This window comes from Antechinus flavipes, chromosome 3 (assembly GCF_016432865.1).
Source record: "Antechinus flavipes isolate AdamAnt ecotype Samford, QLD, Australia chromosome 3, AdamAnt_v2, whole genome shotgun sequence".
NCBI lineage: Eukaryota > Metazoa > Chordata > Mammalia > Dasyuromorphia > Dasyuridae > Antechinus > Antechinus flavipes.
The window spans coordinates 373040569-373184747 of NC_067400.1; the positions used below are offsets into that span (position 1 = coordinate 373040569).

A 144179-nucleotide genomic window follows, 5' to 3' on the forward strand; every position below is an offset into this window, starting at 1 on the left:
ATTATGAGTATAATTTATAGATGTCACATATTACTATCAGAATTATTAAGAAATAACCTCCATAAAATCCATATTCAATCTTAACGTATTATTAATGTTAATGATACTATTATTTTTATTCAAAGCCTTTGAATAATAGCTTATATTATGGTATTCTAGAACTTTAGAGAAGAAATAATGTTTGTTTAATAAGACAATGTATATGAATATTTGGCTAAGTCAGCTGGCTTGCTGGCTAGGATTCCATGTTTGATGCTTTTGTGTGATTATGGCACATTAAAAAAATAAAACAAACTACTTACCATTTGGGTAAAGTCCAGTGTTTCAAAATGCATATTTATTAATGATTTTTGAAAGTGTTTTAATTAGAATTTCAGCATAAATCTATGTATCTGTCAACTCATCTGTGTGATTTTACTGAATCATGAGCTAATCTGTGACAAAGTTCTAGTATGGTGAAAAGCCTAAATAAAGAAAAAACTACTGAGTAATGTTTTGGCCAGGAAAAAGGTATTTCCTTAACCATATGGGAAGACAGTGGGCATTTTAAAACAATTTCCACTTTTCAACGATTTCCATTTTAATCTATTTGCAAACCAAAATAAAAGCATTTCGGTTTGGGTCATATTTCACTCACTATTTCTGAAAAGAATACAAGGTGGGGGGAGTGAAGAGAGGATACCCCTTTTAAAGCTGTTATTGTCTAATAGGAGTTATTCTAAAGAAAAACTTTGGAAAATTGCCCTCGTTGAATTTATATTCCCTTTGTGATCTATGTAAGAAAGATTCATCTCCTGTTCAAATGACTAGTCAATATGTTAGTCAGATCAAATGCCACTAATAAGATGCTAAAAAGTGCTTCTGAGGAACAAGGGGATTTCTTTAACAAGGCATAAAGTGCTTTTTAATCCATTTCTTACTTGTTAAAGGCCTTATGATTCTCACAGACTGTTCTATCATGATGTGGTTTTAATCCTTCATGAGAAGGAAAAACACACTGTAGAATTCAGAAGTATAAATTAAGGGCAGAGTTGGGATATTGCTGCTTTGTAGATCCTTCCTTGAGACTTTCCCCCAAATCTCCACTATTAACATGGAGCTAATGAGGTGATAGGACCAAAAGCAAAGGAAATGATTTGCACAATGAGGAAGATGTTGCTGCTTCTGTTTTCAGTTTCTTTCTTACATAGTCCATCTTCTACATGTCTGACAAATTGATATTCCTGATATGTGGAATCAGACCATGTCATTCCTCTACTGAAAAATCTTGAATGGTTCCCTACTTCTTCTAGAATAAAAAAAAAAAAACAGACTTCACAGCCTGGCAATTAAAATCAGCTACCACTTGGGTCTCACCTTTATTTCTAGTTTTATTTCATATGATTTTCCCTTGACTCTTTCTATTCCAGTCATATTGGTTTCCTACCTTTTTCCCTTCTGGAATTTTCTACCATCATGCCCATTGATGATTGGGCACATTGAGAATTCATTTTTACTTCTGCCACCAACAATCCTAAGCTTTCTTCAAGGCTTAATTTTGCTGCTCCATTCTACATATTGCCTTTGATGACTCCCTTCTCCCAAATCTTCATCTTTTATGCCCATTATTTGAGTTTACCTCTTGAAATAATTTTGAATGTGGTCTTTGTACTTACAAATTTTTTAATAAACATGATGTTTATACATATATTGAATTTCTTTCTTTCTTCATATCAGAGAGACAATGTTCTCTTCACTGGCTTAAAGGATTCTTTGGTCCCTGACATTTGGTTTTTTTAATCAGTAGTTTTCTAATCAACAACTCAGAAAATTGCTCCTTTTTGTCTTAATCAATTATTAAGTAACTCTCAAATATCTGCTGGCCTAGAAAATGGAAATACAAAGACCAAAGGCCCTCAATAAGCTTACATTCTGCTGGGGGTGGGATATTCATAGACAAATACAAGAGATATGCTAATAATACAAAGCAATTGCTAAGGGGGAAAGGGTGGACATCTTTAACCTTTTCTGGGACCTAGGGAAGCCTCCAAAAAGAAACCTAAGTGATATTCTGAAAGGAATTAGCAATTTTTTAAGAGGCAAAGATGAAAAGGGAGAACATTTCTAACCCAGAGATCCTCATCTTTATGTGCAAAACAATAGAAATGGAGATAAAATATGATGAAGAGTAAACAGAACCAGAGGGTAGAGGACATGAAGAAGGGTAACATATAATAGAACTAAAAAGGTAGTATAATCCAAGCTCTGGGCCCTCATTGGAATGAGACTCTTCTCTTTGGTGGACATCTCATCCTGCATCTGTGTAAGGGATGAGGGAGCTGGCAAAAGCCAAAGAGAGCAGAGATCCAGGTTTCTCAGGTCTGTTCAGGATATTCTGACTTCCAACTTTGAGAAGGAAGACGGATGAGAATGAAGATGAATGACCCTCACTTTGGGGTCATGAATAAAGCAACATGGGAGGAGGACTTTATCCCCAACCATAATCATGCACTAGAGGGATTCTCTTCTAAGGTGAATTTTGAGATGATCCTGATTGAATAGTGCTGATTTGTGATGAGAGAAGTCCTTCACTTTGTATCATCTGATATTTTTTTCTCATATGTATGCTTTCTCTGATTTCTGTTTTGCTCTTGATTGGGTCAGTAGTATTCTTTGACATGTGTATCCATTATAGAAATAGCATTTAATAAGAAGGAAGTCAAACTTTAGATATGAAACTTTCCCCATTAAGAAATAGTTTTACTTAAATCTAAAAATTATTTTTCTTAGACTAATAAAATATAATTCTAACCTGTTACCTTCATCTCTCTGTCTGCTTGTCTGCCTATCTGTTTCTCTCTCTCTCTCTCTCTCTCTCTCTCTCTCTCTCTCTCTCTCTCTCTGTTTTTTTGGCTCTGTGTCTCTCAGTCTCTGTCTCTCTTTGTGTTTCTGCCTCTGCTCCTGTCTCTGTTTCTCTCTGTGTCTCTTTCTCTGTCTCTTTCCCTCTCTCCTTCTCTCCCTCCTTCTCACTGTTTCTGTCTGTCTCTGTGTCTCATTTTCTACTTCCCTTCCTACAAGAATTAAATTGGAAAAAATTAGGGCAGAAAAAAATGCTAGAGATATATCCATTCTGGCTTCTCTGGGAGTGTAATGGAGACATCTTCATTACACTCTTGATTTTTGATTCAAAAAAGCAGAGCTTGTATTTTATCACATTTGGCAATAGGGAACCATAGAAATTCCTTGAGCAAAGGAGTGATGTTGGATTTATTCTTTAGGAATATTATTTTGGTAGCTGTATCGAGGATCTGTGCAGGAAGTTGAGAATGGGGTAGTAGAAACTGGAAGCTATTTTGATGATATTATTTTGATAATTATATGAAGGCTAGATTAGAGGTCTAGAAGCTAGAGAATGGGAAAAACAATCAGCAAGCTATTACAATAGACTCAAAGTCCAGGTGAATGGTGATGGCAACATGAATTAGAGTAGTGATCATATGAATCTATAAATTTGGAAGTGAAGGAAGAATCAGGGAAAAATAATTAGTTTAATTTCAGATGTTTTGAATTCAAGATGCTTATGGGATGTTTAGGTGGAGATGATATTGTAGCTATAGAATTAAAGTTCTGGAAAGAGTTGAGGGTTGAATGTATATTTTTGGGATTTGTGGCAATAATCTCACCCTTTCTCCCAGCAAGTTAAATTAGATTTAAAAAAATTATTAAAAGGCACTAAAATCTTCCTCTAGAATTAGTTAATTCAGGATGTTGAAGGCTCAAATGTGTCAGGTATAGAGTAGAGCTCTAGGGTTACAAAGAAAGGCTAAAAAAATTCTCACTTTCAAGGAGCTCACCATCTAATGGGGAAGATAATGTGCAAATGACTATGTTCAACAATATATATTATATATGTGATAAAATGGGGGTGGGGGTTCTCAGATGGAAGGAACTAACATTAAAGGGAAATCAGGAAAGGGATATAAGTATGTCACTTTTATATTGCCCGAGTACAAAGCAACCCCAAGAGCTCTAGAGAAGCCATGATCCTTTGCTGAGCATAGTAAAAGAGCAGTAGAAGCTCTCTTTTATTGAGTTAGAATAAGGTAGTAATTGGCATCTAAAACCTGGAATCATGAAGCTCTGAGTTTGAATCATGTTTGAGACATGTATTAGGTAAACCACTTTACTTTATAGATTCAATGTCTTTTCTGTAAAATGGGAATAATCATATCCATATCATTTACCTGAGTGGGTTGTTGCAAAAAGCAAATCAGGTAATGTATGTAAAATGCTTTTAAATATTGAAATGAATATTAGTTTATATTTATGACACACTGATTCTCAGATTTCCCATAAAAACAAGATATAAAAGATAGCATCAAAGACATAGAAATTATCTAAATAATTTAAGCAAAATTGCATATAGTTTAAAGAAAAATTTTTTTTCTAATTTTGCCATGCCCAGAATAATTGCCTATGTTTATCTAAAACATTACATATTTGTTCATATCATTGTATCGTTATGTTTGTGTGCTGATAAAGGTATTGTCCAAGACTTATCCTAAAATCCATGCTAAAAAAATTCCATATGATAATGTGTTAGCTCAAATGTGTAGTAATTTCATTATAGGAAGGTGGTTTATCCTCAAAATGAATTTCTAAAATAAAATAATTGTTATAGTTCAAATAACAACTGCACTGGAGGGAAAGATGAATTTTATTGACTGGATAAATTTGAAATTGGTTAAACTTTGTCCAAATAAAGTCTGAATATCAAGCCTTACTCAATCTTACTTAAAAGCTGATAAAAGATCAGCAAGTTAATCCTTTAGTCTGAGAAAAACATTTAACACAGATATAACCTAGTCATTTTTTCAATAACCCTTCACAACCAAATTCATACATGAATAAATCTTGTTTCTCTTCATCACATTGATGTTTCCAAAATATTGATTTTAGAATATTTGATTATAAGGTTTTTATGTTCATTGGAGTTATCAAAAAAGTAGAAAAAGTCTAGTTTTATCCCCCAAAGCAACAGAAATACCTAGGAAATCTCAGAAAAATCATTCTTCCAAGATTTACAAGACTGGAAAATTCAGATAAACTAAATGCTTATTTTTGTTAGTCATTGACTATGATTATTATAGATTTGACTTAAGCTGAGAATGCATTTTTTAAAAAATCTTTATTAGAAAGGCCTGTCTGACCATACATACTAGGTTATACAATATTTGATAATTGACCATCTTATTTTTACATGTCTAGGCAGTGTTACACTGTAAAAATGGCCCTGTGTCAGTATTATGGAAAAAAAATGTAAAAAGTGCATTATGGGTAAGAAGTTTATTTTTTGTTATTCTTTTGAAATATTTAACTGGTATTAAAAACAGATCCTTTGTGCTGGAACAACACAAGTACAGGTAGACTTCCTACTTTTGGAAAAGGATCTGGTATTTAGTTTATGGGACCCGAGCCGAAGCAGATGTGAAAAGTTCAAATAAAGGAAGAACAGATTAAACACACTTTGGGGGTTGAAAAATAAAAACAGATGTTATTATTAAACCACAGAACCTGTGTACATTTAAGTAACATAAGGTGTCTGCCTTTAAAATTCATATTTTAAACAATCAAACATTTAAAATTATACAGACTATATAGTATATGTTTAATATATAAATCTCAGATGAGAAAATGAATATATAACAAACCTGAGAAATTTTATTTTGTGTGGGACCTGAACCAGAAAAAAAAGGAAGATAAAAATTAAAAATGCTGATGACCTCTTAATTTTCAAGTACCCTGTATGAAACAATGATTCTTAGTCATAATTTCTATTGCTAACACTATAGAAGAATCCTATGTAGAAATCACTCTTAGAATCTGAAAGTGAGAGGGAGGGAAATTTACTCAAGTCACCCAGAAATTAAGAGACAATGATACCATTTGAATTATTTATTCAACTGAGATATTTCCCTCTTCATTCACAAATTCAGCCATTGGGGGTAAAAAAAAAAAAAAAAACGACAAGAATTAAATATTAAGAAACTACTTACAAGATAAATACAGGGTAAATGGGGTGATATTCACAGAGGACTTACATAAAGGGTAAATAGAAGAGATTTCTTGCAGGTGAGACTTTAGTTGAGACTTAAAGGAAGATAGAGAAATTAGGAAAATGGAGTGAGAATATTAGAATGGGGGTAGGAAAATTATATAAAAAACTAAGACAAGTATTTCCTCCTTGATATTTAATGTTAGCCTCCTAAACATTTTCAAATTCTGAAATTCTGTCTTAACTTTGGAAAAGTTTGGAATTTAGGTCAAAAGGGCAGCCAAAGGAAATGGTGTTACAAGTGAGAAATCTTGTCCAAGGAAAATTGACTCTAAGAAGTAGTAGAGTGAACAGAAATAAATGAAGTTTGTATTGAATAAACATATTTCTATTAAATTACATTAAATCAATAATTATTTGCTATGTATATGCCTTAGCACTAAAGGTACAAATACAAATAAAATGCCAGTTCCTGACCTCAAAAAACTTATGGAAGAAGAAGCACATGAAAAGAAATAGGAAGGAAAACTGGCAATGTTAGGGAGGAGGGTCAGGGTAATATCTGAAGAGTCAAAGCATAATCAGAAGAGAAATAAAGGATGGTTGCCCTAGGTTTTTCCACAAAAAAGGAGGCTCTGGAAGGAGGTCTCTAATAGGAGAAGGGGGCCAACAGGGTAAATTGATGTCCCATAATTGGAAGGGCATAGACACTGAGAAAAATTTTCACAGTGAGAAGGCAGCTAAAGCATGACTATTAAGTACACGGATTAAGAAGCACAGTTAGAAAAGAAGAGTTAGCCATGCTTTACTCCTGTACCAGCCCTGGGCTGCTCCCATTACTAGGATAATGATTCTACTCATCTTACCCTCCTGGCTTCCCTGATCTGATTATGGGTATTTAGTGGATAGAGCATTGGGTCTAAAGTAAGGACTATCTGAGTTCAAATCTGGCTGTGGACACCTACTAGCTCTGTGATCCTGGGAAAATCACTTAACATTGTTTGCCTCAGTTTCCTCATCTGTAAAATGAGCTGGAGAAAGAAATGGTAAACCACTCCAGTAGCTACCAAGAAAAACCTCAGGAGTCACAAATTCAGACATTAGTGAAAAATAATTAAATAATACAACTTTTAATATATGGTTTATATGGATCAATATTTTATTCATATAATTTTAGGCAACAATTCACTCTTTAATAATAATCAGGTTTGATGCAGTTTATTGGTTGAGTTCTCCAGGATATTTTGAGTTCTGTTTTCACAGTATGGGCATTTGTCATTTTTTTGGTTTGTGAAAGATACTAAGTTTCTACTATATAATTATAGCCACTGGGAAACTTATGTCTTGCTAAGTATTTGGTAGAGTATACATTTTTGTGTTCTACTGTGATATGTTGCCCATTGTTTCCTATGTGGGCGATTATAACATTATTTGGCACCTACATATGTTTTCTCATTCTTAAAGTGGCTAACTGACCTGAACTTTAGCTGTTAGGTCTAGGTAGTTTTCCCAGATGATTGGGGAGAGAAAGGCATCATGACCATCACATTGCTACAAGTAACTCAGTGGGACCTAGTAGGAGTGATGTCAGTTTAAGAAACTACATTGCCACATTAACTGAGGCTCCTGAGCCTCTCATTTATACAAATCAGCTAAGATAATACAATTAACTCTCAAGTATGAAACATATGATCAATGAGATAACAAGAGCAATAATACTTAAAACAAAACTCACTAAATAAAAGACAAAAATAGAAATAATAAAATAATAAAAATTCACTCATAAATCCATAAACTGTTCATCGATAAACTGGTTTTTCTCCCAGTGTGTGTAGATCTAGACATGATATAGAGAAAGGTACATAAATTCAGAGAAGCCAGGAATTGTTTTTGAGCTATATTATTCTATATTAACTATATTATTCTATAATAACATAGTCTATATTATTCTCTCTATATATATATTCTATACTTCTTTATTATATATGTATATATATGTATTCTATATTAACTCTTTGATTGTGACTGAATTGTGAATTGAAATTTTTTTATCCTGAGTTAGAGATACTTCATCACTAATAAAAAGGCCTTAAGGTATAGTAGGAGAGGTCAGATCAGAAACCACTTGAAAAACCAACTTGAGATCCACAGAAATGTTGTTTACATAAGCCAAGACATCAGAAGATAGAACATAGAAACTAACTAAGCTAAGGAGCAGATAAAAACTTGAGGAGCTCCCAGAATCTGGGAGCAGCTGACTAGAGACAAACTGACTCAATAGTTGATTCAGGGAGCTGATCTGATTGGAGGAAAGCTTTAATCCTGGGAGCTGATTAGGGAAAACAGAATCCTAAATTATGAAAAGAGCTAGTTAGGGAAAGGCTGCCTTTCATGCTTTCTAGCATGATCTAAAGCTTGAGGCAGGGGAAACAACTCAAAGCATTGCCTATGTTGCCCTTTACTGTCCCCTGTCACTCAAGACCATTCAAAGCCCATATAGAGCAGACCTGAATAGCTTTGAAGAATCTAGGCTTAAAGGGAACTGCCTTTGACTGAAAGAGTCTCGTGTTACTTCAGTGCTCAGTCAAGGAATTAGACCTGAATAACTTTGCATATCCCATGATTAAAGGGAACTGCTTTTCAATGAAAGATTGTCACATTACTCCAGTGCCTAGCAAAGGGAATAAACCTAGAAAGCTCTGAAGATCCCAGGATTAAGTTTGCTATTAGCTATAAGTGCTTAACACTGCCCTACGAGCTTGGCAATAGTAGAGAAATGGCTTCATCCATTAGGAAAGCAAAGAGACTAAGAAAAGAAGAGTTCCAGATGTTTAAGTGTAGAGAATTCTCTAAAGAGTCCATAGACTTCAAGTCTGTAGTTCAGAGTCATAAGTTGCTCTAGGTTCCTTATGCATGGGTAGTCATCAGTCTTTACTAAGTTTGGAATCCCTAGAGATAACAATTCTGCAGTTTCTGGTGTCAATGAATTGATCCTGAATTGCCATCATAAACCCTTCCATTTCCACAAATAAACCTGACTAAGTTAGATACTTGTTACTTTTTTTGTTGACATATTGTTGGCTGAATTCATGTGCTATCATTTGTGGAGGGATTTTCGATTCCACTCTTTTATGTTAAATGTCATAGGTTCCATCTGGATCTCAATTATTTTTTAATTAGACAAACTCCATATAACATATCTATAATGAGTGTTAACTATTAACTGGTAAGGTGATTTCTATTTATTAAAAATTATTTTTGAAGAATTTTGACCCGTTTATCAAGTGCTGTGCTAAGAATGTCTATCAATTCTTTCCCTCCTTCTACATGAAAAAAGTGTTAATAATTCTCATGTTTCATTACTATTGTACCAAGTTTTGTTATAATAATTTCCAAATTTTTTATTTTCAAAACTGTGGATTATTACTAGTATTGTTTAGATATTATTTGCTCTCAATGCCTTCTTCCTATTAAGCTTTGACTTCAGAGTACTAGTAAGACATTTAACATATTTAAGCCTCAGTTTTCTTATTTTTTATGTTTAATGTGTCTTTCCTGAAAGAGAATAAGGATTTAAAAGTGTTCTCTTTATCCATTGTTTTAATTTGATTTCTAGAATCAACTATAAAGTGTTTGGTCTTTACCTTTCTTTGGCATAAGTAAAAAAATAACCATTTATTGTGATTTTTATAATATTAGAGAAAGATTCACTGAGATGAAGGAGCTATTTAATTTGTGTTTTGTTGTTGAAGTTTTATAGTTATCCATATAAGAAAAGCAATTAATAAGATATTTTGAGTCAAATCCTTATTTACATTGTTATGTTTATGGCATGTTTGAAATAAAAGATAATTTTCTATGTGGATATAAAATGCTTTAATTGGCATATATTTTTATTACAAATATAAGTTATGAATGTGAAGTATAGTAAAAAGTTTTGTGACAATAATGGCAAGCATAAATATTATGATACTTAAGTGTCTTGTTCAATACTTATTTAATCAGTAATTACTTCCTTTTAAAACCTTGGGTTTTAAACCTTAAACCTTTTTGTTCTTTACTTTATATATTTGTTTCTTGTGAATATTTATCCTTTTTGTGTTTGTGTGTGATATACATGTGAAAGCTTTGTATAAAGTAAATATATATGTAATTTTTCTATTTGGTGGAGATGCTGCTATTCTTTTCTTGTGTAAGTAGCTATATAAGAATGTTTTTTTTTTTTTGTAAGAATGATGTTATGAATTAAATGCCCATTGATTGGGTTATAGCTAAACAAATTGTGTTATATAAATGTTGTAGACCATTATTGAATTGTAAGAAATAATGGATATGGACAAGCATGGAAAAATATCTATGAACTGACTCAAGAGTGAAGCTAACAGAAACAAGATCATAATATATACACAATGACTACAACAATTTAAATGGAAAGTACAATCACAGAACAATTAAAAGTGAATGGTAAAGAATGAAAAAGAGTAAGTATGGCACCAGAGAAGACATGTGAGAAAACATCTTTCCCCTCTAACCTTTACAGATGTAGGAAATGCATGTGGAACATTGCAAAAACTTTCAGATTTTTTTTTTTTTAGATGTATTAGTTTTACTGATTCTTTTGTTTTTCCTTAAAAAATTATTAGATAAAATGGTTCACTGAGATAGGGAGAAGAGTATACTGAGGTACTTTTAATTGTTATATTAACAAAATATACCAATAACATTTATTAAACATAATAATAAGATCAAACTTGAATCTGAGAGTAAGTTATTAAAGTCTTTTTTTTTTTTTTTCATGTGCCACAAGAAAGCTTTGGGAGCTAGTGACTACATCTTGTCTGTTTTATTTTCTATTTCTAACATTGCAGAAAAGCTGGAGTTTCAGTCACTTTCCTTAACTTTTTTTTAATCCATTAGTTGCATAAACTTTGTTTGTCATTGAATCTAACTTGGAGTTTTATTGTTTAGATTTTTTTGTAAGTATATAAATAACCAATAATTTTATAGTTCTTGCTTCTTCAGCTGATCTTGCTGTCCTTATTTTATTAGTTCTCAAGTTTCTTTAATAAAGTTTTAGATTGATGTTTTGTTTTGACAATTTTTTTTCTCTTTACAGTTTTGCTTTCAATTGATGATCTTTATTTTTCTGATATACTAATGTGATATCATATGATAATGACATATGAAAAATCATTATCCACATTTTGGTTGTACTTAATTGGGTAAATAGTTTTGAAGTTTTCAACAATATGTACTTGCTGGATACTAATATAATATAATATAATATAATATAATATAATATAATATATAATATAATATGGTTGCCTTACCATAGGTCTACAATAACTTTTTCAAAATGACTTTGATCATGTTTTTTAATGTCTGTCTTTTAGGTATATTCTTTGATAGCATATATTTATTCTTTTGCTTCATAATATGGCAGTGGTTATCATATATACTGTTTTTACATTTTCTGCCAAATATTATAGTAGAATATCTTTAATTCCAGATGATCATAGCAGATGCTAGCTTTTAAAAGTTACTCTGCTTTGATATAATTGGTTTCAAAGTTAGTTTCCTGTAATCAATCTTAAAAAGGTCTTTTACAATTCCAAGATAAGTTTGCCCATCTCCTTTTCAAAATGAATTGTCATCAATTATTTTTGTCATCAATTTTTTAATACAATCTTTTGAATTTAAATTAGGTAAATATTGGTGGCTTCAAGTCATTCAAACCTGACCTGCTCAGATTTTCCTAATGCCTTCATAGCTTTCACATCTGATTTCCTCTAAACAAAGCTCACACATGAAGTTATTTCTTATAGGTATCTGAATTTGTCAACAGCACCTTGCTATATGGCTCAAAGCTGAGATCACCATTGACCAAAGCAAAGAATGATTTTAGCTGTCACATCTGTTTCCAGCTTTATTATGATACACTGTGCATAGTAAAAGTAATATGTTCAGTCCATTTCATGAACTTTTATGGTTTGCTTTTTGTAATGGTCAATAACATTTACACAGAGGAATTTCCAGCAGGTGAGATATCGATATTTCTGTTTTGTGAATAAATCTTTCCTTTTATTATACTAGAACATGAAGGAGTGACATTTGCTAAGTTATTCTTTGTGGTAATGACGGTTTTGAGTAAGCCTTGTCTATAACTCCATGTTACCTCTTTCTATTTCCTAGACTTTTGGGAATAGTTCTATGATGTTAACTAGAAAGCTTTCTGAGTTAGTAGTGTCTTCAGAACCCAATTCACATGTAATTTCAGTTTCTGCTAAGCCTCCAAAGCTATAAAAGCAATCATAGATCACAAAGTCTCTGGTACTTTTTACTCTGGATAGAATTCTTCAACTTTCTAGTCCTGTTATCTCATAGCATGAACAGTGAATTTGACTTTGAATGATTGATCCTTGGTTGTTAATATTATTGTTATTTTATCATTATTGCCATTGTCATCATCTTCATCATTGCTATTAGTAGTTGAGGTTCAATTTGTAGTCAGAAAATCTGAAGTTCAAATTCTGCCTTGAATACTTAATTACTCTTTTGACTGCATACATGACTTAACCTCCCTTTGACTTAGTTTGCTCATCAGTAAAGTGAGGATAATTACAGCACTTATTTTTAAGAATTTTTTTGTGAGAATAAAATAAGAAGGTATATTTAAAATACTCTGCAAACTTTAAGAAGTGTTTATATAAATAATATCTATGAAGTTGTTGATGATAATGTTGCTCTTGTTGTATAGTTTTAAAAGCATAGCATTCTATTGATAACAACAGCTTTAGTGATAACCCTCAATTTAAGTATTTTTCAAGTAATTAGAAAATAGATTACAATGTCAACACAATTTGAAAGATGCTTGATAAAATACCATGTTAAACTTATCAGAGATGACCTTAAATAAAGCACTGTTAAGGAATTATTTTAGCTGGAAGGAAAAATAAAATCTTTCCTAAAAACTTCATATCAGTAGAAAAACAGAAAGTTGCAGGAATTCATGAAGAAAAGACATAAAAACTGGCATTTGAATTATGATAAACTGGAAGATAATCTGAACAGTAGCAACTCTGCCACAATTGGAAAATATTCCTAAAATAATCACGTTAAGAAGGGTAAAGACCAAAAAAAGTAAATACGAATTTCTATGAATCCTTTGGAGAAAAAAATTCTCTTTTTAAAAAAAGCTTTTTATTTTCAAATCTGATGCACAGATAATTTTTCAGCATTGACCCTTGCATAGCCTTGTGTTTCAGATTCTCCCCTCTTTTCCCCAGCTCCCTCCCCTAGATGGCAAGCAATCCAATAAAGTTATACTTGCTAAAAAAATGTAAAATCCAATTTGTATAAACATTTATATTTATAACAATTTTCTTGCTGCACAAGACAAATCAAATCAAAAAGAAAGGTAAATGAGTAAGAAAACAAAATGTAAGTGAACAACAATAAAAAGAGTGAGAATGTTATGTTGTGATCCACATTCAGTTCTCACAGTCTATCTCTGGGTGAAGATGGCTCTCTTTGTCATAAGATCATGGAAACTGACATCAATCATCTCATTGTTGCAAAGTCATGCTCATTAAAACTGATTATCGTATAATATTGATGTTGCTGTGTACAAAGATCTCTTGGTTCTGCTCATTTCATTCAGCATCAGTTCATGTAAGTCTCTTCAGGCCTCTCTAAAATTATCCTCCAGATTATTTCTTATAGAACAATAATATTCCATAGCATTCATATACCATAACTTATTCAGCCATTCTCCAATTGATGGGCATTCATTCAGTTTCCAGTTTCTTGCCACTACAAAAAAGGGCTGCCATAAAAACTTTTTGCACATGTGAGTCTCTTTCCCTCCTTTAAGATCTCTTAAGAAAAAAGCTCAAATAGATACTGACTCAATGGTTCCTCTTAGAACAAAACTAAAAAAGTCTGAGATCTCCAAAATCATCAGAGAGGCTTGAGAAAGGGGTTACAATTTATTCCTTATTCTCTGTCTTCCCCTCTCTTTATCTCATTACTTCCACTGAGTTCTTTTTCTTGTCTACGTTTTAAGTCATGTCAAAAAGGATTTTTTTAAACATCTCTTATTTTCCAGCTAAGCACTGGGAATATATTTAAAGTCAAAAATCAACCTAGACCTATGGTTATTATAATCTAAAGGAGGAAACAAATGATGAACAAACCAGATGTAAATAGGAAAATTTGGAGCAAAACTCAGAGGAAGGACATTGGTAGTAAGAGGGATCAAGAACCATTTTTTGAAGACTATGAAATGGAAACCATATTTCAATTCTCTATTCATAGAAGGGCATAACCTTATTCAAAAGGAGCAGATTGGATAAATGGAGCCATGGGAGAGCATTTTGTTTAAAGGAATTATTCTCATATAGAGAATATATGAACTCTCACATAGAGAGTACATGACCTCAAATGGTAAAGAATAGAGGAGACCATTTTGATAATACAGCTAATCTGATGGGTGTGAAGTTTGTACCTCACAGTTGTTTTAATTTGCATATCTCTAATCAATAATGATTTTTTAAATTTTTAAATTTTTATTTTTGAAGTATTTTTTCTTTGTATATTTTTATTCAAAAAAAGTAAGGAAAAAAAAGGAAGACAGAAAAGAAATGCAAAACAAAGGAGAACATTATCATGCGCCCAGCAGAATATCAGGGAGGATTCAAAATATATAACAACAAATTACCAGATCAAGAAAATATATATATTATTAGAAGAAATTATATTGAATGACCATTTTTTTTCTCTACTTCCTTGTAAATTGTTCTTTGGCTCGCTGCAGCTCACCTTGTTTACATTATTTTCCTCCCTCTTTAATCCCCCTCACCCCTCCCAAGCAAACTAGATTTAAGAAAAGCTATATATATATATATATATATATATATATATATATATATATATATATATGCATACATATGTAGTTATATGTATACATACATACACACACACACATACACACCCATACACACCCACATACACCCACAACACACACACACACATCTTTCCTATCCTTGTTGCCCATAACTTGCCTTGCTATTACTTAACCTCCCTAAACCCAAGGATCCCTCCCTGTCTTCTTCCCTCACCTTTTGCTTCCTCATCCATCCATTCCTCCTCCTGTATTTCTTTATAGATTTTGGAAGGTGCTATACCTTTCATGGTATTTATGAAGTGTTACTTCTTGAACTCATTCCCAATGTAAGCAGGTTTTCAGAACTATAAGCCCTCCTCCCTCCTCATTCCTGTGTCTGTTCTTCCTCTGCACCTCATTTGTATTACATGATTGTTATTTTTACCCTCTGCCAATCTTTCTTTAGAGCTACCCTGTTGTTGATGTGAATCTTATATACATACATGTATATATATATATGCATATATATATATATATGCATATATATACACATATATTAAAAAAGCATAGATACTTTGTCCATGTTTACTTTGTCCACATTAAGTTTCTTAAAATTTGTCTTTATATTGGCTCTTATATGTTAAATTTTCTGTTACTCGGGTTTGGTTAATAGAAAGTCCTGAAAGTCTGCCAAGTTCGTTGAATGTCCATTTTTTTCTCATTCAGTATTGTAGATAATTTTGCTAGATATGATATTTTTCACCACAGGCCTAGTTATTTTGATTGTTGGTAGATATTATTCCAGGACCTGCACTCTTTTATTGTAGCTGCAGATTAATCTTGTACAATTCTAATTGTAGCTTCAACATATTTGAATTATTTTATTCTTGTTTCTTACAAAATTTTCTCTTTGATTTGGGGGGTTAGAAATTTGGCAGTAAAGTTTTCCCACACTTAAACTTTGACTCCATAAACAGTCCGGGTAGTGAAAATCTCTGTGGTTTTTGTCGAGGCTTCAGCCACAGGTAGCTACCCTAAGGAGTTCCAGTTTGATGTTTCTGCTGAGCTAGCCAAGAGGTGTTGTACTTTAGACAGGTTAATCCCCAGCACAGGGCTTTTCTTCAGATCTTTTCAGGTTGTATCAGAAAGACACCTGTTCTGACCAAAGTTTTCTTGATTTTTCACAAGGCTATGTTGCCTTGAGATGCAAATATGTTCTATTTGTGGGGGAAATTGAGAAAGCTTAAAATTTAGCAATCTATTCCACCATTTTCCCAAAATCCTTTCCCATCAATAATGATTAATTTTTTTTTCAGATGATTAGCTTTAATTTCTTCATCTGAAAACTGCTTGTTGATGTTCTTTGACCATTTATCTATTAAGGAATGATTTGTAAAAGTTACAAATTTGTTTCAATTTTGTATATATTTTAGAAATGAGTACTTTATTAGAAACACTGTAAAATTATTTTGCAGCTATCTACTTTCTCATCTTGGTTGCACTGGTTTTGTTTGTGCAAACTCTTTTTAATTTAAAGTAATAAAAATTAAAACTATAATAGTGGGAGATCTTAACCTTGCACTCTCAGAATTAGATAAATCAAACCACAAAATAAATAAGAAAGAAGTCAAAGAGGTAAATAGAATACTAGAAAAGTTAGATATGATAGCTCTCTGGAGAAAATGTAATGGAGACAGAAAGGAATACACTTTCTTTTCAGCAGTTCATGGAACCTAAACAAAAATTGACCATATATTAGGACATAAAAACCTCAAACTCAAATGCAGTAAGGCAGAAATAGTAAATGCATCCTTTTCAGACCACGATGCAATGAAAATTACATTCAACAAAAAACCAGGGGGAAGTAGACCAAAAAATAATTGGAAACTAAATAATCTCATACTAAAGAATGATTGGGTGAAACAGCAAATCATAGACATAATTAATAACTTCACCCAAGAAAACAATAATAATGAGACATCATACCAAAATGTATGGGATGCAGCCAAAGCGGTAATAAGGGGAAATTTCATATCTCTAGAGGCCTATTTGTATAAAATAGAGAAAGAGAAGGTCAATGAATTGGGTTTGCAACTAAAAATGCTAGAAAAGGAACAAATTAAAAACCCCCAGTCAAACACTAAACTTGAAATTCTAAAATTAAAAGGAGAGATCAATAAAATTGAAAGTAAAAAAAAAAAACTATTGAATTAATTAATAAAACTAAGAGTTGGTTCTATGAAAAAAACCAACAAAATAGACAAACCCTTAGTAAATCTGATTAAAAAAAGGAAAGAGGAAAAATCAAATTGTTAGTCTTAAAAATGAAAAGGGAGAACTCGCCACTAACGAAGAGGAAATTAGAGCAATAATTAGGAGTTACTTTGCCCAACTTTATGCCAATAAATTCGACAACTTAAATGAAATAGAAAAATACCTCCAAAAATATAGCCTGCCCAAACTAACAGAGGAAGAAGTAAATATCCTAAACAGTCCCATCTCAGAAAAAGAAATAGAACAAACTATCAATCAACTCCCTAAGAAAAAATCCCCAGGACCAGATGGATTTACATGTGAATTCTACCAAACATTTAAAGAACAATTAACCCCAATGCTAAATAAACTATTTGAAAAAATAGGGATTAAAGGAGTCCTACCAAACTCCTTTTATGACACAGACATGGTACTGATACCTAAACCAGGTAGGCTGAAAACAGAGAAAGAAAATTATAGACCAATCTCCCTAATGAATATTGATGCTAAAATTTTAAATAAAGTATTAGCAAAAAGATTACAGAAAATCGTCACCAGGATAATACACTATGACCAAGTAGGATTTATACCAGGAATGCAGGGCTGGTTCAATATTAGGAAAACTATTAGCATAATTGACTATATCAATAACCAAACAAACAAAAACCATATGATCATCTCAATAGATGCAGAAAAAGCATTTGATAAAATCCAACATCCATTCCTAATAAAAACACTTGAGAGCATAGGAATAAATGGACTTTTCCTTAAAATAGTCAGGAGCATATATTTAAAACCATCAGTAAGCATCATATGCAATGGGGAAAAACTGGAACCTTTCCCAGTAAGATCTGGAGTGAAGCAAGGTTGCCCATTATCACCATTATTATTTAATATCGTATTAGAAACACTAGCCTCGGCAATAAGAGTCGAGAAAGATATTAAAGGAATTAGAGTAGGCAATGAGGAAACCAAACTATCACTCTTTGCAGATGATATGATGGTATACCTAGAGAACCCCAGAGATTCTACTAAAAAGCTATTAGAAATAATTCATAATTTTAGCAAAGTAGCTGGCTACAAAATAAATCCCCATAAATCCTCAGCATTTTTATACATCACCAACAAAACCCAACAGCAAGAGATACAAAGAGAAATTCCATTCAGAATAACTGTTGATAGCATAAAATATTTGGGAATCTATCTACCAAAGGAAAGTCAGGAATTATATGAGCAAAATTATAAAAAAGTCTCCACACAAATAAAGTCAGACTTAAATAATTGGAAAAATATTAAGTGCTCTTGGATTGGCCGAGCGAACATAATAAAGATGACAATACTCCCTAAACTAATCTATTTATTTAGTGCTATACCAATCAGACTTCCAAGAAAATATTTTAATGATCTAGAAAAAATAACAACAAAATTCATATGGAACAATAAAAAGTCGAGAATCTCAAGGGAATTAATGAAAAAAAAAATCAAATGAAGATGGCCTAGCTGTACCTGATCTAAAATTATATTATAAAGCAGCAGTCACCAAAACCATTTGGTATTGGCTAAGAAATAGATTAGTGGATCAGTGGAAAAGGTTAGGTTCACAAGACAGAATAGTCAACTATAGCAATCTAGTGTTTGACAAACCCAAAGCCCCTAACTTCTGGGAAAAGAATTCATTATTTGATAAAAACTGCTGGAATAATTGGAAATTAGTATGGCAGAAATTAGGCATGGACCCACACTTAACACCATATACCAAGATAAGATCAAAATGGGTCCATGACCTAGGTATAAAGAACGAGATTATAAATAAATTAGAGGAACATAGAATAGTTTATCTCTCAGACTTGTGGAGGAGAAAGAAATTTGTGACCAAAGATGAACTAGAGACCATTACTGATCACAAAATAGAAAATTTTGATTACATCAAATTAAAAAGCCTTTGTACAAACAAAACTAATGCAAACAAGATTAGAAGGGAAGCAACAAACTGGGAAAACATCTTCACAGTTAAAGGTTCTGATAAAGGCCTCATTTCCAAAATATATAGAGAACTGACTCAAATTTATAAGAAATCAAGCCATTCTCCAATTGATAAATGGTAAAAGGATATGAACAGACAATTTTCAGAGGATGAAATTGAAACTATTACCACCCATATGAAAGAGTGTTCCAAATCATTATTGATCAGAGAAATGCAAATTAAAACAACTCTGAGATACCACTACACACCTGTCAGATTGGCTAAGATGACAGGAAAAAATAATGATGAATGTTGGAGGGGATGCAGGAAAACTGGGACACTAATGCATTGTTGGTGGAATTGTGAACGAATCCAACCATTCTGGAGAGCAATCTAGAATTATGCCCAAAAAATTATCAAATTGTGCATACCCTTTGATCCAGCAGTGTTTCTATTGGGCTTATATCCCAAAGAAATACAAAAGAAGGGAAAGGGACCTGTATGTGCCAAAATGTTTGTAGCAGCCCTATTTGTAGTGTCTAGAAACTGGAAAATGAATGGATGCCCATCAATTGGAGAATGGCTGGGTAAATTGTGGTATATGAATGTTATGGAATATTATTGTTCTGTAAGAAATGACCAGCAGGATGAATACAGAGAGGACTGGCGAGACTTACATGAACTGATGCTAAGTGAAATGAGCAGAACCAGGAGATCATTATATACTTCGACAATGATATTGTATGAGGACATATTTTGATGGAAGTGGATTTCTTTGACAAAGAGACCTAACTGAGTTTCAATTGATAAATGACGGACAAAAGCAGCTACACCCAGAGAAAGAACACTGGGAAACGAATGTGAACTATCTGCATTTTTGTTTTTCTTCCCGGGTTATTTATACCTTCTGAATCCAATTCTCCCTATGCAACAAGAGAACTGTTCGGTTCTGCAAACATATATTGTATCTAGGATATACTGCAACATATCCAACATATTAAAGGACTGCTTGCCATCTAGGGGAGGGAGGGAGGGAGGGGAAAAAAATTGAAACAGAAACGAGTACAAAGGATAATGTTGTAAAAAAAAAATTACCCTGGCATGGATTCTGTCAATATAAAGTAATTATTAAATAAAAATTAAAAAAAAAAGAAACATAAAAAATAAAATAAAGTAATAAAAATTATTCAGTTTGCATTTTACAGTATTCTTTATCTCTTATTTGGTAATAAATTCTTTCCTCCATAGATCTGGTAGGTAAACTATTACTTTCCCTCCTTAAATTTGCTAATGGTGTCACCCTTTATGTCTAAATAATGAACCTATGTATTTCTCTCTATCCCATTTTTACCCCATTTAAATTTTTTCTTTTTCATTTTGCCCTCAAACTTCTCACCTATGTTTTGCTTTTGACCATCATCTCCCTCAATTTTCCCTTCCTTCTGCCAGCTCTTCCCCACTTTTCTTTCCCCTTTCATCTCCCTATAAAGTAAGATAAATTTCTGCACCCAGCAGACTGTATATGTTATTCCCTCTTTGAGGGAATTCAGATGAGAGTAAGGTTCGAACAGTGCCCCTTCCCTTCTTTCCCCCTACTGTAATATGTCTTTCATGCCTCTTCAAGTAATATAATTTGTCCTTATCTGCCTCATCCTTTCCTTTTTCCCTAGTGCAATCTTTTTTTTTTAACCTCTTAGTTTTTTTTTTTTTTTTTTTTAATGTCTGTATGCTCTGTCTGTGTATATTCCTTTTAACTTCCCTTGTTCTGATAATTCTAGAAGTCAACTACACTATTTCTTGGAGTTTTTATGTTGTTTTTTTTAGGAGGTAATAGGTAGATTTTTTTTTTCTTGACAATTTGATCCTCTGGTTCTAGTATATCTGGGTAATTTTCCTTGATAATTTATTGAGAGAATGATGTCCAGGCTCTTTTTTTAAAATCATGGTTTTCAGGTACTCCAGTGACACTGATATTGTCTTAGATCTGTTTTCCAGACCAGTTGTTTTCTAATGAGTTATTTTATATTTTCTTCTATTTTTCCCATTGTTTTGATTTTGTTTGATTAGATTCTTGATGTGTCATGGAATCAATCATTAACTTCTACTTGCCTGATTCTAATTTTTAAGGAATTATTTTCTTTAGTTATTTTTTATACCTTCTTGTTCATTTGATCAATTATCTTTTTTAAGGAGTTGTTTTCTTTAGTGTTTGTTTTTCTCCCATTTAACCAATTATCTTTTTTAAGGAATTGTTTTCTTCAATCCATTTTTGTCCTTCTTTTCCAAGCTATTGACTCTCTCTTGCATTAATCTCATTTTTTGGCCATTTTTTCTTCTACTTCTCTCATATTACATATACAATCTTTTTTGAATTCTTTCAAGAAGAATTTTGGGACATGAGATCAATTCATATTCCCCTTTAAAGTTTCACATGTAGATATTTTGACTTGGTTATTCTCTCCTGAGTTTGTGTTTTGGTTTTCTCTTTCTCCATGGTAGCTTTCTATGGTCAGGGGTGCTTATTTTTTTTTCTCATTTTAAGCCTATTTTTTGACTTTTAACATTGAGCTATGCTACTGTGGCACAGGATACTGCTCCAAGCTTCTTGTGCTAAGGGCCTGGTTGGACTTTCTGCACTAAGACCTCAAATACTGGTTATTTACCCAGCATGATCTAATCTTGCCTGCTTTGCTGGGGTTTCTGTGGTTGGTAGTTTGGTTTCTGCATTCAGATTGGAGACATCACAGCTACCCTGCTATGCCCCTGGCATACTGAGCCAGGACCACAGAGTTTTGGTTACTTATCTGTGCTATAGCTAAGAGTCTTCCGCTGACTTAGCCAGACCCTCTCTGCGCTGATCTGTGTTCTCCTTTTACTAAGAGAGATAGATAGATGTTTCCTGAAGTCCTTCTAAATTATCTTAAATAGAAAATTATTTCATTGACTCTTTTTATAGGTTCTCTCACTTTAGAATTTGTTTCAAGGCTTGATTTAATATTGTCTTTAAGGGAAACTGGGGAGAACTCAGGAGCCTTAATAGTTTTTCTTCAATATCTTGGCTTCACTCTCCCTTATCTCTTCTTTCAAAACATAATTATTATTTGTAATTTTACAACATTAATATTTGAATTTCTGTGACTTTTTTTTCCCCATTTAAATGACTGTAATCATCTTATATAGTGTTTCTAGTTCTACTTACTGCATTCTGCATTGTGGGTATTTATGTTCATCACTTCTCACATGGTAATATTCCATTACATGATGATGATGTATCATAATTTTGTAAGTCATTTCCTAATTGATAGGTATTTACTTTGTTTTCAATTCTTTGATATTACAAAATGAGCTGTGATAAATAAATTGCTATGCACACACACACACACACAAAACCTCAGAATTGTTTTGTTTTATGTTATTTAATGTTGTTTTGAAGCAATCTTTCATTTTATTGTTAATTGTTCACAATACTTCTTTGAAAACTGTTTATTCACACATTTTGAATAATTGCTAATATTTTAAATATTTTGGATACTAAGTCCTTATCACATAAATTTCATGTGAAGAATTTTCCCTTTTGGCTGACTTATTGATTAACTTTTTATCTGTGTGCATTAATTTATTTATGCAGAAACTCAAATCAAATCAGTTACATATGTTGTCTGTTACTATCTCTATTGCTTGTTTGCTTGAGAATATATCTTCTATCTATGCCTGGAAATATGTATTGTCTGCTTTTATTCCAACTTTTTTATAGTATGAGATTTAATATTAAGGTCAAGCATTTATCTAGAATGTGCTGTGAAATATGGTGTAAGGTGTTGGTTGAAACCTAATTTCTACGAAACTGCTTTCCAATTTTCCCATCAACTTTTATCTAGTAGGAATTTCCTTCTTATGTAATTTGTATTTTCTGGTTATTTAAGATTGAGCATTTAGTTCCTTTGTTTTTTATTCTCCCTTGGCTTGTTTATTCTATATTGATATAACTCTATTTTTTAGCCAGTATCAGATGATTTTGCTTACTGCTGCTTTATAATAGAGTTTGAGGTCTGAAAATGCAATCCTTCAACTATAACTTTGTTGTTATTTTCCTTTATAATCTAGATTTTTTTTCAATGGATTTTATTATTTAAAAAATAAGTTTGTCAATCATTTGACAATTTGATTGGTATACCCTTAAAAATGTAAATTAAATTTTATTATACTGGCACAGTTCTTCCAGCTATTTCCATTATTTCTTATTTCTTTAAGGAAAACCTTGTAGTTGAGTATCTATAGGTAATTTATGAACTTTCATTTGTTTCTCTCCAGAATTTAAAAATGTGTATTTTTAGTAATTGGAATGAGATTTCCTTTTCTAGTATTGCCTCTTGGATTTCATTGGAATTATATAGAAAAGCAGTCGATTTTTGAGAGGCTTTTATAATCTGAAAATTTGCTGAAGCTATTAATTATCTCAATCATTGCTGATTTCCTAGTATTTTCTAAGTAAGCTATCATATCATCAGTAAAGAATGATAGTTTTATTTCCTCTTGACCTATAAGTATACCTTTCATTTTTTCCTCTTGTCTTGGTGATATTCTTAGACTTTCTAGAACTATATCAAGAGCATGGATGGGCATTTTCTTTGCTTCATTCCATTATTTATCTGAAAAATATCTAGTCTCTTCATATTGCATACAATATCTCTTTGCTTGAACCAATTTTCAAAAAAAGGTGGAAAATGTGAGATTCTACATTATTATTATTATTATTATTTTACAGGTTGCATTCCTTTGGTAGTATGCAAGCTATGTGAGGCAAAGGACCATTTTCTTTTGAGGAAATAAGGTGATGCAATTAATAAGAATTCCTTTTCTTATGTAAGAAACTTCTGAATTGAAATGTGAACTCAAATACTTAGTAGTTGTATAACTTTGGATAAGTCATTTAACTTCTGTTTGCCTGTTATTTCCTCATCTTTGAAATGGAAGTTATAATAGCATTTACCTTTCATAGTTTTTGTAAGAATCAAATGTGATGATATTTGTAAAGTACTTATCCAGGACTTGGAACATAATAGGTCTATTTAAATAATAATATTTTTTGTATCTTTACTTCTAAGAAAGTGCTTTTAATATAGACAATTTTAAATAAGAGCTGAGAAGAAGGCATAAAGGCAGGAACTCACCAATTTGTCCCCTTCAAATTCCTTTAAATAATGACTCTAAACAAAATTTAGAGCATTGGAACACACAAAAAGATGGAGAACAATTGACAGTCAAAGATAATTTAGAAAGTCATCAGGAAATGTCTGTGGCAACAGAATGAAAGCCCAGAGTACAGTCCTGCTTGCTGTAGGTCACGCCAGCAGAGCCCTGGTCTCTATCCTGACCCAGCTCTAACCCCAGCACCAGCACAGTAGGAACCTACTGAGAAATTTTGAATCAGCAACAGTCCTGGTAGTATCTCAGACCAGAGACACCAAAGACAACTTAGAAGGTTGACAGGGAAGCTTTGTCAGTAGGGTGAGAGGGCCTTAGGAAACAAGCACACCAGGAATGAGTATTGGCAGGGGGGGTAGGGACAGGTTTAGGAGACCTGGGCTCCCAGAAACACTGAGAAAATTAATGAACTTGTTCAAGCACATTAGGTCTTTTAACAATTCTAGGGCAGAAAAGAGTGCTTATGGTCACATCCCTAGAAGGATTTCTAAAAACAATGATACAAAATCCCTGCAACTTGGGACAGTATGCACTCCACCCTGGAAAAAGTGTTCTACTTTAACAAAGAGTTAAAACCCAAGAAATAGGCCAGGAAAATGAGCAGACAATAGAAAAAGATTCTGACTATAGAAAATTACTGTGATGACAAGGAAGATCAAAACACACTCATAATAAAATGACAAAGTCAAAGATCCTACATCCAAATCCTCCAAAGTAAAGTAAAAATTTATTTCAGGCTGTGAAAGAGCTCAAAGGGGATTTTGAAAATCAAATAAGGGAGATAAAGGAAAAACAAGGAAGATAAATGAGAGCAGAATAAAAGAAAATCTTTAAATATTTGCATATTTGAATTTAATTCATGAAAAATTACAGACCAGATTAGGTTTAATTGAGACAAATTTAGTGTCTAAATTTAAGGAGCCCTATTGTAGTCTGCCTTTTTCCATCCATAGTGGGACTGCTGGTGTTCAGTTTTTAGGTGAAATACTTTAGGTAGAACATTCTATTTACCATGTTACGAACTCTAGCCTCAATTAACGATACTACCTTCAGCCTTCTCTCCCTTCTGATTGAAAGGCTTAAGAGTAGAGTAACAGTCTTCTCAATGCCTTCCTGTAGAGAGACTGGATACTGAAATTTTCAGTTCATTCTAGTCTTTTATCTGTTGCCCTTCCAAGTTTTACCTCTGTGGAACAAAATATCCTTTGTTCTTCTCCCTTTCTTCCTAACTCCTTTTGTGTGTTGTCTTCCCATATTCCATTGAAAACAAAAGCTGTTTTGTTTGTTTGTTTGTTTGTTTATTTTGTTTTTTTTAAATTATATCTCCAGTTCTTGCCATGGTGCCTGGCACATAGTAGACACTTATTGGATTGGATAACCTGAGGAGTGAATGGCAGTTAGTATGGAGAAATAATTAACTCAAGATCATGCCATATGAAGATTATTTAAAAGAGTTTGGAAGTTTTAGACTGGAAAAGAGGAGACTTAGAAAGATATGATAGATGTTTTTATTTTTGGAGATCTGTAATATCACTGAAACGTTAGACTTAGTTTACATATTTACTTTATTTACTATTTATTTAAAAGTAGAATTGACTACTCCAAGCTATGGTGGATTCCCTCTTCCTTGATATCAGGAAGAAAAATATCGATTACAAATTATTAGAATTATTAAATCTGGAATTCCAGCTCAGGGATGGATGGGACTAGATAGCCTTTAAAGTCCATTTTAGCTTTGAGATTCTGTCATTATTGGATCATAGCAATGCTTTGTAAGTAATCAAGGGGAGTGATGACCACAGGAGCCAACATTGTTTCATCAATGATAGCAGGACATTACATATTAGTCATATTTCTTTTTCTGACAAGTATCATTCTAGTCAAACAAGCAAAATTCTATAAGCATATTTTCTTTGGTTTTCAGAAGAGATAAATGAACAGTTCTGAAAAAGATTCAGCAAGCCTTCAGAACAGAGGTTCTGATCTTCTTTGTACACTTTTTGTGTCTACCTTTACCCAACTCTCACCTGTGGCTCCAAGAAGCTATAGCATGTGTAGCAGCCATATCCTGGTAGAACAGTGTTAGCAGACAAACCAAACCAGGCTGAGGGCAACTGAGGCTTCAAACCCATTGATGAGTTAGGGGGATGTCTACCTTAACTTTCACCAGAGAAATGGGTATTTGAGAGCAATTTATTTCAATTGCCATGAAGGCAGCTGAAATAAGTGTTATAAAGTACTTAAATTTTGTTCAGACATCAAAAACTTCAAGACCTTCCACTGGATCTTGAATTGGCAGTTATTCTGATTTTTTTTTTTGCTACTAAACTTTGATGACTAAAGAAGAAAGAGTGAGGCTGATAACTTTGTGTAGCTCTGCCTCATTTACATGCAGTTCCTATGTGAATCAAAACATCATGCTATGATGTCATTGGTTCTCTTTGAAATAAATAATAAACATCTTGAATTTCAGCAAGATATTTGATGGAGATTTAAGTTTTATACTTGTGGGCAAGTTGAAGAGGCTGTTGTAGATTGGGTAATGATGAATTTAGTGAATTTGGAACTGGTTCAAGGACAAGACCCCAAGAGTCATAATTGTCATTTTTTGAGGGAGATTTCTAAAGGAAGGCTATAGTTACCTAACCTTTGTCCTGTTCTGTGCAACAATATCAGTAATAAAGTATAGATGGCAGGCTCATTGTATTTTTCAAATACTCAAGCAGGATTGAAAATATCTTGCATTCTAGAATTAGATTCCAGAAAATATTGATAGAATATATAAGAAGATGAATAAAGATAAATGTAAAAAATTAACATACTATTTCTAAAAGTTAAGCACATAAATATAATATATATGACTGGGCAATATTTTTTAAAAAAAAAAACACTAGTAGTCTTACTGGCTTACAATGTCATTTGAGTCAAAACTCTGCCCAGCGAAAATTGAAAGCTACATTAATAGAGCATAGTGACTAAAACAGGGGACAGGGATGAGTGAGTAGGATAGAGAAAGTTATATTCCTGATATCATGATACAGTTTTTTTTCTGATTAGACTACATTTGAATTATGGTATTGAGTTCTGGAAGGCATTGTATTGGTAAACTTGAGTAGGTATAGAGGAGGAAACTGGTGACAATACTGGAAATTATGCATATGAAAATAATTTTTAATAACTTGAAATTTTTCAATTGATAAATGGTCAAAGAATATGAACAGATAATTTTCAGATGAAGAAATTGAAACTATCTCTAGTCATATGAAAAGATGCTCTAAATCACTATTGATCAAAGAAATGCAAATTAAGACAACTGAGGTACCACTACACACCTCTCAGATTGGCTAAGATGACAGGAAAAGATAATGATCAATATTGGAGAGGATGTGGGAAAACTGGGACACTAATACATTGTCGGTGGAATTGTGAACTGATCCAACCATTCAGGAGAGAAATCTCCAGAATGAACCATGCCCAAAGGGTTATCAAACTGGGCATACCCTTTGATTTAGCAGTGTTTCTACTGGGCTTATGTCCCAAAGAGATCATAAAGGAGGGAAAGGGACCCACATTTGCAAAACTATTTGTGGCAGCCCTTTTTGTACTGGCAAGAAACTAGAAACTGAGTGGCTGAATAAGTTACGGTGTATGAACATTATGGAATATTATTGTTCTATAAGAAATAATCAACAGGATGATTTCAGAGAGACCTGGAGAGATTCACATGAACTGAAGCTAAGTGAAATGAGCAGAACCAGGAGATCATTGTACATGGCATCAAGAAGATTATGCAATGATCAGTCCTGATGGACTTTTCAACAATGAGGTGATTCAGGCCATTTCCCATGGTCTTGTGATGGAGAGAGCCATCTGCACCCAGGGAGAGGACTATGAGAACTGAGTGTGTATTACAACATAGTATTTTCACTCTTTTTGTTGTTTGCTTGCATTTTGTTTTCCTTCTCAATTTTTTTTCCTTTTTCATCTGATTTTTCTTGCACAGCATATACATTGTATATGTATAGAAAAATTACACGTATTTAACATATATTGTATCACTTACTGTCTAGGGGAGGAGGTGGAAAAGGGAAGGAAAAATTTGGAATGCAAGGTTTTGCAAGAGTGAATGTTAAAAATTATTTATGCATGTGTTTTTAAAATAAAAAACTTTAATAATAAAAAAGATAAAAAATAACTTGGAATGTTTTATGAGGAAAAACAAAATAGAGACATAGGAGACATGATAGCTGTCTTCAAATATCTGAAAAAAGGACATGTGGAAGAGGAGAAAAAGCATGAAATAGATTATATTCTCAGTGTCAGAAGGCAGAACTAATAACAATGGTTTAAAATGTCAAATTGGCATTTTTTTCTTGATGTAAGGAAAAATTTCCTCAAGATGTCAATGATTCAAAATAATTATGAGTTTCCACAAGAGACAGTGGCTAGATTCCTCTGCATTGGAATTTGTAGGAGAAGACTAGATGACTATGTCGGAATTTTTGTAGGGAGCATTTCTATTCACTGATGTGTTATACTAGAACTAGATTACCTCTGAAATCTTTTTGCATTTTGAGATTCTTCTTGATTCTACTCTTATTCCAAGAAATGCTTTCTAGTTGTCTCAGGATCATCTACATGTGGTAGATGGTAACCGGTGTTATATGTGAGCTTCATAGGCTATAAACAGAATAATCAGTATTTACTCATCTGCATTAACATTGCCTTTTCTCCCTTCACAGAATACAAGATCCTTCTAGAGGCAGCTAGGTAGTATAATGGTTAGAGAACTATGCCTGGAGTCAGAAATCTAATTTGAATTTAAATCTAATCTCAGATACTTGGAAAATGTATGACTGAGCAAGTCACTTGGCTTTTGTATACTTCAGTTTTTTCATCTGTAAAATGGAGATGATAATAGTAATAGCTATGTCACAGGACATACCAAATACCAAATACCAAATGCAATAATATATCCAAAACTCTTTGAAAACCTTAAAATGTTAAATACCAACTATTATATTTTTGTTGTTCCTTCTCATTCTATGAAATTATGCCTGACTTTGCATAATAAGTCTTCCACAGAAGACTTACCTAACCTGTTTTTTTTTTTTAATATTGTGTTTTTGTAGTAGCATCCTATGTTGAGAACTTGAAAGATCCCAGAGATCATTACTTTAACCCCCTTCATTTATAGATAAAAAGACTGGGACCAGGAAAGTTAAACAATTTGCCCAAGACCATAAAATTATTAAGTGGAAAGCTGGGATTTGAATTCCAATTCTAGTGTGCTTTCTACCATATAATATCATTAAAATTCATATACTGATTTAAGGTTTACAAAGCTCAGAACAGCTTCATGAGTTTGATAATGAAAGAATGAGCAACATCAATGCCCTGAGAATGCAAGTCTTACTCTTCTCATCCGACACATGAGGACACAAAGATCCAAGGCCATATTCACACGGTTAGGGCTTGAGCCAGGCTTTTAACTTAGGCTTCTTGATTGTAATACTCTTTCCCTATACAGCCTGATTCACAGATCACATCCCTCCCAACTCAAATCCAACTCACTTGCACGTCACCACATCATTCTATGAGAACCAAGGACAAATGACAACTATTACTGCCACTGTGATGGTTCCTGTTCACCTGATAGTCATTTCATGACTGATACACCTATTACCAAAACAAAACAAACCCCCAAAACAACAAACATCCTTGAGGAGACCTCCTTTCTACTGCTTGATACAAACATGTCACTCACTGTGCTATTGTGAGATTTATTTATATTATTATATATTTTTTCCATTACTTTGTCATTCATCTAAATTTTTTTTATGCTGACATGATTTTCCATGAATTATAGTTATATAAAATAACTAGGAAGATATTGCATATAAAGGTTGATTTTTGTATCAAAGGGCAGCTTGGGATCATTGAAATGCTATTTAATTTCCCCCAAAGAGGCAAACTAATTTTCTTTAGCTCTTCAACTTTCTAGTTTGTGACCTAAGAATCTACTTTACTTGTCTAACATATATGTGCTGCTAGGCTTCTTTCAAAAATCTCTTACTTCCTTTGTATTCATATCTTCCCTACTTCCTTTGCTGTATATATCTATTACCCAATACCTTAATAGATGACCTATATGAAATTTTTCAATGTCTTCTAAAAATGGTCTCCAGAAGTAAACACAGTATTTCCTAAGCATTCAGACCAATGCAGAATTCAGTATAATTATCATCCCTTTTAATCAAGATTTGGGGCTGTTACTGTTAAGTCATTTTGATTGTGCCAACTCTTGATGAAACCATTTAGGATTTTCTTGGTAAAGATACTGGAATGATTTGCTATTTTCTTCTCCAGCTCATTTTATAGGAAATTGAGGTAAACAGAGTTTAAGTGACTTATATATTGTTAACACTGTAGACTGAAATTGCATTAGCTTTTGGCAGCCATATCATATTGCCAGCCAATATTGAGACTATGGTCAAATACCTTAGTATTTAATATTTTGCAGAAAATTTTGTTATTTGTATTACTTTTCTCATTAATGCCTATTTCCATGATGTTGGACACCATGACTGAAAATGACGATTTGGGACATGTTGCTCTATATATGGGTTCTAATGTCTGTTAGTGTGACAATATCCTCCATTAATGTATAAAAAACCATCTATAAAACATATTATTAGATAATTGTCCGATAACAATTACAGTTTTTTGAAAGAGAACATCAGGAGAGTTCAGTTAAATGATTCATCCATGATCTCATTGTTAGTATATGTCAGAAGCTGGATTTGAATCCAGATTATTCTACCTCCAGGACCAATCATTTATTCTATATTCTGTACTACCTTTCTATATGCTTAGCAATATTTTAAAATAGGAATTAAAAGCCAGTTTAAGAAATAGACAAATATTTCTCTACTCTTCTGTTTTGTTGCTTGCATATCTGAAAGCAGATCTGTTTGTCTTCCATCAATTATCTGGCATTTACTATGTGCCAGGCACTGGGGAAGAAAATATTAAAAAATGAAGTAAAATCTCCTTTCAAGGAGATGATATGCTAAAGAAGAAAAAAAAAGGAATTGCACACACATATGTATATGTATATATGTAACTCCTAGAGATACATGTGATAGAATAAATACAAATAACTAGAAGATATTTAAATAAAAAGTAATAAGGAGGGAGTGGTCATTAGCAATTTGGGAAGGGCGACAATAGGAGCTTCTTTTAGAGTTGGTTCATGAGTGCCGTGAGCAGAATTTTATGGTTCATGTGCCAAGTGTGCCATTATTAGCTTAGAATTCCATAGGTATATTCTGAGCTTATTACTGAGTAATAGCTGTGAAGAGTTAACCTACCAGAGGACTGTCAGATGCCCCTTTGGCAGGCAGTCAGGGACTTCTTTGACCACTACTTTTCATGAAAGGATAGTAACTGTTAAATAGTTTTAGGAAGACTCAGCTTTGTATTTGACATGCATTTTCCTGTGAGATCCTTGGTGCTACTGTTAAGTAACTGATAAACCTATGGAATCACTGTGAACGATCTGCTATGTAATCATTCCTGTTCTGCTGCCAATGAGTGTGTGGTCTCAGGAATTTTTAGCCTCTAGAACTTGTTTAAATAAATTGAGGATCAAGCATCAGTCATCCTCAGCCTGCTAGAAAAATGAATCACATCCTTTTTGTTCCTTTCAGCCAGAACCTTTTCTTTAATCACTTTTTCAAGCTCTTTTCTTGTTTTAAAGATGATTTCCTGTGTTAGGACATGGAAAAACTGTTTCACCCAGGAAGGTGAGCAAATTAACGTGGTACTGGAAAAGACAAATTGCAGAGTGTTTTGACCAGATAATGGGGAGAATTGCAACAGATAGAGAAAATCAGACCAAAAGTTCTTTTTTTTTTTTCTTTTTGAAATACCAAGGCAATCTTGACAATTAAGTAGTGGTTTTGTTTGCTTGTTTGTTTACACATTGCTTCTTTAAAAAAAAAAAAAATTAAAAAAAGGTATAAATGTTTCATTCTTTTGAAATAAACACTTCCCCAGAAGTAAAAGAGTTAGGGGCTGTGTTTTGTATAACTTAATAGGTTAAAAGCTCCAGAAGATAGTAGTTCACCGGAGGTGAGACATTATGGTACAAAATGCCATAAAAGATAATAGGTTTATATGAATTGGCATGTGTTAGTGATTATGCAATCACTCATTTCCCACAGATTTCTTTTTATAGGAAACTTTGGAAAATCCCAAAAGAACTGACCGAGTCATTTAAACCACAACAGGTTTCTTTCAACATCAAAACCATGGCTAGGAGTGGGCGAGAAATATTTTTATATTCTTTTTTTTTTTTTTCCCTGGGCATGGATGGTCTGTTTCTGACTGTGGCTTGTTCCCTTGTGGAAGCTCCCGAATAGCAGAGGAATAAGAATCTGACTTCCTCCAAAAACCAAGGCATCCTGCAAACATCCAGGCAGAGGAAGCATTTTTTTTACTATGACATGGGAACGGGCCACTGAGATCCAAATGCAAACGGACGTTTCATGTAAGTGAGTGCTTCTTCCCCCAGCTTGGCTCTTTGCCTAATTCAACAAGCACTTAGGTGGCTGGAGAGGGAAATTTTTGTTAAAGTGAATACAGCTCTGAGTTGGACACGGAACCTTCTGACTGGCAGTGGAGTTCCTTTCCCTAGCTGGCAAAATTAGCAAGTTTTTTTGTTGTTGTTAGGTTTTGGGGGAAAAAATAGCCTCTTTCTTGGCAATAGCTTTGCCATCCTCTATTCCCTCCAGTGCACCCCCCTCACCCTATTAAATAAAGGGAGAGATCTACACTGCTCTACACGGCTCCTTCTTAAAACTCTTTTCTCTAAAGGCCAGTTTCCCTTTCAGACTCTCCACAGCCTCTTGACAGCTGGCTTGCTACCAGGTGGCCCCTGAAAGTTCTTCCTTCTCCGATTGTGGATGTCAGTAGGAGTCTGTTTGCTGTCATCAGAGAGGCTCCTCTTACATGGATGGTCATAAATTGGGGGTGGAGGGGGAAAGGTAGTTTTAAGGCTCCAGATACATTTGAAAGCTCTGTAGGCGAAAGGTGAATTTTGACATGGTAAAACTTGCACAGCTGTCCCTTGGGGAAGCCACTAATATGGACAAATACTATCACCTCTATAACATTTGTTATACACCAAAATACTATTTTATTTCCCAAATTTTATAAATATATATGACATGTGATAGACCAAAATGCTGCTCTCCCAAATTTGTATGTATATATATATATATATATAAAATATAAATATATACACAACATATATATGCATGTATGTCAAAATAATGCATGTGATATATCAAAATGTACTTTACCAAATTTTATAAATATATATATGACATATGATAGACCAAAATGCTACTTTATTGACCAAATTTATATGCTTGCATATTTATATATGCATTTTATATATACATATCTAAATAAGACATGGTAGGCCAAAATGCTACTCTCTCAAAGTTATATATATATCAAAATAATACATATGATATATAAAATTGCTACTTTACCAAAATTTATAAATATATGCATATATATCAAAATAAAACATGTGATAGACCAAAATACTACTTTATCTAGAAAATATATATATATGCATATATATCAAAATAATATAAGATACATCAAAATGATACTTTACCAAATTTTATAAAATATATATATATAAAATATATATATGTAAGACATGTGATAGATCAAAATGGTATTTTAACTACCAAATTCATATGTATATATAAATATAGAAACACATATATTTATATATAAGTATGTCAAAATAATTATTTAACAAATTCTTTCTATTGATGTGTGTACAATCAATGCTTCACATATATAAGGAAGCATTGTTTGCAGTTTTGCAAGTACAAGTGAAACTAAATATATGGAAATGCTTCTCTATTTCTATACCTGTTAAAATGATATGATGAAAAGGAGTAATAGAGTTGAAAGAAATCTCAGGGTTAATAGAATCACAGGATACTAAATGTAGAGATGGAAGGGATCCCAGAGGCAATATAGTTCAAATTCTTCCTTTTAAAGATGAGGTCACAAAGGCCCAGGGAATTATGAGGATCTTAGGTCTCCAGCTGGAAGGATCCTCAAAGGCTATCTAATCTTCTCAATCATTTTTCATTTGTATTCAACTCTTTGTGCCTCCATTTGGGGTTTTCTTGACAAAGATACCAGAGTAGTCCACCATTTTCTTCTTCTCCAGGTCATTTTACAGATGAGGAACTGAATAAATAAGATTAAATGGCTTTCCCAGGGTTTCACAGCTAGTGAGAGTTTGAGGATGGATTTGAACTCAGGAAAATGTTTCTTCCCAACTCCAAACTTAGCTGTCTAAACACTATGGCATCATTTTGCTGCAGGCATATAATCTATCCCCCCCCCCTCATTTTTCAGAAAAAGAAACTGAGGCACATGGAGTTTAAATGACTTCCCAGTAATCAGGCAGAGTTAAATATGGTCTTTTAAAAGCCGTATTTTCCAAGCAAATTAGTACAGACTTGGGGCTTGAACTGAGGTGTCTTGTCCCTGCTTTAGAAATCAATTTCCTTTATGTGAACATTAGTAATTTATACTTTCTGATTTATATATTTTTTGGTTTAATGATTCACTTCTAAGATGATCATTTTCCATTTGATGGTGCTACCGATAGTATGTGATTCTGTTGTGAATAATGTCTAAAAAGGCCAATCTGTGATAGCAGTTAGTTTGTACATTTTTTAGGTATCTCCTACCTGGAGTTAATTATAGCAATGTCTATCTTTAAACCCACTGCAATTTGTGCATCTGCCTTTTGGCTTAAAAATATTAATAAAGAATTTTCTTCCTGGAAGGATATGGGGAATGCACCAAAATGAATAAAAATGTTCATTAAAAACAAAAACACGAGAGGTAAATATATCATTTAATGTCTAGCACCTGGTAGGTACTCAATAAGTATTTGTTGAATGAACTATATAATTAAAAATACTACTCTATAACTATAGAACAATAAATGAAAATGAGCAATAAGAATTTAAATAATTCAATTTAGATCTATGTAAGCATCCTAGAAACATATAGAAGACCTGTTTTTGTTTAAATTCTTCTTTTTCCCCTGTTGTATGATCCATATATTATAAATATACAATATAAAGACTTTACATAATGTCTAGGAAGATATTATAACCCTCTAATAATTTAGGCAATGGGTATCTGATATTTCTAAGTATGGCACATTTAAGGCAATGGGTTCTAAATAATATGTATTAAGTATATTTTAATGACCTGACAGTTTTATTTAAAACATTACAGTATTTTAAAAATTACTTAGTAAATGTAGTTTTAGTTCATTTACCAGATTCATGTTCTACTGCTTACTTAAGGGAAGAGATTAGAAGGTTAAGATTTAGAGAAACAAATTGCTCTACTAATCTTCAGGTATTTCTCTTCTTGATATGGCCACTAATGTCTAATCAAAGCAATACAAGCCCAGTCACTGTGCTTTTAGCTTCAGAGAACCACCACAAAATGTATGGCCAAGGATATGAAATAGAGTGTCTCGGCAGCCCTCTTAGAATGCTGGGTCTGAGTATATACGGTAATGGAATAGAGATGTAGAATTCTGGAACAATTCACAACAATGGCACCATGTTGACAAATATTATCAAATTTCTAACCAAGTACTTTGTAGACACAAAGGATACAAGGACAAACAGAAAGCCTCTGCCCTTAAACGGCTAATATTCTACTGGGGAAATGCAAAATATCTACATTGATACTAATTTCAAGAAGAAGGGAGGATAGATAATTAGGAATATCATATAAATTGTACTTTGAAGGAAACTAGGAATGCTTTATGACATAAACAAAAAGTAGTTTTCATACATATGAAGTCATAAAGATAAGAGAAAAGATGCATGGGAAAACATTTGGCTATGGTGGGACAGTAGAAAATTGAAAGGACTGATTGTGAATCTTCTAGCACCATTGGAAAGCCTTTCAGGTGATCTAAAAAAAAATAAGCCCAACTTCTATTCTTTTATAGTTTAAACACATTTAAATTCTTTCTACCATTGTAAAGAAATGATGAATGCAACTCTTGCCTCTTCCATGTTGTCCTGACCATCCCATCCTTTATTTTTCTCTTTCTTAACTTCTTTTTATAAGTACTTTACCTTATGTCAGACAATTTAGAATTTTATTACATACTGCCTTGTATGTAACTATATAGCATCTGACTTTCCCTCATATAAGTACATAAAGATGGCATCACTGGAATGAACCAATTTATAGGTTATCAGCTGCTCAAAAATACATTTCAGAAGCCTCCACTAATGTTTTTACTTTTACTAGTCCAATCAGAAGATACATGAAAATAAAAGACATTTAATTAGATAGGATAGGAAAGTAAATTAAAAAAAAAATTCTCCTGTTCAGAATTACACTGATTATACCATTACTAGTGAGAAAGGAGAAACTCACAAAGAGCACACATTACCAGAGAATATGCTTGCAAAGCCATAAAAGCAGAGAATACTAATTCCAGGGGTAGCTCATATCTCCTACATTGTAAAGCCAACAATGTCCTTTGGTGATATCACCCTCTTCTCATTTGTTCATTGCTGAGTTTTTCTTTTTTAGGTTTTTCAGTTCTCCTCTAAATGTCTTTGCTGAGCTGCTATTCTGCAGGTGAGATATGAGTTTTTATCTAAATGGGTAAATGTCTGCCTATTCTAAGTTATAATTCTAAAATCTGGCTTTATCTTTTATGTGACATATATCCCAACCACCCAGACTCAGCCAGTCTGAAGAGAACTTACATATTTTAAGTCTTTTGAAATGCTTTCTTTCCTATGATACCATTTAGACTCTCTCAGTCCAAAAGTTTTATGTAAGTTATAATCTAAAATTATTTTAAATAATCTCAGAGTTGTTCACCTGAGTATTTCAAATCATGCCAGCAAAACTAAAAAAGAGCTGGGGGGAGTTAGGATAAACTCCCATGATGCTCTCGATTGCTATGATTATCAGCCCAGTACTGAAAATGGTCATAGAGTTGCCAATTCTGGTGACTTTTGTACTATTTCATTCCTTCTCCCAACTTAGTTGATTCACACTTTCATGATTCTTTAATTTCTTCAAGTCTGCATTCCTTTAGTTTCTCCAACTAAATGTAAATTTCTCCAGGCCAGTGACAGTATCACAAAATTTTTCTGTGTCTTCTTAAATCCTAAGTGAGTACTGATTGGCAATCAATAAACTCTTATCCACTGAATGAATATTCACAAGTCTTATTGTTTGCTTTGAGCACATCATTTCCTTAATTTCATTTTTATTTTTCCCCTAATTAATTTTAGAACTACAATATCATACAGGATGTACAAGCCACTTACTCCCAGTTCCTTTGCCTCTTCCTTCCATCCTTCCATATCAAAAAGGAGCTATTGCTAGCAAGATCCAAAACACACACACACACACACACACACACACACACACACACACACACACACACACACATATCCCTCTCAACCCCCTGCCCAAGCAAGTTGCTTTTGCCCTGAATTTCTATCTCCTTAAACATTTTTTTTCCCTTGCTGCTACTGTTCCAATGTTTCCCACTTTTAATTTCTCTATTAACTTTAATTAGGCTCCTGAGCTTACTGGCCAGGTGGTTTTTCCCTAAGCACACACAGCTCCATTTTCCAGGCTTACAGTCGAATTTAGCTAAGCCATGGATTTGAGACAGAAGACTAACATTATACACCATGCAAAAAGTCAGAGCCACCACAACTCATTTCATCCACTGAGAATTTCAGCAGGCAGACCTTTTAATAAGCTAGGCTGTGCATTTCTCAAAAAATACTTTGGGATCCATTTATGAAAACAATATTGGTTATGATTCTGCAGCTGGAAAATTGCAGAGGAAATAATGTTTGTCCTCCTGAAAACATGTTAGATCCATATAGCTTAGATGACATAAATCATTGTGTGTGCAACTGTTTCTCAGTTTCTCTGAAGCCCACTGTAATATTTATTTTCCTAACATGATTGTAAAAGGCATATAATAGAAGATGCTGGAGTGAGTTCCCCATATCTTCACTTGCTGGTCTTTTGGAATCAGTAGACTTCCAAATGTAATTTACTGGAGGAAACATATTTACTCTCCACGTATTAAAGCAGAGCTTATTTGACTTTTTCTTGCTAAAAATCTTAAAGAAGGAACCCAGCAGAGTAGCAGACCTTCAACGGTGCTCCTATAGGGCATTTGAACATCTCAGGTACTGGCTGCTGGTTTAATAAAAGGATAGGATTTCCATTTACTTCAGGCAGGCTTAATGCATTGTTCTTGTAGTGAGACAGTCAGAATGAGTCAGGAGCCAAAGAATACACTTTATAGACACAAATAATCGTAAATTCAGAATGTCACCTTTAGGCAGAGGCATTTTTATTATTGTTAGTGGAGCTGCTGAGTAGGTTTGATGTTTTATTCTCTTGGGGACTAAATGTTCCAGAGTACCGGAGCCCTATCTTTATCAGGCTCCCAAGGAGGGAGCCCAGCCAAACTTGCTTCCTATACTTCTCTATGATTGATAGCAGATGGCATGCTTTAAAATAAACCTATCCATTAGCAGTCCTCAGTGTTTTTACTCAAGGCATTTACAACTGTCTCAACCAGAAAACACATTCACTCCATGAGCTAGTTTCAGTCCTCAGCAGCTGTACAGGTGCAAATCTTTCATTAACTCTTAAATAGTGGTGAAATAAACAATGTATTTTATTTTACTTTGGTTCAGGGAGTTTACTTCAAAGCAGCAGTGGAATTGGAATACTCCAAAACAGAGCTTAAAAGGATGGAGTTTTATTAAAACCAAGCAATGTTAAGCAATGATATGCTTTCTCTGAGTAACATATAGATCACGTGGGTGTTATATTCACAAAGTTTGTTTCTATGAACATAGTTTAAATGGTAAATTACCAATCTCGCAGGAGCATTTCTGAAGAGGCATTTCTGGAGGAAGAGAGCAGAGTTAGAGTCCCTGGCATAGTTTGTATTTTTTTCCAGAGCAGAAGAAGGGGCATGTATATTTCCTTTTTTCCCCCCTCCATTACTTCTTTTTCCTCAAACCTCAGTGGGATGAAGAAGAATGTCTAGCCATTGTTATATCATAATAGTCTATCAGACAGCCCATTTGTTGAACTTAACAATAAGTTTATTAATCTTTAGTTGTTATCTTTATTAATAGTAAAATAGGCAAATAAACTTGTCTCCAAACTTTGTGTTGCCCTGGAGAGGAAAAAATTATTACCACTTAAACATGTAACTTTAAAATTTAAAATTTAAATATTTAAATAATATTTTCAATATATTGAAGGATCTATAATCAATATAAATCATCTCTCTAAAGATGAAGAACCCACAATTACCTTTTTATGCTGGATTTGAGACTTTTCTTTCCATAAATCTACCAGTGGGTTGCATTCAATGCTCTTGAGGCTTTTGTCTATTTGCCTTGAAATAGCTGTTACTAATGGAACACCAGAAGGTATAGCGGCAGTCTGTTGATTCATCCTTCAGTAAGTTACATTTCAATGTATTGGGTTTAAAAGAGTCAATAGAAATAGCATGATATACCCCATCTTGAGACCAGAAATATCTAGGTTCAAGTCTCATGATGGACACATACTAATCATATGACCTTGGATAAGTGACTTAACTCTTAGTGTTCTAAGCAATAATTAAGAATACCCATTGTACAATAATTGTCACTCTTCACTGGTAATTGGGATAGTATTTGGAGAATAAAGAGGGAAAAAATGAGAAAAAGAGAGAGAGACAGAGACAGAAGCAGAGAGAGATAGAAACAGAAACAAAGAGATAGAAAGACACATACAGACACAGAGAAAAAGCAAGAAAGAGAGATGTAAACTAGAATGTTTTTTGCCAAATGTATAATGATTATAGTTATAAGTAATTGATAGCTTTAGTAGATAAACCTATAAAGGAAAATTTCACATTAATGAATCTTTGTGGAATTAAGTTGAATTAAGTTGCATGGAATTCAAACCCTAAGACAAGAAGATCTCTTTGGAATATTAGTGACATAAAGCCTAGATGTGATAAAATGACCCAAAAAGACATTATATAAAATATACCAATGGGCAATTCATTTTTGCTATATAGTTTGTCATGATTCTGTTGAATGTTAAATTGGTACTTTAAATATATTTCCAGAATGAGGCATAGAGGTGTTACCCAGATCATAAATATTCAAATTTTTGGTTCACATGAAGTTCTGAATAGAATATTGAGTGATGGAGTTAAGGTAAGCATGTACTTTTAATATTTTTTCCTAATAATCTTTGGACTATTGCCAGTAACTAGTGATTAGTCAATGGCATTTCAATTTAAAATTTTTGCAGAAATATTCCTCATGAATAATTACTTCTCATTTCATTATTGGTTTCAGTATCACAATAGATAACTTCAACTAAGTCCATTTACTAAAAAAAAAAAAAAAACTACTCTGGGAAAGGAGAAAAATGGAAGCTACAGGAAGAAGCTCTTAATAAATACCAAAAGTGGAGAGAATCTAAAAAAAAAAGAGGAAGTTTTCCTTTGAAAAAAATGTAAGAAGTAAAAGAAGTTAAGATGACTGTGAAATACCAATCAGCAAGCATTTATTTTAACTTTCTGACCTCTGACAAAACACGTAGGCAGTAGATGGAAAAGTGGATACTGCCATACATAAAGTCAGGAAGACCTGAATGTAAACTCTACCTCACTACTCTCTTACTAACTGAGTGATCTTGAGCACATCACTTATCCTCTCTTAACTTTATTTTCCTCATCTGTATATGAGAGTTGAGGTAAATGGATTTGAATAGAGTGCTGAGAAATGTGAGATCCAATCTCAGATACTTACTAGCAGTGTAATTCTGGGTAAATCATTTTGACCTCATATCTGCGGGAGAAGAGAAATGGCAAACAATTTCAGTATCTTTGTCCAAAAAACAAAACAAAACAAAAAAAAAAAAACTCAAAAAACTCTATACCCTGTATTGGCATATTATAGTCCATGGAGTCCAAAGAGTAAAACCAGACTGAACAACAACAAAATGGGAATAATAAACACCTATCCTCCCTCCACCCCAGTTTTTTGGGAAGGTCAAATGAAATAATATATCAAACGCTTTGCAAACCTTAAAGTGTCATATAAACATTAGCCATTATTATTATTATAATTGCAATTGAAAACGTTGTCTACTTGGAAATAGAGCAGTATATAAAACAGTAGGGTGTTGAGCTTAGAGTTAGAAAAACCCGGTTTCCAGACCACCTTCTCATACTTAGTAGCTATGTGAGAATGGGCAAATCAGTTAACCTTTATGAGCATCATTTCCCTCATTTGTAAAATGGGCATAATTCAACCTTACTAGGTTGCTTTGAAGTTCAAACATGATAATATATGTAGCATTTTTTCAATGTTAAAGCACTATGTAGGTGCTATTTTCAAGTTGGGATAGTAGTTTTGTGTAAGGTCAGCAGAGAACATAGCAGATTTCTACTGTATTATCAACCTACCACTTTCCTGACTGAGCTTGGCTACATTTTTCCTGAAAATGTAGGCATTTCAGTTTCCCCACCAGTAAAATGGGATAGTTTCACTCTGCCATCTTTAAGACTTTTCTAGCTCTTGTGCTCTAGGGCTAGTTACAGAATTCTTCCAGCATCAGGCAGGTGGGGAAGCTCTCCATGGTTTCAGCATGGCAGCTGTCTCTCCCCTTTTATTGACTCCAGGATAGCTCACCTACACTATGAAAAGCCACCATCTGGAATACTTGCTTTTGACAGAGCTCCAGAATTTCTGGTAGGTCACTTCATAGGTCAAGCCCGTTCCATGTGCCAGCAACTGGAAACTGTGCCTACTTCACGGTCTTTCCAGGTTTTTTCCGTTATTGTATTTGCTAGTTTTTTTGTCTTGTATTTTTAAAGACTGCTTGGAAATACTTCTTTTTCTCATTCTTCAAATATCCATACCACCTCCTCTTGAATAAGCAATGATTTTTAACTAGCTTAGACAGGGCCTCTTTTCTCCTAAGCTGATCCAAAAAGGCATGTTGGCAATTTTCTCTTCATTAGACATTCATCCCAAGAGTCCCCTTTTCATTTGTTATCCTGAAGGATTGTCATAGTTTTACTAATAACTGAAGATTAGAGTTTGCTAGGTAGTGAACATCTGCCTCCAACCATCTTTTAGGGCCTCATCCATTTCAATGAGAAACATTAGAGGGTTAAGCTTTGTTCAGATCACGGGACACATCTGGGTCCCTGTATAGTATAGTATCAATCCTGTCACAGGATAGACATAGCATTTACTTAAAACTTTCTCGATGTGACCCAGTGTTCCCTAACTGCTACCGGTTGGTGACTTTCATTATTGATTTATTTTTAATTTTTTAAATCAAGAAACTTAACTTAGTTTGCAAGACTTCACCAATGAAGAAGTAAATTGTCATGTTTCCTCAAATGACAGCAACCACTTAAGAAATTGATAGCTAGCCTCCAGCATATAGTGTGACAGTTCTTTCCTTTAAAGCTATAGTGACAGAATAAAGGGAGGAGGGTGAATGCCTTTTAGGATTTTATTGCTATTAAGTATTTTTATAGCACTTTATGTTTTGCAGAGTGCTTTACAATCCATTTTATTAGTGATTAATTAATAAAATCTATACTTGTAGGAAATCCTGCCTGGAATTTAGAGAGGAGATTTTTTTCTCTTAACTTTGTCAGTGATGATGAGAGCCATGATTTTCCTTCCTGTTTTGAAGTTTTTCTCTCTCTAAAATGGGCAGAATATTATTTATTGTATGTTTCTTTGACCCACTGTGCAAGCAAATTAGATTATACTAGGTCACTTATTAGGAAACTTTAGCACATTTAGAAAGTCCTGCTAACTCTGGTCCCAGTGACTGGCCTTTGACATCTTTTTCTTCCCCTTTTCCCTTGCTAAACAAGAATAATGGAATTGTCATTGAGCCAGTTGAGTGCTTGGATAGTAGCCAAGGGTCTGGGTTGAATCCCCAGTTGGGTTTGACATTTGTGTTAATCAGTTGGGCTTCTTGTCACCAGAAGTAATGTTCAACTTGAATTTGTATGGTAAAATACAATGAAGCCAACAAACAAACAAACTAGAAAAAACAACATTTAGCAAATTAACAGTTATAAGGCCTCATATCCAAAGGCAGCGAAGCATTGTTATATGATTAAAAATAAACAGAGTTTACATTGACAATAAATAAATATATACACAGGGTATACAGTAACTCACAGAAAATGTGGGCAAATAAATTAGCAGTAATTAACACACAAAACTGTAAACAATATCTTAATTGTTTACAGAACTAATTTTTATAGTACACATTTACATTGGGATGCTTAGGTACATCAATCAGCCAGCTTTTGAGCAGTTTATTGTCAATTATGATTAAAGACAAACTGGTATAATTTCCTCTTTGAGAAGTCTTCTTGTGACTCTTCCCAAACAGATTCACACACACACACACACAACTTTACAATAAACAAAATAGCAATATAACTTTATATGGCACCTTTAGTCTTAAAGAATCCCAGAATGCTTATAAACTCTTATTCAAACCATATACAGGAACCAGTAAAGCACAGCCACATTTTAAAAGCCAGAGCAGGAGAATAGGGGATTAGAGTGGAGGTTCCTCTCCCCATCGAGGTATGTCCTAGATGACTTAATGGGAGCTTTCTGTCTCTAATTTCTGTGATCCTGTGTGGGTGGAATGCTCTACTTTGAAGCTGCAGAAGGCCACTCTGTGAAGCCATTGAAAGGCAGTAAGTGAAGAAGAATATAGTAGTGGAAAGAACTGAGGTGTGAGAAGAAATGTCACCAAGGGACTATGACTAGTGAAGTTATAGGAATTTTCCATACAACCTTACTCCCTTCATTGTAAAGGTTTGTCCCAGATGCTCTCTGCACTAAGTTGCTTCAGGTTGTAGAAGGACAATCAGTCTTTTTTTGCTGGTCAGATCAGATGAGACCACAGAATGATAGACTATTTTGAAAGCTAGTACAATATGTTCAATCTGAACTAGCCTTTGTAGTGGAAAGAAGGTCAGATTGTGGAGGATGAGACCTGTGTTCAAATTCTGTTTTTTTATTCATTGTTTTTCTTTTTAAAATTTTTCTTTAAATTATTTTAATTTCATTTAAATTTAAAAATTAAAATTTATTTTAATTTTACAATGTTATTTTTCCACATCTCCCTCTCTCATTGCCCATTCACAACTGAACAAAAAAAAAAAAAAAGAAAAAGAAAAAGAAGAAAACCTTTATAACAAATATACCTATTCTAACAAATCAAATTCCTCTTTTGACCATGTCCAAAAATGCACATCTCATTCTGCATTTTAAATCCTCAGGTCTCTGATAGGAAGTTGGTGATATGTTTTATCTTTCAATCCTCTTGTGGTTTATCATTACATCGATTAGAGTTCTAAATTCTTCCAAAACTTGTATTCTTCATAATAATCATAGATTTTTTTTAGCTAGAAGCCACCTTTAATATGCTCTTGATTAATCCATTCATCTCATAAATAAGGAAACTGAACTTGGGAGAAGTGATATTACTTGCTGATTCCCAGGCTGGTGTCCAGGCTTGAATATTTGGCATGAAAAGACCTAAGGGTATGAATTCTGACTTTGCTCCTTTATTGACTATATACCTTTGGCCAGATTACTTAATCCCCCAGGGACTCAGTTTCTTCATGTGTCAAATGGGAGAATTGGACCAGATCACCTCCAGGTTTCCTTCCAAAAGAAAATCTATGATACTATGAACTTTATTGTAGGCAGCTTAGTGGATAAAGGGCTGGGCTTGGAGTCAGGAAGACCTGAATTCAAACCTCACTTCAGAATCATACTAGCAGTGTGACCCTGAGCAAATCATTTAAACTCTATTTGCCTTAATCCACTGAAGAAGGAAATGACAAACCATTCTAGTATCTTTGCCAAGAAAACTTCCTGGGTAGTATTGTAGTGCTATGGTCTATGAGATCACAGTAAATTGGAATGACTAAATGAACAACAACAACAATGAACTATAACTGGAATTCCCATAATCCTCCCCTCTGCTGGCAAAGCATCAATCCCCACAGAGGTGCTCACAGTTATAACCTTTTATCCTTCTTCCTCAGTCTCATTTATCAACTTCTATATGCTAATCCAAGAGCTTGCTGGGACCACATTTCCCTTCTTCCATTTTTGAGCCCTTCCATACTTATCTCACAGAATAGTTATGTTTAAAGTACTTTACAAACCTTAAAGTGATAAGTAATAATAGTAATAGCATTAATTAAGATAAACAAAATTTTTTTTTATTCCATCCAGTGATCTTAATTTTCCTGTCTTTGATAAGCTCAGAGCCTCACAGAATAAATCTAATCCCACTCCTATATTCTTTATTTTGATGAGAATTTCTTATGTTCTTTTAAGTAAATCCATGTAATATAAAATGGCCTCAGTTTTTTTTAAACACATCAACAGTATTGCCTTTAAATTTTATTCCTATCTCTTCTGGGTCATAGGATCTTAGAGCTAGAAAGGACCTTGGGGGCCATTTAATTGAAACACTTTATTTTATGAGTGAGAAAATTAAGGCCCAGAGCGGTTAAAAGAAATGCCTAAAATTGCATAGTTTGTAACTGATAGGCAAGATATGAACTCAGGTCCTGTGCCTTTAAAGCAAATATTCTTTCTATTGTGTCATATGGGACACTAACTAGGAAACATTTATTTTTTTGAAGGATTTAAAAGATTAAGAACATTGACAGAAGACACTTAAATGACTTCCTGTGACACCTTAGTTTTTCTTGTGACAAAACCAACATTGGAAGGAAAAAAAATTAAAAAAAAAAAAAAAAAAAAAAAAAAAAAACTTTGTCAGAGTAAATCTTCCTTTATCCACAAGAATTGAAAACAAATTTCAAAAATGAAAATGTGCTAGACTTGAGATCCAGACAGATCCTAGCAATTTAAACTCTGATGAGACTTAAACATGCTTATCTCATCACCATTGACAGGATCCTCACATAAGATAGAACACTAGCAAGAAGCAAAAATCCCACTATATACTCTAATGTCAGCTTTGGGAAACAGTGGAGTAAAGTAGCAAGCATTTTAGAGGTTTGCCTAAGAATTTTTTTTTCCTGTGAGTTTCTCCCTGTGTTGTACCACATTTCTTTTAAAGAATGGTAAAGGATTGCCAGTAGGCAGCTACATGTCTAAAATCAGCAGGTATGAAGTAAACAGGAGCATTCCCTTAATATGGATTTGAGGGTGGGGAGAGAAAAACTCTTGGAGAAGATTTTAAGAGTTTCCTGATGGAGCAGCATCCTTGAAATTAAACATTTCCATATGTAAGTTGACATTTAAAATGTGCATCTTATGAAAGATAAGAAGAAAATTGTGAGAAATGCAACCTTAAATATTTTGAATCACAACTTCCTGAATTATGTGGCATTTGGCACAACTTTTAGGAAATAGGAAAATTCTGGGAGTAATAATGTATATGTGCATGTGTGTGCTTTGCTGGTATACATATATACATACAAATAGATTTATATTTATAGCATAATGAACTGTATATATAAAAGACTTCCAGTGAAAAATACTTATACACTTAACATTCTAGTCCTTGGAAGTAGATGATACTTTCATTTATTTATTTATTTTAAAGATACTTCCATGCTGATCTTATGGAACATAGTTGCTGGATAACACAAATGTTGTTTTAATTCTTTACGGTCATTCAAAAATGCCCTGTGAGAGGTCACAGATCATCATTTGAAATGGCTTGTTGAAGACTGGATAGAATAAAACTACTAAAAAAAACATAGAAATGAAAATATGTTATCATTGGCTACCCTATGTGCATATTAAAAACTCTCAGAGGAGATAATATACTGTGGGGAACAAAGTTATACTGGCAGGGGATTGACTAGATGACTTCATGGGTGTTTCTATCCCTAATTCCTGTGATATCGCAAATATGAGACAAAGCCAATAATTGCTTTCAGCATAACAGATTCATCCCCTCTCCCCTTTTTTTCTCTTCTTCCCTAGAGTGTAAAAGAGAACCTTTAAAACTAAACAAACAAAAAACTGTGAGAAACTATGGGAAGATATGGACTGGCCCATTTCTTAGAGGTGGAATGTGGAAAGTATGAAGACATTTATTTTATTACCAACGTTGGAAAGCTGAGTGGGCTGAAACAGTTTATATTGCATGCAGTAGTTTAAGAAAAAGAGAAAAAAAATACCCTGAAAAAATGGGTGTAACCTTGGGCTTCTATACAACTGGCCTTTCAGCCCCCCACTTGAGATTTGTACATCCCCAAGGGAAACTGTGGTTTGGAATACGACCGTGCATTTAATTTCACTCAGAGAACTTATTGGGCTTGGCACCAAAAGAAAGAATTTGCAGTATATTTTTTGTCATGATTAGTGGCCCCTCACCACTACATTTGATTATTTTGGAAAAGGAAAAGTTAAATCCTTGTAAAGTAGTGATTTACAATTTGCGAGCATCCAGGTAGGGTGCATGACTTCTGCCAACTTGATCATGGGATTCACATTTTATTCTAGCTCATTGATGTGAGAAAACAAAACTGTACTGTCAAGGAAAAAAAGTAGCTGAAAACATATTCCCTGATTACTGGGAGATTTTTTATTCACACTATGTCTTTTCTCAATAATGTTTTGATTTTGGTCTCCACTGGAACTCCTAGCAAGAAACCGCCTTGAGCTTGGCTTAGTTTTAATTTCTAATCTAGAGTAATTGGATGCATTTTTATCATTTGACTCCTCCTACTTCATAGTTACTGAAAAGCTGGGAATTAAAAGGGAGTTCTAATTTTATACATAAAAATTACATTGGGGATTTTTTTCCCCCTTAAGACTTTGTCATAAAGGAATCTCATGAGTATCTAAATAGATATCCAAAGAAAAGTAAGTCAACAAGTGGGTACCCTGGTGGGTGTACAGCTTTCCCCACAGGAGTGACATTAGGAATGCTGCTTGCAGAAGGAACATTCCATAGGACACACAGATTCCTGAAATGATGCTTTACCACATGAGCAAAGGATGGGGTGAGCTGGAAGCACAAATATTGGAGTAATGGTTATCTGTTTTACTACACAATCCTTAGAAGGTATCAATCAGTTTTGGATATGAATAGAGAAGTCAGTGGAATTAAAAATCATAATAAGCTCTGTTCCCCCTATTATTTTTGTTTTCAGTGTTATTTTTTTCAATATCAGTGTATGCTTATTATTGAAAAACTCAACTTGAGTTTTCTCAATATGAGTATAGTAACACTATATGGGTTGTTTGAGGCAGTTGTTTACTTCTACACTTATAAAGTTAAGTGGTAGTAATGTCCTAAATTATGGCCCAATCAAATCATCCATGATAATGTCTGGCAGTAGAAAAGCCAATAGTGGCTTCCCTGTGTTAAATACTCTTGGCCTTGAGAAAAGAATGAAATTTTGTTGGTAATTGAGGAAGGAGGAAGGAGGTCCAAGGTACATGAGTTGGGACAATTTAAACTGCGTGGGATGGTTTACTTAGACCTCATATTTTTAATCCTTTTGTTTAGTTGAGGTAAGACTTTTGGACTCCTACCACATATTCAGTTATTTTTTTTAACACATTTTTTTTTTTAAACTCAACAACTAGTACAAGTTGTCATGAGATTTGAAGAAAAAGCAAACTGAAGTCTTTAAGAGGAATTTTGGATATTAAGGCCTTGTGTCAAAGACATCTTTAGAGTATGTCAAATGGAGTTTTGATCTGGGATATTAAAAAAAATATATAGTTAATAGTCTCGTTTGTACTCTTTCAGAAAGTACAAAAAGCTGAGATTAGCTCGTAGTTATTAAGAATTATGTGGTAAAATAGGAAGCTACAAAATTACTGTTTTTTTTTAAATAGCTTTTTATTTACAAGTTATATGTATGGGTAATTTTACAGCATTGACAATTGCCAAACCTTTTGTTCCAATTTTCTCCCTCCTTCCATCCACCCTCTCCTCTAGATGGCAGGATGACCAGTAGATGTTAAATATATTAAAGTATAAATTAGATACACAATAAATATACATGACCAAACCGTTATTTTGCTGTACAAAAAGAATCAGACTCTGAAATATTGTACAATTAGCCTGTGAAGGAAATCCAAAATGTAGGCAGGCAAAAATATAGGGATTGGGAATTCAATATAATGGTTCTTAGTCATCTCCCAGAGTTCCTTCGCTGGGTATAGCTGGTTCAGTTCATTACTGCTCCATGATTTGGTTTATCTCATTGCTGAGGATGGCCAGGTCCATCAGAATTGATCATCATATAGTACTGTTGTTGAAGTATATAATGATCTCCTGCCCCTGCTCGTTTCACTCAGCATCAGTTCGTGTAAGTCTCTCCAGGCCTTTCTGAAATAATCCTGCTGGTCATTTCTTACCAAACAATAATATTTCATAATATTCATATACCACAATTTATTCAGACATTCTCCAATTGATGGACATGTACTCAGTTTCTGGTTTCTGGTCACTACAAAGAGGGCTGCCACAAACATTCTTGTACATGCAGGTCTCTTTCCCTTCTTTATTATCTCTTTGGGATATAAGCCCAGTAGTAACATTGCTAGATCAAAAGGTGTGCACAGTTTGATAACTTTTTGAGCACAGTTCCAAATTGCTCTCCAGAATGGTTGGATGTATTCACAATTCCACCAACAATGTATCAGTGTCCCTGTTTTCCCACATCCCCTCCAACATTCCGCATTATCTTTCCCTGTCATTCTAGCCAATCTGACAGGTGTGTAGTAGTATTTCAGAGTTGTCTTAATTTGCATTTCTCTGCTTAATAATGATTTGGAGCATCTTTTCATATGGCTAGAAATAGTTTCAATTTCTTCATCTGAGAATTATCTGTTCATATCCTTTGACCATTTATCAATTGGAGAATGGCTTGATTTCTTATAAATTAGAGTCAATTCTCTCTATATTTTTGGAAATGAGTCCTTTATCAGAACCTTTGACTATAAAAATATTTCCCAGTTTATTGCTTCCCTTCTAATCTTGTCTGCATTAGTTTTGTTTGTGCAAAAACTTTTCAATTTGATATAATCAAAATTTTCTATTTTGTGATCAGTAATGATCTCATTACTGCCCCTGCAGGAAGAATGATTCCTTCCTCTTCCACAGGTCTGAGAGGTAAACTATCCTGTCTTCCTCTAATTTATTTATAATCTCATTCTTTATGTCTAGGTCATGAACCCATTTTGACCTTATCTTGGTATACGGTGTTAAGTGTGGGTCGATGCCTAGTTTCTGCCATACTAATTTCCAATTTTCCCAGCAGTTTTTGTCAAACAGTAAGTTCTTATCCCCAAAGCTGGGGTCTTTGGGTTTGTCAAACACTAGATTGCTATAGTTATTAACTGTTTTGTCCTTTGAACCTAACCTATTCCACTGATCAACTAGTCTATTCCTTAGCCAATACCAAATGGTTTTGGTAACTGCTGCTCTATAATATAATTTTAGATCTGGTACAGCTAGGCCACCTTCACAAAATTACTATTAATTCCTTTTTTAAGCTATATTTCAAGTCATCTCATCATCTGGACAGCCCAGAAAAGTGTTGTGGTGTTATAGAGTCATTGCCCAGAAAAGTGTCTCAGAGTCTCTTTGTGATTCATGTGATTCTTTTGTTCTAAAGCCTTTTCTCCCAAGCAAATTTGCCCTACCAAGTTGATCTGAGGGTCTCTTTATTCTAGCTCATCCTGGGTAACAGAACTGATTGTTCAAGACCTGAATTGTGTTCTTTTTCTTATTGTCTAGCAGATGACCACATAAAACAGAGAGAGAACTATGAAGTGGCTTGCTCAAATTTAAATACCTTAAAATGGCAGTTAGGAGTCCAACAAGTCTTAATTCAAATTCAGTACTTCAAGCAAAACTATATTTCTTAAGTTTTTCATCTTTATTTTTCATCAACATTTATTTTCATCATACTTTATTTTTTCATCAACATCTACTAAACTAACATAAATAGTAATAGTTTGCAACTAGGATTAATATTTTGCAGAAGAACCATGCCTCAAAAAACCCCAACAACAACAACAACAAAAAAAAAACAAAAAAAAAACCTGATGATTTAGTTGAGGTTTGCCTCTTCCATTAATTGTTTTTAAGAAAAAAGAAAGAAAAGAGAAAAAGTCAGCATAATAGATATTATATATGCACATGTGTATATACATGTATTTATCTATGAAGGTATCTATAGATTTGTACACATGTCTACATACATATATATACAAATATACACATGTACATATGTTAGCTATTTTATGCAAATTTCCTCATCCAAACCTTTGCAAAGGAACTGGGGAAGGCATCTTCTAATACTCCTTTGGGTTCAATCTTATAATTTTGCAACATTTCATCTTTCATTGTTGTATGATTATGTTCTTCCCATTTATCTTATTGTAGTCAGTATGTATACAATGATGTATGTATACATCAGTTCATGTACCAAACTTATTTGTATTCATCATGTTATTATCATTTTTTATAACCTGGTGATATTCTATGACATTAATTTATCGCAAGTCAACGAGCCATTCCTCAATCACCTAATATCTGCTTTGATTCAAGTTCTTTGCTACCAAACACATACAACACACACACACACACACACACACACACACACCTATAATAAATAATTTTGTGTTTTTGAGGACTTTCTTTGTTGTCAATGACTTCCTTGGGAATATGTGCCTGGCAGTAAAATCTTTGAATCAAAGAGCCACTTTACACACATAACTCCAAATTACATTTTGGAATAGTTGCACCAATTCATAGCTTTACCAACATCAGTAGACATGTCTTCCACAACCCTTCAAAAATTATTTCCATATTTTTTTTAACCTTTCCCAATTTGCTGAGTGTAAAGCTAAAATCCAGTATTATTTTGATGTGCTTTTCTATTATATTTGGTGATTTGGAATATTCTTTCAGAAGTTATTAATAATTTGCATTCGTACTTTTGAGAACTATTTTGTTTTTGCTTTTACTCCCTATAGACTCACAGCTTATCTGTTTGGGTATAGTTAAGCCTTATTTCTAGTGCAGGGAAAGGACTTATTATTATTCAGGGAATTTCAAGTAACTGTGAGCAGGGAAAGAAATAATTTGAATTGAAGGAGTCTTATAACATTTAAAGTGTTTCTTATTCAGTTAAAGTATAAGATTAACATCAAAAAGATAGTTTAAACTCACATAATAATTATTACAAGTTATATTGGTATAATATCTTAAGTTTCTCAGAGTGATACGATTCCTTGAGGATTAAATACAAAATGCTCTATTTGGCATTCAAAGTGCTTCATAATCTAGCAGCCTCCTACCTAATACTCTTTGATACAGTATCACTAGCCTCCTGGTCATCCCATGAAGAAGACACTCTATATCTTGGAATCTGAATTTTTCTCTGGTTGTTTACCATGCCTGAAATAATTTTCTCTCTCCTTTTCCCAGCTTACTGAAATTTTCCCATTTCCTACCTCCATCCCCTCTCCAATTTTCTTCAAGTTTCTATTAAAATCTCTTCTTTTTTCCTGGAAGCTTTCGTCATTGCCTCTTAATCCTCAGTTAATTATTTTCTATTTATCTTTTATATACATTGCTTTGTATCCATATTTTTTTCATGTCTCCCACCTTAGAATGTAAGCTCCTCAAGGACTATCTTTTGCTTCTTTTTTTATCCCCAGCACTTGACATAGATCCTGTACATAATAGGTGCTTGATAGATTTATTGATTGATTAAGACTGCAATCCTTACAATAAAATGAAATCAGTACAAATATTATTTTCCCCAAGAGAAAACACAACTTCACAAGAATAAAATGATATATTTAAGATCATGTAGTAAGAAAAGGGTATAGTCAATGAATTAATATTCAATAAGTATCTATTAAGTATCTTTCAGTTTTCAGCATTTTGAATTTAGAATGTCTATGATACATCCAGTTCAAGAAGACTCAAAAGTCATTGGAAATAGCAAACTTAAAGTCAAGAGAGGTTGGTGCTGAACAAATGGATCTAAGGATTATTTAAATTGATGTGATAATTGAAATCATGGGAGCAGATGAGTAAATCAAGTGCAATAGAAGAGAAGAAGCCCCAAGACATAGACCTGGAGGATCATCATTATTAAATCAAGTGATAGAGACAGAGAAAGAGGAGGTAAGAGGAAAACTAAGAAAGTGTATTGCCACAGAAACCTAGTTTTAGTACTAAAGAGAAATGAAAGATAATAGACTCAAAGGCAGCAAACAAGAAGGAAGAGAACAGAGAAAAAGTCTATTTTTTAATTAAGGTATATTAGTAACTTTGGAGAGGGTCATTTTATTTGAAAAGAGTCAGACTGGAAAAGTTAGGAAGAGAGTACAAAAAGAAAAAAAATGGAAATACTTATAGATGGCCTTGTTAAGAAATTCAGTCACAAAAGGGAGGAAAGATAGGGGATGACAACTAGTAGGAATATATGGATCATCAGTGGTTTTGAGGATGAAAACACAATAAACTATAGGAGAAATTCAAAGTTTAGATTTCAAAGTACTGGGCAGCTAGATGGCACAGTGGATAGAATACTGGCCCTGGAGTCAGGAGGACCTGAGTTCAAATGTGACCTCAGACACCTAATACTTAGCCGTGTGACCTTGGGAAAGTACAAAAGACAAGATCCCAATAGGATAAAGAGAGAACTCAAGAGAAAAGAACATGGTAAATTTTATTGATTCACAAAAAGGACAAGAAAGAGAAGGGAAGAGAATGAAGTAAATATTTAGGGGTGAAAACCTGGAAAAGAAGTGAGAAGTCAAGATATTGGAGGTGTCAAGGTGAGAAGAACAGCAGGACTTGGGAATGCAAGGCAGAAAAAGAAGGTAGAATGGCAACAAATTATTTTAAAATTAAAAAAAAATAGCTCAGAATTCTTGAACATGGGTGTGGAACATTTATTTTCTGATGATGGCAAAATAAAAGGTATAACCATCTTTGTGTGCAGGAAGGGGAGGAGATTAGGGTATTTGAGTAGGCAATAACATATACTGAATTCCTTTAATATGAAGGTAGAAGTTGGGGAAGAGAAAAAATTGTGAGCCAGGCATTGAGTTTATTAAGGAAGGAAAAGTATCCTAAAAATCTGAATCTCTATTCTGTTCTGAATGAACCTCAAAAAAGTGAGGTTGCTAAGTCGTGGTGCAGAGGGAGAGCCTAGAAATGGCGATTGTGAATGAAAGTATAACTAATACTACTAGAAAGGTTGGCCAGGGACAATTCTGTGTTATCCAAAGGATTTAGGGTTTCAATAATGTCAAGAAGATGGCAGGAACAAGAATGGAAAAACAAATTTAGCATGAAATTCTGGAAATTCGGTGAAAGGGGTGGGAACGCCAGTGGAGAAGATCTTACTCCAAATCCCATTGTCCATTCCACTATAGCACACATTCTTTTGGGTGATAATCTAAAATTCAAAATGAAATTCAATAACTTTATTAAATGTCCTCTATAGGTAAGATATATTCAATGCCTTATATTTCAATGATGAAATAAAGCATACCTTTGTCTTACTACTTACTGTGTATCATTAAAAGGCAGATGGACAATTTAGAGAGATTTTCACTGATGGCTGGGGTAAGGGTGAAGTCAAGGAAAATTTATCCAAATTAAAATTGTATTTGTTTTGCATAAACTTATTTATGTACACATTGTTTTCTCTGATATAATGTGAGCTTCTTGAGGCATTTTTCTCTTGTATCCCAAATGTTTAACACAGAACCTGGTACATGTTAAGCTCTTTAAAAAAGTTTGGTGATTAGATGATTGGCTGATTGAAAGTTTATTAGAGAAGGTGGGATCTGAATTGAATTGAGAAATTGAAGTATTTTAATTGCTATGAAATGAAAGTAAAATATTATTCCTGGGATGGATGACTATAGAAGTAGATGCAAGGAACCCAATAAGAAGTTCGGATGAGATTATAGAACAGTCCACTTAAATGACAAGGGCATGACGAGGGAATTACTGAAAGCAAAAACTAGAAAAGCAATTTGGAATTAGATCTTATATAGATGTGAATGCTAGGCTGGGAAATCAGGATTTTATTATGCAGGCAATAGGGAATCTGAACATATTTGAGCAAGGAAATGACATAATTAGAATGGTAAGAATATGCCCTCTTTAAATTTAATAAAGCTGAAAATCTGAAGGGTAAAAACAATGACACTCAAATCAAATGCCATTTTCTCTGGCTTCTCCAGGCCCTGAATCCTCTGCTTTCTCTGCTGTGCCTCACAGCTTCTTTCAAATCCTAAATAAAAACCCATCTTCTACATGAAGCTTTTCCTAGTCCATTTTCTTTCCAATAACTCTCTTCTTTTAATTATTTCATGATTATCTAGGGTGTAGCTTCTTTGTTTCTATCTGTACGTTTGTGTGTCCTTTCTCCCCAGTAAATTATGAATTTCTTCAATGCAAAGACTGTCTTTCTTTTTTAGCTCTGTGACTGGCAAATAGTTGGTCCTTAATAAATGTTTATTAATGGACAGATTAATGGAAGAACTCTTTCAGATTCAAAAGAGGTATGTCATACCTTAGAACAAGTCTTTAATTATCAGCTGCATATGGAAAGGATCTCAAAGACTTTGAGCTTGCCTCAGGACACAGCTAGCCTACATGCTTTTTCTGAAGACCATCAACCTGTATAAGACCTCAAATAAAATCTGGAAAATGTAACTCACCCATAACTATTCTTTATTAAACAAATTTGATCCAAACCAGGAAGAATTGTTGAGCCAGGGAAGTTAGACTTCTTCGTTTTGTTTAGAGTTGACAAAATTCAGAGCCAAGAAGAAAATTCTGCCCCTCTTAGGCTAAGAGTTATAGCCCTTTGCTGAAAAGATCACTGTGACACATAGAAGCTAGAAACAGGCAAAACCTTATCCAAACAGGGCCAGGAAATGGTGGAAACTAAAGCTCCCAAGTGCAGCTGCCAATGGGCAGCTAAGCAGCACAAGGGATAACCGGGTTCTGGAGATTCTGGAGGCAAGAAAACTTGAGTTCAAATTTGGCCCCAGGCATTTAACTATGTGATGCTGTTTGCTCTTAACCCTGTTTGACTCAGCTTCCTATCTGTAAACTGAGCTGCAGAAATGAGAAACTATTCTAGTATACTTGCCAAGAAAATTCTAAATGGGGTCACAAAAGAGTCACTGAAACAACTGAACAACAAAGCTCCCTATTGAAGAAGGAGACCAAGGATTTTAGTAGGTGGGCTTATCCAAGAGGGATACTGAGTATCCCTCTCACACTGTACTGTTGGGCCAGTATTACAGCAGAGACCTCAAGGACAGCTGTACATCAGCCCTACTGGTGAGTTGGTCCCAGACCCGTAGTAGTTGAGCAGCCAAGAGACCCACACATTCCAGCCCAAGGAACCTATTTAGCTCAGCTCAACCATGGATGAACCAGTCTAGCTGAGATACTCTGTCCTACCAGGAGCTAGTCCAGAGGGACTGTTCATCCAGCATGCTGTGCTATACAAGGAGCTACCCATACTAGCAGCAACATAACTCCATTGACATCACATTGCATGATGAACTTTGGGAGAACTTCCAGAGAAAGGAAGGAAATTGAGACCATGGAGGTCCAGAATTGTAAATCATGTAAAATCACGTATGTTCCCTATATACATATCTCATTTCTATTATAAGTATGCCATAGACTTTGTCTTTTTTTAAAGAGTATACCACAGGGTTTTAGTTTTTTGTGTTTTTTTTTTTTTTTTTTGGTTTTATTTGTTTGTTTTTGGCAAATTACTTTGTAACTACTGTTCATTCTATGTTATTTAGCATTGAGCCTAGAGGCAGTACTGATGAGGTTATTGGCAGTCAGAGAGCTGTGGGAACCTCTCCTTGGTCAGCGGCGCAAGTCCAATGTGAAAGAATTCAGAAACCTGAAATATTAGACTGGCAAAAGAAAATTTATTGGCACTGAGAAGTCAGCTTTTGCTAGGAGATGACTTCTTCAGTGGCAGGGTCCTGACAGAGAGATAAAGGTTCTAGCAGAGAAATCCTGGCAGAGAGATAAAGAGGGATTAATAATGAGAAGAAAATGTCTTCACAGCGGGCAGGGTCCTGGCAGGCAGCTATGCCAAAGAGAAGTCCCTTGGCATGGCATAATTCCCGTTTTTAGGCCTCTACAAAGAAATGAGGCCCAAAATTGCCTTTTAATAGGAAATCTGAGACTGAAGTTTCAATTGAATGAAATTCCTTCAATTGTATCAATGCCCCCAGGCTTAGATTTCCAATTGAATAATTCCACTTAAGTTTGAGTTAAGTAGGAGTGGTCCTGGACTAATTTTCAGCTCACTAGAGAGTGCAGATACTCAATAAAAATATTAGGTCCAGATCTCCAGCTAAATGAGACCACTTAAGTTAGAGATAAGTAGGGAGTAGTCCTGGGCTAATCTTAATGAAACCATTTAATTGCCCCAAGGGTAGGTCCCTGTCAGGAGAGTTTCAGAGCTCACTCCAAAAGTCAAGGACAGTTTCAAGGAGGACAGTTTCAGGGTTTCCCCCATCAGTACTATAGAAAATGCACATTTAAAAAAAAAAAAAAGATTGAACAATAGGCTATTGGTTTTGGCACTAGGAAGTCATTTGTGAGTTTGGATAAAACATGTGCTAGAAATTCATAAATCTGAAGAATGAAAAGTAGATGAGAAATGGAAGGGAAGGAGGTCAGGAAAGATGAAGGCAGAAAATATAAATTACTCTTTCTAAAAATGTAGCAATGAATCACAAGAAGAGTCAAAAGTTTAAGATGGTAAAGGATCAAGGAAAGCTTTTTTCCTCCCTTGTTCCTTTGTTTGTTTGGGGATAGAGTAGACTAAGCATGTTCATAATCTAAGCAGTGAGAGACAGTAAAGAATAGTATATGATTGAAGCAATAAGGTGGAAGGCACACAAAATAATGGCAGGAATGTGAATGAGGAGAGTGTGGGGAATTACTTCATCTTTTTCTCTTAATTTCTATTCTTACTCAAATTTACTCCCAGGACAACTGGTATAAAGACTTGGGATTAAGGTCTCCTCCCAAATCATATTGTTTTGCTTTTTTGGGGGAAGGGGGAATGGGCCTCCTGTTTTGTTTTGTCTTTTGGCAGCTTTCTACATATTTTAAGGGGGGAAAATTTGTTGTGAAGGGAAAATTAAAGGAAATTTCTAATCTAAAATCAAATAGCTGTCTGGAACCATGAATTTTGGATCATCCTTAGAAGATCTAGCCATTCGAAGGCCAAGGAAAGTGAAGGGGGAGAAATTAGATGATAACTTTATTATATATCTAAAAGGAATAGCAAGTTATACATAATAGATTTGCAGTTAAATTTTATTATATTTTGGAGATTATTATTTTATTCTATAAATTAAAAACTAAATAAAAATTTAAAAAAGAAAAGAAAAAAAATAAAAACTCAACAAAATCTCTTTCTTTGGTCTTCAAAGCCCTTCTTAACCTATTTTCCAATTTTCTTATGCCTTTCTTTCCCCACCCTTTGACCTATCATAAACTCTCTAATTAATCTAGTGACAATTGGCCTCTTTGTTCTTCCTTAAATAAGAATTTCTATCTCCTGACTTCAAGAGTTCTTGCTGATTCTCTCCTATGCATGAAAGTTCTTCCTCATCTTAACCTTTTTGCTTCCTTATCTTTTTTAAAGTTTCAGTTTTAATCTTATCTTCTACAGGAAATATTTCCATATCCTTCTTAATTCTAGGGCCTCTTCTCTGTTAATTATTCCCAAATAATTGTATAGAGCTTTTAAAATATATATATAATATAGTTGTTTTCATGCTGTCTTCTTTATTAGACTGTGACTCTTCAAGAGCAGAGATTTCTTTGGCCTTTCTTTGTATCTCCAGCACTTAGGACAATGCCTATAAGACAATTAATGATAGTTGTTAAATATTTATCAGGACACTGCTGGTACCTACCTAATTGGTTACATCACAGTATATTCAATAAGTTTTAGGGTGGAGGGGAAGAGTCCTGGCTTTTTTTTCTTTTGTTGCTATATTGTTCTAGTAATATCTTATTTTTATTTGATATATCAGACTAATGAATGGTAGCTTATGGTCTGTGTTTTTTGTTATTATTGACCCACAGAATGAGCCTAGGATAACTTTTCTAAGGGCCCATGTATAAATGTGGTTTTCTAGGTATTATAAAGCAATATAGGAAAATATAGAAACATTAATAAGGGTGATAGACAAGGGCATGAAAATAACCATTAGAATATGCCAAAAAAGAAAAGTTGTGGCTAAGTTTCTTCAAATGAGTATAAAATGACTAATAATCACTATACAGTAGAATAACAAAAACTCAGAATTAAAATGGATTTTAGGTGTAATCCAATACATATTCTATCTACCAAAAATCCCTTCATTTCTCTTAGTTTAGTCTTTTCTAAAGTTGTAATTTTTAAATTTCCTATCTGATGTTTCATGGTTCATATACGATATCATTACAAAGTTATTGCATTGATTTTAGTAAGCTTCATACAAAAATCAGTTGCCTTACACTATGGAGAAACTCACCAATGGGAAACCCAGTGCAAATGGGGTGAACTAAGACATACCTACTATTAATCATATCCAACTTAGTTCCTATCTCATTCCATGACCTTAGAAAAATATTTGTCTGTCTGCTTCAGTTTTCCCATTTACTTTAATCTTGCTCATGCTTTTATACTAAAGAACATTTACTGATAAGCTTATAAGGCTATTTGTCATATGTTTTGAATACTTCATGTTTCCATTAACAGTATTTTGCAAGTTAAAAAGTGGATGATTTGGATTTGTTCTGGGAGACAAAAGAGCTGCTAATAGAAACAAGATAGAAATAAGAGGACATCAGAGGGGTCAATGATTGCTTGAAAGAAATGGAGTTGTTTAGCCCAGAAAATTTAAAAAACAAAAACAAATAAATAAAAAACCCCTCACCATTGCTTCTTTTCCAGAGTGCTTCAAATGTTTTCAGGCACTCTTATGAAAGTGGGATTATGCATGGATCTATAGGCTAATCAGGAGCAATAGAAGATTCAGTCAAGCAGATTGAGACTCAATATAAGAAAAGTCTTCTTAGTAATTAATATGGCTCCAGGAAGAGAAGATCCCTCTTTCTGGAAATCTTCAAATTGAAGTTAGGCCATTTGTCAGAAATGTCATAGAGAGGATTCTTTTGTTCAGGAATGAGTCAAATTAATTGACTTGTCAAGTCTCTTCTAACTCTGAGATTCAGAAAATGGTGATTAACTTTAAATGTCTATTAGGAATGTACTTGAGTATTAATACCCACGTAGTTATTATAATTATAGATTTTTTTTATGGCCCAAAGAGACCAACTAATCAATTTGCTTAATTTTATAGATCAGAAACCTGAGTCCCAGGGAGATAAAATTATTTGTCAAAGGTTACACAAAAGTAGACTTGAGGCTGGCACCCTAGTCCTCACAAAATCCTCAACACAATAACTTTATCTGATTTTATATATGCAGCATTACTGAAATATTCAGGTCTCAGATCCTGAGACCACATCTGAGAAAGAAAGGGTTAAAATTTACTCCTTTATCTGTAATATTGAATCCTTTTTCTCAAATTTATTGTTCTAAGGATAATCAAAGGTTTATTCAAAAAGGTGTGTTCTAGATTGTGACAATCTAGTCTCTAACTAGCTTTTTCACTCCCAAGTGATTCATTTAAAATTTCTGGAGATAAAGTTTTAGGTCATGCTTTCTGGACTTGTTTTAAGCTGGCTAGAGGAAATAAATCCTATTGCCAATTTAGCCTCTGCCCTGTAAAATGGTACATGGTTAGCAGTGGCATCCTGTTACCTAAAAGTCAAGCAGTGTCTGAGATCATCTATCTAGCCTATCACTTGTCAAACTACTTGGTATGGATTTGTGAGACCAGCAAAGGGAAAGAGTTAAGCCCATTCTCCTTGCTGGCAGAAACTTTGTAGTTTAAAATTACATATTGACTCTGGTGTAGAGACACAAGAAATTATAGAGCAGACACTGTCCAGGACAACGTATAATTTAAAATGTACTAAAGAATGTATACCGCATGGCAAAGTAAGTGAAGTGCTTCTTCAAATATAAGTGTTTTGCATAGAAAGGCAGTAATTATCCACTCCTAGGGAAATGTTTGCATTCATTCTAAATCAATATTTACTATTCATCTCTTGTGTTCAACAAAACAGGGATTTAACATTTTTTTTTATTTTAATGAGGCACTAAGACTACAATAATTCTACAATGTAATTGTCTCGATATGAAATATTGCTAAATTGTGTTGCTATTTCTAGAAGGAGCAGTGAGGAATGGTGGTGTATCCCTATTTGTGAAATGTTACTTCGGGAGCACTCAATTCAAACTCAGCCAAGCAGGGCAACTTTTCCTGATTTCAAAGATGACTTAAGCTGTCTCCTTGGTATGGCCCTTAACTGGAATCATTCAGATGAGTCTTAGATTGGGTGGAGTTTTCCTTGCTCTTCAAATACAGGCTTCCTGATAAAGATTCTGTTTCAATTTTTTTTTTTTTTTTTTTTTTTTTTAACATTCCTGCCTTGTAACTTTCCTTCTCCCTCCCAATTTGCGGGGTAAAACAATCCCCCGCTTTGCTCTACACCTTATTCCCAACCTCTAATTCCCTCTGTATGTTTTTGTGATAGGCCCAGAAGTAAACTTGCTGGGGAAAAGCATAGAACCAAGGGTGTAAAATTACTACATCCTGGGATTGAACTGAAGGTCTTTTAGGTATTTTAATTATAGTTTCTCTGATCAGACCATTCTAAGAGTTTTCCTCACAATAAGATTGTGATATTTTAATTCAGATTACTAAAGGGAACTACTATTATTTAAAAAAAAAAATGTTAGGGGAAAGAAGAAGCAATATAGTAGAACTGGTTGTTAGTCCTTCCCTTATCTGCCAGTAACTGCCATATGGCCTTCAGCAATACATGAAACTAGAGGTCTTCTTAGATTACAAATTCCATGATTTGCCCTTGAGCTCCAATTATCAACATCATTCTGCCAATGATATGCTGGAGTCAGTTCCCACTGGTTCATAAAAACTGAAATCAGCAAACACTACCAATCAAGACTTGAATTATTATTTTGTTGATTGTGTAAATTTAAGAAAATGTTGGAAGAATATTAATAATGCAATTTGAATTTGAAAGTATGTCATAAGTACAGTTTTTTCCTTCCAGGGAACTAGTTGCTAAACATTTACCAGAACATCATTGCCTTCAGAATAGGTCATTATAGAATGACAGAATTTAGAGATGGATACTACCTCATAGGGCAACTAGGTTGCACAGTGGATGCACCAGGTCTGGAGTCAGAAGACTTGAGTCAAATCCAGCTTCAGACACCTATTAGCTGTGCAATCCTGGCCAAGTCACTTAACTCTATTTGCCTCAGTTTTTTCAACTGCAAAATGACTTTCAGAAGGAAATGGCAAACCACTCTTATATTTTTGCCAAAAAACCCAATGAAGGATTATGCAGAATTGAACACAACTGGAACAACTGAACAATAACAACACAACCTTATAGAATGCCTAGTGTAATTCCTCATATTAAAGATAAGGAAACTGAAGAATGAAGTGACTTGCCTTAGATGATATACATTCTATCTAAAGAAATTGGCTATCTACAAAGAAAAAAATACATACTTTTTTATTTATATTTATATTTTTCATATGGCAAACTAAGGAAGACTATAGATTTATTATACATACACATACATATATATGTAGACCTATATAATGCCTATATACATGTATACCTTCTCTTTTAAAGAAATGCTCATGATTTTAATGTTATATATACTTCAAATGTTGGATGATATGGAGCCATAGAATACTATAATCTAAGAAGACTTGAAATTGCCAAAAGGCAAGGGAATGTTTCATGAGTGAACATAACAGTATAAGACTAGGATAAACAGTAACCTATAGTAGTAGAAGTATATTATGAAGAGGTAGTATAAAGGATATTAGCAAAGAAATATTTGATTTTGAAAAGATGGACTGGGCATATGGCAAAAGCAAAACAAATTCTGTCAAAACCCTGTGTTCTCCATGGGTAATATCAAGAGAATTTACTGTGAACTTATTCCAAAGACAAAAGGAAGAGCTGGATAGGATGAGTAGAAAAGGATGGGATAAAATCTATATTACTGGATGAAATACTAATACTAATATTGATAAATCAACAGATTATTTGACAGATTGGAGGAAATCTAGACTGAGGATTCAGAGACTGGATCCTAGGGCCTCTGATTCAAAAATTGGTGTTTTTTCCACCCATCAAAAAAAATCATTATTATATAAAACTTTGTGCAAAACCCTGTAATTTTTTTTAAAACTGATTTTTCCAGTGTCCATTCCTGTGGATTTTTTTAAACTCAAGTGCTTTTTTTGTTTGTTTGTTATTCTGTGTAGGGGAGGATAGGCTCTTACAAAATAGCACCATTCCCATCAAGTTTACGATGCTGATTATGATCATAGTAATTAATACCAAAGTTAAATCAACATGCTATTCTAAGTTCCATAGACTCAGTGGTGCCCTATATTGTTTAGAAAGATGAATAAGAGCAGGGCGGATCCAGAGGAAATCTTTTCCCATCTTAATCTCAACTCTTTAGTTAGTATAGGCTCTCTGACTTTGAAATTTTCATATTAACACTGAGGAGGAAGAAATCCATGTAGGAATTCCCTCTTTGAGTCCTACTGCCATTCATAATTCATGCCATTGGCAGAGCTCTTTGAGTGAATTACTGTCTTGTATTCACTCTGGGGACATAAAATATCATTTATATGTTATGATTGCTACTCCATTTTATTTATTTTATTTTTGACAAGAAACATGGGTGTTGCTTTTAGTTCTGTAAGAAAATGGGGTGTAGAAAGAGTGAGTCTCTCTCTGACAGAACGACCCCTTTCTGGAGGAAATGCTATTGTAAACTGTACCATTACAAATGGTGTGTTAGTTCTCAAGATATTACAGTCTCAATGTATGGAGTAACAAAGTGTTCCCTCAGCATTCAAAAGAGAGAACCAGTGGGAATGGAGAAGGTTAAGGACAAGTTCCTAAAGTCTGTAAAATCAATGGGACACTAAAAAGGGAACTGAAGTGTACCAGAAGGGACCTCTTGAGGGTCATTAAAAAAAAAAAAAAAAACAGAAACTGATTATGAACAGAGCTTTTACCCAAGGAACCGGAGGGGGCCAACAAACAGATTCTACTGCACTCCAGTTAAATGTCTAATAGTTGAGACATTTTCTGCACAGCCCATAAAGGATAATGAGGAAAGCTTTGATAGCTTTAAAGAAAGTTGCTCTGTAGCTGTTCACAAAAACATGATCTGAGGGTAAGTGGTGACTTTACTCAGATCCCAAAATGAAAGGGGAAGATGCTGTCCTCAGAGAATGTCACGTAGGTGACATAGTTAATCTATTAATTGATAAGGGAGTTACTCTGGTGCTCCAAATTAATACTTGAATAGAGGTGTGCCCATGTATAGACTGTAATCTTCCTTCTTATGCTAAGACCTTCTGGAGATGCAGAGATAGAAGGTTATTTTTGTTTATTATAATCACACATTGACATTCCTTTGTACAACAACCAAATTAAGTGCTGAGATGCATGTTTAATTCCTACTTTATATATCTTTGGTTAAAGAAATTGCCCTAACATTCTTTAGCCTTCTTGATTACATCTTTGTTCTGTGAGAATTGACTCCTATACAACCCCCACCTTTCACACACACACACACACACACACACACACACACACACACACACAAATAATCATATTTTAAAGAAGAAAACTGTTTGAAATCTAGGGAAGATGCACTTTGAAATATTTGTATTAAGTTTAGTAATGGGGAAAACAAGCTTCTTTTACTGTCCTTTTTTATAGTACCTCTGTTACTCTTAGCAAAAGTCGATTAAAAAGAGAAACTTTAAAACCATCTCCCAGGACATTGTAAGGACGCTTGCATTGACCTTGAATTCACTCCTTCAGAATATGAGACACTTCCATTTAATAGGTTAACAGTTGAAACCTTGTCTTAGAAGTCATTTTTTTTCAAGGGCCACTTCCATTTGGAGATATATCAGACTATCAATATTGCAGTGGTATTTGTTGCCAAAACTAGGGAGAAAATACATCAGTCAATTAACAAATGTTTACTCTGTGCCTACTAAGATCAGGGCCAAGATGCAGGAGGATACCCAAGCTACTATTTACACTGAAGTACAATGGGTCATCAGCAAATAGAGCAGAGCAGAAGACCAAAGGGAACTGAACTGAAACTGACTAGCAAGGGAATTATAGTTCTAATTATGATCAAATCAAGTTTACATTTCCTCCTAGAAGGGGAGGAAGTGTCAATCTACTCCCAGTGATTTTACTCATTTGCCCTTCTCAAGTCTCCTACTTTTAGAATAGAAGGAAAGGAGGAAGAAAAAATTTGCTTTTGTATCTATATTCCCAGCACTTAACACCATGTTTGGTACATAATAAGGGTAGTAACACATAATCAAACTGGAATAATAAATTGGAGACAAACTGTAAGGGACTTATTAGTCCTAGAGGCAAAAGGAAGCCATTGGACTTTTTCAAGCAAGCTGATAAGCATCATTATCAGGTCATCAATTTGGCAGCTATGTGGAGGATGGATCAAAGAGGGAAGACATCCAAAGGCACAGAGATCTTAAGAAGCTATTGCAATAGTCCAGAAAAAAAAAAAAAAAAAGGTGAGACCCTGGATATGGGTCCTGTTTTTTTGAGGAGAGATAAGGAGAAGATTGAAAAATAGCTCAAAGGCAAATGAATTATTGTTCAGTCCTTTCAGTGGTGTCCAACTCTTCTTGACCTCGTTTGGAGGTTTCTTGGCAAAGACACTGGAATGGTTTGTCATTTCTTCCTCTAGATCATTTTATAGATGAGGAAATTGAGGCAAATAGGGTTAACTTGTCCAGGATCACACAGCTAGTGATCTGAGACCAGATTCGAATTGGGAGAGTTGAGTCTTCTTGACTCAAGGTCCTACACTCTGGTAGAGCCATTGCCTGGTGGCTTGTCAACTGACAGAGTATTGTTGAATAAAGTTCTTTGTGTGGAAGGAGAGCAGGGCCTTCCGTAGAGATAGAGAAATAAGAGAAGTAGGTTTTAGTTAAAGTAAATTCTGTTTTGAGCAAGTTTTATTTTAGATTCAGTTGAAAATGTCCTGCAAGCCTTTTGATAGGCAGTTCTTGATGCTGGCCCTGAATGGAAAATAATTATCTGCATGGTGGGGTTAGGAGAAGGAGATAGAATTGAGATTTTTCTATATGGAGAATTTTTGCTCTAATGCTAGAAAACTTTTTTTTCTCCCTGAGGGACACCAAAATATTGCAGACTTATTCACATATCCTTTTCAAATTTACTATATGCTGTTCTATTATCTAATTGCATATGCCACACATAAAAAGTTTTATTAATGCTTTTTATTTTAAGCTGTAATCATTTCCACTGTTCTCCCATATTACCCTATACAATGAAATCTTCCCTTATAATAAAGACAAAAATTAATAAGCTTCCTGTGGAAGTTATACTTAGATCATAGTAGAGCTGCAAAGGGCCTTAGACATCATAGAGTTCAACTCCCTCATTTTATAGATAAATTATCTGGGAGACAATAGTTTGCCAGTGACAATAGTTTCACATAACAAGAAATAGCTAAGATAAAATTTAAACCTAATTTTTCTTGCCCTCAAGCCTAGTGCTTTATCCATTATACCAAACACCAACCTTAAAACTACCCAAGATAGAATCTGTAGCATATGCAACCTTCTTCAACTCTTCTACAGAGTGGAGGGAAGTATAAATAAGTATAAATAATCATTTATCTATAAGAACCAAAATTAATTGCTGTACAATTAATACTTATATAAATCTATAATTCAAAATAATCCTATTTATTTCATGATTGTCTTATCTCTGTATTTAAATTATAAAGACCATGTGAAGAGTAACCATGCCTTATGGATTTTTAAAAAAATTGCATATTATATAGCTCAATTCAGGGCATATCATAAATGCTCAATACATACATGTTGACTACTTGATTTAAAGGACATTAACTTTCCTACCCTATTTATATTTATTCTTCACTGATTCAAATAAAAGAAAACAAAAGTTTTAAAGTTTGCATTTTCTCTTACCTTTAGATCTTCTTCTATCTCTGCTTTGTATATACCAATGATGTATGAGTTTGTGTGCATGTGCAAAAAGGGACGTGTCAATATATCTTGAAGGTAGAACAAAGTTTTAGATCAAAAATGTCTAAAACAATCTGAATCCAGTAAGCATTTTACTGCCTGATGTCTAAAAATGGCACTGCCCAATTTGAGCTATTTTTAAAACTTGTGTATCCATGTAACTTGCATACCAAGCTGAAAATTGGTGAGCAATAAAACCTTGAAAAACAGGGTTTATAATGGAAACAGTAATTGACCCTTAACTACAGCATCAAAAATACAATGCTATATGATACAAAGCCCAGGGCTTGGGATCCCATCTCTTCTCTAACCTCAGACTGGCATACTAACCTAACACCACAAAGCCACCTAATAGTTATACTCTGAGACATTTTCTTCTACATGTAAGTAAAGAAGACAGGGGATAGGGCGGTCAAGTACAGCTCAGCTTTCAGTGGTGCTCCAAATTCATTGAAATTAATCAATTCACAACAAATGTTCTCATGCTCTTTTTCTCTTACTTATGATCATTGCTTGCATTTACTTTGAGATCAGTGCTGCTTTGAGTTACTGAAAATATGTCCCATTGTGTTATAGCCCTTTCCTTTGGCATGTAACATGCTTCCACAGGATGCTTTTAGGGAAGAGTGACTATAAGAAACAGGCTTGGAACAACCCCAAATCACTCACTACATTCTTTACTTTTTTTCCTCTAGATTTTTTCCAACTGATTTCCTGTCCAATGTTTCACTTTTAACCTACAATTTTCAATTTTATCACTGAGAGAACTGGGAAATTCAAAGAAACCGGTGAAGATGCCAGAAGAATTGAATATGAAGAGATGTCTGGATACAGATTTCATAATTCTCCAAGCAGTGTTTATTTTTATGAATGTTTATTCCATATAGCAATGTGTTTTTGAAGTTCTAGACATTTATTCAATGTGTTTAGTAAAGAGAGATACATTAGACATGAAATTTCTTTCATTTTAGTTCTGCTAATTTAATCCAGTATATAATTCAGTTCAATTAAATTTATCAGACATTTATTAAATACCCAATACATACTAGACATTGTACCGGGCACTAGGGATACAAGGTCAAAAATGGAACTTACTACCCTTAAAGAGCATACATTCTATAGTTAATGTGAAAATAGGGAATTAATAAATGTCTATCTCTTATTTTAACATGTTTCCAAGTAATTTCTAAGCTAGAAAGTGGTACAATATTAAAAGTGATTGATTTTCCACCTTTGTTTCCTGGTTTGCCTTAGTCAATAATTTATCCATTAGGAGCTAACCTACCAATCAAAAGCCCCTCCAAACTTGCTAAACTAGTCATCAAAAATTTTATTTATTTTTGCCAGGATCTTGCTTAGCCTTTTCCTCATGGAAGAATTTGATAAAACAAAAGGAAGATAGGTGGTACAATGGAGAAAGAACTGCTCAGAAAGACTTGAGCTCAAAGCCAGCCTCAAACACTTATTAGTTGTTTTATCCTCAGCAACTTAACCAATTTCTACCTCAGTTTCCTCATCTGTAAAATGGGGCTAATAATATCATGAATCTCACAGGGCTGTTGTGAGGAACAAGTGGTATAATATTTGAAAAGTCTGACATAGTTCTTGGCACATAGTCAGTACTTAATATATCCTTTCTTCCATTTTTCATTGGCATAATCTTCTGGAACCCAGGGCCTTCTCCATTCAGCAGTAAGAAATTACACAATGTGGACAGACATGAATGAGTTGTGATGTACATCATAGGAAGTATTGCAGTATCCAAACTCTTCTATCCAGATAAGTTGGGTAAATTTTTCCTTAAAAGGTGTGGAGACCATTCTTGCAACTTGTTTAACACGAACTAAAGATTGACACTATTTCCACCTAAGTACAAAGCAGCCCTGAGGAGCTCTAGGACACTGATTCTTAACTCATTATAAAGGAACAGCCAAATCAATGAAATAAAAGATACATTTAAGCAGCTGAGCTTTTGAGAGTTTCTCTACTTACAAGCACAAGTCACAAATAAATAGAATAGTAATTGACTCATGGCTTCTTAAGAGGCTGCTTGAAGGAGGAATGTGAATTTACTTTATTTTCTACCTCTTTGTAAAAAAAAAAAAAAAGCCTAAATGCCTTCCTTGAGGAGTTTTCCATCATTTCCATCTGTATTATGGAGGTTAATAAACTGTTTATTTCTATTCTACTCTAAGTTGTATATACATTTTGAGCACTTTATTCCATAATTGAATCCCTTATTTTTTTAAAAGACCAAAGTCTATGATCTGGCCATTTTTACCTTAACGATCTTTACCCTTCTCCCCCATTGTAAACACACACAAAACCACTATATAAACAATTTATTTGTGAGGTGGAAAGACTTTTCTCTGATCTTAATATGACCGAAAATTTCTCTATTTTTGCAAATATTCAACAATCCCCAATAATAATAAGAAAAAGCAGTGATGATAGCTAGAAATGACAGCCTTTTAAAATTTGTAAACTATTTTACAGATATTACCATATTTGATTCCCACAGAACCCTGTGGGAAATTTCCATTTTACAAATGAGAAGATGGAGGTACACAGAGATTAAGTGATTTGTGAGGTGCATACATATAGTAAGTGTCTGGGGAACGATTTGAATTCAGATATGCCTGACTCCCAAATATAGTATTCTATCTATAGTGTTGCAAAGATCAATAGAATTTTCACACATATTTCCAAAAGCACACAATTTTTCCAAAAACTGACCAGTTTTTAAAGCATTTATTACTGAAACAAGGAGTTTAACAAGCTTCTGACATAACAAAAACAAACGGTGCTATGCAAAATCTTAGCCTAAAATAAATTATCTTTTTCAACTAAGGATTAAAAAGAAATTTTTAAAGATTTCTTTAGAAAAACCTGTTAGAAATCAGAGGTTTTTTTTCCCCTGCCATATTGATATAGTATAGATCTTGATAGTCTAGGGTTATTGATAAGGTGGAGCTTTAGTTATATGTCCATCACTTTTGAGATCCCCTCAACAGAAATTAGTCTCCCCACTTATTTAAGAAATGCTGGGGTTTTCTTTAATGGCTAACGTAAGAGATGTGGTAACAATTTAGCCAGTAGGTTTGGTGAAAGGAATCTAGATTAAGAACTGTCCTGAGAGTCAGTGGGAAGAATGAAATCTGAATGAGTCAGATCAGCTTGTATGAAAAAAAAATGTCAGGATCCTTTGCATGGAAATAAGAGTGAGTTTGTGGCTGAGACTGAAAGAATGAGGAATTTAGGATTGCTAAATTTCAGCATAACAAAAGGAAATTGTCATTTCCTAGAAATAGGAATTTATTTCCTATTATAAATAGGAATTATCAGGTTATACAGTATAAAGAAAATTGTATGCTTTAGGGAGTAGGCCTTTGCTCTAAATCTTGGTCATCCTTTGTTTAGTGCTAACAGTAATGGAAGATTGTAATGAAAAATCCTGGTTAGGTTCTTTATATGAAAGACAAGATTCTGACTCCCTTGTGTTCTTTACAAGGAGAGATGAACACAGAGGAACTTGGAGTATTAAGTCTCGGGGAAAGAGTAATGATAAATGAAAAGTCATTGCAAATTATACTAGAAATTAGAGAAATATTAGTATTTCTTTAAAAATGCCCAGAGACTCATTTATAGTTACAATTAAGTGAATGCCCCTATCCCATCAAGTAAATAGCTCTACACCAGGTGTTGTTTCCAACAATCCTAAACTGTATTAGTGGTAGACACTCAATTGGGACAGTTTGACATCAGATGAGGGATTACTTGGTAAATCTGAGAAAACCAGGAATATGCCATGGTGCTGGTGATTCAATCTGACTATTTATCCCTACTTCAACATAATATTAAACCAAATACTTGTACCGCAGGAAGAATGCTTGCAAATTATGTGAAACAGAAAAGTGCTCACTCACATTTCTAAGTTTGTCTGAAAATCCCTCTGCTCATGAAACCTGGTCTGTATTAGCTGTTTGGAGAAGGACACCTGATTAGCAAGATGAATCAAAACTACAAACCTCAATATATTTAGAGAGAGACTTAAACTGCCTTTTACCTTTCAGTCTTCATCCCAGCAATAGAAACAGAATATTATAGTTGGTTCTCCCACACTCTCACTCATATTAAAAGTATCATCACCTTGTACCTACCTGTCTAGGAGGTGGATATCTATTAAAGACCTATGACAATTGAAATACTTTTTGCTTTTTTCCAGTTGTGAGAGTTGGTGTGACTTTTTCAGAACCTAACAATTTGAGTTTATATTCAAGGACTTGTGTCTTGACTGTGTATTTCTGGAAGAATAAGAATTCCTTATATTGATACATGCTTATTTGTGTTTATGGGATGAAGAAGGGGCCTAAGGAACTCAAGACCTGGTCTAAGCCATTCATATTAAAAGAAAAAAAAATAAAAATCATCATGGTTTGGTAGATAATGCCCAAATGTTTATTTCTATCTCAGAAAGCAATGAAAACCTTGCGTATCTAAATGCATAAGGCAGTAATCAAAGTTCTCTAAAATGTTCTCTAAAAATGCTATTTCAATATAGTAGCAATCCATTCCCTTCCTTTGTACTATTTGATGTATCACAGCATTTTCCAGTCAGAATGAACCTTAAAATTCTTCTAGACTATATTTTGCATTTTACAGGTGAAGAAATTTAGATTTGGGGGATATTAAATAACTTGTTCATGTTTATTTCATTGATTAGTGACAGAAACACTGGAATTTAATTGATTTTAATTCCTATGGGGTTCATAATTACTCAAGTTAAAGTATATTTCAAATGGACCATCAAATAGCAACAGAATATTGTGGTTGATTCTCCCACACTCTGAATCATATTAAAAGTATAAACACCTTGTAGAGTATCATACTCTGAATAGGTACTTAGAAAATGCTTCTTGAATTGATTTGAAATATGCTATTTCCTAGGCTATCCAGTATTCTAATTCTTTAGTAGTATATATATTACTTCTGGGAAATATCACTCAATCAAAAAGTATCTTTTGAGCATACATTAGGTAATGGAAATAATTATAGTTAAGTCAATATTTGCTAAGGAACTAGTAGATATACCGAGTAGTCATTTGGATTGCCCATTTTAATAATTTCATTAGCTGTTTCTCTACATTGGGAGAAACAAAATAGCATATAAAACATTTATCTGGTAAATTTGATTAATGTAGATAGCTAATCTAGATGGTTCAGGATGCACATGTGGGAGCAACCCCCCCCCTACATACATACATACAAAGTCACGCTCACATACACACACATGCTCACACACACAGCCCTAAATGTATGATTCTCTAGGAATTTTATTGGCTAAAATGTGAAAGGTATCTTTATAAGTTGATTTTTATAACACTCATATGCTTAGGTATCTGAGATGTGAAGTTTGAATTCTTTTACCCAACAGTTTTTTTTTTTTAATTTCTTTTCTTTTATGCGATCTCAGAACTTCTGTCAACTGCTGACATTCTCATCCTTGTATAATCACTCTGATTTTGTCCCAAAGATATTTAGAATATTTAGATTAACTATTACCACAGACAGTACAATATAATGTACACAAAGTGTTTATGGAGTAAGGAAAACTTGGGTTGAAGTCATGACTCTTAACACATACTGTTTGTGTAGTCCATAGAAAGTCCTAACTCTCAGTGCCCCAAGTAGCTGAGCAGTTGCTATGCTGCTAGGAGAAATTTGAACAATGGGAAGTGCTTTCTATAAATATAATATTACAGGTATAAGTCTAAATAACAACCACCAGGACAAAGGAAAAACAAAAACAATTCCACCTAAAAAAAGCTTAATATTATTAAAGAAGTGAGTATAGTTTTACATTATAATTTCTCTTATTTTTCCTAGTTGTGGAAATCTCCCCAATTTTTTTTTTTATCTTTTGCAGGATTGCTTTCTCAAAGGGGAAAAGGTATTAAATATATTTTTCTGTTTGGAGTGTAAAAGGCAAAAGTGATCAATAGTCATTTGATACAGAAAAGTATAGGATACAAGAATGCTACTTCAACCTTGGCCAAGTTTGCACATTAGGAGTTTTTTGTATAAATGGAATATTACATGCAATTCAACTATCAAGAACCAAAAAAAAACCCATTATTTTTTAAAAATAAAAATCTTGCTAAATTATGATAAAGTTTTGTTGTAGCATTAACATTCTAAAACAGGCTCTGTGATGCACAGTTTCAAAAGTGTGTATATATGTGTGTGTATACACAGAAATATATATATATGTATACACAGAAATATATATATTTACATATATATATATTTCTGTGTATATTATATATATAATTTCCTCTCTCCTTCCTATATTCTTTTCTTTTGATTTGTTGCCTACAAGGGTATTATGAAGAATGTAGTTTGGTATAGGTCAAAAACATAGCTGCAACCTTTACCATGACCCAAAAGTCAGTGCAACTGTGTGGGCTAGTAGTTTCAAAATAATTTTAAAAAAAGATTTGTATTGGAATGTGGAAGCTCCTGTTCTTTTCCTTCCTCAGGAGATATGCCTTAATCTCTGACTTCAAGCGTTGTCAAATGCTGCAGTAAAAAACTGGCAAGCTCATGGCTGCTAATGGACTGAAATCTCAATCAGGTTATTAATTTCTGCTTTTTTCCCCTTCCCCAAATCTGCTCTTCCCCTAAATTCTGCAGGAGTTAAACTACCACCAGCAGATCTTAAGTCTTCAGTGATAATGGCCCCAGGATTCCAGTGACATGACTAAAACACGTTTAAACTGAATTTAAATCATGTTGCTAAAACATGCTGAGGATTTGGGGTACTTATCTAGTCTGGTTATCCAGAAAGAAAAAAAAAAAATTGAAATCAGGAGATGTTAGAGTAAATTTATATTTTTTTCTGCCCTAAAGATATGAAATTTAGATATTTACATTTGTAGCTTTGGAGAGAGTATCTAAGTCATATCCCTTAAATCTTTCATGTATTGAAAGCTATTGGTTTTTGCTAGGAGGCAGCCATAAACCATTCAGTCAAATCTGAGGTGGTTCACAATCTGACAAATGATGCTAGGAATCTCCATACTTGTTATGATGGAGTCATTTTAAAAATATGAATGCAAAATCAAAAATTAAAGCTGATATTGGGGATTGTGTTAAATTTGTTAAAAAAAAAAAAAGCATTCATCAAGCCATTTCTTGTTCTTACTATAGTATATATATCTCCATTTTCCCAGAAGAATTTATTATTTTATTCTTCTTTTATATAAATTCCTTTTAATATATCCTTCTAGCATATTTCAGTGTGTTCAAAGAGATATAGTTGTAGTAGAAGAAGCTTTCAATTTCTATTTGAGCATAAATACCAGAGAGAGATGGAAATAGGGGAAGAACTCTGGATTTGGACTGTGGGGACCTGACCATGAATCTGCTGGTTTTGCTGCTTTCTTCTGTATTTTTTTTTTTTTTTTGCTTCTTTCTTCCTCTCCCATTAGATTGAGAACTCATTGAGAACAAATTATTTTTTGTCTTTCTTCACATCCCTAGGATTTAGCACAAGCAGCATCTGATACTTAGTAGATACTTAATAAATGTTTATTCCCTGAATGACCATAGTAAGTAATTTAAGCTTTCTTTGTTTCTCTCACCAATCAAAAGAAGGATTGAACTAGATGATTTCCTAGTTCCTTTCTAATTTTAAATTTATTTAAAAACCAGAACAAAAACAAATAATACTACCATCTCCTTGGTTTAAGGGAAACTTAGGACTTCTTATAAAGAAGTCATTGGGAAAGTTTCTAGCCAAACCCAGTTTGCTTTCAAACTACATTAAAGATAATAATAAATTGTACTGATTAAAATAAAAAATCAATAATCAAAAATAAAATAAAAGAGATCAATAATCAAGGAAATATAGAATAAAGAAATATCCATGGGGAACTAAACAAAACCAAAAAAGAAAATGATATTATATCTGGATCTCTGTTTGATCTACTTGGAACCAGTAGTGATCAGGGGAAATGCTGAAGGCAGGCCCCCTTGACATCTACTTTGGCACCTATCCCTGTTGGAATTATGCTACTTAGTGCCCACAATGACCCTTGACAATTGCTGCTCTGAATCCTATCTTATTCATGATGTTGCATTTCAGGATCATGTCTCAACCAAGATAGGTAGATGGATATTGATGGGGGATGGGGGGAGTGGTAAGCAGAAGGTTTTATCATCTGGGCTTTCTCTATGATGAAGACTCAGATTTCAATGTGATATCTTTCAGTTCTTTACTTCCAACTTGTGCCCTGCATTATAAGGTTAGGGTGACTACTAAAGCAATTATACAATGAGGAAAAGTTTGAAGAAATCAGCAAGACAGAGGAAGTGGTATAAGGCTCTTCATTGGCCATCTGTAAAGAGATAGAATAAACAAACTCGTATAAGAAAACACCTAATATAATGAAGAAATGCCATGGGTTAAGAGAATTGCAGGATAAATAGTAAGAATTTATTTAGTATATAATATATGCTAGATACAGGCTAAGTATTAGGGATACCAAGAAAAGGAAAAAGAAAAGATCTTCTCTTCTCCCAAGAAGCTCACTCTCAACGAGGAAGGGAGTATGCAAACAATTACAAACAAGATGCATAGAGGATAAATTGGAGATAATCAATAAAGAAAAGACACTAGCATTAAGTAGTATTAACTTCTCATAGAAGAGGGAATTTTGGCTAGGTCTTGAAGGAAGTCAGAGAAGCTAGGAGACAAAGATGAAACAAGTGTCTCAGGCATGGAAAACAGCCAATGAAAACACTTGAAATCGGGAGATGGAGTTTTCACTTTCAGGAACATCAAAGAGTATCTTTAGCTCTGAGTGTATGGGAGGGAATAAGGTATATAAAAAAGGTTGGTGATGTAGGGAGGAATCCGGTTATGAAGGGCTTGGAATGCCAGCCAGAATAGGGAACCACTACTGTTTATTGAATAACAGGGAGATCACTTTAATAGCTTAGTGGGGGATGTATTGGAGTGAGGAGGGAATGGGAGTGAGGGGATTTGAGACAGGAAGACCAATCAGCAGCAAGAATCCAGACCTGAGGTGTTTGAGAGAAGTGACACCACCAGAGTGATGGCAGTGTCACAGGAGAGAATGGAGCATATTTGGGAGATGTTATGAAGGTACAATTGGTAGGACTTGACAAAAAAAAAATTGTATCTGGGGTGAAAGAGTAAGAAAGACGTCTAAAATAGTACGTGGATTACAAATTTAAGTGACTGAGAGGATGATAGTATTCTTAGACATAATAGTGAAGCCTGGAATGGGGGAAGGTTTGGGGAAAATATTAATGAGTTTTCATCATGTTGAGTTAAAAGATGTCTAGGAGACATCACGTTTTAAAAAATGATTGGAATGGTGAGATAAGAGGTTTAAAGAGATGTCAGGGCTGGATAAGTAGATCTGAGAATCATCTGAATAGAAATGATAATTGACTCTAGGGGAGCTGCTGAGATTACCAAGTGAAATAGTACAGAAGGAAAAGAGAAAGATGCTGGGGGGGAATCCTTAAATGGGCATGATCTGGATAAAAATTCCTCCAAGATAACTAAGTTAGAAAGTAAGAAGAAAATCAGGATATATTAGGATCATGAATACCTAGGGAGAAAAGAGTATCAAGGGAAGGGAAGGGAAGGGAAGGGAAGAGAAGGAAAGGGAAGGGAAGGGAAGGGAAGGGAAGGAAAGGGAAGGGAAGGGACTGACAGTATTGAAAGCTATAGAGGTTTAGATGAATGAGATCTGAAAAATGGTCCCTGGATTTGACAATAAAGACATCATTGGAGGGAAGCAGAGCAAAGATTATGGAGTAAATTTTCTTGATCTTCAGAGCTTTTAATAACATTGTTCTCTCTTACTTTTCCAGTCTTCTTACACTTTACTCTCTACCACATGATTTTTGATGTAATGATACTGGTCTTCTTGCTATTTGGTGAAGAACATACTCTATCTCTCACTTCTTGACAGTATCTCTGCTTATCTCTCATGTCTGGGATGCTCTCAGACTATTTATCTAGTATACTACATAGTGTACTATATAGTATGTATTATTTAGTATTACTTTCTTTAAGTCCTAACAAAAATCTCATCTTTTACAGAAAGTCTTTCCCATCCCCTCTTAATTCTAGTATTATTCCTCTGTTAATTATGTGTTATTTATCTTGATTATAGCTTATTTGCATGTTTGTTGTTTCCCCATTTGATTGTAGGCTCTTTGAATGGTAGAGACTGTTTTTTTGCACCCTCCTTTTTTTTTTTTTGTTTTAATCTCCATCCTTTAGCATAGTCTCTGAAACATAGTAAACCCTTAATAAATGTTTATTAATTGATTTAGTAGCAGAAAAAAAGGAGAATGAGCTCTTTTTGCTCCACCCCTTTCATCCTGACTCCAAAAAAATCTAGAAAATATGCCATATCAAATCCCAATTAGGAAACCAAGAAAAAAATCACAGTGAGTCATTTGTCTAAGCATATGAAAAAATGTTAAAATAGTTTTAATATGTAATTGAGAAAAAATAATTCAATGGATACATAATACTGGCTCTTGGTTAAAAGATAGAAACTTTCTCATATTATGGAAAGGTCCATTTGATTCTGTGCTATTTGTTTCTGAAATAACTACATGGCATAGTTTGTCTGGGTTTTTTTTTTTTAATTTGTATCTATTGAGATGAACAGCTAATTTTATTAGCTGATTATTAATATTACATATTATATTTATACATTTCCTAATATTAAGTCACTACTGCATTATTGACATAAATCCAACATAGTCTACTGTTTTTTAAATGATTTATTTAGTCTTTTATTTTTCCCCAATTATGTCAAAAATTTAATATTCACTTTAATTTTTTCATTTCTTTAGGTATTTTATTTTTTTGACTTAATGTTTTTCCCCAGTTACATTCAAAACAATTCTTTTCATTTGTTTTTAAGATTTTTGAATCCTAAGTTTTCTCCCTTATTGCCAACCACAATTAAGAAACCACACATGAGTTTATGTAAAACATTTCTGTAAAAATCATGTTGTAAAAGAAAACATAGATCTCCCATCCCAATGAAAATAAAAATCCTCAAGAAAAATTAAGTTAAAAATAAAGGAAGAAATATAGAATGCTTTGATCTGTATTCAGACTCAATCAGTTCCTTCTCTGTGTATAGATAAGATTTTTCATCAGAGTAGGTGTGGATGATTGTACTACTGAGAATAACAAAGTCGTTTACAACTGGTCATCCCAGAATATTGCTATTATGTTGTATACAGTATATTTTACTTTGTTCATGGAGGACTTTACAGTTTTTTTTTTTAATCTGAGAGCATCATGCTCATCATTTGCCAGAAAACAATAATATTCCATTAGAGAAACTTGCTTTGAAACTTTTTAAAAAAATTATTATTGCTAATTTTATTTTCCCTCATGTATTCTCTCTCCTTTCATTATGTCCATACTCAAAAGTGTTTTGCTACTTATCACTCCTTACCCCAATATACCCTCTTTTTTAATCACCCTCTCCCCCTTCCCATATCTCATTCTCCTTCTATTTTCTTGCAGAGTAAGATAGATTTCAATACCTCTATTGATCATGTATGTTATTTCCCATTTTAGCCAATTCTGATGAGAGTAAGGTTTACTTATTCCCTCTCTCCTTCCTTTCTTCCCCTCCACTGTAAAAACTTTTTCTTGCCTCTTTTTTATGATGGATAAATCATCCATTCCTTTTCTCCCTTTCCCTTCCTCCCAGTACATTTCTCTTTCACTCCTTAATTTTATCATTTTTTTAAAAAGATATTATCTTTTCATATTCAACCTGTGCTTTCTGTCTATATATACTCCTAACTGCCATAATAATGAGAATGTTCTAATGAGTTACAAGTATTGTGTAATATATTTATAGGAATTGTAATATAGGAATGTAAATGAATATACCTTATGATATCATTTTCCTGATTACCTCCTTATGCTTCTCCAGAATCCTGTATTTGAAAAATCAAATTTTTCATTCATTTCTGTCTTTTTCATCATGAATGCTTAAAAATACTCTGTTTCATTGAACAACCATCTTTTCCTCTGAAGGATTATGCTCAGTTTTGCTGGGTAGAAGATTCTTGGCTACAATCCTAGCTCCATTGCTCTCCAGAATATTGTATTCCAAGCCTTTCAGTCCTTTAGTGGAGAAAGTGCTAGATCTTGTGTTATCCTGACTATGGCTCCACTATACTTAATTTTTTTTCCCTGTATACTTGCAATATTTTCTCTTTGACATGGGAAATCTTGAAATTTGGCTATAATATTCCTAAGAGTTTTTATTTTGGGATCTCTTTCAGGAAGATTTTTTTTTTTTTTAATTTCTATTTTACCCTTTGGTTCTAGAGTATCAGGACAGTTTTCCTAGATAATTTCTTGAAATATGATATGCAGGCTTTTTTTTTTTTTTATTTTGAGCGTGACTTTCAGAAAGACCAATAATTTTAAAATTCTCTCCATTTTCCAAGTCAGGATCTATTTTTCAGGTCAGTTGTTTTTCCAATGAGATATTCCCCATTTAAAAATTTTTTTTCGGTTTTGGTTTGTTGTATCTTGATTTCTCTTAAAATCATTAGCTTCCGTTTGGTCAATTCTGTTTTTTAAGGAATTATTTTCTTCAGTGAGCTTTTCTATCTCCTTTCCCAGTTGGTCAATTTTGTTTTTTAAGACATTTTTGCCCTCATTAGCTGTATTTCTTTTTGCACTTCTCTCAATTCTTTTCCTAATTTTCCCTTTATCTTTCTTACTTGGTTTTCAAAGTCCTTTTTGAGATCTTTCATGATCTGAGCCCCATTGTTATTTTTCTTTGAGGTTTTTGGATGTAGAAGCTTCAAATTTATCACCTTCTGAGTGTATATTTTGATCTTCCTTGTTACCATAATAACTTTCAGTGTTCAGAAACTTTTTGTCTTCTGCTCATTTTCCTAGACTATTTCTCTGCTTTTAATTCTTTGTTAAAGTAGGGCTCAATTCTCCTTATCCACATCATCTTATAATGGACCTTTGATCTTTGAAACTCTCACCTAGCTTCACATTAGCCAATTTGGGTTTGAATATGATACTAGCTTTGAAATGGGCTCTGTTCTAAATACAGCTGCTACCCTTTTTCTTTTCAGTATATATATATATATATATATATATATATATATATATATATATATATATATATATATATCACTGATTACAACCTGCTCATTCTATGCCTTACCACCCCTCTCCCAACATTCTCTAAGGAGCATATATATTCTACTAATAGATATACCATGTAATTTCAAAGGGGAGAAAGCATTGAAAAGGATGAGGGGATTAGAAGTGAAGAAAGGTTTATATCAAGGATGGCTAATCTGCTGTGCTTGTAAACAAAACTGGGATTCTAAGAGTCTTTCTTCTCTACCTAAGAAGTGATGGTTCAGCTGAAACTATACCCCACCTTCCCATATAACAAAGTTCTAGTCATCAGTTATAGTCATTGACCTAAACATCAAGAAATATTTAATTTCTAGATTCTGCCAAGTATTGGTGTTTGTGGAAGATCATTTCTATAGTTATCTTTTTAGTCACCTTAGTCTTAGAGTCTTGTACACTTTTAATGTATTTGTTATCTGAAGACAGCCTTCAAGACTATATTTATTCTAGTAAGTCAAATGATTTTTTAAATCAATAAAAAACACAATGGAATATGATAGTTTTTCTTTGCTTTTCTTAGTGAGTTGTGTGGTCATAAAGATAATATCTTCAGTAGCAAATCACTTGTGAAAGCCTGCTTTGTCCCATTTCATGATCTGATTGAAGATAACCCTTGATTAGTGAATAGACTAGGCTCATAAAATATTATAGAGATGAGAATGTTAGTGAACATTTATAGTGATGAACTTCTGTAAAATAATTATTTTAGTTTCTATATCCACTTAATATTGTTTTTATATTATTAAGGTGTTATGTACTTATTAATATTAATTGATGAATTTTATGTCATATTCTTTTCACTCTCTCTCTGTATACATACACACGCACACACACACACACACACACACACACACATTTATCTTACCAGCATGTAAGTATATATGTGTATATATATATATATTCTCTTCTAAAATTATAATTCAGGACATGTATTGTGAATTTATTTTTATTAGACAATCAATAAAATTAGCTAAAAACAAAAGACATTTACTTAAATAGCATAATAACAATAGTAGCTACTTTTTAATTATCCCTCCAAACCTGGGAAACACTATACCACAAATACACAAAGGATCTATGAGAAGAAAGAGAACAAACAGCATAGAATGAAGGTAGTATAGTTTGCAATCAAGAATACACATGATTCACGAAACTTATGCTTCTAGTACTCTAGCCCCTTTTATATTTTCTCTTGTATTTTCAAGCTTTCATGAAATTGTACTAGGTACAATTTCTCTTTTTGACCAACTATAGGCTTCTTAACTTTTTTATTCTTAGCAGTGTGACTCAACATATCAGTAAAAAAGAACAGATCAACAAATTAGGCATGTAACTTAAAAAAAAAAACCAGGAAAAAAATCATATTAAAATGCTCCAATTGAACATCAAAATAAAAACCCTGAAAATCAAAGAAGAGTAAATAAAATTAAAAGTAAAACAAAAGTCCACTGAACTAGGAGCTGCTTTTTTTTTTGGGGGGGGGGAACCTAATAAAAATAGACAAACTCTGGCTAATATGTTTTAAAAAAGAATGAAAGAAGAAAGTCAAAACAGTTGATACAAAAATGAAAAGGGTAAGTGCACAATAAATGAAAACGAAATAAAAGGAATTGGGAATCATTTTCCTCAACTACATGTCAATAAAACTGAATGATAAATATTTACAAAAAATATGATAATATGAATGATAAATGTTTACAAAAGAATATAAGTTGCCCAGATTGTGGAAGTTGAAATAGAGTAAATATATCTTAGAAAAAATACATTGAAAAAGGTATAATTGAACTCCCTAGGAGGGAAAAAAGGACACAATGGATTTACAAGTTAATTCTACAAATCTTTTAAAAAACAATCAGTTCCAATACAAAATAAATTATCTGAAAAAATAGCTAAAGAAGGGATCCTTCCAAACTCCTTCTATGTCACAAATATTATTTTGACAACTAAACTAGGGAAAGCCAAGACAGAAAAAGAAAAATATAGATACATTTCTGTAATGAATATTAATACAAATTTAAAAAATAAAATACTAGCAAAGATAATGTGGCAATATATAACAATGACCACATACTATAGTCATATTGGATTTATAGCAGGAAATCATAGCTAGTTCAGTGTTATAAAATTATAATCATAATTGAGGATATCAATAACAAATACAACAAAATTTGTGAAATTTCAGTAGATACAGAAAAAAGCTTTTGACAAAATACATCTATTTCTATGTACATGTCTGAATAAAGGGAACTTTTTGTCAAAATGATATTATAATCAAAGATCAAAAGCAAATGTTATTTATAATGGGAATAAATCAGATGTCTTTCTAATAAGATCAGAAAACAAAGGTATCTATTGTCACCATTATAGTTTGATATTATACTGGAAATACTAGCTCTAGAAAAAAAAAGTGACAAGCATAGTCAATCAGGAAACAAAAATATAACTTTTTGCAGATTACAGGATGGTTTAATGAGAGAATCTTAGAAAGTCCCCTAAAAATAGTAAAAATAACCAATATTTTTTTTGCAGAGTTACAGGATATAAAATAAATTCAAACAAATCATTAGCACTTCTATACATCACTAACAAAACCCAGCAGGAAGAAATAAAAAAGAAAAAAAAAATCACTTAAAGTAACTTAAGATTATATAAAATATTTGGAAGTTTACCTGCCAAAGTACACTTATGTATTATATAAACACAATTATAAAACTTTCCATGCAAATAAAAAGAAACCTAAATAACTGGAGAAACATTAGTTGCTTATGGGTAGACTGAACCAATAAAATAAAAAGGGTCATACTATCTAAATTAATTTACTTATCCAGTACCATAAAATTAAATTACCAATAAATTATTTGAAAGAGCTAGAAAATTAATAACAAAATTTATCTGGAGGAACAAAAGCCAAAAATACCAAGAGATTGAATTTTAAAAAAATTCAAAGTAAAGGATCCTAGAAGTGCCTGGTCACAGTACACTGAAAAGTTGTAATCACCAAACAATATGTTACTAAATAAGACAAAGTGTAGTTAATTAATGTAATAAATCTGATATACAGTAAGCAGAAGCAAATTTATATAGCATGCTACTACTTGAAAAATCCAAAGAGCTCAGCTATTGGGCAAGAAACTACTATTTGGGGATGAGGGAAAAGCAAAAAATCAAACCAAAAAACAAAACAAAATAAAAATCAACACCATTGGGACAATTAGAATGTAGCCAGGTAGAAACATGCATAGACCAATATCTTATATCATATACCAAAATAAGCTGAAAATGGGTCAAGCTTTATTCAAAAAGGTTGATATATATGCAAGTGAGTGGAGCACAGAAGAAATTGCCTAGCAGATCTATGGATAGAAGAAGCGTTCATGACCAAAAAAAATACTGTTTGGACTGCATTCCACAAGTCTTGGCATATTGTTTCTTTGTCTTATATATCTGTGATGGAAGTTTTTGATAGTTTTATGATGCAAATGTTATTTTAAAAATCATTTCATTTCAAATAGATTTTTAATTTATTTTTAAAGTTCTTTTATTGGTTGCAATTTTTATTAAAGTAAAATACATTATTTGAAAAATAAAAAGCTATTATTATTTTTGGTGCCAAGTATAAGTACTTTCTTTCCTTTTAATTTTTAATAATAGAAAAGCTATTATTATTTTTAAAAATCCCAAATTTTCTAAAAAAAAATGAGTTCTGTGTTATGCATGTATGTTCCTGATGACACCCATGTTTGCCTGGTAAATAATGAATTTAAGTCTAAAATTTCAAGTAAGATGTAAAGCCATTGTGATGCTCAAGATTCTGCAACAAAATTTTCAAGGATTTAGTCAAAATAAGCTTATTTGAAATTTATTGTTTGTTATTATTTTTAAATTTAGGTATCTTTCAATAGTCAAGATATAAATACAAATGAAAGGTTACAAAATAATGAATTTGTGGGTAGCTCACAAATTAAGTATGTAATCTATTTTAAGTCTAATGAATTCAGAGTAGCATAGTGAAAAGAATGTTACTCTAAGTGAGGATTTGCAATTATAACCCAGGGAAAATCATTGAATTTCCCTGAGCCTTAATTTACTCAAACAGAAAATGAAAAACCATAGAAATTATTATTAGAAGTAGAAGCAACTTTGGTTGTTATTGGGTTCAGTTTCCTCACTTTATAGCTAAATTAATTAAGACATATAACATTTAATTAATTTCTTAGGGTCACACACCCAGTGAGATTTTAGTGAGGTGACAGAGAGTCGTATTTGAACCCAGGTTTGTATGACTTCAAGTGCATTGCCTTCTCTTTCACATCGTTTGCTTATGCTACATGATTTTAGAGCTCTTTTTCAACTCTATGAAATAACAGAATATATGACATCTTTACTAATAACTCATTTAGAATAAAAATCAATATATTCTCACTTATTTTTTTTTCTTTAAAAAGCATTCATATACACATCCCAGTCCTATTAAAAAATTGTCATAGATAGAACCTCAACAACAAGATTAAAGATTAAAAATTGAAACCTAAGGTGAAAGTTTTGAGTAAATTATTCTATATATAGTCTACTAAAAATCTGGTATACATACACACAGAGAGACACATCTATATCCTAATTTAAGTTTATAAGATAAATTAGAACTATTGTTCATAATAAATACATATATGCAATACACATCTGTACACTAATCTAAGTTTATAAGATAAATTAGAAATATTGTTTATAATAAATATATTCTTTTTTGCATATTAGCTATATTTTCTGATTCATCTTTAGTTGGCAGAAGCATCGGAAAATATGGATAGAGCATATCTGAATGATAATGTAAATCAATGGAAAAAGAGAATTCAATTTACAGCAAATCAAATTATAAGCAGCTTTTCAGGGGCTTATTTATAGTGTAGAATGAGAAGAATACATTTATATTTACTCTACGAAACCCAAAAGATTAGTTGTTAGAGGTTCTTTATAAAGTCTATCAGAGGTTGTTTTATTTTATTTTGTTGTTATTGACAAAATTTAAATCAGACCTGGAGACATGAATGCAAGATGTCAGAGTAGTTATTTCTGCAAAACTTTCCAACCTAAAAACCTAAGGGAAAAATATGTGACAGATATAGTGTGATTAAAGAACCCAAAAAGATAAGAAACATAGTTATAGCAGAGATTATGAAACAACTTTGTACAACTGTACTACTCAGAGCTTTCATCAACATACCACACATTGAGCAAAATCAATGCAAACAACCTTACAAAAGTGTGATGATGGTTAGTTGTGAAGATCCCCTACCAAGCCCCATATGACTTAGACAGAAGTCCTGCCCCCAATCCACCAGAACCAGCAGGTACTGATTTTACCTATCAAAGCAAAGAGAGAAACACTGGAGGTGGGGGGCAGTGCAGAGGCAGAGCTGGCTAGAAGGGAAAGAGCTTTCACAGATGAGGGAAAGGGGATTAGACACTTAGATAGGGTCAGTTATTTCCCTATACAGTTTATTATGAAGAGAGGGACCTTGGCCTTTTATAACCTCCAACTTTAGGAAGCTACAAAAGCCTAGCCTAAAGGATCTATATGGCAATGGAAAAGGAATAATTTAAACCAGGGATTTTTTAACTTTTTCTACTTATGACCTCTTTTTGCCCAAGAAATTTTTATGCAACCTTGGATATAGGTATCTAAAATAAGTCTACAAATCATTCTGATTTATTTACTGATAATAAATCATAATTTAGTGACCCTCACATTTAATTATGAGACCCCCACATGAGCTTCAAATCATAGTTTAAGAAACTGCTATCTAAAGAATGAAAAGGAAAACATAAATAAATTATGAGCAACAGGAAAGAAAAGCAAAAAGACAAATGTCCAAGAAAGTATAAGTATTAATTTTGATCACAAGCTGATAAACCAATGCAAAAATCTCATATAAACAGAAGAAAAATGAATAAAAATGTGAAATCATATCTTAAAGGACAACTATCATATTGTGAAGGAAGTGTACCACAATATCTCAATGGAAAACAATTCTGACTATTTTACCAAGATCATGAAACAAGAATAAAACTCTCTTTGTTTTGAAGAAGAAATGCAACTTTTAAAAGAAGCTATAAGGAAAAAAAAGTTAGGTAAGATATCAAAATTCTCCATGTGGAATTAAATTTAAAAAATTGAAGGTTGGGAGAAAATAGAAAATATTAAAGAGACTGCAAGAAATAATGAAAAATTTGGAACATAGTGTATAGAAATTGAAGACAATTTGACAGAAAAAAAAACAAAAAACAAAACAAAACTAAAACAACTTGCAAGAAACATATTTTCTATATAAGCGGAAGTGACTAGCCTTGTAGACATGTTCCACACAGAGATAATTTAAGGACCCCAGCCCTTTTAGAAAATACATGAGTAATAAAAATCCCTGAATGTCATATTGCAGAAAACAATAATTCATCTTTTGCATACAAACAAAATAATGATTTATTGATTGCACAGATTGCCACAAAGAAAATACATATACTTAAAATTTTGTGTCTTTTAATGTCAAATATTACAATTTGAATTAAAAGAAAAATACCAGATTTTTCTGCTGTCTTATAAAGAGACCCTTATCTATGAAGGAATGCCAAATTGATTAGTCTGACTCTTTTCTCACTTTAGATTGCTTCCACTTTTACTCCTTTCTCCTCATCTCCTTTCTCTGCCTTTGCACTAGCAGTCTCCCCAGCCTGACATACACTTTTCCTTACCTCAATAGCAAAAGCAACTTCAGTTTTCAGTTCAAGTACCAGCTTCTATATGAAACAGTTTCTGATCCTCTCACCTGTAATACTTTTGCACTATACTGGTTCTCCCCTTATTCAAGGTATGTTTCAGTGGATAGATTACTGGACCTAGGGTCAGGAAGACCTGAGTTCAAATACAGTCTTGAACATTTACTTGTTGAATGACTGGGCAAATCACTTTAACCTTTTGTTTATCCAGTTTCCTCATCTGTACAATAAGGTTAATAATATTACTGTCCTCACAGTTTGTTGCAAGAATAAGTAACATATCTGTAAAGTGCACAATAGCCAACACATAGTAAAAAACCACTCACTTTCTACATATTAACCATTTGCCAAACCTTTCTCCTCCTCCTCTCTTCCTCCTCCTCCTCCTTCTCCTCCCTCACTTAAATACAAGTCATTTGCATATCATGGCATTACCTCCCTGGTGTCATGGTCCTCTGAGAATAAATCTTTCAAAAGAAATTTTAGAATCTTAATTTACCTTTCTTCCTTGTTTCTGCTCATTGTAATCTATCCTCTATATAGCTATCAAAGACATTTATCTAAAGTGTAAGCCTGATAATATTACAATACACCCTGCTTCACTAAAGTCCAGTGATTCACTATTATAAGATCAAATATAAGTTTCTCTTTTAAAAAAATATTTTTTCCTAATTACATGTAAAGACAAATTTTAACATTCATTTGAAATTTTCAAGTTCCAAATATTTTCCCTTCTTCCCTCACTTCCCCTCCTCCCTAAAATGATAAGCAATCTGATGGAGGTTATGTATGTGCAATCATGTATAACATAACCAGATTAGCTGTGCTGTACAAGAAGAGCAAAAGAAAATAAACAGGAAGAAAATTAAAATAGTATGCTTGCATTCTGATTCTATTAGTTCTTTCTCTTTATGTAAATAGTGATTTTTCCACATGAGACCTTTGATATTGTTTTGTATCATTGTATTGCTGGAAATAGTTAAATCACTCATAATTAATCATCATCCACTGTTGCTGTTATTGTGTACAATGTTCTCTCAGTTCTGTTCACTTCACTTTATAACAGTTCACACAAGTCTTTCCAGATTTTCAGATTTTCTGAAATCTGCCTGCTAATTATTTCCTATAAAACAATAGTATTCTTTTATATTCCTATACCATAATCAGCCATTCTCCAACTGATGAACAATTTCCTATTCTTGGTCACCATAAAAAGAGTTACTATAAATATATATGTATATTTGGTAAAAGTATGGCCTTTTTAAAAAAAAAATCACTCTGAGATATAGAACTAATAGTGGTATTGCTGGATCAGAGTGTATATACCGTTTGATAGCCCTTTAGGCATAGTTCCAAATTGCTTTCCCAAATGATTGAATCAATTCACAACTTCATCAACAATTAAGCATTTCTTTTTAACAGATAAAGCCCATCATATCCTAATTCCAAACCCACTCTTCATCCTATAACAAATTTAGTTTCTTTCAGTTGTCTATATAAACCTTTTCTGATGCTCATAACTACAATTGATTTCTCCCCACATTATAGCAGATCCATTTTGGAAATATCTGTACATATGCATTGTTAAAAATACCATTAAAATTTAAGTTCTTTGAGGACAGACTGTTTTGCTTTAGTCTTTGCATCCCTGGAGCCTGGAGCATTTGTAGAGATTTGTAAATGCTTGTTGATTGATTGGTATTATGCATTATTTCCTCAAAGGACTTGATACTACTATAGATTTAGATTCTCTCCTATTTCTGTGGTATCTGTCCTATACTAATTCTCTCCTTCTGATTTTATATATGACAAAAGTGCATTTCTAAGGATAAGATTTCTGTTGACAGTTATAGTTTCTTATTCCATCAAGGTTTTTTAGGCAAGTTTCAGATAATCTGCAAAATCAGTTCAGGTGACTTTCATTACTTCCACTTTACTCTGTTCATCTGCTGGTAAAATTAATAATGAGTGAATAGGCACCTAGAAAAAGCAAAGCAAGAAGGAATTATAGTAAACTAAGAGACCTTAGATAATCTTCTAACTTATTGATGAGCCCTGAAATAATTGAGAATTGTGTGTATTGACCTTTATGGCTTTCAGTCACCAATCATTCTTCAGTAACCAGGTCTTAAACTATAGGCTATTTTGGCTTCAATGGCCTGGAAGTAATGAGTAAAGTCTAAACAGGTTTTTTTTTTAGGGGCTTTGTTTGTGGCAGAATAGGAGTAAATTAGAAGAGAGAGATTTAGGGGGTGAACTTCCAAAATTGACAGCTGAGTTAAAAGTTAATGTCCTGCTTTCATGGAAAAACCACTCAAATCTAAGGAGAAGTCAAGTTTTGTCTAGCCATGGAAGGGATGTGATGGAAGTGGGTGGAAATGGTAACTCGGGAGGAGTTAAACTGCATAAATTGCCAGGAAGGCTGCAGAAGAATAAAATTTAAAAAATTCTTCTTTTTAAATATTTAACCAGAAAAATTTATCCTATTTCCTACAAAGCCTTAATAAGTAGATTGATTTTGTAAAATATTTTGCATTTTTTCATATCAATTATAAGTATTAATCTTAAAAATATCAAATCCTACCATTTAGACATGTTCAAAATTTGTTCTCTGATTAGAGGGTGCTGTGAAGAGCTCCTCCCAAAGTCTCCCATTAAGGAAGGTCCTCTAGTTAGTCATCTCTTAATTTACCAATAATTGTAGTACTTTCTAACTTCTCACTGGTGCCCTCCCCACTCTTGTCGAATATTTCCTTCACCCTGCCGTTTTCAGCCTCTTTTTGTGTGCTGTCTTCTACTATTAGATTCATATAATAACTAAGAACAAGAACTGTCTTTTTTTTCATTTGTGTCTCCAGTGCTTGGTATACAGTAGAAATTTAGTAAATGTTTACTGATTGACAAAATGTTTTGCAAATCTTTTGGTAGGTTAATGATGGTGATGATGATTATTTTATTCCAGATTTGTAATTTCATCACTATTGGGAAGTCCCTAGAGAGGAAACTCTCACTAACACAGCTGGCTACTCAATTTTAAATAAAAGTTACAAAATCGCTTCTGGGATACTAAGAAGGTAGCTATCTTTGTTCACTGTCACCCAGCTAGTACACATCAGAGATTGAACTTGAACCCAAGACTTTCTACTCCAACGATTGTCCTATATCCACTTTGCTATGCCAATTTTACGTGTATAACTTCTGCTTTAAGAGACTTCATCCAGGGGAAAAAAAAAGTCAAATCCTGCATTCTCTCTTAAAATATGTAGTGGTATTACTAACATTCATTTACAACAAATAATTTATTGAATCATTTAGCATCTTTCATTAGTTAGGTTCAAATTGCAAAAGAAATAAATGTCTTTTGTACTGATTAAATAGTTTAAGAGTGACTCACCTCTGGGTATGTTGGTCTCTCTTTTTGTCTCTCTCTCTCTTTCTCTCTGTGTCTTTCTCTGTCTTTCTATCTCTGTCTCTGTCTCTGTCTTCCTTGTCCTCTCTTTCCCTCCATCCATCCCCCTTCTCTGTCTCTGTCTCCATTTATCCCTTTCAGTTTCTCTTCTCTGTCTCTAGGTCTTTCAGTCTGTATGTCTCTGTCTTTCTTTTCTCCTTCTAAAGAGAACATTCTTGACAGTCAAGTATTTTTCTTTAGAGAACAAAAAAAAAAAGAATGATTTGGGGAAAAAAACGGGCAAACACTGTAATTTTAAATCAATATTTGCATGACAGCTTTTTTATCTACTGCCTGGAAGAAATAAAAACATATTAAACTTCTTATTAAAAGTAAGTTAGAGTAACTGAGAACATTTTCAGTCACATAATAAAGATTTGTTTCAGACATAAACAATGACTTTCTGTGAGCTTTGCCCTGACATCTAACGAATTCAGCATGACCTCCACAATCCAACAGCATATTTTACTTCAGAGAACATTGTGAGCTAGGAATCCCTGAACTATTCAGCTTTCCTGGTTCATATGTAAAATATCAGGACAAGCTCTGAAATTGAGCAACTAGTGATGACTGAGCACATCTGAAAGTTGAAAGGTGAGGCTAAAGCAAAAGGTTCCATGGAGAACTCTGAGAGACAAATGTCTAATATGAGCAGGCTGTTTGCAGGTTTCTGCTCCTTGGATTTAAGCATAAAATTGTGAAAGACAATTGATATTTTTTCCTATGAAGATCAGGAATTTCAAAAATGTTAAAGAAATGACAAAAAGAAGGGAAGAGCAAGGAAAGGAAAGCCTGCTAACAAAGTTGACCACTGAATTTTTGACTCTAAAATCTTTATAAGTCCCCAACTCCAAGTTGAAGTAGCTATAAAAGAATAATAGGACTATAAGCAAACCAAGAAAAATAATGAGATTCCCACAGACTTTACACTATACTTGAAATGAAATCATTAGCAGAAATGTGTTCAATGAATGTCTTTGTTCTCTTTTGCATCCATAGGATTTTGATACATTAGAGCTGACCATAGAGTTTATTCAGAGAAAAACAGAGATCACAGTTCAATAGGTATGGAAGGGAAAGATGATGACACTGTACTTTGAAACTATAAGGTGAAAGAGTTTTTGATATAGGCTCTGTTTTACAACATTTATAATATTAGCATTGACATTATTTTATAGAGTGTCAACATTCCCTTGTCTTTAGCCAGACCCTAGCCCTGGCATTATGTCATAGAAGAGACAGAACTCAAAAAGAGCTCTTGGTAAGATCTCAAGCATGGCCTATCTTTCTAATGTTTGACTTTCTCAATTCCTCTTCTCTTCCTGATTCTTCTTTATCTAGATTTTCTGTAGAATAATGTGGTACTGGAAGTATAGAAATGTTTCATTAAGGTTGCAGATGTCTGTTTTTAAAAAATATTTTCCCTTCCTTCAGTTGATTTATCTTCCCTTCCTTTTGCCTTCATTCTCCTTCCCCACTTCCCTCCATTAAAATTATTCATAGTTATAGGGTATAAGGCATATTGGCTTAGAAGAGAACTAGATTTTGATTCTGAATGCTTCTTAATTTCGCTTTGTATCAATGCAATCACATGTAAAACAAACATGTTAATGCTTACATTGCCTATATTATTAAGTTGTTGTGAAGTGAAATCAATTTCTTATGCCTATATTCTTTCCTGTATCCATCTCCCCAATTCTAGATCAGTTAATTACCTCAGGTTCTAAATATGAAAATAATGTATCAAATTTTACTTTATAAGCCCCCACTCAATTGTTTTATAATATTTACCAAGTGTATGATAGAATTAGCTCACAATAAGTATATTTTAATTAAATAATGATTAATGATTAATAAAATTAATGATTAATAAAATAAACATTAAACCTGGTATAGTACTCAGTCTCCTATGAGTGCATATATGCATTTATAGTAAATGTTTATATAATTATGTGGGGAATATTCACACACTAGGAACATATATAAAAATGTACATGCAAGAAGAGCACGTGACTAGGACACACACTTGGAGGGTAGATGTATGCTTCTTTTATGGAGAAAACTGAAAGTATCTTCTGCTGATATTATATTATTCTCTGATGGACTTACTCCCCACCAGATTCTGTTCTCTGTTCTAGTTTGTCATCAGTTTTTTTTTTTTTTTCTTCCTGAGACATCTAATATCTTATGTAAAATCCCCTTAGTATGCTTAGATAACATTCATTATCTCTTTTAGCCATCTCTTCCATTTACAGGGATAGAGTGGGTATTGTGATTAATGAACCTTTTCTATAGAGAAAAGGATATGTATCTTTCTATCTGCTTTGTTAAGCTCCTCTTTTAGTAAGAAACCTTCTGTGATTTAACTATGTTGTATATAACTGAAATTATAGCATCATATATACATGTATTCAATCATCCATCTACTAGAGGTACTGTAACTTTCTTTTCTAATAAATTCTATGAATTTTCTAATTCAATAAATATATAGCATGCTTCATCTCTTTGAGGTGAAACCTTCACTCTTTGAGCAATCTTTAACTTTCTCAGGCAGTAGTTGCTAATTCTTTTTCTTCTTCTTTCTTCTTCTTCTTCCTTCTTCTTCCTTCTTCTTCTTCTTCTTCTTCTTCTTCTTCTTCTTCTTCTTCTTCTTCTTCTTCTTCTTCTTCTTCTTCTTCTTCTTCTTCTTCTTCTTCTTCTTCTTCTTCTTCTTCTTCTTCTTCTTCTTCTTCTTCTTCTTCTTCTTCCTTCTCATTTGAATCACACTTTTCCCTACTGTCTCTTTGATTATTTCATTTTAACAGTCACTGAATTTAATGTCAGAAATTCATTTTTGTTTTAAAATTTATCCTCTGGCTGTGGAAAATATATCTGGAGTTCTAATTCCTGAATCAGAAATTAAGAGATACTGTATAAAAGAACTGTCTTAAACTTTCCTCGGGATCCCTATTCTATGTAAACTAATAATTTTTCTGGCTAGAAAAATTTGAAAGGCTATTACTCTGTAATCTCTTCCTTCAATAACATATCACGATTTGGTTTCTTTCTCTTACCTCTCTCCAGAGTAGCATCATAGTTTCTATAAATTTTTTATAGTATATTTCATTGATGACTTTTTTTTTTTAAACATAACAGTCATTTCTGAGGAAGAAAAAAAAAAAAGATTCCTTCTCCCCTCTTCAAATCAAACTTACCTTGAAAAAAAAGCACTTAAATGAAAGTATTAAAACTGGCCAAGTTTGATTATATATGCAACAATCTGCCCTAGCAGTTCCCTTTCTCTCTGCTCTGAAGGAGAAAATATGTTCTACTATTCCATCTTTCAGATGTTTACTGATTTTTTCAGTTATTGAAAATTCAGCTATTCTTTATGGAGTCTTCATTTACATTATTATAGTTGTTATATGTATGGGAATTATTTTTACCACATATTTTGGGATTCTTTGCAGGAGTTGTTTCTTACTAGAAATCAATATTCCATTTCTTTCATATAAAGATGAAGTGTGGCATAGTATATAGAGAGCCACCATAAATTAAAAAAAAGAAAGGGAGACCTACGTTCAAGCCTTGCTTCTGGCATATACTATCTATATGACCTTAGGAAAGTAATACAATCTCTCAAAACTATAAGTAAAACTTTTAAGACTGCTAAGATAATAAGTCAGAGAGAAGGTGCTGAGTGGCAGTAAAAGAGGGAATTTGCTCAGTATGGAGTTTTATGTACTACTGAAATCAAGGGTCCAGTCCTTATACCTATTCTAATTCATGTGGCCAGAAGATCCCTCCCTCCCCGCCAATCTCCAATCATTAGCCATCACTTTTGATATTTTTCCCTACAACAAAAGAGTGCTGTTGTTGTGAATATTTTGGTATATGTTAAACCTTTGTTTTTAGTATTTTATTGCCCAGAAGTGGGATTGCTGGGTCAAAATGTATGGACTATTCAATCAATTTTATTATATAATTCAGAATTTGTATACAAAATAAATGAAAACTTCACAACACAACTCTATCAACAATGCATAATGATAGTAATCTTCCTATATTCTTAAGATGTTAACTAGTTTTGTAAAACAATATTTTTTATGGTAGCCAATTTGTAGATTATGAGATGAAACATGAGATTTTTCAATTTTTATTTCTTTTCTCATTTATATTTTGAGATAACATTTTACATGATTACTTATACTTTGAAATTCTTTTGACACCTTCAAATTCTTTAGCAACAGTTTTGGAAAAGTGATTTCTGTTTTTACATAGTTATGTTAACTCCTCTAAATTTTGCATAACAGACTTTTATCAGAAATAGTTGATGCAAATACTTTCCCATATTATCATGAGTATTCTCTTTCTATCTCCACTGATTTTATTAATGCAAATTACATTTTCTATGCATAATTCTTTTTGTCTTTCAAGATATCCTCTAACCCATATTTTCTTAAGAATTTCCCTTGTACTCAGTTTATCTTCTCATTTTCTTCTGATTTTTGAAATTTTGAAAAATGAAAAATGATATGACTTTTTATGTTTAGGTATCATAACTATTTTGAATGTTTTTGTGCAGGAGAATAAGATACTGATCTAAACCTCATTCCTGTCAATCTGATTTTTTGATTCCCCCAGTATTTTCATCAGTAAGGAGTCCTTTCTACATTATTTTCCTTTATTTATCATGTGTTGTTCTTTTCTTTCCATTTGTTTCTGTACCTCGCTTATGCTGTTTATTTCACTAATCTTTTCTGTTTCATATTTATTTTTAAATAGTTTTGATGAACATTACTTTGCAATGTAGCTTGAAGCTAGGCAATATAATGTCCCTTTCCTTGTACTTTTTCTGTTTATTTCCCTATAATCTTTAGAATTTTCCTTCACCCAAATGACCTTGTTATTTTATTTCATTCTATGAAACAAATCCTTACTAATTAATTTTTCAATCCATTAAAATCTGCAAATTAATTTTTAACAATGAATACCTCTCTATTAATTCATTCATTCATTCATTTATTTTTGTTGCCATGGATTGCTTTGTCTTTTTTAAGATGCACTCCAAAATCATGCATTTTGCAATTATTTTTATTGGTATTTTTTAATTTGAATGGGATTTTTTTATATCTTCCAGTTTTTTACTTACTATCATATGAAATTGCTGGATATTTTGGAGATTTATTTTTGTATCTTGCCATTTTACTTAAATTATTATTCATTGCAATTAATTTCTTTGCTGATTTTTTGGGGTCTTCTAAGTGCCTCCATCTGTACATGTGGATAATTTATTTCCTCTTTCATACCATTTATACCTTTAATTTTGTTTCTCATAACACACTCAATTTTCCATTTCCATGCTTTTCTTTTGTGGCTGTCCCTAATGCTTGAAATCCATCCCTCCCCTTTCCCCCTAACTTTTAAAATACAATGTTTCCTTTAAGATTCAGTTCAAGTACCATCTTCTGAAGGTTGTTGCTATTCAGTCATTCATTTGTGTCTAACTCTTCCTGACCATATATGGGATTTTCTTTGCAAGGATATTGGAATGATTTGCCATTTCCTTCTCCAGTGGATTAAGATAAATTGAGGTTAAGTGACTATCCTATAGTCATATAGCTACTGAGTGTCTGAGAGGAAACTGGAATTTAAACTCTATTCACTGAGCCATCTATCTACCTTGCATTTTTATCTTCTATAATCTATATCTAAGTATACTTATCTATGCACATATCTCACTCAGAATATTTCTTCAGTGAGGGGATTATCCTCATCACAGTACCTAACAGATAATGGATATTTTTAAAATGATTATTTATAATTAAAAAAAATAAAATGATTATTTATTGATTGTTGTCTTTTCTTATTATAACTATAATTTCAACTTTGTTCCTGCTTATTCTGATAAAAGCTTGAAATTTTCTCCTTTGAAAATAATACTTTAAAAATTAATATATATACTTTCACATTAAAAGTATGGATATTTTATGCATAGGCTTTTTAAAGAATAGAGTTTACAGAGATTTTCTTGTAGTATGGGAAGACAAGCATATTTTGTGGCATAGTTAAATAAGTACAGAATAGAAAAATGATAATTTAAGGGGTTGGGGAATAATTGAAGGAGCAATGTCCTAGGATTACCACATATAGGTAGTTATTTATTCTACTCACAAGAAGACCAAACCTATGTTTTCTTTGGGTGACAAGGAGAAGAGTTATCTCATTACCCAATTCCTGTAAAAAACAAAACAAAACATAAACTTCCAGATATTAAAGTGTTATAAAATTATTCTACCCTTACTTCCTCCTGGAAAGACCACATATTTGTGTAGCTCTTAGAATATGTCTAAATGGTTCATTTTTATTCCCTCAAAGTTTGCATAGAAAAGTGTACTTAAGTGAAAAATGTAGCTCAAGGATTAAATCCAGACTTATATTACTCAACAAGGGAAATTTAGATATAGGTTATCAGACATTTCTTTCAAAAGGTAAGTATGACCAGAGGAGGGGTTTTTTAATAAAAATGATCTACCTATTGCAAATCTCCATCTGTTGTTAAGGTCTCAATATCCCTTGGTGAATTGAACAGGAACTGTTCTCAAATTCACTTCTTACTAAGCAATAGTGAGAATAGAAGTAGACTGAACAATCTGCAAACAACTACATCCATGATTAACTTTTCCAACTTTAGTATCTGGATCAACATGTAATGCTGAGTTGCTTATCTCATGAATTCGAAGTGTTCAGAATCTCTTGAGCCAGTCAGCAAAATGGAACTAACTCTCTGGCCAAGGTTTCTAAAACATCTACTCCTGGACCAAGCCAAAAATATCAAGTGAGTCTTCTTTTTTGTGGTCCACGGGTGCTTCTGATTTCAGTCCTAGTTAAATACCAGGCTAGTTTCTCCTGCCCTTCCCACCTCCCATTTAGGGCAAGGAAAAGAGGGAAAGGAAGAAAACTTGCCAGAGTTTGGTCACATCCCAAATTAAGAAATTAATTGATTCGCATTTCCAGGGTTCTATTCTTTAAAAGTACCAGGCAGATTCGTGGTTATTAGACTAATAGAGGTAAACTTTGGTCTTTTGAAATGAAAAGGGTAGGAGACAAAAAAGAAGGGGGAAATTTCTCTGCCAGGACTGGAAGGTAATTTTCAATTCTACCCGTCTGAATTGTGGTAGGTTGTTTTTCCACAAATATGCTTCCAGTGCTTTCAGTAAGTCTGGTCAAAATTTTACTCTTCCTAGTGCCCACATAATCAAGGAATGATCCAAATTCTCCCAGTGTGCTAGCTGTTTTTTAGTTGTGGTTCTGGAGGTACATTAACTCTTTCAGGGCCCTAAAAGAAAGCTTAATACTTCCTCTAGCAAAAACTGCATGATAAAACACCATCTTGAAAAAGTCAATACAGTTTTTAAATACTTTGTATTGAAAACAAAGAAGAAATTTATACACTAAATGAACTTGGTTCAACTTAGTAAAGTCTCTTTTGTTCAAATTGAGAAAAACACCTTTGGAAGCTTCTTTCATTAATCTTGTTTTTATCTTTTTTTTTTCATTTCCACCATTGAGTTCACAAAGAACAAAAATGGCATAGTGAGGAAAGTGACTGGAAGGTTCTATGAAAAAGAAGTCTAGAAGGGTAAAGGGGGGTGGGGGTGGGGGAGGAAGAGACTTGATTTCTAGTTCTATGTCCTTGGATTATGGAAATACATTTAAAGAAAGGCTCTTATTGTACACAATTTTATTGAGACCTAAGCAAGGGGACAATGGGTGGAGTAAGCTTTCTGGCCAGGCCAATCAATCTAGTTTATTGAACACTTAAGTTTAATTCAATTTAAATATTTTAAACATAGTAGGTGCTTTAAAATGTTTGCTAAATGTTACTTTAGCATCTATGGGATTTCTAGAGGGATTAAGCCTTGGATTGGGCATCATAGCACTCTTTCCCCCTAATCTCTTCTTTTCAAGAAAAAAAAGGACTGTGAAGTGAACAATCTCTTTTCAAGGTGTTTACACCTGTTTTAGAAAGAATGGCATTGACTTTTCAATCAATAGCAGTCCCAGCTATTGCCATTAATGCTATGGTTAAATTTGCTTGACAGAATCTAAATAATGCTATTACTATATTTTACATTCACTATATCAGCTAAATGGAGAAGGACATATGAGGTATCTTTGTATCAACTCTGAAACACCAAGTAAAAATTATTGAACCCTAGATTTGGCTGGCTTTTTCAGATCATTGTTTATTTTGGAAAAGAAAATTTTCTTTGGCTCCAGAGCAGAAGCAATACATACCCTCTTACCTGCTTAAGAACACTTCTATACTCATGAAAGTGAGAAAAGCATTTGATCTTTAAGATACTTCCATTCATTAGTTAACCAAGCCAAAGTGGAACTGCCATAGCTTTTTAAATTTGCCTTTGAGAAACAATACAATATTCATTATTGGACTAATGAAATTTGTCAGTGACTCGACTACCCTTCTTATTTTTCCTACTTTAGCTTACAGTTGCATTTGAAATGTACTTTAATATTTTCCCTCCTCTACCTGCTGAATCCTATCTCCCTACTATTCTTCAGTTTCTGTTTCCCCTTCCTCAAGTTATTTCCCCTTCCCCTTTAAGTTCTAGGACAGATTCTGCTGCTGAGTAAATGATTTGTGAACATCAAGATTGAGGAGGTGGGAGTGAAAGAGTGATAAGGGAGAAGTAAAATATATAGGAGTAATATAAATATATTTTCAAAATTCTAGCTGTATAGAGAATTAAAAAAATAAAAACTCCATCATTTGTACATATGTATAAATAGGAAATAACTATATTCATATATAGTGTATGCTTTGTTTTTCCCCATTGTTTTAATTTTCTGATAAATGACTTTAGCATAGCAGTATAACCCAGAGAAATCCGACTTCTAATGCTGACCTAATCTCAAAATCGCTTCTATATTTTATTTTTTCCCCTATTAGTTGAAGTTTCTTATAATTGTACTGAGACTTGCATGGGTTTACATTAGCATCAATAATTCATTAAAGACAGTTGTCTCTTAGATTTGTCAGATGTAGGAAAAAAAATCTCCATGTGGTATGAGGCTGAGTGAGATGGAAGCAATGCTTTATGAACTCAGAGTCCAGCAGGAAATGTCACCTCGCCTGATGATGTCCCTGAGAGCAAGGTATTGCCTTTGGATTTTTGAATGAGGTGAAAGACATGTAACATCACATGTTGCTAGACAGCTCCCCATTGACTATACATCTGTGGACTCTGAGGAACCCTGGTTATTCCAGCAAGTCTGTGGAATAAATTATCTTCATGAAATTTGCTGCAGATATGCTTCCTTTGGATGGTAAAATGGCCAACAGTATATGTACTGGTTCAACTGCCCCCCTCTACTGGGATCGACTCTCACAATTGTTGAAGACAGGCAGTGTGGGGCTCTTCTCTTTTAAGAGCTGTCAGACTGGCAAGATGTCAGGCTGGTTAGACTGGCTTTTCACTGTGTACACTGCTGGCCGCCGATTCCTTAGATAGTGTATCATCTTTGTCTTTCTGAAATACGAACTCCAAGACCTTCAGATTGTGTCCTGAAATAATCAGGTACTTTCAACAGTTAATAAAGAGAAATAAAACCCTTGTTATCACAAACCCAAGAAAATTAATGCATAAATATTTCTAAAGTGAAAATAACAATTCCCTGAGGAAAACTAGAAAGATTCTGAAAGAAAAATACACATAATATATTGAGAGTAAGTTAATTGCCCTTGTTCGTTTCTGGAGGGAACATCATTGCCTGAGGAGTTTTCTCCTGACATGCAAGTAGACACAAGTGATGTGGTAGCATGCTACATTAACATAAAAAGGTATGAACATGAGGGATTTGCTCTTGACTGGTTAAGAAATAGGCTTAACAATTCACAAATTTCTTATGAGCTTAGCCTTTAATACCTGGTAATCACCTTTGTCAAGGAAAATTTATTCTACTCTGTGGGAAGCGATGAAATTTGTGGAAGTGTCTTGAGCTAAAATAATGCGGATGAAGAATAGATATAGACTTTCGCTCAAAGAAAGAGAAATCAAATCATGTGCCATGGATGAAATCAGTGTATGGTATTTCAAGCAAGCTTACCAAGCTAAAAGAAAGACAGTTTGCTGATAGATTCTGCCTCCTATTTTCCTTCCAAAATGAAAGCTCTTCCTCCACCAATTTCCCCAGATCATCCCTGCTGTCATTTCTGAAATCTTGTTCAGGGAATTCTTTCCCAATCACTGAAAAGAGTAAACCACCCCTTCACTCAATATTGATGTATTTGCCTCTTTGCATGTCTGAAGTTTTAAAAATTTTGGTCAGAACCTGTGATTTCATTTGTATGAGGAACCTAAATGTAGATTGGAAACTGCAATTTGTAACCTTAGTGAGATAGTATGAACCTTGAGAGGTCAATGACTTTTTATACACATAGCCAGTATGTGTCAGAGATAAGACTTAAACCAGGTCTTTCTCATGCTAAAACTTTGCCTCTATCTATTCTTTTCTAACATTTAAACTTGATTTTACTAAATCATACTTTTCTTTTCACCAGTTGTCTGTGTTTCACCAGTCTGGGTTCATATTAAATAGTGGGACCATTGATGTGCAGGTCCTAGATGATGGAGATTATTTCAGTTTAACTTCCTTGTATAATATTAAAAAACTCCATGCTTAAATAAACATTTTTGATAATTATTCATAATCTATATTAATTGTGAGCATTGTCATGATCACAACCATCCTTTTCAATTGGTCCATTTTATTGTAATAGGCTGAATGGCATTATTGCATAGATATTGTTAGATGGAGAAGTGAAGCATGAGGATGGCAGAGGAAGAAATAGTTATGGACCTCAGAAATTTAGAAACTAGATTTTAAAATATGCACACCATAAAAGCAAAATAGGAAAAAACATCACAAAAACAACAATTGCACAATGAAGTGGGCAATGGGGAGTAGTAGTCAGTTAGGTTATAAGTGTGATGAATATTTTTCTAACCAGGGCAAGTGAATAGTCTCTTTGTCTCAAACTTCTCCATTAATTTTCATCCTGGTTTCTACCACTTCATAATCTACTGCTTGCTGAAAGATCTATATTCTGTGCAGTCTGGAGTTTGAGGCCTTCCAAAAGTAAAGTGTCTAGACTGTGCACAATACCTGCAGGAGGTTAGGATGAAGGAATGCCAAAACTTACTGCTCCAATCCTAGGAAATCCTAGGATTACTGAACATTCTGTGATGTGGGGGAGGGGGTCTCTATTCTTGGGATTTGCAAAGACATGATAAATAATTGAATCAAATAGGCTAAAAAGATGGAGAGAAAACAAAAATCAGAGCTCCTATGAAATAAGCTCCCCTTTTCTGTATGATATTGGAGAGTGCTGAAAAGTTGTTTTTTTTTTGGGGGGGGGGAAATCAAATGCCAAACTCAGTGAACTGACTGCTGCAAAATTTGTGAGTTCAGCAAAGGTCTTGCCTATTTAAAATGTGAAAGGGAAGCAGAGGCTTAGAATTTGCCTCCTAACATTTCCTATATGGGGCTATATGTTTAAACATGAAAAGCAGCTGATGAAAAGTAGAGGAAAGAAAACCCTTTCCAGTGAACATAGTTATTCATAGACAGCATATAGCTTGTATGTCTCAAGGGGTGATTTTTTTCTGGGAAGGACTCACCTGATGATGTCAGAGCCTGAAGAACATTAAAAGAGTGTGCATGTTTCATTATACTGTAGAATGGAGGGGGGCACATTGATCCCAATATTCTTTAAAATGGCTATTACAAAAAGATGTGGGCCAAAGGCTTTTGGAAGATATTCAGTAAAGCTATAGTGATGTTTGAGCAACAATCTTCTAAAACTTTATTGAAAAACAAATGGCTTATTGGATAAAATACTTTTTACTACATCATCTTTTTCATTAGGAGAAGGAAAAAAGTCTGAAATGATGAAAAACAGGTTAGATGGTAGAAATAATGTGTCAGCCTACTGGTTAAGTATCAGGAATTTTCTTCACCTTTTTCTAGCATAGAAAACTATGAAACTGTGACCTGATCTGAAAGTATTTGTGGGATATGTGTATGTGCATGTATATATATGCACACATAATTATTTTTTGTAAATACACACACATATATGTATATGTACATATACACATATCTAAAATATATTTTTAGGATTCTTTAACTGATGTCTAAGCAAAGAATAATGAATAAATAAATGATTTATCCTTCTTTAACAATTCTATACTTGACTATATTTAAAAAATAATTTCCTTTTAGATCAGAACTATTAGTATAATTTTGGAAATGTCTTATGTACCTTGCATTAAGGAACAAAATGTAAGACTTCTGATATTTAAACAAACTGTTAAGAAGGAGCAGAACCAAAATTGAAGGAGAAGGGATCTTACTTTCAACTTAGGAAAAAAAAATGATGGTATAAAAAGACCAGTTTATTAACTTTCTTTTTTGTTGTATTGTTAGGTAAAATTATGTTTTTCTATTAAGAGAATTATAATTGAAGCAAAAAATATGCAATAATAGTCAGATAGAATTCTGATGTTCTTTACAAAAGTCATTTGATAGCTTGCTCATATTATTGCAAAATTTATTCTTTTTGCTATTATGTGAACAAAAGTCACTTCATGCATTACAATTAGCTTATAGGAAAATGGAATAATCATCATTAGTATACTTTAAATATATATATATTTTTTACCAATTTTATTTTATAGATTAGGGTCCTGATATATGAGCAACTTAAACAACAAATGAATGGTAGCAATGGGTGTAGAATTCAGAGTTTGTGAGTTTTTAATCTCTTGCTCAGACATTTTGCTTCCTGAACTTTTGCATTACTTATAACTTGAAATTGTCTGATTTTGACAGTAGTTTGAGAGCAAGAGACAAGCTAGTTTATTACCTGTAATTTTTTCATTAATTTGTTAAAGAAATTATAGTGATAAAATATTTAAATATAAATTCAATTTAAATCTATTCTTTTAAATCTTTAAAAAAAATAAATTTTTATAAATGAAGTCATTCTCACATTTTTAAAGAATATTTCAAATCTGTCAAACCCTTAAGATCTGTATTTTTAGGCCGGATATGGCAGCACATATATTTAATTCCAGCTGCTGGAAAGGTTGAGGTTGGTGGATGGCTTGAGCTCAGGAAGTTATGAGCTGAAGGGTCTAAGCCTATCGGTATCTGTACTAAATCCTGTACCAATATAGTGAATCCTTAGGAGCAAGGAACTACCAGGTTGTCTAAAGAAGAGTAAATTGGCCTAGATTAGAAACAGAACAGGTCAGAGCACACATGTCAATCAAAAGTGGGACCAGGCCCATAAGTGGCTACTGACTTTCAGTCTAGTGTAGGTAGAGAAATCCAGTGTGAAAAAAAAAAAAAAAAAATATATATATATATATATATATATATATATATATATATATATATATATATATAAACAGTAGAAATATTTGGGGTTTTAGTATTGTCAGGTGGATGGTGAAAGTGAATATCCTCATTATTTGTACTATATAACTAGATCCCTAGGCCCAGGTATTTTTGTAATTTGTTGGCTTTAATGTTTCTACATACCTGTCATTTTGAATTAAAGTTTTATGGCTTTATTTGAAATAATGCTACTTCACATACATGCATATAAAATATATACAAGATATGTATATATACACACATATGCATACATATGTATATATGGGCATACATATGTATTTATATACACATATATGTATGTATATAAGCACATATATGTAAATAGCACTTTCAAATTTGCAACCTTACAAGATTTATCTCATCTGATCCTGAGAGAAAGATAATTAAGAATCTGAAGAAGAGTTAGAGTCTTGGCTCTAAAAGGCTGCAGCATGATCTTAGATAGATCACTGAATCCCTTTCAATTGCAATTTCCTAATCTATAAAGTGGGTTTAAAAATGCCATCTGATATACTTGCTTGATAGCTGTGAAGATTAAATAAGATAATGGATAATACATAATGGAGTGCCTTGCAAGCTATAAATCATTTTTACAATGGTGGGATGGTGATGATGGAAGTTTTGACTGTGACAATAATTTGAACTAGGAAAGTCAGAGATAAATAACTAATTGAAATTGATATAGACTATGTCTTGACTTTGAAAAGTAGATCAATTTTCAAAATATGTAACTCTATCCTTTATCATTTATTTAGATAATACTTAAGATTTATGCTCATAATATGAAGAGCTTAGCTCAGGAGGTAAGTTGGATTATATATGCATGTTAATACTTTTAATATTTACTTGATCATCTACTTGTAATCTGACCTTATACATAGGGTCAATTTGATAAGGCAGGGTGGAATCTGGAAGAATTCTGGAAGAATCTGGAACCTGAAATTTAGAGCATCTGGATTCAAATATTGGCTTTGGCTCCAGATATAAAATCCTGAAAAAAATTAACCTTTCTACAGCTATATATCCAGATTTATAAAACTGGAAGCAATAGTTCCTTCATAGAGGGGGCATAGAAGTTAAAGACAGTATTGGGTTTTCAGTTAAGAAGATCTGAGCTAAAATTTAATTTTTGAAATATACTAATTGTATATGTCTGAGTGATCCATTTACCTTCTATATGGTTCAGGCAATTCCCTTGGATTTATTGACTGTGTCTTAAATGGGTCACAATATGTGTTGGTAGAGAAAGTTCCCAAACATTTGCTCTCACAGAACTTTTCTTTCTTTATTTTTTCTTTTTGTGCAGTAACTCCAATAATCTAACCAGATTATTATGAGTAACATGCATTATAAACATTAAGGTCATGTAGATATAAGTTACTACTAAATGGTATAAGTGTTTGAATGTGGGTTATCAATTATCAACTTTTTGTTGTTCAGTCATTTTTCAATAGTGTCTGACTTTTCAAGACCCCATTTTGGGGTTTTCTTTGTAAAAACAATAAAGTAGTTTGCCATTTCCTTGTGCAGCTTATTTTACAAATGAGAAAACTGAGACAAATAAGTTTGGGTGATTCGCTAGGATGACATAGGTAGTAAGTGTGAAGCTGGATGTGAACTCATAAAGTTGAATCTTCCTGTCTCCAGGCCCAATCTATGATCTGTCATGACTGCTAGCTGACTTGTGCTGTGTAGATACTTATCATTTTTTTTTTACACTAATAATAATAATCATTTGACATTTCACTATGGAGTGAATTTCTTGACATACTTTTGGTTCTTTGCTACTTAGCTGGGGTTACCAACTAGGTGGCAGGATGTTAAAAATTTTGAATTCAAGTGTAACAAAATGATGAAATAAATTAGCTCTTTAAAATGAAAATGAAGAGAAATAGACAGTGATGTAGAGAAAGAAATGTGACCCTAGATGAAAATATTGACTCTTTATAGATAAGGATTCTGCCTTTTAGTCTGGGAGATAACTTCTGTATGTGGAGCTATTAAATTTCCTTGGGTTTCCCCCCACTTAGTATTTTTTTTTTCCTTTGGAAGGTGCAGGCCTGTAATTTCATTGTCAAAAGGGTTTCCTGATGAAAACATTCCTTTCATAGAAACAAATCTTCTTTTAAAGTTAGTTTTTGAGAATCATCTGGGGCACTAAGACATTAGGTGATTTACCAATTTGCTTTCATTTTGAATTGTCAGAGAAAGGACTTGAAGGCAAGTATTCACTATTGACTCTAAGGTCAGTTAGTTCTTTTCTCTTTATATCATAGTATCTCTCACATTCTGTGATTGGAGAGAAGCTATGCGAGATCCCATGTTCCCTTATGCTGGCACTCATTGGAAACTCCACTTACAATTTTCATAAGTAAAATAACTAAGAAAGTTAGAAAGCCATCAGTTTCAAAGTTAATTGGAATTTATGTATCCTTAAATTTATCTTTTCCTTTATCAATTGCTTACATTTTAAAATATTTTTTTTCTGGCAAGATTACATGTTTCTTTCCTTTCAGGTTTCACTTATGATATACATATATTTATTCATTTAACAAATATATGTTAAGCACATACTAGGTAGAGAACATTGTGTTAGGGATAGACTGAATTTGGGTAAGGTATTTCCCCTGTTGTCTTGGAGTTTAATATTTAACAGAGGAAGAAGACATAAAAATACAGAATTTATTATGTGACAATATTACATAATAAGCACATTGTTGTTTTTTAAAGGAAAAGCAGAAGAGTTAGTATGTTCCAAATTTAGGAGGCAACATTATTAAAGACCCTAAGGTTGGAGAGAGCAGGACAACTTTGTGGGATAAGAATACTTGTGTTTGACTAAGGCAGAGAGTGTGTGAAAGGGAGGAATATATGTTCATAGAATCCTTAATTTAGGGATAGAAATGACCTCTGAATACTACTAGTCCAAACTCGCTTACAGAGGAGGAAACTTAATCAAGAAGTACTTAGTCAAGAGTCAGTCATCAGTGATGTATCGGGCAGGCACTGTGCTAAGTTTTGGTTACCCAGTGAGTAAAAGTCAGAATCAGAATTTGAATCCAAACTCTCTCACTTTAGATCTATTACTCTTTCCCTTTACTATTCTCAATTAAGGTCAAAATAATAGAATATAAAGTTTTTAAAGACTATGAATAGAACTATTGAAGATTATGAGAAAGGAGTGTGATTGAATTATTCTAGCAGAGATTAAGGATCAATTGGAAGAGGCTGTTGCAATAATTAAGGCAGGTATCTTTTGGCCTTATAGTAAAGGGCAATGAACAAAAAGACTTGGTAAGTAGATGGGAGAATTGAAGGAGAAGAAAGATAATTCTTAGGAGACAAAAAGACATGGAGACAAGGTAAATGGTGATGTAAAAGACAGAAATAATTTAGAAACTATTTCAAAGTTGGGGGAGACACTGTGATATAGTTATTATAATGCTAGCTCATTGCCTGTCTGAGTTGGAGAAGCATTGGGAAACTAAAAACTTCAGAACCTCAACAGAGATAAAGGGATAAATAGAAGGGAAAGGAGTGGTTTGGGAAACAATTGGGTGAGATGTGGAAAGAGTACATGTTCTTCCTTCTTTCATCTCAGCTAATAATAACCTTCTTTCATTATCAACTTTTGTCAGGTCCAGGTGGCATCAAAAACTTTTTTCAAACCTGTTCCTTCCAAACAAAAATTCTGGTGTGTGGGAAAGAGTGTTTATGAAAAAAGTGTTAGCTCCTGGAAGGAAGTGACTATATATAACCTAATCTCAGACTTAGAGGGGCTTGCTTGTACCTTGAAGTGATTTAATTCATGTTTATTGAGAATGTTGCCTTCAATTGCTGCACAATGGAGTCATATGTGATCTCTATTATTGTAATTTTGTCTATTACAAGAAAAAGATTAAAACTAAGTTTATTTAATTGCTGTAATATGGTAATATATACACACAGCTATCATATCAAGTGACCACAAATCAGGAAAGAGGAGGAAAGACGAAAGGTATTAGAATAAAAATTTTTTAACTTAAGAAATATTTTGATAATTGCATTTCTCTATAATTGATTTCCTTTGTAATCATATGTATTTTATTTTATGCCTTAAAAAATCCCAAGACTGCCAAAGGGTTCCTCATAAAAGAAAGAGAGAAAAGTTAAGAATCCCTGTATTCGAAGAATGGTTAGCTCCCAATTATTAAGATAGTTTAGTTATATAATTTATCTATGATGTCATTTCAATACACAGAATTTTCAAAATAGGTCAATTAATGTCATATTAATTGCTGTTATTATGTAGCCCCAATTGACCTGTTTCACATTTGGAAGGCTCTAAAGGGAGGAGGTTTAAAAAAAAAAAAAAGAAAGAATAAAAGAAAGAGAGAAAAAGAAACAGAGCAAACCTCTTTTTTTATGCTGTTGTAATGTCCCGCAGTTCTGGGACTGCATTCAGAGTAAGGATTTTGCCTGAAAGGGCTTCAGGAAGTTACAAAACTCCTTTACATGGCCTGCTGGATCTGTGTACAATTTCCAACATTACACAGAATAAATACCAGGAGACTGGTGTGGTTTATACAAGAGTTTATAGAGAAAAAATCCACCCACTAGCTCCCTTGCTGAGGATTACAACCAGGTCTCTGCTGCCAAGTTCTGTGTTTAGGTAAAGCATGAGAAAATCTGCCATTTTTTAAAGTCACAAAAGGGGTTCTATAGTAGGAGCGGTGAGAAACTGACAGCCTTTTATGCATAAAAGGCAGCTGTTCCTTCTCAGGTAATATTATTAATAAACCCTAAGGTAATGTTTGCTCTGAAATATGTCTAATTGAAATAATTTACCCTGACCCTTAGAGAATTATGAAACTGTTTTCATCATGTTCACACACAGCAAAATAATTATGAGATGCCATATGGAAAAGACATCATGTGGTAGATGTCTTTCTGAATCTATACTTTTTGAAATGGTTCCCACAGATAAATCATATAGCTAATTTATAAACTTGAGGTGAATAGTCCCTTTTCCACGTGGAGATCTGATTTGAAATGTTTGCAGTCCCAGAATATTTACAGGGGTGTTGACACACAGTAATTGCCATGATCATGAGGCATTTTTCATAAAGTATCATGGTAGCAACATTTGGTTGCATGGAAATGGTGGGGGTTGGGGGAAGAGGGCTGGGATTCCTCCACAGTGTGTGCAGCTGCTAGGTGCTATATGATTCTCAGAGAGCTCTTCAGGTACCCTGATGAGTAGGGTTCATTTTGCCTTTTGCATGAAATCTGCCTGGAAAACTCCTGCAGTTTCCACTGATAGAATACAGTTGGCAAGATGAGCTCTAGGGTGGTATGTGAGGACTTTCGGGAAAACTTGTCAGCTTTCACAGGGAAATGTCCAAGTGTTTATGGGAACTCTGAAATAGTGTTGGGTGACTCTCAAAGGGCTCTGCAGGGTCAATAGGGACAAGAATCTGAAAGCTTCTTGATGGAAGCTCCTCTGAACTTATCAAAATGGCTTAAGATTTGGCTGCCAATCTCATGAGAGCAGAATCTCTTGTGTAATTTCTGGTATGGTACTTTCCTGCCACCAGGGTGAGAAAAATCTTAGCAGGACAGACTTTCTCACCATATTTCACTTCTTCAGCTCCCTGTCCTTGTGAAACCCAGGAAATGGAGAATCACAGGAAACCGAACTGGATATTTGCAGGGCTTTTTATTTCAACCTGAGGGAAGTAATGTTGGATTTTCTTTAGAGCTTTGGAGTGAGTTGGTAAGAGGAATCGATTTGAACCTGTTTCTGGCCAAATTCAAAAAATAAATTCTTTGAAAGTTTTCCTTCAAAGTGTCAACTATGTTTCTATAATCAGCCATATTGGCCAGCTTCTATCAGGCATGGGAAAATGTAGTGTGATACTGTGAATATACTATGTTGACAATAATATCAAAACTTCTGCTATCATATAAATGAAAATCCTGGTGCTGGCCTTCGTCTGCTCCCCATGGGCTTCCCAAAAGCTGCTCTGGCCTTCTCTTTGGTGACCACTATCTCAAGTATTACCATTTCTACCAGCCCATTACTGTATTCCAGAGAACTTGGTCACAGCTGCAGCAAATGGGCATTTTCATCCTGTAACAGCTCTTGCAAAGCAGTCCCTGAGATGTTAATTGTGCAATGAGTCCAGCCATCGTTATCCTCACAATTAGCTAATAGTTGGCACATTTAAATCCTTCTTCCAGACCCCAAGGGCCCATTCAGGAACCTTCCCTTTGTTGACAGCCTAATCTAACATCCCAAACTATAACATTCTATTATATTTATTTTCTCTATGAAAATATATTTGCAGGTCACAAAATTATATGCACATGCATGTGAGTATAAGTGATTTTCAAAATTTTATGAACTGAAAGCATAGTTTTTACATTTTTTTTTCATATTTTCTGGTTCCATTTTAAGTGGAGGGTGTGGTTGTTTTCTCTCTCTCGCCCTCTTTTTAAATTACTGAAGGGAAACACTGGAAATCTGACAATGATGATTCTACTGCTATTTCTAATATATCTCAGGTCAGAGTCTAGTACTTCCCATTTTTAGACAACTGCCAAACATTTGTTTTTATATCCACTAGACATCTGTGCTATTGTTGAGTCCTATTTCTAGCTATTTGAGCAATCCTGAAGTAAAGGTAACATTTTTTTTCTCCATGATTTATAGTCTATCATTATTACAGTGCAGTATCTGAAAGCATGAAATAGAGATTTATGACACACTCGTGTTTTATACTTGATTCATATAATAGAGGAAAGGTAAAACGTCCTGGGCAGCAGAGCACTCATTGCTTTAAGCTGTTGTCTCCTTTGGTACGTTGCTCTCAGCCTGATTAAAGTACAGGCAGAAGGTCACTGACCAAACTTTGTCTTCCACACAGTTTCCCACAACATGTATTCCTCACAGGGAACATTTTCTCAGCTCAGGTTATTTCCAGAAATGTTCTCAAACCCAAAGAACAGTCTTTGCAGTAAAAGAGTGAATTCCCACTTTTTATCCTTTATCTTACACTCCAGCGATGACAGCATTTATGTTTCTTCTATTGACAGGGCCAAGAACAACAGGATTAATGAGGTTGTCTCTTTTTCATGAGTGCATTATATTCTTTCTCTGACCTTTCAAACATGGGAATCTTCTGTTTCATAAGAACTCTTAAGGAGGGAACTCCACCTCCTCCCCCCTCCCTTCTATTTTTTTTCTCATTGCCCTTTTTTTTCTGAGTGACCAGCTGGCCTAGGGAATGGTGTATTCAGAAAACTACATATTCACAAACTGGCAATGTCTGGTTCATTATATCAGAATTGTAAGACTGGAGAAGGGGTGGTGGGTAGGGGTGGAGGACTGGTGGTTAAGGATAGAGGTAAAAAGAAACAGACTTGTCTCTTCTCTCCTAGTCATATCACACAAAACGCCAATGAAACAAATCTCATAGTCTATTTTTAAATGGAAAAGATATAGAAATTAGGTTTTTATATTATTGTCCATTATTAATCTGAATTGATTAAGCACCTGCTACATTCAAAGCACTCTTAAAAGCATAATGTATATAGAAAGAAAGAAACAATACTTACTAACATCAGGGAGCTTGTGTCTGAAAGAGGGTGACAACTACCTATGAGAATAGATTAGATACATAAGAACAGTAGTCAATAACCACAGTAACTTAAACACCCTCTTTTTTTGTGAAAACAACTCACTACATGACAAAAACAGCTGGGAAAAATGGAAAATAATAGGGTGCAAACTAGATGTAGACCAACATCTCATACATGTACCAAGATAAGGTCAAAATGAGTACATAATTTAGACATAAAAGGTGACATCTTAAGTAAATTAGAACAGGGAGGAATAGTCTACCTGTAAGATCTATGGGGAGGGAAAGAATTCATAATAGAGATAAACATAGTTATGAAATGTAACAAAATTATATTAAATTTAAAAGATTTTTTTTTGACAAATAGAACTATTTCAACCAAGAATAGGAGGAAAACAGAAAGCTGAAAAAGCAATCTTTACAGCAAGTAAAGTCTCTGATAAAGGCCTCATTTGACAACTGAATCAAATTTTTAAGATTATAAGTCATTTCCCAATTGATAAATGGTCAAAGGATGAAAAGACAGTTTTCAGATAAAAATATTAAAGCTATCTATAGACATATGAAAAAGTGGTCGAAATAATTTTTGATTAGAGAAATGAAAATTAAAACAATTCTGAGGTTAACACCTTACTTCTATTGGATTGACTAATATGACAAAAAAAGGAAAATGATATGTGATGGAGAGGATGTGGGAAAATCGGAATACTAATGCTTTGTTGTAAGAGTTGTGAACTGATCAAACCATTTTAGAAAGCAATTTAGAACTATGATCAAAGGACACCCAAATTGTACATACCCTTTGATCCAGCATTCACTCCTAGGTCTGAACCCCAAAGAGATCAAAAAAAAAAAAAGGAAAAGAATCTACATAGGCAAAAATATTTGTAACAGTATTTTCATGATGGCAAAATATTGAAAACGGAAGGGAATTGTTGAACAAGCTATGATATATGAATGTAATGCAATACTATTGTGCAATAAGAAGTGATGAACAAACAGATTTCAGGAAAACCTGGAAAGCATTGTCCAAGCTGTTGCAAAGCAAAATGAGCAGAACCAGGAAAACATGATACACAATATCAGCAACATTGTGTGATGATCACCTGTGAATGACTCAGGTCTTCTCAGTAGCAGAAAGAACAAAGACAAGTACAAGGGACTCATGAAGACAGATGCTAGTAGTATCCAGAGCAAGAACTATGGACTCTGAATGAAGATTGAAGGATATATATATATATTTTTTTACTTTGTTCTTTTTTAGTGGTTTTTTAATCCTTTGATCCACTTTCTTGTTTCAAAACTCTGATGATTAATATGGAAGTATGTTTTACATGATAGCATATGTATAACCTATCTCAAATTGATAAACATTTTCAGAAAAAGAGAGGGGAAGGAGAAAAGGAGAAAAATTTGAAACTCAAAATCTTGTAAAAATGAATGCTATAAATTGTTTTTATAATAATTGGGAAAAATATTATCAACATATTTTGATAATTATATTTCAATATAATTTATTTCATTTGCAATTCTCTATATTTTATTCTATTTATTTAAAAACATTAGCTTGAGATAGGGCCCATAAGCTTCACCTTACTCGCAAAAGGCATTCATAACACAAAAAAAGGCAAGAACTCCTAGTTCAATTCTTTCATTTTACAGATAAGAAAAGTGAAAAACAGAGAAGTTGTAATTTGCCCAAAGTAAAAAAAGGTAGTAAATTAGAGAGCTAGAATTTAAACTCTGGTCTTCTAAATCCAATTTTAGCATTCTTCCACTACATTATACTGCATGATATGCACACATTTTCTCTCTCTCTCTCTATTTCTATCTCCACATACATATATATGTATACACCCCCCACATACAGATATATATGTGCCTATATATATATATATATATATATATATATGTCTATATGCACATATACATCTTCAAGTAAATGAAGTATCTGTGATTTCATTGGTGTTCATATATTTGTATTCATTCAAAAGGCATTCCAAAGTCAATGCAATTCTATCATGTGTGTGTTTTGTATATACACATATATATGTACCTATAGAAATCTATGCTATATAAATCTATCAATATCTGTTTATATCTATTTGTATAATGTTATATATAAACTAAAATCAAATAAGTAGATATAGATAATTGTTTCTGTGAATATACATATATAACTATAGGTATGTGTACACACACATACTTATGTATATATACACATATAGTTAGATGTTTGTATAAGTATATACATATGCATGTACATCAATAATCTCTAATTTTGTCTGCCTTGGAACTTCCCCTACCACCGTAGTTCACAATTTCTTTGCAACTTATTATTAATGCAGTTTATAGATTGAGAGCTGAGTGGAAATTTAAATCAATTCCCAATTTTTTTTTTTATATGAGGAGAAGGAAGACTCATGAAATGTTACACAGCTAACAGGTATTAGAGGTAGAACTGGAAAAGAAGGAGTCTAGGGCAATGGGCTACAGTCTCTTTTTTTAGGAGAATTTATGTTGTTGAAATAGTCATTTTCTTGGGGCCAGTAAGCAATGCAGTTCTATTATTGTCACTCTCAAAGTAATTTTCCTTAGGTGCTGCTCTAACCATACCACTCCTGTTTAATCAACTCAAATGTTCTCCTTTTGGATCAAGGATAAAATAAAATTATTGTATTATCTTTTAAAGTACTTTATAACCTATCCCAACACATCTTTCTATCTCATTGGACATTAATTTCTTCCCCACCCTATGATTGACCGAAACTCTCATTTTTGTACCCTCACACATAATATTCAACCTCACATAATAATGCTTTTGCACTGGCCATCCCTCAAGCATGTGATACATTCTCTCATCATCTCCTCCATATGGTCTCCCTTCTAGAAGAAACCCAAGTAGCACTTTCTGCATGAAATCTTTTTTGTCTGCTAATGTCTCAAGTGTAAATGTTCTTATTTTCCTAATAATCTACCTTAAACTTTACCTTTATATATTTAGTATATGTCATTATGTATTCAATATCTCTCTGTTTAATTTCTATCCCTCTATCATCAATCTCTATATTTGTCTATTTATCTATCTGTAGCTATATATGTAATTATTGCCTTCCTCATTAGACTATAATTATCTTATAAGTAGGGATCATTTCATTCTTTGTATCTGTATCCCTAGCACTTGGCACAAAGTCTGGCACATAGTTGGTTCTTAAGATTAATTAATTGATTAGCATTTAGTAGTTAGACTTGTCTTAGATGCCAGACATATAGTTTGACTGGATCTATATCTGAAACCTTCCCAACATGTTAGGACCTATGAGAACTTGTGATTTGTTGGAATAACCCTCAGGAATTCAGGGTTACCTCCATACCACAATGAATATCAGAAGTCAGATTTTGCTAAAAGATATCATCTATATCAGGATTGTGATTGTTTTTTGGCTTGAGAAATTTTTACCAAAGTCCAGTCATAAGAATATGAAATAGGTATGCAAATCAAATATTTACTCATAATAAATCATAATTTTGTGACCTCCACATTTAATTATATAACATCATATTAGGTTGGGATCCACAGTTTAAGAAGTTTTGACCTTTATAATATGAATATGTATTACTATTAACAGTAGTGAAAGCAGGATCTTATGAATATGACTGAGCTTAATCAATGTTAGGATCTCCTTTAGTGCCCAGGTCATATCCTTCTATCAATAACCAAAAGGGTTTTTAAATTTTTAATTCTTATCTCTAAAAACTTCAGTAGTCTTTCAAGTCAGAAATCTTTTTTTTTTCTCTCTTCTATACCACTTTTATTTCTTTTCCTCATTCTAATTTGAAATATTATATTTTTGGATAGACATACTTAAACCCTTAAGAGTTTGAACTATGTCTTATTTATTTTTGCTTTCCATTTTATCAAATATAAAATTCTGTGATATCTTGAGGTGTTGATAGCTATTCTATTAAAGAGGTATTTATTGTAGAGAATATTAAAATTTCCAGCAAAATGCCTTTAGCAGTTAGATAATTTGGTTTTTCCTTGCTCTTTGAGAATCATATATACATAGTTAGGTATTGCTTTCCAAATTACTACAGTTGAGATCCTTTTTCTCATCCCTCATCATTGTTTCAAGTAAGGTTCCTCTAAAATCAGCTCAAACAGATGGCATTATTTTGTTGCAATCAATAGTGCACAAATCACAACATAGCTAGAAATCCTGCCCCAAGCCCAAGGAACCTAGAGAGAAAGCAGTCTCTGATGCTGATGCTCAGCTTCCTATACATTCTCCTCAACATTCAAATTTGCAGGTAGGTATTGTATCAAGTTCAGGATTTGTTGCGTATTTGGAGAAGTAAGTCAATAGTAGAGATTCAAGCAGGAAAACAGTGCTTGGAATCTAATTTCAAGGAATCCTTGAAATTAGAAAAAAAAAAAAGACTTTTTTAATGAAAATATACACAGAGCAAGCTCTCACAAGGTGGTCAAAAAAAGAAAGACAGAGACACTCTCATGATTTCTCTTAAGAATTGTAGAACTGATTGACATGGCAGATACCCACACATGACTGCCCAGCATGGTAGACCTTCGTCAGAGAAGGTGTTGTGTTCTATGAGCAAGCAGAATTGAATTAGCCCAAAAGAAACATGAGACATGCAAAGCTAAAAAGTCTTAATGTTCATAGGGATTATTTGTGAACAACCTGTAGCAGGGCATTCCAAGCTCATATTGGTCCAACAGCTACAGTTGTACACACTATAACTCTACTCAACAGAAATGTCATTCTGATCCTGTTTGAAAAGTAAGGAGAGCAATCATGTGAACATGATTCCAAGAATATTCAAGAAAGATAGAGGCAGCTTGATTAACAAAAAATACCTTAACAGTTAACCTTAACAAGTCTAATTCTGATGATTGATGCCCAAAAAAACCATCCTCTGTTCTGGTCTTTTTGCTATTTTTCATTGACTTGAGCATGCATAGTGCCTATTTACCAAGTAGAGAAAGTCTCACAGTAATTGATCCAGTTTGTGTTAGCAGTCAGACTTTCAGAGAATTCTTTCCCTCAAAACCAAGACACAAAGCTGCCAGCAATCATCTATTTCCTTGAGGCTGGCTACTCTGGTCTGGACTATTTGAATTCCAGAATCTAAGAATGAGTATAACAGAAAAGTATATTTTTATTTTATTTATTTTTTTGCTGAGGCAATTGGGGTTAAGTGACTTGCTCAGGGTCACACAGCTAGGAAGTATTAAGTGTCTGAGGTCAAATTTGAACTCAGTTTCTCCCGAATTCAGGGATGGTGCTCTATACACTGTGCCACCTAGGTGACCTGGTGTATTTTTATTTATTTGTTTATTTGACTTTTCAATTCTAAAGGAAGAAAATAGGATAAAATTGTGACAGGTTTGAATGTACAAAACAGGTTTAGTTGAAAAGTAATGCTTGAAAAAGCAGAAACAAAACAAATCTGGGCAAAAGACTAAGATTTTTTAAAATTTACTTTTAGTTTTAAATTGCTATCTTATTGATTACATATATTCTATCAAATTCATATTTATTTATATTCATATTGCTGTTTTCATTTTTCAACATATTAAAGAGCACAAATATTTATTTATCACTTACTATATGAAAAATATAGTAGCAGGTGTTAGAAAGGGAACAAAAATGAGATGATACAATCTCTACCTTCAAGGAGCTTATGCTTAGTTTCAAAGAAATGTACATATAATGATAATATACAATAATACATATTTATAAGGGAATTAAATTGCCCAACAAAGTGATATGTGAAATGAGACAGAAGATCATGATTGACTCACTAGCCATAGAAGCTTCATGGAGAAGATGAGAAAAGATAAACAGAAATTTAATCAATCAAGAAGAGGCTTATTTTGATTAGGACACAAAATTGGCCATAGAATGGCCTTTCCTGAAGTTATTAGTAACCAGTATATGAAGAAACCTTTATTTACAAAGTCTAATGAAGTCTAATATCACCACTTAATAAGAATAAACTCAAACAAATTTGAGTCCTAAAAAGACTGATGGTTTTTTAATATTTCTTTTTCTACATAGAGGGCAGCTAATAGAAAGAGTATTGAGCCAAAGTCAGGAAGGCCTGAGTTCAAATCCAGCCTCAGACACTTATTAGTTTTGTGATCACTTAACTCCATTTGTTTCAGCTGTAGAATGAGTGGGAAAAGGAAATGGCAAACCAATATCTTTGCCAAGAAAACCCTGAATGGGGTCACAAAAAGTTGAACTCAATTGAAAAAAAAAAAATTATTACTATTACTACTACTATCAACACCACTATCACTATTACTACTACTACTATCATATTAGTACTACTACTACTACCACCACTACTATCACTATTACCACTACTAATACTATCACTATTACTACTACCGTGTTTCCCCGATAATAAGACCTATCCCGAAAATAAGCCCTCCCCTTACTGTGTAAGATTCCTCTAAAATAAGCCCTCCCCCGAAAATAAGCCCTATTGAGATTGCTACTGTAGTGAAGGTGATCCCCTGCACTACACGCTACATTACGGTACCCTCTGTATGCACCGTTCCCCTCTCCTCCCTCCCCGGGTGAAACGCATGCTGCGCTCCCAGCTGCATCCAATCAGAACTGCAGCAGTGAGCGCGTCATCCTGTTCTTCCCCAGTGATTTGCTTGCTGGCGCCATTGAGAGCAGTGCCACAGAGGAGAGCTGAGGCAGGACAACATAAGCGGGAGTGAGGGGGCATGATGGAGGATAAAAGGGGCATGATGGAGGATAAAAGAACTCAGCCAGCACTCACTGTGCTAAAGAAATGAAGAACTTCCTTGCAGAGAGAAGAATAGATCAAGTAATGATTCCTGCAGGAATGACTGCCTATCTCCAGACCCTTGATATTGCAATAAACAAGCCATTCAAGGACCGTTTGCGCATGGAAATCAATGACTACATTGAAAATAGAATGGAAAGAAATCAGCATGGAAACTTTGTGAAGCCCTGTCTGCAAGAAGTCGTGACTTGGGTGAAGAAGTCATGGGATAAAATTACTGACAGCTGTGTTGCCAAGGCATTACGAGCAGATTACCTGGAGAAGACATGTTCATTTAAAGAGAGCTATATTGCTGGACATGACAGATTGGGTCCATTTCTTCTGAAGGAAATAGAGGCGCAAGACATCCAGGACGGAATTAAGGGTATGGACACTTATGACGATGTTGTTGAAGAAGATGACATGATCATTATTGAATAAAGGTACTTTTTTTTTGTTCACATTTATCTGTTTATTAAAATTGCTGTCATCTCTAGAGGCCTATTTGTATAAAATAGAGAAAGAGAAGGTCAATGAATTGGGCTTGCAACTAAAAATGCTAGAAAAGGAACAAATTAAAAACCCCCAATCAAACACTAAACTTGAAATTCAAAAAATAAAAGGAGAGATCAATAAAATTGAAAGTAAAAAAACTATTGAATTGATTAATAAAACTAAGAGTTGGTTCTATGAAAAAACCAACAAAATAGACAAACCCTTAGTAAATCTGATTAAAAAAAGGAAAGAGGAAAATCAAATTGTTAGTCTTAAAAATGAAAAGGGAGAACTCACCACTAACGAAGAGGAAATTAGAGCAATAATTAGGAGTTACTTTGCCCAACTTTACGCCAATAAATTCGACAACTTAAATGAAATAGAAGAATACCTCCAAAAATATAGCTTACCTAAACTAACAGAGGAAGAAGTAAATATCCTAAACACTCCTATCTCAGAAAAAGAAATAGAACAAACTATCAATCAACTCCCTAAGAAAAAAACCCCAGGACCAGATGGATTTACATCTGAATTCTATCAAACATTTAAAGATCAATTAACTCCAATGCTAAATAAACTATTTGAAGAAGTAGGGATTGAAGGAGTCCTACCAAACTCCTTTTATGACACAGATATGGTACTGATACCTAAACCAGGTAGGCTGAAAACAGAGAAAGAAAATTATAGACCAATCTCCCTAATGAATATTGATGCTAAAATCTTAAATAAAATATTAGCAAAAAGATTACAGAAAATCATCCCCAGGATAATACACTATGACCAAGTAGGATTTATACCAGGAATGCAGGGCTGGTTCAATATTAGGAAAACTATTAACATAATTGACTATATCAACAACCAACCAAACAAAAACCATATGATCATTTCAATAGATGCAGAAAAAGCATTTGATAAAATCCAACAGCCATTCCTAATAAAAACACTTGAGAGCATAGGAATAAAAGGACTTTTCCTTAAAATAGTTAGGAGCATATATTTTAAACCTTCAGTAAGCATCATATGCAATGGGGAAAAACTGGAACCTTTCCCGGTAAGATCTGGAGTGAAGCAAGGTTGCCCACTATCACCATTATTATTCAATATTGTATTAGAAACACTGGCCTCTGCAATAAGAGTCGAGAAAGAGATTAAAGGAATTAGAGTAGGCAATGAGGAAACCAAACTATCACTCTTTGCAGATGATATGATGGTATACCTAGAAAACCCCAGAGATTCTACTAAAAAGCTATTAGAAATAATTCATAATTTTAGCAAAGTAGCAGGATACAAAATAAATCCCCATAAATCCTCAGCATTCTTATACACCACCAACAAAATCCAAGAGCAAGAGATACAAAGAGAAATTCCATTCAAAATAACTGTTGATAGCATAAAATATTTGGGAATCTACCTACCAAAGGAAAGTCAGGAATTATATGAGCAAAATTACAAAAAAGTTTTCACACAAATAAAGTCAGACTTAAATAATTGGAAAAATATTAAGTGCTCTTGGATAGGCCGAGCAAATATAATAAAGATGACAATACTCCCTAAACTAATCTATTTATTTAGTGCTATACCAATCAGACTTCCAAGAAAATATCTTAATGATTTAGAAAAAATAACAACAAAATTCATATGGAACAATAAAAAGTCGAGAATCTCAAGGGAATTAATGAAAAAAAAATCAAATGAAGGTGGTCTAGCTGTACCTGATCTAAAATTATATTATAGAGCAGCAGTCACCAAAACCATCTGGTATTGGCTTAGAAATAGATTAGTTGATCAGTGGAAAAGGTTAGGTTCACAAGACAGAATAGTCAACTATAGCAATCTAGTGTTTGACAAACCCAAAGATTCTAAATTTTGGGATAAGATTTCATTATTTGATAAAAACTGCTGGGATAACTGGAAATTAGTATGGCAGAAATTAGGCAAGGACCCACACTTAACACCACATACCAAGATAAGATCAAAATGGGTCCATGACCTAGGCATAAAGAACGAGATTATAAATAAATTAGAGGAACATAGGATAGTTTATCTCTCAGACTTGTGGAGGAGAAAGAAATTTGTGACCAAAGATGAACTAGAGACCATTACCAATCACAAAATAGAAAATTTTGATTATATCAAATTAAAAAGCCTTTGTACAAACAGAACGAATGCAAACAAGATTAGTAGGGAAGTAACTAACTGGGAAAACATCTTTACAATTAAAGGTTCTGATAAAGGCCTCATTTCCAAAATATATAGAGAACTGACTCAAATTTATAAAAAATCAAGCCATTCTCCAATTGATAAATGGTCAAAGGATATGAACAGACAATTTTCAGATGAAGAAATTGAAACTATTACCACTCACATGAAAGAGTGTTCCAAATCACTATTGATCAGAGAAATGCAAATTAAGACAACTCTGAGATATCACTACACTCCTGTCAGATTGGCTAAGATGACAGGAAAAAACAATGATGAATGTTGGAGGGGATGCGGGAAAACGGGGACATTGATGCATTGTTGGTGGAGTTGTGAACGAATCCAGCCATTCTGGAGAGCGATCTGGAATTATGCCCAAAAAGTTATCAAACTGTGCATACCCTTTGATCCAACAGTGTTTCTATTGGGCTTATACCCCAAAGAGATACTAAAAAAGGGAAGGGGACCTGTATGTGCCAAAATGTTTGTAGCAGCCCTGTTTGTAGTGGCTAGAAACTGGAAAATGAATGGATGCCCATCAATTGGAGAATGGCTGGGTAAATTGTGGTATATGAATGTTATGGAATATTATTGCTCTGTAAGGAATGACCAGCAGGATGAATACAGAGAGGCTTGGAGAGACCTACAAGGACTGATGCTAAGTGAGATGAGCAGAACCAGGAGATCATTATACACTTCGACAACGATATTGTATGAGGATGTATTCTGATGGAAGTGGATTTCTCTGACAAAGAGACTTAACTGAGTTTCATTGGAGAAATGATGGACAGAAACAGCTACACCCAAAGAAGGAATACTGGGAAATGAATGTGAACTATTTGCATTTTTGATTTTCTTCCCGAGTTATTTTTACCTTCTGAATCCAATTCTCCCTGTGCAACAAGAGAACTGTTTGGTTCTGCAAATATGTATTGTATCTAGGATATACTGCAACATGTTTAGCATATATAGGACTGCTTGCCATCCTGGGGGGGGGGGAAGAGGGAGGGAGGGGAAAAAACGAAACATAAGTGATTGCAAGGGATAATGTCGTGTAGAAATTATCCTGGCATGGATTCTGTCAATGCGAAGTTATTATTAAATAAAATAAAATTTATTATAAAAAAAAAAATTGCTGTCAATGTTCATTAAAATAAGCCCTCCCCTGAAAATAAGCCCTCTGGTGTTTTTCTGTCCAAAAAAATAATAAGACAGTGTCTTATTATCGGAGAAACACGGTACTACTACTACTACCACCACCACCAGTATCACTATTACTACTACTATCATTATTACTAGTCCCATTACTATTATTACTACTACTACTACCACCATCACTATGACTATTACTACTACCACCACCACTATCACTATTACTACTACTACTATTATTACTACTCCTATTACCACCACTACTATCACTATTACTACTACTACTATCACTATTATTATTACTATTATCACTATTACTACTACTACTAGTACCATTACTATTACCATCACCACCATATTCTTACTACTACTACTATCACCACCATTATTACTATTACTACTACTCTACCACCATCACTACTAACCTACTATTACTACTACTATTACTACCACCACCACCACTATCCCTATTACTACTACTCCTAGCACCATTACCATTACCACCATCACCATTACTACTACTACTCTTATTACTACTACTATTACTACCATCACCACCACTATTACTATTACTACCACCACCACTACTAACCCTACTACTATTACTACCTCTACTGCTACCAACATTATTACTATTACTACTACCACCAAAACTAACCCTACAACTATTACTACTACTACCCACTATCACTATTATTACTACCACTACTATTCCTCCTCCTCCTACTACTAGTATCATTACCATTGCCATCACTATTACCATTACTACTATTACTACTATTCCTACTACTATTACCATTACCATTACTACCACCACCATCACTACTACTACTACGACTCCCACCACCACTATCACTATTACTAATACTACTACTATTCCTATTACTACTACTACTAGTATCATTACCATTACCATCACTACCACCATTACTACTACTACTATTATTACCACCACAATTACTATTACTACAATTACTACAATAACCCAATTAGTACAATTACTACAATTACTGCTATCACCACCACTATTACTATTACTACTACTCCATTATCATTTCTACCACTGCTATTATTATTACTACTACTATCACCACCACTATTACTATTACTATTACTATTACCATTACCATTACCACCATCACCACTACTGCTACTACTACTATTGTCACCACCACTATTACTATTACTACTATTTACTACCACCACCACTATTACTATTGCTACTGCTACTATCACCACCACTATTACTATTACTACTACTACCATTACCATTTCCACAACTACCACCACCATCACTACTACTACTACTATAGAATTTTAGATTAAGCAGACTTTTGGAAGATGCGTATCTGAAGACTTAAAAAAAAAATGAAATGTGACTCAGGAATAAGGCTTTTGTTGGGTTTGGATAACATGATGAAAGCTCTGGAGGCAATTAACCTACCTAGTAAAGTGCTTGAAAATGGGATAGTATTGTAGAACTGAATTTACTTCAAATTCAAGGATAAGATTAGTTCAAATTTTTATATTCATTATGAAATATTTATTGTACACTTGATAGTTGCATGACATTATAATAGGTTATTGTGGGATTTGGATTTCTTTATTTGAAAATTATCCCAGATAGCCAAGAATTTACAATATAGACAAGATGAATGAATACTATAGACCATGGTATAATTATACTGACATTAAGGTATGGATTAGTGATTACATTGGTATAAAGAAAGTATTTTGATAGTCGTCACCTTTTCTACACCATATAGTCTTAAGTCCTAGGGAGTTTCATAAAGTGATAAGAGATGGGTCACAGTGCCAGGAGTATCAATGGAAGAATTTGGGTTCAGACCTACCTAGCTTCAAGATCAGGTCTAGCCATAATGCCAGGTTGTCTCTTTGGTTCATAATTACATTTGTGTAATGATTTCTATTAGTTGTCAATGAGAAGAAGATATCTGGGCTTGCATCACCGCACTTAATCTGAGAGACAAGTGAGGTGATAATCCAATTAAAATTTTTTATTCCTCATCCTTCTGTTTCTGGCACCTAACACAGAGCCTGGAACAGAGTGATCACTGAATAAATAATTGCTGATTGATTAAATGATAGCCTGTGAGAAAGGGAAGCACATGCAATAGTGATAGATCTTACAGTTGGAGCAAAATAGGGTTCTTTGAGTAGATAAGGTTATTCATGCCCCAAATTTGTTTCTCAAGAATGTTTTATGTGTGGATCAAATTATTTTAAATTTATAATTTAACAACAACAACAAACAACTGAAGCACTAGCTTTGGCACAAGGAAAATGTCAGTTCAAATCTTTCCTCTGATAGCTTCTAACTATATGACAGTTGGTTAAGTTACTTAACCTCCTAATCATGTAGAAACATTTCTAAGAATTTAAGTTGTAAGTGAGATGTTAGTCTGCATTAGAGAAGAGAGTTTACATACTGAGAGTTCACCCCATGGATAAAATCACAAATCCAGACTGGTCCCACCTCATCATCACCCAAATCTACATTTACTTATACATCCTTTTAAAAAATATGCAATTCTTTCTTAACAAGAACTTGTGAAGTAGGTCTGATAAAGATTAATATTCCATTTATATAGGTGAGGAAATGGAAACTTAAAAATATAATAGATTCAAGGTTACATAACCTGAAAATTGCAAATGTGAAACTTTTTTATTTTTTATTCTTATTAGATCATGAGAAGAAAGAAGATGAAGGTCTCTTATTTATTCATTTTCTATCTTAATATTTCACAAATGGTTCTCTCCTTGTTTGTATTATTATGCCCACCTTTGGTATCACCCCCTATTCCAGACCTATTTGACCTCCTCATTGTATTATGGAGGTGATTCTGGTTGCCAGGGAAACATTAACTTTGATCAATCTTAAAAAGCAGGCAAAGCTCTATGGATAGGTCCCACAATTGTGTTTTGTAGAGAGAGACTAAGCTTGGCCAGACCTAGAAAGATTATGCATCAGAAGGTGACCATTAGGTGCTAATTTTTTTATTTTATAATTTTTTTTTTTGCCACAACAATTCATGAATCACTATATAATAAAAAATGGATGATTGCATTAAAAGAGGGGTACCTGAAACTGAATTCATGAGTTTTTTGAAGTATTGTTTTAAAACTCTTTTTCTGAAGAGGGGTGGTGTTTAGGGAGCAGTTACTTCCCAGCAATTTTGACATGAACTTTATACATGCAAGAGATTTAAGGCAAATTATAGAAGAACAGATGTTTTTCCTTTTGTTCTTCTAACTCTTATTATTAAATTCTCTAGAGGGAAAAATTAAAGTCTCTTTAGGGAAGAATGGGGGAATCAGCATGGCACAGTGGATAAAGTCAAGAACACCTGGGTTCAAGTTTCCAGTTGTGAGACTCTGCATATGTGTGGATGTGTGGATGTGGATGCACTCAAGTATGTTTAGAGAATCAGCATGACAAAGGTTAGAAAGTTGGCTTCAGAATCAGGAAGACTCGACATCTATCAGCATGGAGCCCTAGGAAGGTCACTTTTCTTACTGCTTTGGGCCAAACACACTGCCCAACATTTCCAAATGCAGCTGAGCCAGGTTAAAATATAATTGAGAAATATCTAATAAAATAAACAAAAATAATTAAAACAATTAACATATTTTAAAGTTCAGTAAATATGTGGCCCATGGGCATCTTGTTGTACAGATTAGTGGTTCCTGTTTATTTCTATTGTAGCTTGACACAATTGCATCTGGGTAACTCTTTTAGACTAAAAGGTAAAATCAAAAGTGCTGACTTGTTTTGGTAGAGTTCCTATAGCTCTCTATATGGAAGAAATTACAATTGTGGTTAAAAAAAAAAAAGGCTAATGAGATACATTCAACTGGATATTTATGAACAATTAGAACTTCAAATGTTAAGGCAAGAAATTTTAAATTCATTTATCTTTGTCAAAATTAATTAGAGGAAAAACATATATACATATATGTAACTCAAATGTGTGATACCTCAATTCTCAGTTCATTGACCAAGAAATACTGATGTTTAGCACCTCCCTCCTAGTCACACCCACAGAAATGAAACCATATCCCCTTCTTGGTGGTCTTCTACCTACTCTAACCCCCTAAGCATCATAAAAATTAATATTGGTTCCTCTGCCTAACTTTAGAGAAATATATTCTTAGAGACCCAGCGGAAAACCTAAAGCTAAATATTTCATGAAAGCTGTATAGTTTAGTATTTTTTTATGCATAGATAGAAATAGAAATGTATAGGCCTACCAGATTCTCTTTGTTGTTAATTAAGAACATCAAACTAAGTAAACTTGGAGTTCAGAAATGCAATAAAAATTCAAAGAAATGCCTCTGTTGAAACTTAGTAAAGTGCATTTGATGTAAAATAATGTAGGAAAAGATGCCAAGATAAGTATAGACAGTGATGAAACCATGACCTCAGTTACTAACAACCTATAAGTATTTATTATATGCCAAATGTATGCCAGCCATTATACTGAAAGCTGAAAATCCCAAACAAAAGTAAGCAAGAAATACTTGACAACTTATATTCTGCCTTAACTTTTATTCAGCATGTAAGGATGTACAAAATTAGGACATATTTTTAAAAAAATTGGAAAGGGGGTGCAGGTAAATATGGAAGTAGGTAGAACTGTTTGGGGAATACTAGGAAAGGCCTCATGCAGATAGTGACATTTTTGACAAAATGAAGGATCCTAAGAGGTAGAAGTGAAATATTATAGTCCTTGAAATGAACAGTTATGACATATTTTAAATGAATTCATATAATCTACAGATAATTATTTAGTGAACCACTTTGCACAAGATATGATTCTTCCCTTTTGAAAGTGATTTGTCATTCAAACTGATATTTTCCTTCTCTTTTATACACTCAAGATATTTTAAATCGTTTAATATTTGTATTATATTTATCCTTTAACAAAGTTTAAATTCTTTGAGGGCAAAGATAGAATTTTACTTATTTTTGTATCTTTCAAATACATTATATTGTAAGTTTGTATTTAATAAATCTTTGCATATTTGTTAATACATATTTGATTAACTAGAGCTGATAAGTCTCTCAGTGAAGATATCATTAGCATAGTAGGAAGTAAGTTGTAGTTTCTTACATTCTCCCTTAATACCTTGACCTATTCATGATGTACACAAAGCCAATTTTTTCTTGTTTTGATAAAATGGTAGGACTCTAATCCACATTCCAACTTATTTAAATAGAAAACTTAAAAAAATTTAACTTCAGTTTCAGTCCTAGTTTCTCTTTTTTTTCCCATACAATTTAATATCCATCTAATGGTGCTATTTTTTTGTCTATAATATCTAAATTTCTTTTTTAATGTCAAAATTTAACTAATATATGTACATATATATGTATACATATATATATCTGCTGAATATCTAAATAATATCTAAATAAAATATACCTGTGAGTTTTATGTTTTATGTTTTATCTTTTTTGTCTTATTAAAATAAGCCTTTTTGGGGTCAAGTCATTGGCATGACTGACTAGAAAGTTGATATAATTATCAATGTTCTAATGAACCCTCTATTGATCAGGGAAACTCAGGTATAATTTAGAGTGTTTTATATTACACACACACACACACACACACACACACGGACAAATGTCTCATGTAATATCATAAAGTTCTGTCCTATCTTGTGGTGCTATCTTGTTCAAAATTTTCATCTATGAGTTAGCTAAAAAAGAAAAAAAAAAAGAAAAGGAAGAGGAAAAATCTAAACATCCTATTTTAATCCTATTTTGCAGATGAAACAAAAACTTGGAAAAGGTGGGGAATAAGAGGAAATTTGAAGCAGGGAAAGAATATGATAAATAACAAAATCAAAATGATATGGTAGACTGAATATAGTAAAATAAAATGTAGCAGAGATAAATGTAAGGTTTTTCATTTGGATTAAAAAATTCATTTGTGGATTGTGGGAGAATTTGGTAGTATTCTTATGTAAAACAAATCTAAGTTTTGATTAACCATATACTCAATTTGAGCCAATAATCTGATGAAATTGTTAAAAAAAATGTCTAGACTAAATTACACTAGGTTACACTAGGATAAGGAGGCTTCTGGAAACTATGTCTTATAAGGCATGATTAAAGGAATTGGTGAAGGAAGGTCACCCTTGGGAAACGAGTTCAAAACAAGAGGTCTAACAGTTGTCTTCCAATATTCGAGTGTCTGACATAAGGAAAAAGGAATAAATTGTTTTGTGTTGGTTTTTCAATTAGGTTTTTGAAAGGGACATTTACATTGAAGATATAGAAAGAACAAACGTCCAAACTCTCTGCCCAACACCTTGGGGCACATTCAACTTAGTTTTTACATTGCACTCATCCTGCCAAGTGCACTTCTAAATGTAATATTGTTGCTAGAAAATTCTTTTTCTCAACTAATGTTCTCAATTAACAGAATTCCAAAGGTCACTCTTTGTGCCTTGGGTTTGACTTCAAAATTCAGATATCCAAAAGCCTGCTCTTCTGAAATCAGTTAACTCACAATGTTAGTCTCAAATGCCATCTCTTAAAATGATCATATTGATCTATAAGGGGAGAAGATGCAAAACTTCTGCTATAGCCTTTTTTCTTCCCAGATTATCAGGAGAATTAAGTCAAAAGAGTAGCTGAAAGGAAAGTCAAACAGATTGTTATATACATATACATAGGGGAAAAATCAAGACCAATGGCTAGAAGATAAAGAACATGAAGTCTTGCATGAACTTTCTAGCAATTAGTTATCCCAAAATGGATTGAGGTGATTCTTGAAACAGTATAATATCTATGAGGAGAGGGAATCACCACTGTGCAGGGATAATGTAAAAAAAATTGTTACATTGTGAAGCTGAATTGGAAAATCTCTATAGTATATTCTGATTCCAAGATTTAAAAATTCAATTGATAATGGTGTTTAATCGTGGGTTAATCACTTAACTTGTTCATAGTCTAGGACAGAGATATAAAATTGGTGATCCATGGGTCAGCAAGTCACCCATAAAAATCCTGAGTGAAGCCTGAATCAGATCAAGTTTGGAAAATATGTAACAAAATAAAGTTATAGTTCAATATGTACAATGTTAATTTGTGGTTTTTAAAAGTCAATATTTAGCCTGCTGAGATCTGTTTCTATTTGAGACCACTTGTGTAGGACATTGCCAAAAGAAATCAAATAGGAAATCCTGAAACATTCAGTTGGTTCAATATGTAATAATTTTTGATATGCAAAGCAAAGGTTTATGAAAGTATGGGACCTGCTCCTCAGAACAAATTAAAATTATATTTGGTAAATTGAATGAATGCAATATTTTGGTATCACAGCCAACTATTTTCCCAGTATACTAATTTGATTTTAGTTTTTAATATTGATTAATATACCTGCCCATATACACTGTTTCCTGTTTGTATTAGCTATAGGAGTTAATCAATCAGCAAGCATTTATTCAGGACACAGTATGGGCCAAGCCTTGTGCAAAGGCACTGACAAAAACTAATCAGTCCTTCCTCCTAAAGAATTTATAATTTAGATTCTTTGCTTTTGAGTAACTACTTGCTGGAAATTCTAAAAGGGTCTTATTATAGGACTATCTCATTCCAAACATAGATAAAGTCTTAAAGATTGCATTGCATCAAATTAATTGTTTATTGAGAGACTGCTGTGTGCTGCTAGATAGTGCAGTGTTTAGACCTGGAAGGGGGAAGATTCATCTTCCTGAGTTCAAATCTGGTCTCAGACAGTTACTAGTTATGTAACCCTGGCAAATTCTACTTGCCTCAGTTTCCTTGTCTGTAAAATGAGCTGGTGAAGGAAATGGCAAACCACTTCAGTATTTTTGCCAATAAAACACCAGATGAGATCACAGAAAGTTGGATATGACTGAAAGGACTGAACATCAACAATTGCCACTAAGATAATGGAAAGATATGGGGAAATGCAGAGAGAGAGAGGGCAAAACTAACACAAACCAATTAAAGAAAAATAAAATGAACTTTACCATTCCATGGTAAAGTACTTGGTCTTTAAATTAATTAAACTTAAAATTTAAATTAAAAATTAAATTAAATTAAAAATGCTATAGGAATTTAGAAAAGGGAAAGATCAAAGTAGGCTGTAGTGACTGGACTTGGCTTGATAGAGAACATGAGATCCCATTATATATAGAAATTTGCCAATTGAAACAGTTATTCTTTTTCTCACAGCAAAAGTTTTATGATAAGATTTATTATTTTTAAAGATAGTTCTTTTAGGTCTTAATAGGGTTATGGGAGGATATTATTATTTAGAATTCCTCCTTTTTCTTAATCTTTGCCACATTTGTATGTTGCTCTGCTTCCCATACAACTTGCTGTAGTGACATCAGGCAGGCCTGCAGTAGCCTCAGAGGAGCTGTCCTGTGTTAAAGCCTTCAGAAGGAATGGTGTTCGTGGCACCAAAGTGACACTCCCCCATGTGTCCCCCTCCACCCCTACCCCCCTCAGCAGCAGATGAAATATTTCAAAGGGGACATCTGCCACCACCACTGAGCTTTTATGGCATACCCACACATGTAGACTCACTAAAGTGGGCATGACAGCTGAAAAAAATTAAAAGTGTGTGTGTTTTTAAAAACAACTTATGGTTGGAAATTAAGAAATGACTTTAAATAAGAAGGGTTTTTTGTGAGTTTTTTTTTAAGACCCCACACTTACAAAATCTTTTAGGTCATGTGTTTGCTTTCTGAAACATTTGGCAAGTAGTAAGTGCCATGGGAATATATCCACTCCATCTGGAATCAGCAGATTCCTCCTGGTTCCACTGTACCTGAATTACCACCAGCCCCCATGCTCACAAATGTTTTTGTTTTCTTCTGTCAATAAATTTTGGAAGCTGCAATTAAATGGAGGAGCTTCTCAGAAATGAGTTCTTCCTTAGTCTTACATTGGGATCAAGAGAAAATCTTGAAGGATTTAAAGATATCACTTGCCATTTAGCCGTTTATTACAGTAAACCGCCTTAGAACTTTCTTGGTATGGAGTCCTTTTAGACAGCCTTTGCCTTTATCAAAAAGACCATAGTGAGCTCATCACCATTTGCCCCACCTACTGTTTCCAGTGAGAAACTTTCTAAAGGGATTTAATTTTATTTAGCTAATAACAAGATAAGGGTCATGTTGTCCTAACTTTTAAGTTCCTTTAAAAAATTGAATACAAGTTGAAACTGAAAAAATTAGGGTTATTAGGTTCTAAGCCATTCCCTGTCAGAGCAAAACTATTAGGTAACTATATCTTTTGTAGATTTTCTTTTTTTCCTAGATAAAGTTTGGTGATGACTAAAGCCTTCCATAGAAGTCCCCTTCCCCCCTTTAAATTTCCATTTTACATGGGATGGCATGTAAGAAGAATTAGACGGAAAATCTCACGAGAACAACAGCTCTCGTTTGATATTTAGTTCTTCCTTCTATAATTCTGGCAAGAAATACTGTGGGAATAAGCTTTTCTGTAGAAGTGCCAAGTAGCAGTTATTTAAATATTTCATTACCTCACAAAAAATCAATCCAGTTCCTATAAAGCAATTGGACAGGGAGTAAGAGGCTTTCTGACCTGTCCCAGGTCTGAGTCCCTGCTTTTCCATTAGAGTTATGTTGGCAATCTTTCTTTCTTTCTTTCTTTCTTTCTTTCTTTCTTTCTTTCTTTCTTTCTTTCTTTCTTTCTTTCTTTCTTTCTTCTTTCTTTCTTTCTTTCTTTCTTTCTTTCTTTCTTTCTTTCTTTCTTTCTTTCTTTCTTTCTTTCTTTTTTTCCTTTTTCTCCCCCTCTATTCCACCCTCCCTCTCTACTTCCCGTGTTTCTCTCACCCTCTCTTTCTTCCTCTTTTTTTTTTTTCTTTTGGTATTCTGGAACTTTTCATACTATTGTGAAATTATTTCAAAAGTTGGCAACAGACTTTGCAATAATCAAATATTTTTCCAACTAGGGAAAAATAAATTTGGTAACAAAATACAGTCCTATTCTTCTTAGGAGTGCAAGGCACACTGACATGTTCTCATTGGCATTCACCTATTTCCTATTACTTGAATTCTTGATGAAGAAGCAGTGAAAAGGCTGTGTTAACAGCAGAAGAATGTGTGTGTGTGTGTGTGTGTGTGTGTGTGTATGTTTAAAAGAGTCCTGTTTAGCCAGTGTAGTGCCAGAATGACTTTGTAGGAGACAAATTAATTACTTGGTTTAAGTAAATGATTTCAACAAATCTGAAAATTCTGCTTTCCTGCATCATCCTTCTAGTGGAGAGTTTTGAATTTGAAGATATTGGCCTTCTTAATTTTGATATTTTAGGTTCATAATTGGTTCCTACTAAGAATTTATTATTGATCTAGTCATAGAATAGTTTCTTTGCATTATATTCACTGCAAATAGAAAACCTGATCTAATTCTGTTGTGGCAACAAATTGCCTGAGGTTTTTTTTTTTTTTTTTTTTTTTTTTTTTGTTTTGTTTGTTTTTGATTTTTAGGAAATCTCCCTCTTCCCCCTAAAACAAAACAAAACAAAACAACTTATGTTACACAATGTCCACAGGCCAACTAAATATCTTAGCACTGCTATGCCTTACTAACCACTGTGTGAGGCCATGAATACTGCTTCAGTATTTTTACTGACCAAGTGACAAAAATATTTCATTTGAGATAAAGTACTTAATAAATGATCTAAAAAGCAAATTCAAATAATATAACTTAGAACCTCATTCTAATACGAGGTGATTTTCTATAGTATTTACTACATTCAGATTAAACTTGGATTGAATTCAAGGGTATTTGTTATTGAACCACTAGAAGTTTTTGTTTGTTTGTTTTTCATATATGATATCAATTGTTGTATAGACCCATGAAATATCCTTGAGAATTCTATTATATTACAGTTTCATAATATTGTTTAATAATACCCAGAATTGTCCAGGAATTTATTAGGAAGAAATCATTCTTAAAGTGGGATCAACCCACTTGCCTGAGCTTGATATAGTTCCAGCTCATTACCTACGTATTATGAACTAGACTCTTAGCATCCCCAAACTGCCTTTAACCAGGATAGTAGGATTTTCCCATTCAGCCAAATAGCTGAATTTCCATTTCAGAGTTTTAAGTCTGTATAAATGGAAGATTGGTGACACTATCAAAAGAAGTAGGAGAATTGAGAGGACAGATGGATTTCATGGGAAAGAAAATTAGCCTAATTAAGCACATTTTGGATTTCATATACCGCAAGGTGATCGAATGGAGATTCAAAGGATGTATGGTGCTTTGAAAGATCCCAAACTATTCTTTCCGGATTTATTCACTTTCTGAATAAATTTTCTCACAGTAAAAGGAAGGGTTGAAATTAATGATTCAGAAATCCTTTCTAGCCGTATGATCCCTATTCACCACTGTTGAAGTCTATCTCTTTAATATCAGAATCCTTTCATTGATGATAGATAGCTATATATAACACACACACACACACACACACACACACATAACATAAATAACAGTATCTCAAAAGAATTAAAGGTAGAAATGATACAATGAATTATAGAAAAATATGCATCAGAGACAAGCAACGTGCATTCTGTAACCAACAAGGACTTACATGTAGCCAACTGCATAGTAGTTATTATTAAGAATAAGAATATTATTAAGAATGTGCATTTATATGTGTACCTCCCTATATCCTCTAGTCCCAGTTTTATTTTTCTTTCTTTTTTCTATAGTCTCTCCTTGGATAGTCATACTCACCCCAGCGGCTTAGATAATTATTCTTTTGTAATAACTCTCAAAGAATATGCTAAACCCCAACATCTCTTCAGACATTAAAGTTGATCTTTACAACTTTCTCTTGAACATATTCATTGGATCACCCTTTGGTATCAAAAATTCAACATGTGCTAAATTACACTATTCCCTTCCCATGAAAATCTATCTGTCTTTTCAACTCTTCTACTTCTTTTAATAGAATCATCATTTTTTTTTTTCACTTGTAAAGGTTTGAAACTTTGAAGTGGAGCCTCAGATACCAAGCTAAATGGAAAAGTCCTAGTATCTCAGATACATGCTGTTTAGAGGTGGTAAGAATCTAGTTTATAACATATAGATCATGCTCTGCCAAAATGAACAGGATGATCCCACCATCTCTGATATCTTTACGATATATTCAACATCAAAGCATTGTATCCCCATCATCATAGGAAATAATGCCATTCATACCTGCTTTGATCCATTTTTTTAATGCAGTGATGCCCATAAGGTTTTAATTTCCACAAAATACTAATACTAATAAAGGTAGGTAAGGATTATTTTACTATCTCCCTCAACACAATTATACCAGTTCAGTACCCAAGGAAGAAAATTTTCTCTACCAATATAGGTCAGCACTTTCTCTGCAACATTTTTTGAGAGTTTCCTAGAATACTGAGAATGTAAGTGACTTGTCCAATGTCACACAACTTGTATTTGTCAGAGACTGGGTTTGAAGTCACGTTCTTCTGGCTCCGAGAACAGTATTGTTGAGCAAAGGTCATTAGATTTGGCAATCAAAGCAATTTTAACATTTTAAAATTTGTTAGAGAGAGTACTTTCAATTGAGTGGTGTTTGGAAGGTTAAAGGCAAAAAGACTGAGTTGTAAAAGGAGAGAAATGGGAGGTAATTTGCATAGATATCTTGTTCTTAGGAGTTTTGCGTATTGTAGAAATGGAGGAGATTTTATTGCATGATACTTTGAGGGCAGAATAGATTCTATTAAAATTTTTCTAAGGATGGGAAAGATTTGAGTATATTTGTAAATAATCATTGAAGAAACCAATAGATAAGGGAAAATTTGAAGGTTTTGTAACTGGATCATTTCAAGATTATATAAGGAATATTTCTGAGCAAGCAAAAAACTTTATAGATCTATTTTTTGATAACTATTTCTTCTACTTGGGGTATTAGGTTAGGGATAGTTGGAAGATGAGAGGGAAATTTGTGGTGGCTTCCAACATAAGAAGGACATTTTATGTTTTCTTTTAATTGAGTCTCATAGACATCAACTTCTGGGGAGAAGTGTCTCAATCCAATTCTTACATGGGTCTCTTCTATAAGTCTCAATAGAATTCATTACCTCTTACCCAGCCTCTCACCAAAAAAATAAAAGATTTAAGACTTTCTAAAGAAAAATTGTGATGAAGATTTCCAACTCTGTTCTTGAAAACTTGAAAACTATAGGAAACTATAGGAAGTTTTTTACTTACATCTATTTTCTTACTCCCATTTCTAATTAGTTTCAAACTTTCTTGATTCTCCCTTCACAATACACCTTTCACCTTTTTTTTTTCTCTACACATATATCTACAAGGTTAGTTCAGTTCTTCCTTGTCTCTCTGACAATGATAATGACAATGACAATCTCTGATCAGATCATTCTAATAACTTTCCAATTAGTCAACCTCTTTCAGTTTCCCCTCTCTTATAAATGTGTTAGACTAATCTTCCTTTAGGAATTGACCCTAACATTTCTCTTCTCCCACATTTTGCTCTTTCCATTCAAATACCACAGTGCTTTACTATTGCTTCTAGAATGAAATATAAATATTTCAACCTGGCATTTTAGACTCCCCACAATATGGCTCCTATTTACACTTTCCAGATTTATTTCATACTTCATGAAATATGTGTTCCAACTCTCCTGCAAAACGGATACCATCTCCTACCCACATGCATCTGCACATTCCATGATACATACCTGTAACACCTTCCTTCTTATTTTGCTTCAATCCAGATACCAATTTATACCTTTCCTTATTACTCCAATTATTAATTCTCTGTTCATCCGTAATTTATCTTTTTTAAAAAATTTTTTGTATATGTAATATAAGTCATTCTCCACCTGGCTAATATGCCACCTCACTAAAGGCAGAGGCTATGCCACTTTTATTTTCCTGTCCCCAACATCTAGCTTAGCATCTTGTACAGAACAGACATTAGCTATTTGTTGAGGTAAACTTGTTGAATTGTTTTATTTTTCTTCTTTGCCCACAGGTAATCCTGTAGATTTTATCGCCAAATTACCTCTCCCATCCATCCCTTCCTCTCAACTTACACTAGCTGAAGGATTTCATTATCTGGACTGAAATGATGTCCTAACAACACTGACATTGATTTCTCCTTTCTTCAATCCATCTTTTCCAGAGCTAGGAAATAATATTCCTAATGCATAGGTCTACTATGTCATTCCCATGCTTATAAATGTCCAGTAGCACCCTAGTGTGACCATAAGAAAAAATAAAGTTTCCTTATCCTAGCATGTGATGTCTTCACAATTGGTCACCAACATATTTTTTTTTCAATCTTATTTCATAGAACTACTTACTAGATTCGAGGAGTTGCTCTTGAGTGCAAACTATGGCATTTATTAACTACAAGACCAAGAAGTAATCACTAAGTGAGCTTCACTTTCCTCATCTGTAGCATGGGAATAATATTACTTAATCACTTCATAGGATACTGTGTAAAAATATAGCAAATATTAAATTTTTTTAATGACTATGCTAATATAAATGACTGGAACCACTAAAAGAAATTTAAGTAGTAGAAACATGAACAAACTTTCCAGAGAAGAAAAACAATAGGAAAGTGGGGGGACAAATAGAATGGAATATTTTATAAATTGATTAACATCATCTTTGCATTCAATGTTTTCTTAAAATTATTTTTCTTTTTCATAAAGGAGAGTTAGAACTGAAAGGGAAAAATTAAGAGGATAATGCCAGTAAGAAGAAAAGGCATAAAGACAACACGCAAATAAACATTTTCACGTGGATACTTACATTTATATGTATGCAATATATATAAAGATCCACTTATATCTCCTTCCAAACTATAGTGTTTTATTATTATGTTATGATTACAGAAGTATTGTTCTCATGCCCTTCACGAAGAAAAAACTTATTAGAGACCTTCAAATCACATTTTAAAATTATTTAAAAATTTTTATTGATACCTTTCATTTTTATATCATATTCATCCCTAGTTATATTTCCTCCCCCATAACATATACACATGCACACAAAAACCCCACACACACAACAGTGCAGCTTTCTTATAACAAAGAAAATTAAAGAAAAACAAACAGCATAGAAACCATGCAAGACAATATATGAGATGTCCCATTCCTAATCCTTCACCTCAGCAAGGGAAGAAGGGAAGTACATTTCCTAATCTCCTTTTCAGGGCCAATATAGGCCATAGCTTTTAAAACATTCTGCTTTGTTTTAGCATTCTTTTCATTTACTTTACTATATACAATGTAACATTTAACTATTGGTCATTATCCCTTGGTCTGGGGTGGCCTGGGAGAGGTACAATAAACATTCCATTGTAGGCTCTAATTATATGATTTTTTTTTTCAGGCACTGATTAGATGAGCCCAAACAGTCAAAAGGTTATTTTGTATAGATAGCATTAACTTCTCTCTGGAAGTTGTTATAATTTCAGGAATGAAGAAAAAATTTTAAAAATAATACTAGTTATCTGCTAATTATATATATATATATATATATATATATATATATATATATATATATATATATATATATATATAATAGCTATATAACAACTATTCCTTAGTAGGTTGTGAGTTCCTAAACACTGTAAATCTTTTAGAAGAGGATAGTTGACCATTGGTTGGTATAATTTTAATTGTAGGTGAGATTTTAGATAACATATGGATTAGACTAGATACTCTTCAGGGTCTCTTCTAGTCTCAAGATTCTATGATTTTTAAGGATATATGGATTATGTCAAAGGATATATCCCCAACAACTAGATTCAAGCAAACATCAAATAAGATGTTTCTAAGAAAAGTTTTTTATTTAGCCTAATTGATAGGTTTTTAGGGGCATGAATCATATTGTGTATGAGAAGAAATGAGTCTTTAATGGTAGAAAAAAGGAAAAAAAAAGTTTTTTATTATCTTTTGGAGAATTATTTTAAACCTAATTTGAAAAGAGGTCATTTTAAAGCCAATAGTTTATTGCATTATTACTATACAGTGGGTAGTAATGACTGATTTCTGGGCTGTTGTTTGCCAAGATGACTAAATTGTCATTTTTAATTAGCTTTATGTTCTTCTTAAAGGCTAATTGCTTTACTTTTTTTTTTTTATCAAGATTACTTGATTGTTAATGACAAGGGTGCCATGGTTACATATTTTTATAGAATTCCCAAATCTATTGAATTGTATGATATCCCATTCCCTCTGGATTTTCTGTACCATCAAGTTGTGTCTTAAGAATACTTAGGAAAATACATATTTACTAATAACATTAATAAAATAAGGTAAAATAAAATGCCTCCTTTTTTTTGGCAAGAGGACCATTGCTAACATATTTAGCAAAAACATAAACAAACATTTGTGATTTTATTTCAGCTTTTAAAAAATACTTCCATGTACTCTATTTCATCATGAGTGTTTTAATTTTCTGAACAAATGCACTAGAGTAACTACATAAATACACCATGCTTTGTTTACAAGCTCGACACTAGTGACCTACCATCAGTAGGGTATGTACTTTGAATGGTTTTCCCAGCAGTAGGGCCAAATTATGCTTAGTCATTCATACCCTTTGTGATCAACAGTGTGAATTTTTTAATAGGACTGAGTGAGGTTAGGAATTTAGTCTGTGCCTATGGAGAAACATTTTTTCCCTTATGGAAAACTAAACAGCCCATGTGGTGTTGTTGCTGTTTAGTCATTTCAGTCACATCCAACTCTACATGACCCCATTTGGGGTTTTCTTAGCAAATCTACTGGAGTGATTTGTCATTTCCTTTTTCACCTCATTTTACAAATGTGGAAACTGAGGCAGAGTTAAGGGACTTGTCCAGGGTCTCACAGCTAGTGTCTAAGGCTAGATATAAACTCATATCTTCCTGATTCCAAGCTTGGTACTCTACCACTGAGCTATCTTATCTACCTACCTACAAAACCCATATGTTACTTCTAACAGCATGAGCTAGTCACTTGAACTAACCAGTCCAGACGGAATTAATTTTGATTTTAATATGCTTTTTCAAATCTCTTACTATATATTATGTACTACAAACAAGGAATTATTATAGGTGATTCAATAAGAAAGACTAAAATGAATCCCTTTGGGATGTTACATTCTTTTGAGGGGAGGGAAAACTAAACATTTATTTATTTATATATTTACTAATTTATTTAAATTATAACTCTATATTCTGGTTTTAGATTTGCCTTTTATTAGTGTATATTTGTACTGATCTTAAAGGTTTTCCAGGAAAACCTTAATGGATTCCAGATTAAAAAAAAAATCTTTTCCATTTCTTAGCAGAAAACTGAAGTCCAGTGCTGGTTAGATCATTAGAAGCTTTGCCCTTGATCCAGTTACTCATCTCCCTCCCTGTCACAGACATGGTCCAGAGAAAAGCCTTATCTATTTGGACATTTTTAGTAAATACATAGTTATACATGCAGAATCTTCACATGCTTCCTTTTCTGCAGCAAATAAATAGCAACCAGATGTGTGATAACCAGAATACTCTCATGAGTTTGTCCTGAAAAAGTCAAGACACATTGATTTAAGTCGACATCTGCAACTCTTGCTGCTGTTGGTTCTGTTGTTGCTTTGACTTCTGTTGCAGGGAGAGATCCTCTTCTCCTCTACTCAATTATATAACAAAGCTTTGGGTCTATAAAATAATATTAATCACCTTTTTGTAAAGCTGAATAAATGAGTTGCTGCTACAACTCTTGCTGTTGCTAGAACTTGTAGTTGCAACAAAAGTAAATAAGTTCTTTATATTATTTAACATTCCCTACTTCCTTTTATAGGAATTTGAAAATGATCAATTCTCTCAGTGTGAAATGACTAAGAAGATCCCAGCATATTTGTTGGAAGTGACCTCAATGACTATCTAATTAAACTTATACCTGAAAAGAGTATCTTCTTCCCCATCATACCTCATGAGGTATCATTCTTCCTTCCCTTGTAATATCTCCAAAAGGCAGCCATATCCACTTTTATATGGCGCTCTTTGTAAGGATTTTTTCCCTAGATCAAGCTTAAGTATTTTTTAATGCAAATTCTAATCATTACTTTTAGTTCTTCCCCTCAGTCAAAGCAGAAGTTTTAATACACTTTGCAATGAAAGTCTTTCAAAATCTTGAAAACTGTTCTCAGGTCCATTTTGTCTTCATCTCTCCAGAGTAAACAATCTGAGTTCCTTCGTTCCTGTATGGGGTAGCATAATCATGAGATATTTAACCTGGTTGCCCTCCCCTGGATAATTTTAAGCTCTTTAGAGTCCTTCCTGAAACGTAATGTAATGTTGCTGTGATTATTGTTATTGTTTTTGTTGTTCAACTAATTTGATCTTCTTGCTTTCCAAGGATTCTCAAAAGTCTTCTCCAGCACCATCATTTGAAAGCATTGATTCTGGAGCTCAGCTTTCCTTATAATCCCACTCTCATAGCCATACATTGCTAATGGAAAAACCTTAACTTTGATTTTATGGACTTTGGTTGGCAAGGAGATAGATGTCTCTGCTTTTTAGTATACTACTCTGATTTGCCATAACTTTCTTTTCAAAGAGCAACTTCCTTTAATGCTCCTATAATTACAATATAGTGCCCAGAACCAAACTTTGCTCAAGATATGGTCTGAGAAGGGAATGGTCCAGTGGGATAATCACTTCCTTAGTTCTAGACACTATGGGCTAAGATTACATTAGCATTTTTTTTTAGTGTCTGCATCACACTTATGGTTGCTGGTGAACCTATATTATAACATCCTTGTAAAGTAATTTTTTACTAAACTCCATAAGCTCTCAACTAATCTAATGAAATTAAAATTGTTAATTCAAGTAGGATGGACTAAGTAATTACCTAGAAGAGTCATTCCTTGACAAACCTATAGGACATCATTCTGATAGCAGCTGTATGTAACAATGCAAAGACATAGATTCTAAAGAGCCTATCCCTGCTCTTCCTGATGGCTGGGAAACAATATTTTGATAGGCAAAGGGAAATGTTCTTTCCTCTCTGTGTCTACATGTCTGACAAAGTTTATTGTTATTTTTTCAAACTAAGAATTAAAAAATATAGTATGAGTATAGAGTGAAGTCTCTTAAATCAACAAGGGAAAAAAGACTCCATAGCATATATAAGCAGAAGGAATCAGCTTTGATAACAGTGCAATAGGTTAGAATTCATAATCATACCTAGCATTTACATAATACTTAAATGTTTTTATAGTGTTTTACATATGTTATCCCATTTGATGCTCACAAAAATCCTGATTTTGTAATCCTTATTATAAATAAAGCATCACAGTTGTAAACATCTAAAACAGGATTGTAAGAGTTAGTATTCATATAATGCTTTAAGTATTATAAAATGCTTTATAAATTCTATCTTAATATATACTCACATCATCCTTGAGAGGTTGATGCTATTGTTATCTTAATTTTACAGTTGAAGAATTTAAAGCAGAGTAGTTAAGTTCCCTGTCCATAATCACAAAACTATTAAGTATCTCAGACTGGATTTGTGTTTAGGACTTTCTGATTCTGAGTTCAGAACATTCTCCATTCAACCTCCTCTAACTGCCTAATTAAAACTCAGATCTTTCTGTGCTACCTGTCTTTCTTTACAGTTGTCAGCTAATACTTCTATGGATCTTTGTTGCTTAGTAATGCTCTGGGCAGAGGATTAACTTGGATGAGGTCATCAGGGTTTAGTTCCAGGGCACCAAAATGTAGAGGGAGATGTCAGTGTAAAATAGAGGGACTCACACTTCCTCAGCAATATCTAAAAACAAACTTCTGTCTCTTCATGGCCCAATTAGATTTCTCTTTGAATTTTTTTTTTTTTTTTTTTTTTTTTTTTGCTCTTTTTCCACTACCCATTCCTTGATTCTGGTGTGGCAGATCTCCATGCTCTGAGGAAACATTATCTCTTGGAGTCTCTATCTGTCCTAACTTAAAAGTGGATTTAAAGGCATTTTTCATGCTCTTTGCCCCATATTCACAAATGTTAGTTGTGACTCAGGCACTAAGTATTATAATTTGACTGGTTATTTCCTCAGCATCCCTGGGAAGAGCTCACTTAGACTCTATGTCCTTCCATTTCCTGTTTCAATAAAAATAGAGTAATGGCTTTTTGTTACAATATGAAGTATGATAATAAATGATTATATACTTATCTACAAGCCAGATGAATAGGTGGAGGGCAAGAGAACACTTTTAAAAAGTGGGAAAGAGGGGAAAAAATAGAAAGCATCAACTGAATCTGAGAAAAACACAGATGTCCAGAATAGTGGTCCTGTCTGCCAAAATAATTCCTCTGAAATTCTCAACTGAGTCAAAATTCCTAGCATCTTTCCCAGACGGGTTTGTACCGCTCCCTAATATTGTCTTGGGTTAGGTCAAGCAGTCCCAAGCCTGATAAGCTGAATCTCACTTGAAATGGAAATAACCATTGTTCTTTGGCATGCAAAATTTCTATTAAACCTTGTCTAAATAAATGATTTCTCATTCCCTTGTGATAACATATGCTATTGCAGAACCCCACATTAAAAAAAAATATGGAGTTCTATTAATTGAATGAATGTTGATTGTTCAAATCATATGTTAATTGGTTAATATCTGTGTGCAATATGTGTGTGTGTGTGTGTGTGTGTGTGTGTGTATGTTACATTACATTTAACTAGCCTCATGTCTAGGATATCAGAAGCTAAGCATTTGGAGAATATTTTTCCTACTTTGTTAAACTGGCTTTTTATAGACTTATAGACTGAGGCACCCATTATGAATTATATCCAGGACTTATAGTAAAGAAGATGTGGGTTAGAATTCTGCTCCAGACAGTGTGTGTGACCTGGGCAGTAACTCACTTAACCTTAACCTTTTCAAGTCTGTTTCCTCATTTGTAAAATTAATTTAATCACACTTACCTCGCAGGACTATGATGAGGATCAAAGTGAGACAATAGATATAAACAATTTTTAAAATCTTAAAATTTATATATATATA

At 33.4% G+C, this 144179-nt stretch overlaps 1 long non-coding RNA gene across 1 annotated transcript; it reads left to right on the plus strand.

Moving 5' to 3' along the window:
* Nucleotides 1-31933: 31933 nt before the first annotated feature.
* LOC127554381 (uncharacterized) lies at nucleotides 31934-68753 on the plus strand. The gene is made up of 2 exons (XR_007951964.1): nucleotides 31934-32893; nucleotides 68567-68753. It is a non-coding gene; the product is annotated as an uncharacterized LOC127554381 (long non-coding RNA).
* Nucleotides 68754-144179: the final 75426 nt, after the last annotated feature.